The sequence below is a fragment of the Cryptomeria japonica genome, chromosome 6 (assembly GCF_030272615.1).
Source record: "Cryptomeria japonica chromosome 6, Sugi_1.0, whole genome shotgun sequence".
NCBI classification, from domain to species: Eukaryota; Viridiplantae; Streptophyta; class Pinopsida; order Cupressales; family Cupressaceae; genus Cryptomeria; species Cryptomeria japonica.
Genome location: NC_081410.1, coordinates 41,176,033 through 41,314,111, shown reverse-complemented (window position 1 = coordinate 41,314,111; position 138,079 = coordinate 41,176,033). Strand labels below are relative to the sequence as shown.

General features: G+C 36.5%; 1 protein-coding gene across 1 annotated transcript; it reads left to right on the top strand.

Annotated features, from left to right (window-relative positions):
• The first annotated feature begins 16,478 nt into the window (after positions 1–16,478).
• On the top strand, positions 16,479–70,568 carry LOC131072136 (probable ubiquitin-conjugating enzyme E2 37). The gene is made up of 6 exons (XM_058008203.2): positions 16,479–16,712; positions 19,643–19,712; positions 20,369–20,474; positions 68,934–69,032; positions 69,114–69,248; positions 69,513–70,568. Exons 1-6 carry the CDS (start codon positions 16,562–16,564, stop codon positions 70,374–70,376), a joined length of 1,425 nt encoding a protein of 474 aa, XP_057864186.2. The 5' UTR covers positions 16,479–16,561; the 3' UTR covers positions 70,377–70,568.
• The last annotated feature ends 67,511 nt before the right edge of the window (positions 70,569–138,079 follow it).

Sequence of the window (138,079 nt, the reverse complement as noted above, 5' to 3'; positions counted from 1 at the left end):
GCTAATATAGATGGCGGTGGGGTATATTGATCTACCATGTCCTGCCATGCCATTGAATAACCACTGAATTGCAGATCAACAAACACCTCCCACAATGCAACAGTCCCGCCCTGCTCCTCCACATTATATTGAACTATCTCACCAATAATCAAAATCTGCAAGATCATGTACACGTCCTCTGGTGTCACAATGATCTCTCTAGTTGACAAATGGAAGGTGTTATGATCATTGTGCCACCTCTCCGCCAATGCAGGTAGTAGAGCCCTGTTCTTCCGATAGGAAGGCATGTGTAGGATATGTGACAAACCACACGCAACAATAACAACCCTATCATCATCAGTCAAAGCTCTCCACATGGCCAATGTCTTTAGGTATCTCTCCTAAAGAATTAGCACACCATGTCGAGCCTACATCACAATATCAAACATCATATTAGTTTTATCCATCAAATCAATCAATGAACATGTAACACTCAAACAATCTTCTATCAACTCGGTGTGAGATCTTAAACAATCTCATTAAGCCCCTATCAGTGATGATAGTCATGCTATTAATTGAGAGTTTTAATCTTAAACTCTTAATCAAGTCAGATGGGTTCATCTTAGCCCATCTTATTGGTTATCAAACAAACCTCTCCTATCAATGATGTAGGTCACGCTATCTAATACTAGTCAAACCCATATCAGGAACACAATGACTCATATCGAAACACAACTGACCTATATCAAATCAAAGTTATTTCATATAGAACACAAAGTTATCTCCTATCGACTCAAGCAACCCATATCGACATCAATGACTCATATCAAAATCAAAGCAACTCATATCGACATCAATGACTCATCAAAATCAAATGAACCCATATCAACATCAATGACTCATATCAAAATCAAATTGTGCCATCATGAAAAAATCCAGTTGACCCATATCAGTGATGCGAGTCACGCTATCATTTTAGAATTTCGATCTTAAACTCTTATCAACAAGGGGAGGTTCATCTCACCCTATCCTATCAATGACCTAGTCATTAACCTTATCAAACACTTGGAGTGTCGATCATACACTATCAAGCAAATCTCTCCTATCAGTGATGCAAGTCACACTATCCATTTAGAGTTTCGATCATAAACTCTATATATCCAAACACAAACAGATACAACACCAAGTCCTATCAATATCAAACTTCAACATTTTTTGACAAATTCGAACGAAAACATGACCTATTGCCCATTGAATCGAGTATCAGACATCATCGCAAGTACCAAGATCAAAATTGTCAACTTTAAAATTTCCCCAAAATATCCAAAAAATAACATTATGTTAAATGTACTAAAATAGTCAACACATGCGCTAATTCAAATGCGTCGTAATAGCTATCAAACACGCCACAAATTTAGAAAATGTGCCACAACATTTAGTGTATGTGCCACAGCAGTCAACTAATGCGCTCAAAGATCAAACATATGTGTTATTTCCCTGATCATATGCGTTATTAAATATTCAAATGTGTCATGATAAAATTCAAATGTGCCACGCAATAAATCAAATGCGCTTCACAAAATTACTTATGCACTAAAACAAAAGCTAAATACTATGGCACAAAAAATATGAAAAAAATTGCTAAAAATCTTGAAAAATCTACCAAAAATGCGTAAAAATTAGATAAAAAGAGGTTCAAAAATCCACTTAGCAGAGGTCCATACGCTACTGGCCTCTCATAACGTCGAACTCGCTCGAATTTGTGGCTCTGATAGGGTAGCGTCATCTTGCTCTCTCTTCTCTTCTCCTCTCCAAAGCTCCAGTCTCCAAATGCCAAGTGCACAAATGAGCTGGAATGGGACCCTTGGAGGCTTATATTGCCCATGGTGATGTCAGCAGGGTGTGTTGCTTAGATGGACATGTGGGGCATGTTCGCGCTATGCTCGCACCATATTTTCACCATTTTTAAATAACTTTTGTCGGCATATCAATATTGAAAAAAATTAAAAATCCCAAAAATCGAAAAAAAATTAAAAATCCAAAAAATGGATTTATTTTACAAAATTCCAAAAATCGTCAAAAATTAACATCGGCCCAAGAAGCAAATTTTTCTCCATTCATCTCCCAAGGGGGCATCATTATTATATCAGTGACAGTAGATAATCAAAATGTCAATCTAAATCCTACCATTACTACTTAAATAAAAGGAAATAATTAAAAATTGAGTTGAAAGAAGTTCCGAGAACAATTATGATTGGTGCCTTCTTTACAGGGCAACATAGTCTTTAATGATATGTGTCTTCCTTCTGATTATATATAAAATTGTTTTACACTTCATTTGTTTATGCCTTGTATAAACATACAAGAATGTATGTTATTAGGTTCTTCTTTTTAATCCAAGAGATTCCTTCAAGTTATTGTGACTTATTAAATGAGTTTAATTCTACTTCTCGCAAAAACCAATCAAATAAGCCACACAAAACAAAAAAATTGTTTGATAAATAAAAAATATCCTTGATATATTAATTTAAATAATAGGAAATATATCTACTTAGAGACAACCAAACAACATTTATCAACTTTTATCACAAACAATTGAAATCGAGAATCAAACACCAAGTTCTTTCATTATATTGTTGCCATTGCAAAAAAGGTATTATAGAAGAATGTATATGTTCTAAAAAAATTTCTAACTCCTTACACGGTCTTGGTTTCTCCCTTATATACAAAATGGGAGAGGCAACAAGCATCAAACCATTACAAAACAAACCATTTGGTTTACCCCACCTGAAAATGAAAAGACACGTCTCTTCATTTTAAAAGGCAATTTAATATTGTTTCAAATCATTAAAACTAATGCAAAGTCAACACAACAAGAAATAACTGAAATATAGAGAAAGTTGATGAATATGAACATAAATTGTTATCTTTGTCATTTGAGTAGTAACCCGTGACTTTGTCGACCTAGCAAGGTTCTACTGAAAGTTGGAGTATGTTACTATGTTCACCAGTTGCTATTGCACTACATCATTCTTCTCATGGCTTCAAATACATATTCTCCCATTGGTGCACATCATAATCATTGGTCCACTTGTATTTCTGAACCATTGGAACATTTACCAAGTGATCCCTCCATTTTTTATCTGTGATCCCACACACTTCAATGATGAATCTTGCATATCTGTTATCCAATGTAATTATCCTATCAAGGAAGAGATTGAGGCTCTGAACACTGACATCCTTTTCTTCTTGCATATGTGAAAGAACTCATGGAACCATTTGACCAAATTCACTCTTGCAATCATCAAAGTCTTTGGCATGTCCATCTTAGTCAACAATTGGTGGGATAAACGAGTGCTTGAATGTATGGAACAAACCAATTTTAGCCTTTATTTTAGGCTCTTATGCTGAAATATAATTGAAAATAACTTCAATGTAAAACTAATAAAGCACACAATGAGACATTCAATAAAAAAAACTTGCTTTCTATAGAAATGAAATAGAAATGTTGTGATTAATTACCCGATGCAAGTACATGCAGAATAGATTTTAGAAATGATTGCATCTAAATCTAAAAAAATATGTAAAAAAATCAGATTCGAAAATCCAAATCAGAATTATGCAAAATGTAAGACACATCATGTTCACTGAAACAATAGGTGAGAAATGAGATCCTAGCCTAGGAGTATAAACTAAGATCTCAAATCTCCATGGCATATCGTTGGAATCATAAACAAGTTCCGTTATAATCCTAATAGGAGGGCTACACACTAAGGGTTTATGATTCCTTTGTTGCAATGAAATTGAGATTGTAAATGAATTGGGTTTAATGATAGAAAATGACAACTTTCAACAATAATTAAAAACCAACATGGTAGCTCATATCTAGAAAGAGGAGACAAGAGGAATTTGGGTTTGAAAATGTTGGACATGGTTGGAGGGAACCCTAGTTTGAGGGTGTCCTCGTCAACAAAAAGTTCCAATTTCACGATTAGGAGGTCTTGTAGGTTTGTCTCTCTAAAACTTAGTCAAAATGTGTCAAACATGGCAGGAGGCCACCCTACTCTAGGTATTTTCACCTATTCAAAATCTAGTATTGTCTATCACTGTCTACTCTACACACCTATGACAACCTCTATTGTTAGATTTGAACCCGCACACACAATAAAGGAAAAAATGGTTGTGTTGCAGACTAGGGGCTTGCCTAAGTCAAACCTCATGTTAGTGTTACCACATTCATGACAACTATGATTGAAGAAAATAGAGCTTATCCTTAAAAAAAGGCTAAATCATAATTGAAATGATAATTAACTTAGGAATTGAAATGGTGGCGATGTAATGCTCTTTAGGAAGTTTTCTAGGTGTTGATGCAATAACATGATAACAAAATATAAAATAAATGTGTAATTGCTGAAAATTTAGGGTTTCCACCCAAAGGAGGATAAAAACTGCTAATTTTGTGATTTAAGACCTTTACATTCAAAAGAGGGTTAGAATCCACTAGATCCAATCACAAATCAAATAAGGATTGAATACTAAGTGTATTGGATTAATTTGGTTAATTTGGGTTCCCTCTTTTGCGAGTTGAAGTGCTGATTTAGTGTAAAATGTTGAGAATTGAAGACAAAACTGAGAAAAAAATGAGCTATAAATATGGGATTTCATTGTGCACCTGGATCTAAGTAATATAAGCTAATTCAAACCTGCCCCTCGAAAATGCCCCGAAAAAGCAAGGACCGTGATGCGGCAACACGATCCTCTGAATTTTTTGCATACCAAAAAGGGTTGTTTTGTCTCTGCATCTGAAGCTTATTTTGAGAAGTACAGTTGTGCACCTATTTCTTGCACACAAAAAGAAAGATAAAAAGGTTGTTAATAGGGGTTTGCCTAATTCAAACCCTGGTTGATGAATCAAACTTGAATGAAATGTTGCAAATACTAGAATAAATATTGGAAATTTATACCTCAGTTCTCCAATGATTGATGATGATACTTTGCTTCTTAAATGTAATCACATATTTATGAAATGGCATGAACATGACAAAACCCTAATCACACACATGCTTGCAAATGAATGATGTAATGTTGCTCCACAATTGATAATGAAGAATGCATAGCCTTGAAGACCTCTAGGAATGCTTGATGATGAATGCTCCAATGCTTGAATGAATTCCCCCTTGTATCATGATCTCCCTCTTACCCCTGTATATCCAAATGAGAGGGGAATACCTCCTTATATACTTGACTATCATCAAACATATTAATTTTTTGACATAGTTCGACACAAAGGAAGATTTCCTGCCCAAATTTTGGATACGACCAAGGATCCAAATTAGGCCCCAATTAAGGAGGACTATGGCATGGCGCCATGGTCCTAGTGAGGACCATGGCATGGCACCATGGTCCTAGTGAGGACCAAGGTTCCACACCCTAGTCCTACCCCAAATCAGGCCATGGTTAAGGGGTCCCAACAAGGTACAAGATGAAAATATGACATTTATTGCATGACAAAGACATAAATTGGTCTAGATCAAGCGTGAGGATGAGAACACTGAAGCGAGGGCCCCAAATGTGGCCAAAATTGCAAAGGGTGCAATTTTAGGATGCTACATTTAGCCCTCACTTTAGCGGAAGTATCAGATTACACAAATACTCGTGGTAAAGTAGAAGAAAGAGAGATGAAGAAGATGAGGGATGTGAAGCAAAATCACAAGGAGTATAAGATATCTCTAGTCTTGAGGAACCAAGCCCCCAATCTTAGGATCTTAAATCACTCAAACATATGCAAGGGCACACAAAAATAAGACAAAAAATAAAAAGGCGAACAAAGAGAAAAAACAAAAGGCAAAATACACAAAAATACACACAACAAAGGCTAAAGACCAAAACAAGACCTCAAGTCAACTAGCTGAAGAGACCTCGATATCAAAATGTCTCAACAAGTAATATCATTCTTGAAAAAATCCATCTCACAAACACAGGTGATCACGTAAAAGAGCAAAGCAAGAATCATCCATGAACTATCAAATAGTAAAACTATGAGTTCATGAGAGGAAGAAGAGAGAGCGTGAATACATGGTAGATGTGTTTATCCGAGTGATCCATGAGAATAATGATGAGAGAGGAGAAAATGGACATCTCTTCCCTAGATGTTTGCATCTAGGTGATCTATGTTGAGGAGGAGAGTAGGAATAGTCTAGCTCTATTCTGCTAGTTCCACTCATCCTTGTGCATGTGTGCAAGTGATGTCTAGTTTCAAGTGTATAGCACCCCATTTAAGAGTTTGTTTCCTTTGGTTTCGACCGTGCTTCAATCTGTTTAAGACATGTAATGTAAATGCAAATGCCAAGGGGATATTGTGTGTGCAAATTCCAAGGGACGAATGTCTAACCTCAGGAACATCTTGTGTAAGAGTTTTTCTTTGGTTTTGAGAATTTGTAACCTCGATCAAGATAGATACATGCCTGGTTTCAAGGACGTCTTGTGTAAGAGATTTGCTTTGGTTTCGGTGATGTGTAACCCCATCTAAGACATATATCAAATGTTGCGTCTGGTTACAGGTGTGAAGCATCTTGCTCTAAGAGTTTGTTTACTCTGGTTCCAAGAACGAACACCTCATTTACGACATGCAAAAATGATATGCAAAAAGTATAGTACAATATGGTACAAAGGGAGAAATATGGGTGCCCCCGCTCCCCCCCCCTTAAGATGTCAACATAGCCCTGTGTTGATGTCTTAAGGAAGCTAGAAACAAAGGATACCAACCTTCAATACCAAGGAGATATCCCTTGGGCAACAATGTCACAAATCCAAGCTAAAGAGGGAATAATCTTCAAGCAAGGGTAAGATAGTTGAAAAAATGATATCTTGCAACAAGTGTAAAGGAGATCCTTGGAGGAGAAGAGATCTTTAGTCAAAAGACATCTACCTCCAAGAGGAGTTTCTTGAACAAAATAAACATCTTCTACCAAAAGAAAGGAAGAGGAAGAAGAATTCATACCTCCCCCCTATTTCTAGGTGAAAGAGATTATTGATGAAGGATGACACACTTTTTGATCCAATGCAAGGGGTAAGTTTACATGATAGATGTACAACACCAAATAAAGAAGAGGTTGTAGCCAAGGACTTATACCTCTTGTGTGAGAGAGAATCCTTGAATAGACAACAATTTCACACAAGGAATGACACCAAGTCATGGAACAAATTGATCCAGGAGCATCCCCGGTCTATGAGCAATCTTGCATCGACCAAAAATATTTGTTTTTAGTTTTGTTCTTGTTGCAGTTTCTGTGTTACTTTCAACTTTTTTTTTTCCAGTAGTTATTTCTTTTTTGTCGTGGATCATATTTTCGGCTTCCAGGCTTGTTCTTGTTCATCATTCCATATTTCTAGTTCATTTGGATTATTTTTCGGCAAGTTATTCCTTCTGGAGTGTATGTTTCTTGCTTCTGAAGAAGTTTTGGGCTTATCGTCTATGTTGGAGATTTCTTCTCGTGCGAAGCAATTCCTTGGATTGTGGAACAATTTGGCACCACACACAATGTTCTTAGTCCCTTGGCCGACCCTCCTTTGTGGTCTGCACTTCATGTTTGTTCTTGGCGGATGAGCTCTTCACGTTTTGGGGCCGACCTATTTTACACATTTTATTTTCCTTCCTCGGTAAATGTAATCTTTTGTGGCCAACCCGAATGTGCTCTAGATGGTATATATAATATTGTATGTGATCCTTTGAGATATAGCGAAGTAGTATGATGATCTAGATTCATAAATTGTAATTCAAACACTTCTTGGACATCTGGGTGAATTGTATTCTGGGATGTAGTCTGAATTGAGCATGTTAGCTTGTATGTAACCTAGATATTACCCGATGTTCTACGATGAATATATGATGATGCAGAAATCTGATTTTCCATTTTCTATGTTCTATGTTGTTGCCTCTATTGTGTTACTCTTGTTGTATGATCTGGAATGTTCTCCTCGAGGATCCTCCGAGTCATGGCTGCATCAGATGGTATCGGAGCAAGTTGCGAACCTTGAGGCATTCCTTTGGGTGAATAGATTGTCGAATTGAGGCAGGTTGCAAGTGTGTTCAATAGATCATCGACGGAGAGGCAATTGAAACCTTGTAGTCAGATCGCTGAGTTGAGGTAGTTGCACCAGAGCAAAAGGAGGAGACGCCACCAATAAGGATGAACCCTGGGAGGGTAGAGTAGATGATGGAGGATTTCAAGAATGAGATCTAAAATGCGTTGGATGGTTTGCAGAGGAATCCAAAATCAAAGGATGAATATGAAGAGGTAGGAGAAGAGCTTGAGGTTGAAGAAGTGGAAGGACTGACAAATGAGGGTGAAGAAAGATTTATTATAGTGGTGGCGCAAGTGAGTAAAGTTCATAAAGTCAAGGTTTCTAACTTTTCGGGTTTGTTGAATCCGGAAGACCTGATAGACTTAATCGGAGAGTTGAAGGACTAATTCAAGTTTGAAGATGTTAAGGACCCACAAAGAGTTCGGTTAGCACAAACTAAGTTGAAAGGGCATGCTGCTTTATGGTGGAAAGAGTTGCAGAGAGATAGAGTGGAGAATGGCGAGATGAAAATCACCTAGTGAAAGCAGATGGTTGCAAGATTGAAGGATAAATTCATTCCAAGAGACTATGAGTTGGAGTTGTTCAAAAGGTTGTAGAACTTGAAGTAGAAGGACATGAGTGCGAAGGAGTACACTGAAGAATTCTACAAGGTGATGATCAGATCTGGTCATCGAGAGATGGATAGGGAGAAGGTGGCTAGATATATAAATGGATTCTGATTTAACATCCAAGATGAGATGAGTATGTTGAAGATTTCTATAGTTTAGGAGGCTTATCAATATGCTTTGAAGGCTAAAGATAAAATGAAAAGGAGACAACAAAATAACCCTAGAGGAAAGGAGAGATATAAGGGGCAGGTGAATGGTAGTATAGAGAAGCAGAATGTTGGAGAAGAACCAAAATCTAAATGGAATAAAGAACTGGATCAGAAGACACAAAGAAAAGGTAGTGGCAGTAGCAGTAGAGAATTTTTAGGTAGATGTTTTAAGCGTAGATAAACCATACATAGATCTTTTGAGTGTAAGCAAGGAATGGCAAGTAATTGCATGGCAAATGAGGGTCATGAAGCTAGAGTTACCAAAGATAATGTGTTAGAACCAGAGTAGGGAGAGTCCCTTTTGTTCAGAAGAGTCTTGATGGAGCAGAACGGTGAAAATATTGGACATACTCAAAGGAATAATCTTTTTCGGACTGTTTGCGAATTAGTTGGTAAGTGATGTAAGGTTATTGTGGATATTGGAAGTAATAATAATTTGGTATCAAAGGAGATGGGCTTGGTTTGAAGAGGCTTTAGTATCCTAGACCTTACAAGGTGAGTTGGTTTCAAGATGAGCGTAAGGTGGAAGTGAGAGAACAATGCTCAGTGAATTTTAATAGTGGACCTTTCAAGGATGAAGTCTTGTGTGACATTTTGCCTATGAGTGCTTGTCATGTTTTTTTTGGTAGACCTTGGCAATTTGATAAAGGAGCTATTTATGATTGTAGAAGAAACCTGATCACTATCGAGAAGGATGGGCATAAGTTTACTTTGGCTTCTTTGAAGGAGAAGGAGAAGACAATGAAGAATTTGAGTCTTGTGAAGAATTACAGTGCTGAGAAGCAGGTTGCAGAGAATACATCGAATGGTGGCATGGATTTGCAAAAGGATCTAGTGGATAGGTCTGATAGCAAGGTGGCACCGGATGATAGAAAGGTTAAGGTGATGGTGTCAGAATGGATGAAATCTTGTGGCAAAAATAAATCAGAGTTGAAGAAGAAAGAGAGACAAAATCAGAGACAATGTGCAAGTATGGAGCAAGTAAAGGGAGATAAAGAGAAACAAAAGCTAGAGAATTTGGTTGAGGTTCCAGAAGAGGTTAGGAAGAAGTTTGTATACAAAGAAGACATTTGGATCTAAATTGAGCATGGGATCTATATTTCGCATCCTTTTCAATGTTCATGAGTTGCCTCTCATGGAACATCTTTTTCTACCTGGGGTGTCTGATGCAGGAGCATCCTCGCTCTATGAGCAATCTTGCATCAACCAAAAATATTTACTTTTAGTTTTGCTCTTATTGCATTTTTGTGTTACTTTCAACTTTTTTTTCTAGTAGTTGTTTCTTTTTCGTTGCAAATTAGATTTTCGGCTTCCAGGCTTGTTCTTGTTCATCATTCCAGATTTCCAGTTCATTTGGATTCTTTTTCAGCAAGTTATTCCTTCCAGAGTGTCTGTTTCTTGGTTCTAGAGCAGTTTTGGGCTTACTGTCTATGTTGGAGATTTCTTCTTGTGCAGAGCGATTCCTTGGATTTTGAAACAATTTGGAACCACACACAATGTTCTTAGTCCCTTGGCCAACCCTCCTTTGTGGTTCACACTTCATGTTTGTTCTTGGCGGATGAGATCTTCACCTTTTGGGGCCGACCTATTTTACACGTTTCATTTTCCTTCCTTGGTAAATGTAATATTTTGTGGCTGACCCAGATGTCTTCCAGATGGTATATATATTATTGTATGCGATCCTTTGAGATATAGCAAAGTAGTACGATGATCTAGATTCATAAATCGTAATTCAGACACTTCTTGGAGGTCCGGGTGAATTGTATTATGGGATGTAGTCTGAACTGGTCATATTAGTCTTTATGTAACCGAGATATTACCATATATTTTATGATGATGCGGAAATACGATTTCCTATTTTCTATTTTCTATGTTGTTGCCTTTGTTGTGTTACTCTCGTTGCATGATCTATACTATTCTCTTTGACGATCCTCTGGGTCATGCCTGCATCACAAACACTACTCAACAAAGGAAAAATGGATCTTTAGAAAGAAGAGAGAAAAAGAAATCATTCCACCTCCCTGTGTAAGGACAATGAGAATAATTACACAACTTCTAAATAGAGATTAGACATAAGCAAATGCACAATATACTCACATGAATAAATATTCAATGCAAGAAAATACATTAGTATATGTAAAATGCAACTCAAAAGAAGAGGTAATCTTCAAAGAGAGATAAAAGGATTACATATTCTCCTAAGGAGGAATTAATCATAAGAGACATACCATTGCAAGAAAGGATATCAACACATGAAAAATGCAACCCCTAAAGGGAATAGTGATACATTGGATAGAAAGAGAGAGATATAAAAGGCCATCCTTGCCCCCCCCAAGCAAGAGAACAAGGAGAAGAACTACACCTTCTAAAGAGAGGTTATTCATAAGAGACGTGCCATTTTAAACAAGGAATAGATCCTAAGCAAGGAACACTCATGTGCTCGCATGAAGGATAACCCTATGAAAGAAAGGACATCGATTATGAATAATGCAACACAAAAGAAGAGGTAATATATGCAAAGAGAAAGAGCGAGACAGATGAGGGATCACAAAACCTCTCTAAGGAGACATCATTCATAAAAGATGTACCATTTCAGGCAAAGAATAGGTCCTAAACAAGGAACAAACATGTGCTCGCACGAAGGATAATTCCATGCAAGAAAGGACATCAATTTATGAATAATGCAATCTATAAAAGGAAATGGTTCAAAGATAAGAGGAGCATGTTGCTACCCCAAGATGTTTGAAGTCGAAAAAGCACCACCTCTAATGACAAATAGCCCCCAATTAAGTTAACTACTTATTTGATAGGGTGAGGAGCAATATGAGGGCGAAAGGAGTGCCAACACACTACCTTTTCACCTAGAAAGAGAGCAAGATATGTTGAAAAACATATACGAGCACAATCATGTTGTTCTTGAACAAATTCCTTAAATGCTTTACACTTTCCAAGAGAATGAGAACCACCATGATGAAAAAGACAATATTCATTTCCTTCTTTATGTTTATTTCTAAACTTCACAAAAGAAAAAATAACATTCTTGTCATACTTCAATTTTCAAAAGATTCTAGTTGCTAATCTTTCTTGATCATTGATGAGTGCATGCTTATTCTTTTGAGATTAAGGACTAGAGTTATTTTTAGAAGAAGAAGGATTCTCTTCAATGATTTTAAATCTGCCACTATCGATAATTTATTTTATTGAATTTTGAAAATCAGGATAATCATCGACATGGTGATCACGAGTTCAATGAAATGAGCAAAAATGAGTTTTTGAAGAAGAAGCACTTTTGCGGGTACAAATGGCTTGTTGTATTGCAAGATGATCTTTGAAGTCTTGAATCCTAAGAAGGTTATCCATGGGATGTTTATTATTGTTTCCTAGGCCTTCAATAGTAATTTGTGTAGGAGGGTTTATAGGGACTCGAATTCCTTGTTCAAATTTTTCAAGTCCTCGTCCGCTAAAATCTTGTTTTGATATTATGTTAAAGCAACTCCTATAAGAATCTTTTAATTTAGAAGGCGGGGGAACATTGTAATAAATTTCTTTGAAGTTTGTAGTGTAAGAATGTCTAGAAGGAATGAAAAGATTAGTAGATGAAGAAGGAATATCTTGTGGAGAAGAATTTTCCTTTCTTTCATCATGCACATTCTCTTTGGTAGGTTGGGAAGAAAGATCCTTATCATATAAGGCCTCATGTTTACTTAATGTTATGTGGAGAGAGAGATCATGAATGAAATGCATGACATTATCTTCTCTACAAATGTTTTGATGTTTAAGATAGGCTCTAGGAGAATAAGGAGGATATAGAGAGATGAAAACACCAATATTTTGATCTTGCCCCTCTTGCCCAAGGGTATGTGTATGAGAAGAAGACGGGGTCGTGTTTATCTTCAATTCTTTCTCTCCATTAGAGAGATCATTGATGGGAGTATTAGCTCTTTCTTCATTCACATTAGATACCCTAGGAGAGGTACAAGTATCAAGTGTTTTATGAACATCTCTAGGATTGGGATCTACTAAAGCTTTTAGGTGATCTACGTATGAAATGCATTTGCCTAAAAACATCACCATAACACAATGTACATGATAAATGCAAGCTTTGAGATCTAATTGATGAAGATAAATCAACTTGGAAAGCCTAAATATGCAATATGTCCAAGTGTTATGAATGAAAAGAAGTAACATGAAATGGAAGAAGCCATTATCTGACACGTGGTTATAATAAATGTACGTGAAAAACAATGTAATCATATGTGAAATAGCTAATAAATCCAATCCATTAATTACCATGATGAATATTTGAATTTAAATCCAAACAAAATGAATAAATTAGGATTTTATAAATAAAACCTCTTAATTTATTTGAATTAATGAGATTCACAAATTCGATTTTTTATTTATATTTTATTTTATTTTAGATAATTTGAAATTTGAAATTTAGAATTGAATAACGCAAAATTTTAGAAAAATGATTATTAATTGAAAGAATAAAATGCAATTCTCTAGGAAATTTAGGATTATGTAAAAATAATCTCTTAAATTAAAATTATCCAAAAGAAAATTAATTTTAAAATTAGGGCCTTGTGAAAATAACCTCTTAATTTTAAAATTTAAATTTGAAATTGAATTTTGATTCAAGGTTGCAATTTTGAATTTGAATTGAAATTAACAACCAAATTTGAAGAGGGAAATTCAAAATTTAAACAACCCACAAGCTCAATTTAAAAAAAAATAAAAAATTAAGGTTTTTGAAATTAACACTTAATTTTAAAATATAATTACGAAATTTGACTTGTAGATGAAATTTTGAATTTTAAAATTGACAAAGTGCTCAGATCCGAAATAATTAATCCAAATTAAACAATTCACAAGCTCAAATTTGAAATTAAAAATCAATGTTTTTATGAAATTAACCTCTAAATTGTTAAACTTTGCAAGGAAATCAAACTTGTAAATGAAAAATTAAATTTTTAATTGTTTACACTCAGATCCAAAGACAAAAATTAGAATTAATTATGTAAGGAGTCAGGTTCACCAAAATGTAAAGGGTGAAAAATTAGGGTTTCCACCTAAAGGAGGATAACCGCTAATTTTGTGATCTAAGACCTTTACATTCAAAAGAGGGTTAAAATCCACTAGATCCAGTTACAAATCAGATAAGGATTGAATACTAAGTGGATTGGAGTGATTTGGTTAATTTGGGTTCCCTCTTTTGTGAGTTGAAGTGTTGATTTAGTGTAAAATGTTGAAAATTAAAGACAAAATTGAGAAAATAATGAGCTATAAATATGGGATTTTGTCATGCACCTAGATCTGAGTAATATAAGTTGATTCGGACCCACCCCTCGAAAATGACCCGAAAAAGTAGGGACTGTGATGCGGAAACACGGTCCTTCGAATTTTTCACACACCAAAAAGGGTTGTTCCGTCTATGTGTTTGAAGCTTATTCCGAGATGTACAATTGCACACTCGTTTCCTGCACACAGAAAGAAAGGGAAAAAGGTTGGGAATAGGGGTTTGCCTAAGTCAAACCCCGGTTGAGGAATCAACTTTGAATGAAATGTTGCAAATACTAAAATAAATAATGGAAATGTATACCTCAGATATGCAATGATTGATGATGATGCTTCGCTTCTTAAATGTAATCACATATATTGTATGAAATGGCATGAACATGACAAAACCCTAATCACACACACATGCTTGCAAATGAATGATGTAATGTTGCTCCACAATTGATAGATGAAGAATATGCAACCTTGAAGACCTCTAGGAATGCTTGATGACGAATGCTCCAATGCTTGAATGAATTTGCCCTTGTATCATGATCTCCCTCTTATCCTTGTATATCCAACTGAGAGGGGAAGACCTCTTTATATACTTGCTTGTCGTCAAACATATTAATTTTTTGACATAGGCCGACACAAAGAAAGATTTCCCGCCCAAAATTTGGATAGGGCCAAGGGTCCAAATTAGGCCCCAATTAAGGAGGACCATGGCGTGATGCCATGGTACTAGTGAGGACCAAGGCGTAACGCCCCGGTCCTACCCCAAATTGGGCTAGGGTTAAGGGGTCCCAGTAAGGTACAAGATGAAAATATGACATTTATTGCAGGAAAGAGACATAAATAGGTCCAGACCAATTGTGAGGACAAGAACACTAAATCAAGGGCCCCAAATGTGGTCAAAATTGCAAAGGGTGCAATTTTAGGATGCTACAAAATTAAATGAGAATCATAATGCATAAATGTACATATTACACAAGATATACATGAAGAAAACCTTTTTGGGTAAAAAAATCCCATAAAACATCATTTTACTAAAAAAATTACAAAATATAGTCTATCATAAATAGACTGAACCTGGGGATGCTTCTCCTTACTTCCACATGGCCCAAAATACCCTTTGTGCATAGTGATATAACTCACTATAAAATCTCCAAATTCACACACTCTCAAATGAGATAGAACCTCCTAAAAAATAGGAGGAAGTGTGACAAAATTAGTTACATATTTTCAATATCCCCCATTCTCAAATAGTCAATTTGTGTAGCTTATATGAAATTACGTTGTAAAGACATTAAAATAAGGGTGTACCAACTTGGATATGCATCGATATTTCATGAATGTGTAGAAGTTACCTTCCTAATCTCTATATTTTGTAGAGAATATCCAAAGAAAACATTGGGGAATTCGTATGGTGTTGTTGCGTAGTGAAAATGATGCCGACTTTTTCCTCTTATAAAATCATTCGAATGTGGAAAATGAACGCATTGAAAATTTGTGGTTGTAGATTTTGAAATTTGAATAGATGTGGGAAAGAATCAACGATTTCAAGTTGTATTTGTCATTTATGTCTGAATTCTATGGTGACATGAATGAATTATGTATTATATTTGATTTTATGTTTATTTGGGGAGCCTTAACGTCGTTTATTGTTTGTGCAAGTGCCTATAGTAAGCAGAGTTAATACATGTAGATGTGAGAGGAAGTATGAGATAAAATACAATTGACAACCCATAAATTTGTTAGGGGCTTGTCATAGTGACAGATTAGGCACCATTATGTGCATATAGATATGTAAATACAATATGTTTTGAATTTTACATCACTTGCATTAGGTGGTTATTGTAAACATAAAAGTCATAAAAAAATGTATATGTGGATATTTTGTGCAATTTGTCTTGTATTAGAAATGCAAATGTATGTATGGTTGTTTATAATAATTGGTCAAAACACCTTCACTTGTGAACATCTATTGGTCCATTTGCAATTTTTTACTAGCCTATTTAAATTTTTTTAATTGCTAAAATACAAAAGTTGTTTGGGTGGTTAGGTGAACATGGAGTGAACGATAATTGAAACATGGATGATCCACTTCCCTTAAATATACAAATGAACAACTATTGATACACGTGAAATATTTTAATAAGATTTTTAATTATTAGGCCTATTATTTTAATTATAAGTAACTAAAAGATTAAGCAAAGTTATTGATATATGAACGCTCCTCTCCCTCCCTTAAAATATTTAAAAAAAATAAAAGAAAAAAAGCGCGCCTTACTTCATTTAAATTGCCCCTTTTCAAATTACAAGCATATCTTCAAATTCCTCGAAATTTCTATTGGGAAACACTAACAAATTGGCTGTGCAGTTGTGAAACAAAGAGAGGAGAAGATGAAGGAAGAAAATTCAGAGTCACAGTCTGCTCAATCAGTTCGGCTCTCTACTCGCATGCAAAGAGAAATCAAGCTCCTTCACAGCGACCCTCCTCCGGGCGTCTGCGCCTGGCCTGCCAATCAGAATCTTCTCAACCATCTCGAAGCTCGTAACCATTTAACCTTTGATCTCCTCTGTTTGTTTGAACTCTCCTGCATTTATTGATTTCTACCGTTTTAATGCAATAGTTAGGGTTCGATTATTTGCGTTTCGATCCAATATCAGGGTTAAGTGTAACATGGCTTCATCGTTTTAACAGAAATTGAAGGATAACCCACTAGTATGTGATAGTTAAGGTTCTGGTTAAATATTTAAAGTTTGATGCAACAGTCTGGGCTGCAATGGAGTAATGCTTCTTTTTTTGAATAGAATTTGGACGACCATGTAATACTTATAGCTTAAATGTAAGAGCATGGTTTTCGATGCAATCGCGATTCTTTTTTTAAGAAATATTGAAGGACAATGAATTATTCATAGTTAGAATGTGATTATTCGTGTTCTAATGTAATGCCTAGGACTGTGATGCTATTATGCCTCATTTTTTAGCTGAAATCGGAGGACAACTTTGTATTTGTCGTTTGAATGTAATTTTAAGGGTTCTGATGCAATATTTAGGGTTTCGATGCAGTTATGCTTAGTTTATGAATGTAAGTGTTTTTGGAAGATAAATTATGTCAATTTTTTTTAATGTATACATTTTGGATCATATTCCATGATCAATCACAAACGAGAAAAACAATGAGTAACTTATTACAGAAATAGTGTTTTTATAAAGGAGGAGAATAGAATAGGCAAGCAGAACAAGTATTGTGGTGAGAGGAGGATAATAGAATTAAAACAAAAACAAGGCAATACGTTCTTAAAAAAAATTAATATTATACTTGAGATTTATATGATCATTAACTACAACATTTTAATCATTTAATATTCAATTTTCTTGAAGATTTATTACCCTTTTACCTCCTCTTACCTCAACTCTTGTTCTTCGTGCCAATTCTCTTCTACTCCTTTATAAAGGATGCAATTCTGCAATCTTACTCTTGTTTTCCTCATCCTCACGATGGATCATGGAGTATATTCACTATAATGAATTGTGAAAATGTGATGGCTTTAATATGCTTACCTTTTTATTAAGAAACAAAGATAAATATAGTAATTAATTTAAGTTTAATAATTAGTGAATGTAAGCAATTGGTGAGATGAGCCAGTATTTGGCAGTCTATATTTACAGGTATACTGTGTGCATTTAAAGCCAGGTCGGCTATTACATTTTTTTTTGATGTAGGACTAATAGTGTGTGCCAAAGTTACAATTTTCATTTTCAGCCATCCAATTTATGTGAATGGCTGATTTTTAAGGCATTTAAAGGAGGTTTTAAATACAAATAGCAAAAGTTTGGTCTGTAATTTATACATTAAATCATGTCTTGTTTGCATGCTATTTTGTCACCACACGATTTGTTATTTTTTGACATGATTTGTTGTGGTGAACGTTTCTACACAAATACTAGTTTTGAAAGTTGCATCTAGTAGCTTTCATTCAAACAAAAAATGGCCTTCTAGTTTCCAAGAGTCATCATATGTATCGGACATTGCTCAACTATACCTCTCTCTGCTAGTTAAGGTTTTAGTGTAACTATGTTTCATTTTCATAAACAAATATAAGGACAATGCAGTAATTGCTAATTACAGTTTGAAATTGATTATTTGGGTTCCAATGCAATAGTTAGGGTTTTGATATAATATCAAACGAGGGCCTCTAGATGCTTCCCTGATGTAGGCCTCTAGAGCATTTATGCTCTTTGATTTTTGAATGCACCATCCTTCCAAAAGGCTTTGTTTTTTAACAGAAAATGGAGGACAATGCACTAATTACAGTTTGAATGTGGTAATTATTTCATGCAATAGTACAATGTAATAGACTTAGTTCAAATGTAATAATTTAGGTTATGACCCGTAGTAGGATTTCTGTGCAATAATACTTTATTTTTGAAGAGAAATAGAAGGATCATGTAATGATTATGGTTTGAGTGTAATAAGAACAATGCACTAATTACAGTTTGAATGCGGTAATTATTTCATGCAATCGTAGGTTTTGATGCAAGAATACTTCATTTTTAATGGAAATTGGAGGAACGGTTCAATTGCAGTAATTATTTTGATGTAATGGTACTCTGTTTTTTAATGGAACTTGGAGTACAAGGTAAAAGTTACAGTTCAAATGTAATAATTTAGATTCTGATTCAGAAGTAGGATTTCTATGCAATAATACTTAATTTTTAAGCAGAAATTGAAGGACCGTGTCATGATTATGGTTTGAGTATAGTAATTATAGTTTCAATTCAATACATAGACTTTTAATGCAATACTCCTTTTTTACGAATGGAAATTGAAGAATGATAAAATAGTTACAATTTGTCTCTCAAGATGTGGGATTTGATGCAATAATGCTTCATTTTATACAGATATTGAATGTCAAGTTACGATTTTGATGCAATATACCTATTGTTTTGATGCTTGAATACTTTGTTTGTGAACAGAAATTGAGGGACTGCAACAATTATGGTTTGAATGCAATAATTTGGTTTTGATGCAATAATGCTTAACTTTTGGACCTGAAATTAAAGAGCAATGTAATCATTATGATTTGAATGCAATTATTTAGGGCTTTAAGCAATGTCTAGGGTTTTGAAGCAACAATTCTTCATTTTAACTTTGACGGCTTAATTTAGGGCTTTAATACTTTAATGCTTCATTTTAAACAGAAGTTGAAGGACAATAATAATTATGACTGAAATGTAATATTTAAGGATTGTATATAATGTTAGGGTTGGATGAAACAGTTAGGATTTGACTGCAACTTCTTTTTTGACATAAACTGAAGGACAATGTAGTAATTATGGTTTGACTGTATTAATTAGGGTTTTGAAAGGACTAATGCTTCTTTTTTGAACAGAAATTGAAAATAATGTGACATTATGCTTTTAAATTTTAATAAAATATCTAGGATTTTAATTTAATAATATCTCATTTTGAACAGAAATTGAAGGTCCAGAGGGAACTGTTTATGCCAAAGGAGTCTTCAAGCTCGAGATTCAAGTGCCTGAAAGGTTAGGTGAATTTTTCATTTTCTACCTTTAATATTTAGTGATGAGAGATGAAGTTTAGATATGATGAAGATTTAGATTTTGTAAAATTACGATTATGAATTCATTTTTAAATTTTTTTTTTGAATTATTGTTAAGGTTTTTTCCCATACTATAGCAAATTTACACTGTCCAGTACATTGTAGATTCTCCATGGACAGAAGTAAAAAATAGACTGAGATTAATTTTCCTTTGATGTGTTTGAGTTGGATTTTGGTTTCTCTTAGTTTGTTAGGAAAAGGTAAAGACCTAGGTTCAGATAAACTAGATTGCAAGTATTTTTCTTTGTAAAAGCAAATCTTATCCAAACTTAAGAATTATAGGTTAGCAATCACATTCTAGTAGATTTTTAACCATGCATAGACATCATTTCAGAGTTTAATAAAAAATAGCTCTTGGAGAAGCCTGTAAAAATAAATAAGAATTCTCTTTATCTCCTCAAACTTAACTAAATTAGATCAGAATTATTTTTTATTCCTCAATAACAAATGAATACTAGATCATAAGTGTTTTTGGTTCAACAAGAGTAATGTGCTTGAGTTAAATTTTGGTTTCTCACATTTTGTTTAGTACATTCTTACAGTTTGCAGGCTGAATCGATTCTTGTTTTTATCTTGCAGATATCCTTTTGAGCCTCCCAACGTGAGGTTTGTAACTCCAATATATCATCCCAATATTGACAGTGGAGGTCGTATTTGTCTGGATATTCTTAATTTGCCACCAAAGGTATGAAAATTAAACTCCAACATACATATTTTTATATTCCAAACATGATGTCCTGGAGATTGTTTCTAATATCAGTGCCTGGAGGGATAATTTCCGAGTTTGGAAATAATCTTTCTGTGAATAGTCCTCTAGAAGAAACAAAATTGCTTGTAGTTCTTCAAAAAATTGCTAATGCAGTCTGTTTGACATCTAATGCGAAACTGTGGCAAATTCTACCCAATTGGACAAAATAGTATAGCACTCCCTGAAAATTAGCAATTGTTGCACTCTACAATATATCATAGTTGCACGATTCCTTCATTCCTTCATGAATCTAATGAGTTGTAGCAGCCAGCGATCAAGAACTTCCAACTTGTTTCAACTCTGTAAAATTCAGCCTTTCTTCTGAAGTTTCCGGAGTCTCAGAGACTATGCCTGCAAACAGAAACAGAGGATAAAAACACTTCTTTACTGTTGAAATACCTCACATGGAGTAAAAGTTTTTGGCTAACTTGTTGGCTGATTTTTTCACTCTGGTGGATTCTGGTACAGTTTAATTTATTTTCAATTCTGAGTTTGTTTGATGTATTAGTCTTGTCTAAGCCATGTCAGAGGACTCATTGAGTATGAAAAATCTAATCCTATTTTATAGAATGTGCATTGATTGGTGAAGACATCCAAATAAAGAAAATGCTTGAAATGTGGTGACTCAGGGTTCTAAATAACTCATGGTTTCTTGGCTGAGCATTTTATATGAGAATGCCCTTCTTACTAGAGTATCTGAATATGTCCACACTCTCTCCCTAGATGTGCATATCAACGTATCTGATACAAACTTGAAACAGACTAAAACAGATAAAACATTGAGAAGACAAGAATAAAACTCAAGACAAGATTTTTCTCGTGGAAATCCCTCTCAGGTAAAAAACCACGGCATTAAAGTTTTCAATTATAATCAAGGGCACCAACCCATACACAAGTAAGAGCTCCAACTCTTCAAAGACAGAGGCACCAACCTCAGCTTACATGAATTTACAAAGATGTCAACCTTAAACAACAGAGGCACCAACCCCTACAATATAAAGTGATGCATGCTAAAAAGGACACAAGAGAACACAAGTTCAAACGTTAGTATGTTAGTGACAAAAACGAAATACAAATGAACCTATGATCCTAAACATGCATATCAAGAGAGATATAAAACAGACAATAAGAAGCACACAAAAACGGAAAAGGGAAAGAAAACTCCCCAAGATGCTCCTCACAATGCTCATAGTTGCTCCTCCCTTGTTCTTCTCCTCTCCAAGTTCCACATGAGTGTAGCCTTCAGTTTTTTGCACTATCTATGGATGTCTTATGGAGATTCAAGATTATGAAAATGAAAATAACTACTCATGCAAGTGTAAACAAGCTAATATGAGAAAGCACCTTTATTATTCTATGTTAATTTTAGCCAAAATAACAAAACAAATGCTTCTAAAATGCTCTCTTAAAATAACTATAAGTTTGATGTATACAAGATTTCTGGATCTTTTTGAAGAAGGAATGAACTCTATTTATAGGAAAAATGGAGAAATGGATGGTTGAGATTGAGTAATCTCAACAAGGGCCAGGATTGATGGGTTTGTGATCCATGTGAGGGTTTTCAACCCAATCCTAGGATGACAAATGTCAACATGAGATGGTTTGAGAGGAGAGGGAGGAAGCATTAAATGCTTGAGATGACATGAAGGTTACCTTGGGAGGGTTTGGTTAGGCTTGAGTTAGTGAATAAAACTTTTATCCAATGCATAATGCCTTTATCCAATGGACAAACTCTTGTGCAAGAGTTAGTGGGGATAACCATGGTCAAAACAATGAATGCTTGAAGAGACCCATGAGTTAAATGAGGGTTAAGTTAGAGGGAAAGTCTCTAACCATGTGGGTGAGTTGAGTTTAACCATTAATGGTTATGTAAGAGCCATAAATGGTTATGTAAGAACCATTAATGGTTTGGAAGACTTTGGGGGTTAACTCGTTGGAGGATAAAAGCCTTTAATGCTTTTCAAAGACTTTAGAGGCTTTAAGAAGTGACTTCTCTTTGGTTAGGAATGTGACAATAATTAGGGGATACGACTGCGTTATATCGAGTCACCAACATACGTCAAATTTTTAATGCCACTCCTTTTCAGAAAAGAATGTGCACATACAAAGCAGTTGGCAAAAACGCTCTCATTCCATCATTGTCGCCACACACAGCAAAATTTTTAACAACCGCAAGGCAAAGACTAAACAGAAAAATACGATATCGAATCATGCAAAAAGAATGCCTCACTTCTACAGAGTCTTGCACTGAAATTTCATCATTCAAAATCAGAAAGAAAACGACTGCTGCCGTGTACAGAGAAGAATTCCATCTATCAATTGGGACTTGAACACATGATAAAAATCGAGGAAGCTCCAGCTTCTTCAAGCAACAGGAACCAAAAACAATCATTCTGTGTCAAATATTGATCAGACCAGCCAAAAAAACAATACAGTCAGGGAATATTGACACCTGTTGCAGATAATAGAAAATTCCCATAATGCAGAGAAGACGTTTCACACACCAAATGGTAGAGACATGGGAGAAAAACAACCACGCACAGCAGGAGATGGACAACATTAAAACGTCTGTAACTGACCATCCAAAGAGTTTGATAAAGTCAACAAAACAACTTACACCTGTAGCCTTCGAAATGCTATATGACACATCAAGAAATAAGGTATAAACAATATCAGCCCAAACATACGAGCAAGTAACTAACTTGAAGAAACTCAAGCATAAGTTCTAAAATATTAACGTCAATGACAATATATGCAACACTTTCAACACAACTGTACTATTCTTTTTAACGTTTTAATCTATACATATTTAAAAATAATAATTGTTTATAATTTTTTACTTATTTAATATTTATGTTATGTTGTTTAAATGCTAGGAAATAAAAATAAAAATAAAAATTATTGTTTAAATATAAAAAAATTATTAATATATATTTAATTGTTTATTCTTTACTATCATATCAATATTTAAATTTTAATATTATTTAATTTTATATATATATATATTTTTCTAGGCTTTTTTTTCTATCAGTAAAGTCAAGTCATAGTATATTAATTCCATATAAGTATACAAAGTTTATAATTAGAAAGCATAAAACCATTAGCTGTCCATTCTGCCCTACCACCAAAAAAATTTCTAATTGTAGCAAAAAATATCTTAACAAAGTCCAAATTCAATCCTAAGCAACTATAGTCTTGCTAAGTATGCTTAAATTTACATTTCAAATACACATAAGAAAAAAGCACACACTAAACCAGACAAAGTAGGCCTCCTTTGTGAATTTGATTTCTTGCTTTTCACAAACGCACCCACAACATCCTTGGCCTTCTTTTCCTTTTTGTGTTCTTGAATGTGTTCTTTGATGAGCTGGAAGCCAATGGCTGCCTCCTTGTGTCGGTCTTCACGATTCTCAACCGAACACCACAACATGAATGGCCTTAGCGGCAAGGTGAAATCAGTCGTTTGCACCCAACTCCCTACTCTAGCAATGAAACCTTCACTCCACTTTGCCATGCTTATAAAGGTACCCATACCTAGGCTCCATTTTGTTTTGACACAGGCTTCCATCACCTACCAAGCCTCTTCCTTCATTCCAATTCTAGGCACTAGACGAGCACCATGGACGAAATGTCCACATTAGAACGATATTTAGTCTCTGCATTCATAAACCTATCACCTAGAAGCATTTGAATCATTTGAAAAAACATGGGATCATAGATTTTGAAAATATTTTTCATCCTAAATCCGTTATCTCCCCCATGAAGGAAATCTGCCACTTCCTAGCCCTTAAACTAAAAGAAGCTTCCATTGCTCTTTGTGACCACACACATCCCACAAGCTCTGCAGAGGAGAAATGAACCCAACACCTTGTCATTGGTTAGAGCAGACACAAATTAGAAACTTTAGGAAATGTGCTCGCAAAACTTTTTTTATGATTTAATGAATAAGCGAAAAAGATATAAAACCATCTACGATCTCCCAAAAAGTTTGCACGCATCAATTGATAGGTTGGACAATTGACCATTAGGGTTTAATCATCCACACATTTCATTCCTCTGTCGTATCTCCCAAGCTTCCCAATTCAGAACTCGTAAATCTAGCCACCAAATATCATTATTGTTTGCATTGAATGAAATTGCCCATTTCGACAAGTTGTTTGCACCTTATTACCATCCCTCCTCACATGTGAGTTTAAAATTTTGGGATTGATTTAACTTCATCTTGATAAATTTTATAACTTTATTGATTTCCAGCTAGGTGTTTCGCCTTTAATGAGTCCATTAACAATAATTTGTGAGTTGCCCTCTAAGTGCAGCTTAGAGATTGATAGTTTATCAGCCAAATGAATTGCTAATAGAGGCGCATTAACCTCTGCTTCATTATTCTTGCCTTCCTTAAGTTTCTGATTTCCAATTGCAAGTATATTACTTTGATCGTCTCTAGCCATGCACTGTATAAACAAGACAATCGCAGAGGTATTAGACACCTTATGACCATCTACAACAACAGTAGTCCCTCCCACTCCATCATCAAATTCAATGGATGAAATAAACAAATTTTTGGCACAACAAAGACAATTGTAACCTATACCACATTTGCCTACATGATAGTTTCCAATCACAAACTTGGTGCAGATATCCCCATTATAAAGATTTCAATTTGGGAGATATGTCACAAAAAATTGCAAGAGGATCTATTAAAACAAAAAACAGACATAGTGAATGAATGAATGATTTTACTTGTTGAAAATGTAGCTAGGTCGTATCCCTTGATTGGGCCGACCTAGCTTGGTAAATTTTAATGTGGCCTTCGGCCTTAAAATTTATTGTTTAACTGGGCCTATTTGGGCACACCTCATGTGTAACATTTAAATTCAAATAGGTCAGGACCTATTATTATGTAACTTGTAAAGTGTTATTGGTCAGGTCCTAACCGATGTAACTTGTGATATTGGTCTGACCCTATAATGGCGAATGTAACTTGTGAATTTGTAATTTGGTGCCAAAGCCGAACTAGGCATAAGGGTCAAGGGCATGTATATAAAGGAAGTGACTTGAGGTCACAAGACACATATATCAAGCATCACATCTCTGCTACATATGCGAATTTTGTAATTGTGGTTTGCACAAGATAAGCAATGAATCTGATTCTTTCAGTCAGCGAAATTGTCTTCTAGCTGGGCGAACATCTTCCTAGGTTTGCCGAACCTGCTCCTAGGTCTGTCGAGCTTGCCCCAAGGCTGCCGAACCTGCTCCAACGCTGCTGAACCTACTTCAGGCTGTGCTACATTTGTTCTAGGGCAAACGAACTCCCTCACATGATCCACAATCAACAATCTGGGCGATTGTTCAAGTCTGACCTGAATTGTGATTCAAATGAGTTCTTTGTATGCTCTAGAAGGGTAGTATTGTAATCTGCTGCTTTATCTAATCTAATCAGATTTGAGATCTTTGGTTGATGGGTTTTTCCTCCAAGAGGGAGGTTTTCCTAGGGTACATGTGTGTTATGCGTATGATTTACTTTGCATTCTGATTTTTTGGTCTATACTGCTAATCTGATCACTAAAAACTAACATTACTAACGTCCACGAGATTGATCAGTCTATGGGACCAGGAAATCACAGCCAAAGCTAACTTCATATTCTTTTCCAAGTCAGATCTCCTACTATGAATCTTGACCAAAAAGCTAGCAGTTTGATTGATCTTATCCTCGCCAAATAAATGATGCATGTTGTCGCTCTTCGGGATGATCTCGTACTGAGCACAAATATCATCATAAGTTGTGCACTCAATGAGAAAGTGCCATTTGGTCTCAATTGCACCCATCTCACAAAACAAGCAAATTCTCTCTTCCTATAGCTTTTTGGGCCTTTTCCACCTACCCGTTTCACACCCGAGATGATGCAAACTTGTCCTCAATTGTGCCAATAACAACCTTGCCTTTCCTTTAATAACTGCCCCTAAGTATGCTTTCTCTCCATGATCCCAAGTTGGGTTAAACTCTTTGATGTAGTACATCTTTTTTCGTCCAATACAATTATTCCACATGGCAATTTGAAACTTTCCTAGGACAAACTTATTTGTTTCCTCATTGGAATTTGGACATTTGTGCAACTTGATGTTCCACTTGTTCAACCACTTTTTGTTTTGTTTCATTCGAGTTTTCTTCCTATTGTTAAGTCCCTCTTCCATGGGAATTTTGGGCCACCGTTGGTTATCCGTGATTTCCACTTCTTTAGATAGCTTATTAACTTGGTTATCTCTGAAGACTCCAACGAGAAAGTACTTGCTTCTGCTAAAAGGATCTCATATGGAACTGATGTTTTATCTTTGAGATTGCTTGTGATTAGGTGTTTTTGAATCCTCTCTAACTATCTCCATTCATAGTTTGACATGCTGCCTCCCCAATCTTCACAACCATATAGAACAATCGGTGTAACCAATAAACCAAAAAGAGTTTTCTTGGTTTTCCAATCCCATAGTTCAGCTTTTTTGTACCTATTTTGGAGTAGATATGATGCTTTCCATCCTCCCTGTACTCTTTTCGCTCTACAAGTCTCCCAACTAAGCTTATAGTGGAAGTCAATCCCAAGATATTTGTATTCTTTCACAATTTCCAACGTGCTGCCATCAAAAAGGAAGGTTGGATGCAAGTTTTTTAGTATAATCAGTCAATCAATTTGAAACTAGAAACTAACATACCAATGAAACTTTTGAATATAAAGACTAACTAAACTTTAAACTGATTAAACAATCTAGAATGAAAGTACATTCATAATCTCTAAAGTTTGGACTTACTGACATTAAATAGTATGCAGAAATAATAGGTACAGCAGACTGTTATTAATTCAAACAATTGGCAAACATCAAATAAGAGTGACAGCTTATTGATCTTTCATTTATAAATCAAAATAGGTTACTTTCACTAGCCGATTTACATCAAAAGCAATTCATCAAATAGACAAATAGACATGGACACTTTCAGATTTATCTGAGAACATATACTGTCATAAACTCTTACAACCAACTGAAAGTGCAACAGAAATTTGATAATTAGAACCTGGAAATCTGTGGTGAAGAAGTGTGTGATATATGACTGTCATCAAGCCCCCTAAGTGCCAAGTCGTCCCTTATACAAGGCCGCCATTACTGCTGCAAGTCTGAAGCTCTGAGAACACACTGTAATCTGTTTCAGACATTCCAAAAAACCATCTTCCAACTGATCAGATTTTCCAACTATATGACAGTGCCTATCAATCCCATGTGACTTTGAGCAATTATAGACTTTCGATGGTGAAAATCGATGGACTCCAAAGGGGCAGACCTGTTATAGTTCGACTTCTTCAAATAAATCAATAGACACCCCTAACACACTAAATTACCTCAAAAATATCGCCACACTCTCCAATGAATTTTGGTGCCCATAGATCTCAAAATCGTTGCAGATATGATGAGATATGACTCAAAATGTGGGGATCATGGTCTGCAACTGAGACAATAATCAGTCCTTAACCCTTCGAACTGCTCTACAATCTTCAATGGTTATTGCCATTGAGCTCCATTGGAAATCGCTGTCTTCCAAATACAAGTAGAATGCATTCACCATAAATTGTGAACCAAGCTGTAAAGATCTGAAAATCTGAAGCAAATTGTAATGTCTGAAGGTCTGAAGCAACACCACAAAAATCTGATATGAAACTCTATGAGCTCAAATAGGAAGATTAGAGTATCCTCCTCTCAACTACAAATTTGTCTTCAAGAAGACTTCACAAATTAGGCACCAATGTAGATACCATCACGAACCTACTCCCAAAATGAAGAACTAGGGTTTCGTCCAGTCCTTCTATCCAATCTGCTGAAGGTTTGCATCCTCAGAGATTCAACTAATGCCACGCATCAGTTCATTTCATCATATCCAAATTTCCAATCTAAGTCTTCCCTCCTTCAATTAACCTCTTCTATTTATCTTATTCACAACCCGTCATGAGGTACCTTCTAGAAGAGAGTAGGTACACTTTATTCAATTTAATTAAGTGACTAATTTAATTATAATTTTATTTTTATACTTTAGTCACTTTTAATTAAATTAATTAAATATAAAGTGACTTTTTAATAATTAATTTAATTTAATGACTTTATAAGAAATTAATTTAATTAATTTCTCTTTATTACTCCTATCAGCCAAAAGGCTAAAATTGGGCACATAACACCATGCGTTTAAAGAATGGTTAAGCTAGAGAGAAAGTCTCTAACCTAGGGTTGAGTTTGAGTTAACCATTAATGGTTATGAAGACTTTTGTGGTTAACTTGTTGGAGACACAAAGCCTTTAATGGTTTGTGAAGACTTTAAGGGTATTTGAGAAGTGACCCTTTTCTTAAGGATTGTGCAAATGCTTAGGAGGGGATTAGTCTTAATTAGGATGGTTTAGAAGAATCTAGAAGGGGGATTAGATATGCAAGTGGATTTGTTAGGAGAATGCAAGTGGGAGGATTTTTGAATTTAATTTTGAAATAAAATGATTTATTTCACAAAGTGGTTACAACTTGCATTGGAAGAATTTTTTAATAAATTTGATTTATTTAAATAGGATAAAGACTATAATTAAATGTAAATTTAATTAAAATAGGAAATGGGGATTTAATTAAATAAAAATGATTTATTTAATTAAAGGTTAGAATGCGGTCAATCAAATAAATTGAATAATTTATTTAATCAATAGAAGAATGTGGGGGGGATTAATTAAATATGATTTAATTAATAGAGGAATTGATTTAATAGATTAAATAAACATTGAATATTTATTTAATTATATGGTCAGATTTATACGTCTACATTTTGCCCCTTTGAAGTGATGTGTGTGTGCACGTTAGTTCAAAGAAAAATCGCGTGATGGTGTTGATAAAAAAAATTGATTTTGCCCCAGATACTAATTGTTGGATAATGATGTGATGATGCCCCCTTGGGAGATGAATCAGATAGATCTATGCATTTTCGGGATTTGGACAATCGATTCATTTCCCGAAAGAAATGAGTATTTGTTTGATTGATTACGTGACCTCATGATTGGTGAGTCATTGATAGGGTAGGTTTGATTAATCGCCTGATTGATAAGAGTTTATGATAGAAACTCCAATTTTGATGATTTTGTGACTGCGTCACTGATAGGTTAGGTCGGATTTGATAAGAGTTTGTGATAGAAACTCCAAGTTTGATGATGTTGTGACTTTCATCACTGATAGGGAAGGTCAGATTTGATAAGTGTTTGTGATAGGAACTCCAAGTTTGATGATGGCGTGACTTGCGTCACTGATAGGATAGGTTGGATTAACCTTTTGATTGATAAGAGTTTATGATAGAAACTCCAAGTTTGATAATGTCGTGTTTTGCGTCATTGATAAGCTAGGTTGAGATGAACTTGCTGATTTGATAAGAGTTTATGATAGAAACTCCAATTTTGATGATTGCGTGACTTGCATCACTAATAGGAGTTTGTGATAGAAACTCCAAGTTTTGATAATTTCGTGACTTGCGTCATTGATAAGAGTTTGAGATAGAAACTCCAAGTTTTGATAATTTCGTGACTTGAGTCACTGATAAGAGTTTGTGATAGAAACTCCTGATTGATAGTGTGACTTGCGTCACTGATAGGATAGGTTTAGATGTCTCCATCTGATTTGATAAGAGTTTGTGATAGAAACTCTTGATTGATAGCGTGACTTACGTCACTGATAGGCTAGGTTGAGATGAACTTGTTGATTTGATAAGAGTCTATGATAGAAACTCCAAATTTGATATCGTGACTTGCGTCATTGATAGGATAGGTTTAGATGAACCCACTTGATTTGATAAGAGTTTATGATAGAAACTCTTGATTGATAGTGTGACTTATGTCACTGATAGGCTAGGTTGAGATGAACTTGCTGATTTGATAAGAGTTTATGATAGAAACCCCAATTTTGATAAGTCGTGACTTCGCCATTGATAGGCTAGGTTGAGATGAACTTGTTGATTTGATAAGAGTTTATGATAGAAACTTTTGATTGATAGCGTGACTTATGTCATTGATAGGATAGGTTTGATTGTTTGATTGGATTGATAGGATTGATTGGATAGATAGGATAGATAGGATTGATAGGATTGATTGGATTGAGATCAAGTCTGGTTTCAAGGACACATCCTGTAAGACAAAGATGATCAAACCGTCTAGTTTTAGAAAAGATACATCCTGTATAAGACAAATGATAGATCAAAACGTCTGGTTCGAGGAAAGATACATCCTGTATAAGACAAATGATAGATGACAGTTGGATAAATGATGATGATATTAAAGTGAAGAATGATTCCATGATGATGTGATAGATGTGCATATGATTTTACTGTGATGTGTTCATATGATGATTATGCATGTATCATGATGATGTTTATTGATGCTTATTAAATGATATGAATGCAACTAAATGCAATGATGAAGGATGATAATGAATGCAACTAAATGCAACGATGATAATGAATTTTAGCCATGCAAGCCTAATTGTGCAACGTTGTCATTCCGTCAGTCAATTGTTTGTGCTCTTTTTATCATCATTGAGTTTTTTTTAAATGTTGAAAGTTAGTACAAACATTGATGGTATAATTGAACCATGATAACCTGAGTACAACATACATGGATTATGATATTGCAAGATGACACAAGCGTCGAGGTATAATTGAACCAAGACGACTTGAGTGTCATTTGTGTAAAACAGGTAAGAGTTAACCATCAGTAAATGCAAAACCGAAATGTCTTCAATGTTATGTTTCGAATCATGTCTTGCGACTAATTAGCATAGTACAAATGATCCACTCACAGATAGTAGACAAAGAAAATATCAGACCCCTTCCTTGCTCCTCTAGTTCAAGACATCCTTGAGTTGCTTAGGAGATTTGACAACCAAAAATCAAGATAGAAACAGTCAAATCTCATGCTAAAGTAATCAAACCATGATTCAAAATAGATCATCTATCGTGTTTCTTTCTACCAATCTCGAAGTCAAGGTTGATGATTGGTTTGAAATGTGTGTGCAATCGTTCAATGTTGAATTGCTTTTGGATTTGGAGGTTTGGATGTGCTTTGCCCCATTGCTGGTTGTTTGTTTTGTTGAAGTCTAAAACGAATTGCTCCCGTTGAGTTCAGGATTTTTGGCCCAGTCCTGATAGGACCTTTCTCTATGGATATATACAAGGATCACCAAGCCATGGTGAGATGTTTTTGTCGTGCTTGAGATGGATACAAGGCTTCTTATTACAGATATGGATAATGATAGTGAAAATCAGATATATGATATATGTACTAATAGATAGAAGAGATGTAGACTAGTTAGATGGATATTGATATGTGTCTTTGTTTTTGATTGTTCAATGTGATGGTTGATAATGATATCTGGTTTCAAAGAGTGAGTACCCCGTGTAAGACTTATCTGTTTGGTTTCGAGTGTACCCTTCCCTATATAAGACATGTTGATGTTTGATAGAGTTTGATAGATGGATTGATTTAACAAGACATGTGATCAGTTTGATTACAGACTTTGAGAGTTTGATTACAGACTTTGATTACAGATTGATTGAACAAGACATGTGATCTGTTTGATTTAACAAGACATGTGATCAATTTGATTATAGACTTTGAGAGTTTGCTTGTTGATTTGATTATATGGATGATCTATGCATTTTTCTTTGTCCTTAGTTTTGATCAAGATCTAGGATGAAAAAAGGGATGTGGATGGAGATAGGATATGGATAAGATCATAGATAGTGATGGATTTAGATAAGGTAATGGACATTAGAGGAACGATAATGGGAGATGTGGTAGGAAGAATAGAGTGGATGAAACTTGCCCACAAGTATACAGGTCTCCATTTGCAAAAAAGGCGATATGTGAGATTGTCACTGTCATATTCCCCTCAAATTTTTGTGTATTAATGTATATTCCAAAGAAAAATAATAAAGTAATACTCACTGGTTATTAATTTACAAATAATAGTTAAACATTATTCACTGATTGTATTGTTCATTGTTAATTATTAATTGTTGTTAATAATAATATATTAATATTCACTGGCTTTTATTAATAAACAATATCCATTGATCAGTATTTACTAAATTATCATTAATTTACATTAATAATAAAATATTATCCTTATGATAATTTACATTAATAATAAAATATTATTCATTAGATAAGGATACTAATGAATTATTGATGGAAGTAAAGTTAACCAATTATCTAAGAGAGCGGTGACTTTTCTAGGAGTCACCGCCCTCCAAACCTTTCCCAACAACCATGACTCTCAATGCAGACATGGAGGAAAAGATAAATAGGAGACTCGGGGGATGGACAAGGCAGGTGGAAGACTTAGAAGATAAGAATTCACTACGCCTAAGGTAACTACATCCGTCTCAGGTACGAATCCTCTCTATGCACCTGCATTTACGATTCCTTCTAAATTGTTATATTTCATATTACGTATATGATAAACATTGTATTATTTCTAATAATATTTATATGAACCCCACGATGTTGGGAATGCCAACATAAATAAAATCTACAGTAATTACGTTAATTCTGGAAAAATAATAATCGGTTCACTCAGAAAATATATGACTATATGATCAATTCACTAATAACATCTGTATACTAAAAATATAAAAATCTGGAAAACTTCAGTAGTCTAATCAATAACACACTCTGGATAATCATGGGTAATTGTATAAGTAACCTAATGCACATTCAAATATAGATAATAAATTATGTGACTGAATCAACTAGCAGCAAATATATTAATTCTGAGAATAATTAACCGGTTCATTGTAATTCACTGCCATATAGGATTAATCTATTAATAGTATTAACTTCTGCAAATAAATGAACAGCAACTCTGTGAATAGTTAATACAGATAATAAACTGGAAATATTTAGGAAACTAAATATTTGAATAATCTAGTATTCTATAGTAATTGATATAACTAAATCAAATTATTACATGCTGGGAGTTAACTGGTGAAATAATTAGAATGACAATAAGACTTGAATGTTGATAATAAAATGATTATTAATGAAAATGTGAATTAAAATCATCCCTGAGAAGTAGGGAGAATTGCTATAGGGCACCCTACTTGATAAAAGGGTAGGGAGAACTACTATAGGGCACCCTACGAGATCATTAAGTGGGGAGAATTGCTATAGGGCACCCTACCTAATAAATGGGTAGGGAGAACTGCTATAGGGCACCCTACGAGATCATTAAGTGGGGAGAACTGTTGGAGGGCACCCTACCTAATAAATGGGTAGGGAGAACTGCTATAGGGCACCCTACAAGATCACTGGGAAGGGAGAACTGCTATGGGGTCACCCTACATGGTAGTACTGAGTATGGGAAACTATTGATAAGACACCCTACATTAGTATATTTTCCCATTATTCCTAATCTACAATTTAGTCTTTGACACTGCTACCTTAATTTTAGTTTATAGTTAATTCTGAATTTACTTACTTATATATTAATCACTTGAATAATTCATAGCATCTCCTAACCCGGTTTTGCAGGTTTGGACAAGCAGAAATTAAGGTACGTACTTTCAACCCCACTAGGACCCATAACTAGGGTATTTCCAGTTATTTTCCCTAAGGGACATTACAAGTGGTATCAGAACATGTTCCTGCCAGCCTAAGGGAACCAGTTAATGCACTTAAGTCAGCGAACCATAAGAGCTCTAGAAAGGGAAAAAAAGAAAGCCACATTAGCTATGGAGCATGAGTTTAGGACATTTATGGAACAAACTGCCCAAACCCTTCAAAACATAACAGCAACCATAAATAACCTCTGGCCAAACCAAAGGAATGAAAGAGAGAGGTCCCCAAGTCAATTGGATGGTGACGACAGGACCACCCAAGAATCTACCCATAGAACAAATATACACTCTTTCCTAATTAGGGAAGAACCATCTGAGGACAATGAAGGAACTCATGTTCCAGGGTTGAGGGAACTTGTTGCAGATTATGCAAGGCTAGATCCTGAAATCAAGAGAAGTATCCCTTTTTCAGAATTTTGCAAAGCTGACTCAAATAGAAACCATAAGGGAAGGAGGACACAACCCAATCGGGAAATACAAAATAAAGTAGGTAAGATGACCATCCCCAACTTTGATGGTTTTGAAAAAATAACCGCTCGTTCATGGATTCAAAAGCTAGAGACCTACCTCACCCTTTGCCCTATGAAAGAAAAAGATGCTATCACATTTGCCATACTGCATTTGGAAGGGACGGCGCATGAATGGTGGCACCATGGTCTAATCACACAAAACCATAAAAATGTTGAAACTTATGATGCCTTCAAGGAGAAACTCATTGAGAGGTTTGATCACACACACCCTCAAAAATACTTCAAAGAACTCACAAGAATAAAGCAGAAAGGAAGTCTTGAGGAATACATTTCGGAATTTTAGAGGCTCGTTGTTATGGTCCCTGAAATATCCGAGGACAGACTTATCTACCTATTTATAGAAGGGTTGAATGATGCAACCCAAGGGCTAGTACGCGCTTTTGAGCCTCCTACTTTCCAAAAAGCGATCCTTAAAGCTACTCAACTAGAAGTAGCACAAAACAAGCGACTAGGAAGCAAACTCAAAAGGGAAGTGTTGACGTGTATTTTATACACAATCATACACAGAATAAAATACCAATAGGTATCTTATCCTCTCTTGAGAAAATAGTCTCTAACTGCTGAAGATCTGCAAAAAGGATCAGTTAGATGGACTCCAAGGTTCTTTTAGTGGGGTCTCCATGTGTGGACAAGCTTTTTAGTGGTATGATGTGATTTGCTGTTTCCTCCAAGGCGTCTTACGGATTCCAAAGGCTCGAAGATTTTACTAATCTAAAAGGAACTTTCAAAAAAAGCAAAAGATAGGGTTTGAGAGGTCTAATCTAGCCTAACCCTATGAACGACTTAGCATGAATGAGATTTGGCAAGACTCAACCAACTTCAATTTTGCCATAAGATAACAACTCAATTGAAATTAGTGCGATCTTCTAAGGTAATAATGATGTTCAATGCATCAAAGACCAAGGACACTACTACAAAGGTACATATCCTAGATACGAAAATGCTTGAAGGTTAAGGACTCAAAATGTTCTCCAGTCGACCACGCAAGGCGTTCCTACAATCAGCAAGAAGCTAGTGGTTTGGATATCGAATCCTACCAAATATCAAATCTCACACTTAGTCTTTCAAATTAACAAACTACTTTGATTGAGCGTGATTCAAGTACATCCAACAACCATGAAGATAACTCAAGAAATTTGCAACAAAACACCATAACTTCAATATTTTATTGATTTCCAAGTCATCATATACAACAATTGCTTGAATTTCTCTCTTCAAGACTCAATCTTGCTACAAAATAAAAATTGCTTCTAACTCTAATCTCTCTTACATCAACTATTGACTATTACTCTATTCTTCTATTATACTCTTCACTATTACCAAATGAAATGAAAAATGGGGGTATAAATAGCATCCCCAGTTACAATGAAAGGTCCAGATTGAAAGTAAATCAACGGACAAGATCATGACACCTAAACCCTAATTAGGGTTTGTTACAAATGACCTCCTTTTTACTGAACAATATTAAATACATAGCCAAATATTAAATTTGGCACAAAAATCTAGGAGGTATCAACCAATGAGAAATAAGATGTCATGTCATCTGTAACAACCTTTCATCTAGAATCTTATTCCCTTTCCAATTCTCTTTCTTAGCATATGCAATGAATTTTGTCACGATTCCTTCGATTTCTGTGATTGGAATCTCGGGAAGATTCTTGATACTCTCTTCTAAGTGGATGACCTGATCGAATGCATCTAGAAGAGCTGCGTCCCAAGTAGTTTCAAGTTCCTTTGTTCTATCAATCAGGAGCATGGTGGCATACATCTGATCATACTGCTCATCTGTAATATCTGCGTCCTTACGAAAGATGATCTTGATTCTATCCTCAAATTCTTGTATATCTACATCTGTCTCGACCTCGATCCTTCTGCCAAGAATGGTACGAAGTACCTCAAATACTCTGTCCTGGATCGGATTGATCACCTCCTCAACTTGACCACATCTAACACTGATGTCCTCGAAGAGAACACTCTTTATATGGAGTAAGGTTGACCACTGAAACAAACTGTGAGAATCACCCTCTAAGATCCTCTCCTGCGTTAAAATTCTTCTGGATGTGTGTCTTATTACTTTCAAGACAGGGATGACAACGTCCTTGGTATGGGCAAATGCAGCTACTGTTGCCATCAATCTGTGAATAATCTCAAGAACTTGGATAGCCTGATGAATGATCTTCGACATCCTTGTAACAAACTCTATGGCCATTGTATGAGATCTATCCATCCAACTACATGTACGCTGGACCAGGTTCCTGAATCTTTCTGCTTCATTGATCGATTGAAGGGGCAATGCCTGCACTGGTGATCTAACTGGATCCTGACGTCCCAAAGGTTCATTGATGTGACTGAAATAAGTCCTCCATGCACCGACCTCTCTCTCAAGCTTTCTATTCTTTTCTACTTCTTCTCTAAGCTTGTCCTTCAATGCCTCAAATGTGTCGGTGGCATCATCTAAAGTCTGCTCTGCGGTGGATGGTCCTAACTCAATAGTCTGTATATGATAGTCTTCTGCTAGGATCTCACCCTCATATTTATCTGCTGCCGGTGTAGCTATCTGCAGTTTTCTAGATCCAGTCTCATCTCGAATCATCTTGGACATCTTTGTAGCCTTCTTCTTCTCTGTTGTCGTATGTGAACGTCCAACAAGGCTCTCTAAATCAATTGCACTGTCTTCGTCCTCAATTACGATCACCTTAGTCAATCTTTCCTTCAACCAATCTGGGATATTCGATCTTGTCTCTTGAACTTGAATTTCTTTATGTACTATTTCTTCTTGTCTGGGAGGAGATGTTACTTCATTATCTTCTTCTAAATCATAGTCTTGGAGAGATCCATCTGACGAAACATGCTGTGCCTTTCCTTCCTCCTGTCTGTCATTCTGTACCATCGACTCCATGGACTCTTCCACTCGAACTGTTCTATTCTCTGGTCTGGAAGAAGTACCTGGTGCTTGATCTTTGTTGGCACCTAACTTTTTCTTGGAAGGCTCTTTCTTTTCTGATCTTTCCTTTCTCTTCGAACCTCTCGAATGGAGATTGCCCTCACTGGCACATCGAAGGTTACCTTCACCTGAATTCCTAGGATTAGGATTGCCTTCACTAACACTTGCTCCACCTTCGGCTGGTTTCTCTTCCAAAGTAAAAGACATAGCTATGCCTTGTTCTCTCAACTTCTGATGTTGAACGTCTACCCATCTGCGAGTACAAGACAAGACTGGTGCCATCAAATCATCTAAATCCACGGCCTCGGGCTCATTCCAATTCAAACTTATTGTTTTGCTTTCTTTATCATATGAAGATTGGATGTGCCTGCCGTTGTCCTGAGCTTGGTCGGCCACTCTGTAAATCTTGCATTTCCTGATGAAATCCAAAGGCAATCTAGAATGTATCTTTCGTTTCACTTCGAGATCATCTAGGAGATTCATCATAAAATCTTCAATTTGGTGCTCATGTCTAAATCTTCTACCGACCGTCTCCTCTAAATGTCCATGTGGATCAAAACTATTCCTCCAAGCAAAAGATGAAAAAGGATACAAGGCTAACTCCTTCTCTGCGTCATCCATGGCTAAGACATTAGGACATACCTCAACTGAATTACCCAAAATAATAGGTACCTGAACTCCATTCTAATGTCTGTGTTTGAATGCCTTCACATATGCTGCCAACTGCCTTGTTACTTCAAGTAACACAATTCTGTCTGTCGGATATCTCGGCAACATGTATGGAGGTAAAGGACATCCATGCACTCTAATGTAAGTGAACTTGGGAAACTGAATGAACCAAGCACCGTACCTCTTGATGAACTCCTGGGCATCCTGAGATAATCTGTTGTGAATCCCTCCTTGCAACGTCCTTGTGATGTTCATCGTGAAAGTATCATTGACTAACTTGTAGTTCTTCCTTGGTGGATGATGCAAGTAGGTATAGGATTCACAAGCTCTGACCTCGCCGGGTCCTCTTCCAATCACTCCTCTGTGAGGTAGTCCTGCGTACTCAACGCTCCTGATTAAGGCATAGATGACGTATGAACTCATGTGGAAGGACTTAGTAGCCCTGAGTCTTCTCAATTGTACGTCTAAGCAATGGCTAATTATTCTAGCCCAATGTATCGTACCCTTTCCTTGAACAATCACCTGGATGAAGTAAAACATCCATTTCTCAAAATAGAAGGCATGAGGTGCTCCTGTAACTCTGTTGAGCATGGTAATCAAATCTCTGTATTCCTCCTGGAAATCAATCCGGTGCGGTGTGTTCGGTACTTTGCTCAGACGGGGGCGACTCTTGAGTAGCCAGTTCTTGTTGATTATGCTTAGGCAAGCATTTGGATCATCATCGTACACTGATCTGGCTCCTTCAATGCTCTTGTATATCATGTCCCTGTGCTCTGGAAGATGGAAAGCCTCACTTATGGCTTCCTCTGAAAGGTACGCCAAAGTGTTTCCCTCATTGGACACAATTGTCCTGGACTGTGGATTGTAGTGACGGGCACACTCGATCATCAACTCGTGGCATTGAATGGCTGGAGGAAAACCGGCCGCCTTGATGATGCCACTCTCTATTATTCTCCGGGCGACAGGTGATGGCTTGCCGATGTAAGGGACCTCTCGGAACTTCTTCGTGCTAAAGTTCCCCAAGTTTGTATCTCCAATGTTGCTCCACTTAGACACGATCTTGGTCTCCACTTCTTCGGTCTTCTGATCTTCTTTCATGAGAGCCGAGCGGCTGGTGGATGCTCCCGCCTTTGGGGTCGCCATACCTACACAACATTTCATTATAAGAAATAGATTTTGCAATAAATAACGTAAATAAGAGAGATAAAATTTTAGGAAACCCTCATGATAAGTCTCTAGAGTTATCATTTCCTAAAAACAACGATTGAGCCAAGAGATTCAAAATTCAAAATTGCAAAAATTGAAATACGACGATGAATGAATAAAGCAATAACAATTAAATTGCCATACCTTGATAGAGAGCTAACTCTAGAATGCAAAAACAAAATTCGCCTAGGCAAAAATTGAGGTATAAGATAATCTTCAATATGATCTCCTCAAAATTGACTTCGCCACCTCTGGAGAGAACGTGATCTTCAAGTATTGCCTTAGACGTGGTCTTAAATGATCTTCAAATTCACCTTTGACAAATCGCCCAAACAAATCCTCCAAGTCCTTAGCAAATTCGCCTTAATGTATCCTCAAGTTCGCATTTGGTGTGGTCTTCAAATTCGTACCACCTTTTGATAACTAAGCGCCACCCTTGGATGAATGAAATTCGCACTACCTTTGATCTTCAACGCAATTCGCACTCCACACTTAATGATATACTTCGCATCACCTTCGCTTCTCCTCAAGATCGCATGTGAAGGATAAAAATAATGATGTGAAAATGAAATCTCTCACCCTTTATAAATAGCGCGCTCATCCTTTCACCCCTTAGGCCGAGTTGACAAATAAAACCATTTTTTAAATGATTTGCAACAAAATAAGAAGGCCGACCTCCTTAAATGAGCGCTTCAAATTGATTTTATATTAATTAAATAATTAATTATTAATGCCTTGCGTTTTTTAAATGAGAATTTCGATTTTTTAATAAAGGCAAAAAATAATTAATAAAAGATAACGCCATATTAAATGCTAAATAAAAATGGATTTTCAATTTTTTAATCGATTTAGCATTTAAGGAAAATTTGAATCGTTTAATTTGGCGCCAAAAACTGGAAAACAAAGGGACGTACCTCATTGCTCTGGTCCCTTGGAGAGGGACAGGAGCGATTTACCATTTTTGTCTTGACTATTGCATTTCTTACGTCCAACTCCTTTATCTCCACGTTGAAAATCAATCATCTTGATGGTCCTTCGAATTTGATCGCCTTGTGTGCGCATATGGGTGTCCTTTAAGTGCATATCGCCCTGGTCCTTGTCCAAAGGACAGGAGCGATCTTCTAATTTCCACGTTCAATATGCATCTTCTATCTTCGATCTTCATTGTAGGGTGAACAACACCTATGCTTGTTCCTTTTGCGTTTGTTTCATTTGTTTGCACGAAGTGTTTGGACGCTTTGAGGGATCATCGCCCTTGTCCCTTGGAGAGGGACAGGAGCGATCCACGTTTTCTCCTTGACCTTGGCAACTTTACACTTTGATCTCCTTTGCGATGTCCTTCAAACGTCGTCCTTCACTTTTCCTAACCTCGCTTCGCTTTGATCTTGAAGGAGGGTGAGTGTTTTTAATAGTATCGCCTTGGTCCTTGTCCAAAGGACAGGAGCGATGTGAGGCTTTTACATTATTGGCAATGTTTGGACGTTCAACACTCTTGCGAATTATCTTCAAACGATGCCTTGGACCATATGCTATCTTATGACGTCTTGACTTAGCTTGAACTTGAAGCAAAACGAGGAATCCAAAGCAAATCGCCCTGGTCCCTTGGAGAAGGACAGGAGCGATATAGTCTCCATGCTCAAAATGATGATTATTTTACGTCCAAAACTCTTGTATATCATCTTTTTATCATACCATGGACCCTCTAAAACATTGCAATGTCTTGTCCCTACGTAAATTTTGCATGAAATGGCCAATGCATCTAACATCGCCCTGGTCCTTTCCTGAGGGACAGGAGCGATCTATGTTATAGGGTGTCAATCTCTTCATTTTAACGTCCTTTGAGTGTTTGCGCATGATGAAGACGCCTTGAAATGTCCCTCGCCACCTTGCCTTGACTTGTGTCGACCTTGACCTTTGGAGGAACGACCTTGAACTTGCGTAGGAAGTATCATCACCATTGTATCGCCCTGGTTCCTTGGAGAGGGACAGGAGCGATCCTTCCCTTGTGGCCACTATCTCACTTTGCCAGGTTCCAAGTTTATATTCAACGGACTCGTCCCTCTTCACTCTATTCGTTCATGCCTTGACATCATCCGTAACTTTGCAAGAAAAGCAATTATATCAAAAATCGCTCTGGTCCCTTGGAGAGGGACAGGAGCGAACTAGGCATTTAACACTGTTATGGACGTCCCAAAAATCTTCAATTTATATTCAACGCATTTATCTCATGTTTTCCCTTGTTTTTGAACGTAAACTTGCCTTGACCTTTGTCTGGATTTTGCATAATGAAGGAAATCGCTCTGGTCCCTAGGAGAGGGACGAGAGCTACAAGGTACCTTGCCCTGGTCCCTTGGAGAGGGACAGGAGCGATTTAGTCAATATAGGTCATTTTCCTTCGTTTTTGCATCTCAAACTATATTCATTTGGCAAAGCATCTTCCCTTGGACGTCCTCAAATCATTAAGTTTTCGAAATCTTGCAAGGACAAGGCGAAATTTGAATTGTAGCTCCGGTCCTTCACTGAGGGACAGGAGCGATTTTCCTCCTGGAGGCATTTCTGTGCTCATGAAAATCTTCAATTTATATTCAATGGAAAGATCTCGCCGTTCTCCATCACTTCCAACTTGAAATTTGTCTGGACTCTGCAGGGATGATGAAATATTTGAAAATGAGCTCCCGTCCTTCACTGAGGGACAGGAGCGATTTTGCTCCTACAGGCCAAAATAACATGATTTTTCACATTTTAACACTTCACGAGGCGAAAACAAATCAATTCCAATGCCCAGGATCAAAAATCAAAAAGGTCAAAATTTGGTCAAAATATTCAATCGGACAAAAACTCACATTGACGGCCAACACTTAGACAAATTTAAGCTCTGCATTAACATTCCAATTGAAAATTAGACCATTTTGGCGAATTCATTGCATTCAAAATTTGCCTCCTAGAAAAGGAAGCTCGAAAGCTCTCAAAAAAACGACTGGATTTTGGCTTGAAAGGACAAAATTTAAAACCCTAAGGCTTGACCCTAAATCCAGACGACCAACTAACTAACAAAACCCTAAAAACGAAAGCAAAAGCGATCGAAAAACAAGCAAAAAGAGGGGGTCCCCATTTGCGATGGGGCGATGTGTGAAATGGTCACAACAGGAAGAAGAATCCCAAACTGGACAAAGGTACTTAGTCTTTGATTACCCATGTGTGTGCAAGAGGGTTTATTCCATTTCATATGATCATTGTAATCTTTAGAATCCAACATGACTAGTTACATGAGTTACCTTGACTTCAAAAGCATCCTGGATAGAGCATCGTTGCCCGCAAGCGTCCATAGCTCCGACGAGGTTATCGCTGTAGTATCGCAAATATTGGTCCATTCCCAGCCAGGCGTCCATAGCCCTGATGGAGTTACTCGCATGTGAAAATAAACGAAAATACTGAGAGGGGGAGGGGGTGAATCAATATTCTAACATTTTAAATACATGAAGTCATGAACTGAAAATGAACGTATTCAGAAAGACAAAGACAAGAGTTCTTATCACGTGGAAAACCCTTTCGGGTAAAAAACCATGGTTTACTAATCAGCAAAAGATTGGCAACAACCCAGTTACAGTATAGAGCTCCAACTCCGACAATCTGAGGCTTCAACCTCATTACCATAGACAACACAAACTTCAAACTATAAAGCAACAACTTCTTACAATGAGGCTCCAAGCTTATCAAATACAAGAAAAGAACATTGAGAAACAATGCAACTCAACTAGCTGCAGATTTTCTCCATTAAGTCCTTCATTTCTCATAATCTCATTCAGAAATTTGATACGAAATCACCCTCTCCACTTAAGAAACTTAATAATTCTCTAGTTGCAACCAGTAAGTTATGGTCAAGGTTTGTAACCAAAATCTCAATGTCCAGCACATTCAAGTTTTCATAATTTCTAACTCCACTTCATTTGTTGTAGATGTCGCATATCACTAAACCACTACATTAAGTCCTTCATTTCTACATAATCTCATTCAGAAATTTGATACGAAATCACCCTCTCCACTTAAGATACTTAATAATTCTCTAGCAGCAACCAGTAAGTTACGATCAAGGTTTGTAACCAAAATCTCAATGTCCAACACATTCAAGTTTTCATAATTTCTAACTGCACTTCATTTGCTGTAGATGTCGCATATCACTAAACCACTACATTTCTTTGAAGAAGATAAACTAATTTATTTGGGCTAGAAAGACTTAGCCACATACTTTTCATTCAAAAACCCTTAACCTTTTTTTTAAAAAAGGATTACTTTTTTACGGGCTAGATATTCTTGGCTGCATAACACGCAGTCAGTCCATATCAATCCTTACAGGCTTCATCTTTTTTTGAAAAAAAAAACCACAAACCTCAGTTTCAAAGATTTAATACCAACTGAAATTTTGCAAAGAGAATCATACCCACCAAGGAACACTTGTCGCATGAATGTATGCACACATTTTCAAAAATAACTTCAAAATGTCATAAAAAGTTTGCATGCATAACACCAAAATCGCAGTTACAATGAATGAACTGCATATAGAGAACGAACACAGTTTGGGCGGTTTTAAGAAAAACAGTAGAATCAATGGTCTCTCAGATAGAGGAAAGTCACCATCTGGAGCTCATTCTTTTCTGCCCACAAGGCAACACTGTCAAAATAGAAGATTCTCCTCCAGTTAGCTTCTACGGCAGATAAGAAGCAATTCTCTAAAAAAACACCCCCAAAAAGAACGATCCTTCTTTTGTAGAACAAAACATGTTCAGAATCAAAACGACTCTTAAAGAAATGCCACATAGCAACCATGCATAGCGACATTCTCTGTGCACTTAGAAACAAGAGGCCACACAAAACATGTACAAGTGTTACAACTTGAACTAGATGATTGATCACAAAGTTTGACAAACTGAAATAAAGAGAAACACTTCGAATTGAAGCACACTGGCTTTCACGTGTTCCAGGCATTGTCATACCAAAGTATCACTGATTTAGCATTATACAGAAAATTCATCTTAATGAACATTTTGACATCAATGACACAACTTAACAATCTCCCCCTGTCATTGATGGCAAGTCAAATTGAACAACTCCCCCTGACTTGCTGCTCCCCCTTTGACATCAATGACTCATAAACAAAATGGGGTAAGAAAATAAATCAGTAAATACTCTCCCTAAAGTCATGCTGTAAATCAATGTTGGAGTGACAGTGTTGGTGTTGGAAATAAGCCACACTTGGACCGACAATGGATTGGTCCAAGAGGGGCCAGTAGCTCAGTGGTAGTGCACTCTAGCAGCGTATGGAATGTCCTAGGTTCGAGTCCTAGTTGGTCCATGTCTCAACATGGTATCAGAGCTAGGTCCAAGCTAGGAGCCCCAAGCACACGAGAGGTGTGGCTTAAGGGGGGGCGTTGGTGTTGGAAATAAGCCACACTCGGACCGACGATGGACTGGTCCAAGAGTGGCCAGTAGCTCAGTGGTAGAGCACTCCAGCAGCGTATGGAAGGTCCTAGGTTCGAGTCCTAGCTGGTCCATGTCTCAACAGACAACACCCCAAGTTTCTTCCGAAGATATTCAAATGTTTCTTGTGACAATGGCTTTGTAAATATATCAGCAATCTGCTCCTTAGAACACACATATTCCAGCTTGACAATCTGATTAGCAATTTGTTCATGCAAATAATGATATTTAATGGGAATATGCTTAGTATGAGAGTGCAAAACGGGATTTTTCGAAATGTCAATAGCACTCATATTATCACATAAAATAGAAATAGGTCCAACACACTCAACCTTAAAATCCAGCAAGGTGTGTTTCATCCAAATGACTTGTGTACAACAAGATACAATTGCGATATACTTCGCTTCTGTTGTGGATAATGATATAGAGGCCTGCTTTTTGCTAAGCCAGGAAACAAGGCACCCACCAACAAAAAAAGCACCTCCACTCGTAATTTTTCTATCATCTATCGAGCCTCCCTAATCCGCATCAGTATAGGCGGTTAGTGTAAAATCATGACATCTGGGATACCACAATCCAAAGCTCATTGTATGCTTAAGATACTTAAAAATTCTCTTTACTACTTGCACATGAGTTTCCTTAGGAAATGACTGATTAACATTAGGAGATTCATCTTCTTTATTGAGTTTACATCCTGTCTCCATAGGTGTACTAACAGGATTACTATCCTCCATTCTAAATCTTTTTAACATCTCTCTAATATATTTTGTTTGAGAGATAAAAATACCTTCAGATGGTTGCTGAATTTGAAGACCTAGAAAGTAAGACAACTCACCCGCCATAGACATTTCAAACTCTTGTTTCATGTTTGCAGCAAACTCTTTGCTCAAGCCTACACAATCACTGCCAAATATTAGATCATCTACGTAAACAACAACAACTAGAATGCTGTTTCCTTCTTCCTTCACACACAAATTGCCGTCCACAACACCTTTTCTGAAGCCTTGCTGTTGCAAGTACTTAACCAATCTATCATACCAGGTTCGTGGAGCCTTTTTAAGGCCATACAGTGCCTTTTTCAGTTTGCAGACATAATCCAATTTGTCAGTCAAAACAAATCCATCATGCTGTTCAATATAAACCTTTTCATTTAGATAACCATTAAGAAATGCAAATTTAACATCCATTTGAAATACCTTAAATCCTCTGTAAGAGGCAAAAGCAAGAAAGAGTCTAATAGCTTCAAGACGAGCTATATGTGTAAAAGTTTCATCATAATCTACACCCTCTACTTGAGCATACCCTTTACATACCAAACGTGCTTTATTTCTTACCACTTATCCTTCCTCATTCAGTTTGTTTCTGTAGACCCATTTTGTGCCAATGACATTCTTGTCTTAGGGTCTAGGCACAAGCTCCCATGTGTCACTCTTTTGAATCTGCTCAAGCTCCTCTTCCATAGCTGCTATCCAATGTTTATCTTCAGCTGTTTCTTCAAAATGCTTAGGCTCAAAGATAGAAAGTAATGAAACATCTTCAACTTCAAAATAATTTACATTTCTTCTAGTAGGTCTAGCTCTATTTTCAGGTAAAATATGATCAACAGGATGATTTCTTTGCACAAATTTAGAAGGAGTCTTGAAAGAGGTCTTACCAACTTCACTCTCTGATTCATTTTCAGAATGTGTGCTTGCTGTCCCATTTTGCAGTCTAGATGAAGAAGATTCATTTCAAGCTCCTGATTGAGAATTTTTTAGGAGTATTTTGAGTGTCATTATTTGCTGTCCCTGTTTGTGGTTGTGAAGAAGAGGGTTGAACAACACTACTTGTCTCCTCCTTTTGACTACTGCTGCTGCCATTTCCATTCTCACAAGAAGTGTTAGTCATCTCATGAACTTTTACATTAACACTCTCAACAATTTTATGCAATCTTTTGTTGAAGCACCTATAAGCTTTGCTTTTAGAAGAATAACCTAAGAAGATACCCTCATCTTACCTAGATTATCATCATCCCTTTTAATATAACAAGGACTACCAAAAATCTTAAAGTATTTGACTGTTGCTGGTTTACCTTTCCATAACTCATAGGGTGTCTTGTTATATTTGGCTGTTAACAAGCGTTTGTATTGGATATACACAGCTGTGTGAACAACTTCTCTCCAAAAAGCATCACTAACCTTGGCTTGATTCATCATACTACGGGCCATCTCTTGTACAGTTCTATTCTTCCTTTCAACAACACCATTTTGTTGTGGTGTTCTAGGTGCTGAAACTTGTCTCCTAATTCCATGTTGCTCATAAAAATTCACAAATTCGTTAGAAGTAAACTCACCACCATTATCAGAGCGCAAACACTTAATCTTTAAATCCATTTCATTCTCTACTAATGCTTTAAATTTTTCTAAGGCCTCTGATTTTTCTTTAAAAAATGTAACCCATGTCATACGTGTAAAGCCATCTATTAACAGCATAAAATATTTTTCACCTTGCAAGCTTGCTGTCCTAGTTGGTCCACAGAGATCAGTATGGACTAACTCAAGTGGTCTGGAGCTGGACAAGTCTTTGGATTTAAAGGTGGTTTTTGTTTGCTTTCCCATCTGGCAATTTTTGCAAATCATATCTGCTAGTTTCTCTAGCTGTGGAATATCTCTTACAATTTCCTTCTTGCTGATTTTAATCAAATTTTCAAAATTCATGTGCCCAAGCCTCCTATGCCATAACCAAGCTTCATCACATTGACTTAAACAACACATCTCATTGTTAGAATCATCAAGGATATAAAGATTGTTTGCTGCCCTTGTAGCATTAGCAATAAAATTTTCACTTCTGCTTATAGTACACCAATTTGAATTAAAAGAAAGATCATATCCTTGGTCACATAGCTGACTTGTTTTGTGTTTCAAACCTTTGACATATAACACATTTTCTAATTTTGTTTTACCATCATTCAAAACAAGAGTGCCCATACCTGCAACTCTTGCAGAAGAACTACCTCCAAACCTGACTTTATCTCCATTCATGTTTTTAAGAGTAAGAAATTTACTTTCGTCACCCGTCATGTGTCTGGAACAACCATTGTCAACGTACCATATATCCTTCTCATTCTGAGCAAGAAGAGCTATCTGCACAACTAAAGCTACTTCAGGACCTAACTTTTCTTTCTTCTTCCAGACTTCCATATTTTTCTTCCCTTTCTCTTCTTTATTCTCCTTCTTAGGCAAATTTGTCAACACACTTTACAGAACTTTGCAGAATGACCAAGGTTATTGCACTTGTAACAAACAACATTATAATTTCTCAATGGAGCAAAAGAATTCTGATTTACAAAACTAATTTTTTTTTTTAGGAAATCTTCTGCAATTTGCAGCCTTGTGACCATAATAGTTGCAAGAAAAACAATCGCCATAGAAGTATGGATTGCTGTAACTAGTCACATGAGCTTGTCTAGCATTAAAGAATTTGCTAAAGTTGCCATTTCTGTTTTTAAAGGCAAAACTAGCATTGGGTTTTCTTTGTTTACCTTCAGCAGATTTGGAGCATTGACCTTCATCATGGCCAACTCCACTCTTGTCAAGGGACTGTTTTTGAGAGTTCAATAAGTCATCTAGTGACATAGCATTGTTTTGAAAGGTGTTTTCATTGTTGAATTGTTGAGAGGACTTTTCAAGCTTTCTTAATGATACAATTTCTCTTTCAAGTTTCTCACAAGTAGCCTCCTTGTCTTTGTATTGTTTTCTGAGGTCTTCTACAACCTTTTAACTTTCTTCAATTTGAATTTTCAGATCAGTCACCATCTTTTCAGCAGCTTCTAGAGCCAATATTTTCTCAGAAACTTTACCATTTTCTTCTTGTAGCAGCAGCTTGAGATTTTGATTTTTCCATTTTAATATCTTGATCTCATTGAGAGCACTAATCAAATTTTGTTCGAGATCAACTTTCACATCTTCTTCGTCAAAATAATCTATTTCTTCTTGAGTGTTTTCAACTGCCATGAATAAAATTTCATCATTCTGATTTTCTTCCTCATTGCTAAGGAAAGAGTCACTATTTTCTTTTGAATAGAGACTTTTCTTGAATCTTTGAAACTTCTTTCCCCTTTTTACAAACTTCTTGGAATTTTTGAATTTAGAATTTCTTTCATCATCGCTGTCCTCCTCTTTATCATAGGGACACTTTGATGCAAAGTGACCTATCTTCCCACAGTTAAAGCACTTTAATGGCAGCTTGCCCTTGTATTTACCGGAACCTCTTTTCAGCTTTCTAATGAGATGTCATGTCCCTGCCATAATCCATATACCATGTTCTTACAAATTTCATCAAAGACAATTCCAAGAATATGTAATGATAAGATACGAGTCAGATAATTATAAGGTAATCCAACTGTCCATAAGGAAGCCAATAACTATGTATCAAATACCACTAATGAATCTACACAGGTTATGAATTGCAATTAGTTGTTACGGGTTGAGCAAACAATATAATTCATATATGAAGATAACTAGGGCAAAGATATCCCTCTTCAGTCCCAAATATGCATGAGAATACCAATGATTTTACACTCATGAAGCCGTGTATAGGACATCTATAGTCGATTAAGGCAAGACATTTGTGCCAAGGAGGATCCAAACCCACCAATCCCTACAATATCATTTATGATCAAGAAAGAACCCAACCGACAAACAAGAGATTACCTTAACTAATGCATATAACCGATATTGATTAGCTAACTAACAATAATGGAAGGGTGCGAGTGAAGGGAGATATCTCTCAAACCAAACAAGGTAATTGTTCACTTCGCAAACTATAAGACACCAATTAGATTCATTCCAAGAGGAGGGTGGAGAATTTATATGTTTTGTCTTCATTGTCCAGTATGGGCTTGCTTATAAGAGCAGAAAAGTATATCGGATATACTGACAAATGCTGGGCTATATATATTATTATTCCAGTTGGATCGCTCTTCTAAGAGCAATTGCCTTTGGCACACCAAAGGATTGCAAAGAAATATACAACGGCTCAAATTGTACTTACAGGTTATTGTTGTGACTACAGACCGTATTAGGGAAGGAACAGAACATTAAGTTACTAGTAGATTATTACATCATAGGCACCATGCTGCAACTACTCATTAACTAATAACTGTTAAATATTAAGCTATGTCTGCGTTCTAATTAAGAATAAAGATTAGATCAAAACTATTAAGTTACAGGCAGTAACATCCTTGACCTTGATGGTATGCATGGGGATGTATTTTACTATAAGAAGTATGATAATGTTCCTTGACCTTGATGGTATGCATGGGGATGTATTTTACTATATGAAGTATGATAATGTTTCTATGCAGAATTTAATATTAATAGAAATATTAACATAGAGTGCAATATGTATTTAATAAGGATACCAAGTATCATGACAGTGGCAGACCAGATCTGACATGCATCAGAATGTCAGATCTGGTCTGCCATTACCAGCCAGTAAACATATTACTAACTAGGATTGTTTTAAGTTGGTAGTAGTATTATATAAATTATATAGAAGGATATCAGCGAATACATAAATAATTGGTACTATTATTTATTTATGTATATATGTCCAAATCAGAGTAAGGAATAATATAAGGATTGTAAATATCGATGTTGATAATAATAAATATTAATATAATGATTATAATTAATATAACACCTTTAGAAATTAGTAATAATTCATATAATTAGTAATTAATAAATACGTAAAGGATTTATAATGGATCAGAATAAGATTAATTATTTAGTATGGTAAGACAACAAGTACTTGATAGACTAAAGAAAGGATAGAACATCCTAGATTTGATTAATGTTAAGATAGTCTTGACTCTTAATCAAATTAGTTCAAGTCATAAGTACTTTGAAAATAGATTGATTATGGTTAAAATTGACCAAACCCTAGTAGTGGACATTACACGAGATGAGCAACTTCATCCTCTAAATCTTCTTCTGAGCTTTCGCTGGATTTTTGCTCCTTTTCTTTACCCTTCTTAGAAACTTTAAAGGCTGTTTCTCTTTTTGAAGTATTTTCAACATTAGTACGCATCTCATAGGCTGATCCAAGTCTGTCATCTCTTCAACTGCAGAAATTTTGGCATCAAGCTTCAGGGGCAGCGTGCGTAAAATTTTATGAACTATAGTTTTGTCTTCAACCGTATCTTCAAGACCTTTCAAGGCATTCACTACTTCATCAACTCTATGCTCTCTTCCTCCATTTTAAGACTCTCAAACAACATTCTATGGGTTTGAAGCTTGGCCTTTCTAACTTTGTCATCACCTTGATACACATTATGCAGTTTGTCCCAGACCGCTTTGGCAGTTTCACAGTGCATCACTTTGACAAACTTTGATTTTGATAGACCACAAAGGAGTGCATTCATTGCTTTGGCATTGTTCTCAAACTCCTTCATTGCATTGGGGTCTGTTGGTGGTGTAGATGGAATGGTATATCCATATACAATGCTCATCCAAATGTCAAAACCCAAAGACATAATGTATGTCTTAATCCTAATACTCTAGAAAGCATAATTTGCACCATCAAATAGAGGTGCTCTATTTGTAGCCAGACCTTCTAAGGCACTTATTTTAGACACAAACAAGATCTACTGTCAGGCTTTTAAGCTTTGACATAGAGCAATTGCTTTGATACCAATTAAAAATAAACGAAAATACTGAGAGGGGGAGGGGGTGAATCGTTATTTTAACATTTTAAATACATGAAGTTATGAACTGAAAACGAACATATTCAGAAAGACAGAGACGAGTTCTTATCACGTGGAAAACCCTTTCGGGTAAAAAACCACGGTTTACTAATCAGCAAAAGATTGGGCAACAACCCAGTTACAGTACAGAGCTCCAACTTCGACAATCTGAGGCTTCAACCTCATTACCATAGACAACACAAACTTCAAACAATAAAGCAACAACTTCTTACAATGAGGCTCCAACCTTATCAAATACAAGAAAAGAACATTGAGAAACAATGCAACTCATCTAGCTGCAGATTTTCTCCATTAAGTCCTTCATTTCTACATAATCTCATTCAGAAATTTGATACGAAATCACCCTCTCCACTTAAGATACTTAATAATTCTCTAGCAGCAACCAGTAAGTTACGGTCAAGGTTTGTAACCAAAATCTCTGTAAATGATGTTCAATTCTCAATTCAATATGCAAGTTATATTCTAGCGTATATTTTCTTGATCTATGTATTATCTATTTATATGATAAATCTGACTATCTTCTTTTGTATGGTAGGTGAGAGGAGCATTTCTTGATTTCGATGTCCTTCTCACAAATGCTAATTGATATGTATATGCAAGCTGGGTACAATCAAGCAATGCCTTGACCGGTCATGTCTTTTAGACATGACTGATCAAGACATTACTTGATCGTGCCCCTTGGCTTATCGCAGTGATTACAAATGGTGCATGTTTAACAACCGATACCAATCGGTGTATGCTTAACTTAACAGACCGATACCAATTGGTGCGTATTTACCTTGCCACCCGATATCAATCGGTGCATACTTAACCCGATAACAATCGGTGCAAGCTTACATTGCCACCCAATACCAATCGGTGTTTAGTTAATCCGATAATCATTATTGTTCACTGTTAAAAATATTATCCGATATAAATCGGAATACATTGGTTAGCCCGATTTAATAATCGGTGAACACAAATAATATAACTGATATTAATCGGGATTCTATGCTATAGGATGATTATCGATAGTTAAACATTTGATCGAACTAAGTAGATTTATCATATACAAATGAAGAGTGGTTATCAAATGAAGGATTGATAGCTTCAAGTTTTTCATCATAATTTATCGATAGGATAAATGATTGAATGAGAGACTTCATTTATCTCTCATTCAATCATTTATCTTACCAAAGCTATCATGCATTAACACTCCCTCTTAGCTAGGTAAGATAAATGAAAAACAATATATTAAGCATCACAATTCAAATGATGGTTAGTATTCTTTACACAATTTGACTCTCTAGAAAATCATATCATCTAATCACATGATATGAAGTATCACCTAAACACGTGATACAAATGTCCATCACGTCAATCTTGTGATGACATGATATCACCTAAGCATGTGATTTCAGTATTGCCTAAACATGCAATACTTAAGGATAATCATATGAGAAGGATTGAATTCTCATCTTATCCAAGTTGTGGTATGTGCACCAACATCTTATACAAATGTTTTACCACAACATAATCATGGCACACATCCATGACACACCAGAGATCCAACATGATAACTTGTCTGGACATCATAAGATCATCACCTTATAATGTCGACATATAAGTGTTCATTATCTTGAGAGATTGTCACCTCTTTAGATGTGAACTCAGGGGATAAAATCCAAAAATGTCCTATCATGACAAAGAGGTTTACACATTAAACATCTTATTGATATGCAAATACAGATTACAAAGCAAATTACCTTTCTATCATACCTAAACCTTTTCTGAAGTGATCAACCTTCACTCTGGAAAGAGGTTTGGTCAGAATATCTGCAGTTTTGATCTCCTGTACAAACATATTCTAATTGGATCACATTCCTGTCTACCATATCTCGCACATAGTGGTATGGAATCTCAATATGCTTGGATTTGTCATGGACCATTGGATTTACTGAGAGTTTTATGTAGCTTTGATTGTCACAATGTATAACAGTGGGTTTCATAGGCTCTCCAAACAACCCCACAAGCAACTTCCTAAGCCATACTGCTTCTCGGGCAGCCATAGAAGCTGCAATGTATTCAGCCTCGGTGGAGCTTTGAGCTACAGAAGACTGCTTCCTGTTGATCCAAGATATTATAGCTGAACCTAGACTGAAGCAACACCCTGAAGTTCTTTTTCTGTCAGTCACACTTCCAGCCCAATCTGAATCTGTAAATCCATGTAGGTCTATATGAACTTTCCCATATTTGAGACCAAGGTTTAGGGTACCTTGTAGGTATCTCATAACATGTTTTATTGCAACCAGGTGTATCTCCTTAGGTTCACACATAAATTGACTTAGAGCATTAACTGCATAACAAATATTTGGCCTTGTATTTACCAGGTACATCAGGGACCCAATCATCTGTCTGTATTGAGTAGGGTCAATGGGTTGTGACTCTGCTTCTGCTTCTTTAAGTTTATGTAAATTGGTTTCCATAGGAGAGGTCATAGGCCTACAGTTTAGCATTCTGAATCTCTTCAAAATGTCCAAGGTATACTTTCCTTAGTTTAGTATAATGTTGTCAGAATTCTGCCATACTTCCAATCTTAGGAAGTAATGAAGGAGCCCCAAGTCCTTCATATCAAATTCTTTGGATAGATCTTTCTTGCATTGATCTATAAGGTGATCATTTCCTGTGACTAATAAGTCATCAACATATAAAATCAATATTAGCATATCGCCTTTATTTCTTTTGAAGTAGAGATTAGGATCTGCATCATTCTTAGTGAAGCCTAGTCTTGAGAGATAGGTGTCAACTCTTTCATACCAGGCCCTGGGAGCCTGTTTAAGTCCATAGAGAGCTTTCTTGAGTCTACACACATGAGACTCTGCATCATGAATTTCAAACCCTTCAGGTTGCTCTAGGTAGACTTCTTCTGAGATCTTACCACTTAGAAATGCTGACTTAACATCCATTTGGTGTACCTTCCACCCCTTTGTTGTTGCAATGGCTAGTACAACTCTTATTGATGTATTTTTGGCAACAGGTGCAAATGTTTCTTCATAATCTATTCCTTCCCTTTGTGAAAACCCTCTAGCTACAAATCTGGCCTTGTGTTTCTCAATACTGCCATTTGCAACATGTTTGATTTTGAAAAGCCATTTAGATGAAACAACAGATTTCTTAGTTGGCCTAGGAACAATCTCCCAAACATCATTCTTCATAATGGACTGATACTCTTTAGACATGGCATCCTTCCATACTTGATGTTGAAGTGCATCTGATACATTGTTTGGTTCAGCTTTAGAGAGATCATTCATAAGGGCAACATAGCTAGTGAATTTATTAGGCCTTTTGCTTTCCCTGAAGGTTCTTGAAGGAGCAACAAACTTCTGAGCTTCTGCTATAGTCTTGGTGGCCCATAGTGGTCTTTTCTTGAGGTTTTCTCTAGGTGGACTTTGAGTTTCACCTATAGTTTCCTCAGGATTCTCCCTTTGAAGCTCAGGAGTAGGATCTTCATCTATGCTAGGGGCAAGGATATAGACTTCAGGCTCTAGTGAGCTTTGGGCTCTTTTGAAGGCTAAGTCTTCTTCAAAGATCACATCCCTACTTAGTTCAATATTCTTTTGACCAGGTATATAGATCCTGTAGGTTTTGGAGGTTTCACTATATCCTACAAGGATTCCCCTTTTTCCAAAAGGCTCTAATTTTAATCTTTTCTCCCTAGGTCCATGAATATAGACAGGGCATCCGAATATCCTAAGGTGGTTGATATCTGGTTTTGATTTAGTAAAGACTTCCTCAAGGGTCTTATCTTCAAGATGGGAGTGAGGACATCTGTTTTGAATATATACAACAGTGCTAGTTGCTTCTGCCCAAAGATTGACATTTAGATTCTGATCAAGAATCATAGCTTTGGTAGCTTCAACGATTGTCCTATTTTTTCTCTCAGCTACCCCATTTTGTTGAGGATTATAAGGTATTGTTAACTCCCTCTTAATCCCTGAATTTTTACAAAAATCTTTAAATAATTCTGATGTGTATTCCCCCCCATTATCAGTTCGTAGGGTTTTAATTTTATTTCCTGAGGAGTTCTCTGTTAGTGATTTGAATTCTTTAAACCTATTGAGGATCTCTTCTGATTCTTTACATTTCAGAAAGTAGATCCAAGTTTTCCTAGAGTAGTCATCAACAAATATTACATAATACAAAAATCCCCCTAAAGAAGGTACGGACATGGGTCCACATACATCAGAATGAACTAACTCTAGAATTTTACTTGTTTTCCTAGTACTATTTTGAAAAGCACCCTTAGTATTTTTACCTAGGGCACATCCTTTGCATGCCCCTGAATGATATTACTTTAACTTAGGTAGGCCTGTGACAAGGTCTCCCATTGATGATAAAGCTCTAAAATTCAGGTGGCCTAGTCTTATATGCCATACTTCATTAGCATCTGAAGTTTCATGGATTAGGACTAAACTGGGCTATGTGCATAGCTCATACAAGTAGCCTTGCCTTTGACCAATAGTTTTAGCTTTCTTGATGTATGAATTCTTTGGCCAAGCCAATACTCTGTTGTCCATGAAGGTCACTCTGTATCCATTGTCCTCCGGTGCTGATATTGAGACTAGGTTTCTCTTGATGCCTGGGACATATAGTACTCCTTTAAGTTGTAATGATACACCTGATTTTAGTTTGATGGTGCAGGTTCCAACTCCTCTGACTGTATGTGTGGAGTCATCTCCGATAGTTACTTCCTCATCATTCTCCTCTTTCATGGAGTCTAGCACTTCTCTGACTCCTGTAATGTGTCTGGATGAGCCACTGTCGATCACCCAGGAGTTAACTTTGTTTGATGCTTGGTTTGTGAGTGCTGAATAGAGTACATACTTCTCGGGGTCTTCTTCCCTTTTAGATTTTCCCGCTTTGGCAAATGTGGCTTGTTGTTTGGCTCTTTCTGGACATTTGGCAACATTGTGCCCAAATTTGTCACATCTGTAACATTGAATCTGTGAAAGGTCCTTGAAGGTGTTCTTGCCGTGACGACCTTTTCTCTTTCTAAATTGTTTCTGCTTGCTTTTCTTGTTTGAGTTTGTATTTAGAACTTGGAGATCTTCATCTATATTCTTTTGCTTCATCCCTTTCTTATTTTGCCTTGATTCCTCTTGGAGACAGTCAACCTTTAGCCTATCGAATTTTGGAAATTCATCCCTCGCATTGATGCCTTGAACAAATGTTTCCCATATGCTAGGAAACCCATCTAGAGCAACGAGTGTTAATTCTTTGCTTTGGATCTCATATCCAAGAGTTGTCGGTTCATCCCTTAGGGCTGATATTCGCATGAAGTAGGCATTGACTGATTCTCCTTTGATCATGGCTATGTGATTTATTTCTCTTTTTAAAGCCAAGGTTCTACTAGTATTAGATATCTCAAATGCATCTTCAAGTGCTTTGAACATGTTTTAGGCTGTTTCATGTTTCCTTATGATGGGCATAATATTATTTCTCACCCCATCAACTATGATTTTGATGGCCTTTTCATTTCCCTCTCTTCAAGTTGTTTTGTTAGGTTCAGTCTCAGGTTCTTCAATTTCACTGTTTACAAATGATTCGACTTTATTTTCTTTCAGAATCATCTGAATTCTGAACTTCCATGCCGAGAAGTCATCACCTCCTTCGAGTCTATCTTCAAATCAGATAGCGCTAGCCATTAGAAGAATTGTGATGTTGAATATATGCTTGTTTTGAATTTTCCACAAAATTGAACAGCCTCAGGTTCGATTTAACTATAGCTCTGATACCATGTAAATGATGTTCAATTCTCAATTGAATATGCAAGTTATATTCTAGTGTATATTTTCTTGATCTATGTATTATCTATTTATATGATAAATCTGACTATCTTCTTTTGTATGGCAGGTGAGAGGAGCATTTATTGATTTCGATGTCCTTCTCACAAATGCCAATTGATATGTATATGCAAGCTGGGTATGATCAAGCAATGCCTTGACCAGTCATGTCTTTTAGACATGACCGATCAAGACATTACTTGATCGTGCCCCTTGGCTTATCGCAGTAATTACAAACAGTGCGTGTTTAACAACTGATACCAATCGGTGTATGCTTAACTTAACGACCCGATACCAATCGTTGCGTATTTACCTTGCCACCCGATATCAATCGGTGCATACTTAACTCGATATCAATCGGTGCAAGCTTACATTGCCACCCGATACCAATCGGTGTTTAGTTAATCCGATAATCATTATTGTTCACTGTTAAATATATTAACCGATATAAATCAGAATACATTGGTTAGCCTGATTTAATAATTGGTGAACACAAATAATATAACCGATATTAATTGGGATTCTATGCTATAGGATGATTATTGATAGTTAAGCATTTGATCGAACTAAGTAGATTGATCATATACAAATGAAGAGTGGTTATCAAATGAAGGATTGATTGCTTGAAGTTTTTCATCATAATTTATCGATAGGATAAATGATTGAATGAGAGACTTCATTTATCTCTCATTCAATCATTTATCTTACCAAAGCTATCATGCATTAACAAACTCAATGTCCAGCACATTCAAGTTTTCATAATTTCTAACTACACTTCATTTGCTGTAGATGTCGCATATCACTAAATCGCCACATTTCTTTGAAGAAGATAAACTAATTTTTTTGGGCTAGAAAGACTTAGCCACATACTTTTCATTCAAAAACCCTTAACCTTTTTTTAAAAGAAGGATTTCTTTTTTACGAGCTAGATATTCTTGGCTGCATAACACGTAGTCAGTCGAGATCACTCCTTACAGGCTTCATCTTTTTTTGAGAAACAAAAAACAAAAAACAAAAACCTCAGTTTCAAAGATTTAATACCAACTGAAATTCTGCGCAGAGAATCATACCCACCAAGGAACACTTGTCGCTTGAATGTATGCACAACATTTTCAAAAACGGCTTCAGAATGTCATAAAAAATTTGCACGCATAACACCAATATCGCAGTTACAACAAATGAACTGCGTATAGAGAACGAACACAGTTTGGGCGGTTTTAAGAAAAACGGTAGAATGAACTGTCTCTCAAACAGAGGAAAGTCGCCACTTGGAGCTCATTCTTTTTTGCCCACAAGGCAGCATTGTCAAAATAGAAGATTCTCCTCCAGTTAGCTTCTACGGTAGATAAGAAGCAATTCTCTAAAAAAAACGCCCCTAAAAAGAATGATCCTTCTTCTGTAAAACAGAACACGTTTAGAATCAAAACGACTCTGAAATTGTAATGTCCCCTTCTCTAGGTGATATGAGATGAGCAGGGGTTGACCTAACATTCGAGTTCCCGTAGGTCAATGACATGGTTAGGGGACTCATTCTGAGGGTCATGGAGCTTTGCAGGGGCTCTGTGAGCCATTTTGGACCTTCAGACGACAGTTCCTATTTTTGAGGGAGAACTTGCTGTTGATTGAATGACCACCTGGGGGACCAAGGAGTAGAGCAAGATCTTTTTGAGCAGTTACAGGTGTTTGGAGAGAGGTTCCTACTTTTTAGGGCGATTCCCTACTTTTTAGGAGGTTGTGGTAGTTTCCATATTTGAGGTTCCGCAGGACCATAACATGGTTTCAGTTTCAGGAAGATTGGGTGTGTTTCCTAGTTTCTAGGAGTATCCCTAGATTTTAGGGATGGGACTGCTAGTTGGCCCATCTTGTCTGGCATTAGTCGCAGATAGGTGACGAAGTCAGATTCATGTTTGGTTGGTTATTTTGGGCTATTATTGGATCTATGGAAATATTTTAATATATTTAAATATTCCCTAAGTTAGCGATTAAATAAATTAAAATAAGGCTATGTATATAGCCATTTCAGAGTAATAAGGGGTTTTTGGCTTCATTTGGTTTGATATGCCTATGTGTTATAGCTCGTTGGAAAGGTCTTGAACTTTGCTACATGATTCTCACCCCCTGGAGTCTTTTTGGATGCTTGAAGCTATTTATTCGCAATAAAGTGATATTTTTGTATAGTTTGACGCCATAATTGGGAAAGTGTCACTTTAATTATAAAGTGCAAGCTTTATTAGTTTTTAGGGTTCGACTTGCAAAGAGAAAGGAGTTGTAAGGAGATGAAAACCTAATTGATAGCATCTTTGATCATTTTGAAACTTGTGAATTAGGGAATTGCTTTGGAAGAGTGATTTTGGCCTGGGACGTAAACCCGAGGTCTAAACTTGCTGGGACATAGCCCTCGGCAGGAGTTGACAGTGGATTTATCCAGGATTGCACAAAGATTATCAGAGGTAGAAGACACATCTTCTTGGCCTGAAGATTCAGCGTGCATATTGGGGGTTTCAACAGGGCAATTGGTCTATTTCAGCTGGCACGTGATTTGCAGCAGCTTCCATGCCTCCTTTGCAACCACGCCTTGTTTGTATGTTGGCTTGAAGGGTTGTATTCAACTTATTTGGTCTTCCTTGTTCCTTGCCAGTAATATTCCTCCATCTGGCATCAATCCAGATTGAGAACAACTCCAAATAAATGTATGGATTCTTGCTGAATATAAAACTAGGTTATTTGCCTGGTATGATTTGCAGTATTTTCAGATTGCTTAAGTGTTCTTACATATGAACATTGTTTATTGTTTTATTTCACAGTTGTTGCTATTTATCAATTACTTTACTTATAACATCAAAACCCAAAAAGAAACAATCCCTTTTTGCAACTTCTGTCTATTCTATAAGATCACAGAAAAATTACAAAAATATAGTATGTTTAATTAAGAATTTACAGCAGCAACAACAAAAGCATCCATTTGGGATCTTTCAGAAACACCATATAGCAACCATGCATAGTGACATTCTCCGTGCACTTAGAAACAACAGGCCACACAAAACATGTACAAGTGTTACATCCTAAACTAGATGATCGATCACAAAGGCTGACAAACTGAAATAAAGAGAAACACTTTGAACTGAAGCATACTGACTTTCACGTGTTCCAGGCATTGTCATACCGAAGTATCATTGATTTAGCATTATACAGAAAATTTATCTTAATGAACATTTTGACATAAATGACACAACATAACAACATGTTCCCAAAGCCAAGCATTTTGATATTGCATTTCATTGCATTGTTTTCTTTTCTTGATATTTTTTTTCTTGCTCATATTTTTGATCTTTTGATATTGCCTTTTGCTCTTGTTATTTTCCTTGCATTGGCTCGTAAGCAATGAAGCTCAAATGGGTTTGAGAGTTAAAGTGGCGTTGAAGTAGGATTTTAAATTTTTCACTAGCCATGTCTTCGACTAAGAGATCACAATGATTTAGAGCAATTGATTAAGTGTGTAAGATATAGTAATTAAAAGATGTTGGTACTAAGATACAATAAGTGATTTTCTTTCCAAATCGAGTATGCATCCCAATCAAAAGATAATGTTAAAGAGGAACAACCTTGGATTCTGAAGTGTTTCATGATTAGATATCTAAGAAATGGATTGGACACAAGATCGAGCATGGGTGAGCGTGTGACAAAATGGAACAAGCGCCTATTTGATGGATGAAATATTTATGCAAGGCATTGAATGACACTCTTTGGCGTTGGTTTCAATAGATTCAAATACCATATTTGATAGATTCAAGTTACAAAGTCAAAATAGGAGGTTTGATGTTTCCCTATTGATATGACTTTGTGCGTCAAGTGATGAAGTTTCCGGATTAAGGATGATAGATCTTGATATAGAAGCTTGATTGATTTGACTCACTTGAGTATATAAGCTAGGTATTTGATTCGTGTGTTTTTGAAAGGTGTAATCTAATCACTTTTTGAAATACTGTTTGTTTTGCTTAGGAAAGCTTGTCTGTGACAGTATGACCTAGAAGAAGGTTGAAAAGGGTATCTGAAAATGTTTTTGGTTTTTTGAGAAAATTTCTATTTTGCTCTCTATCTTCAGTGATGACAACTTGATGCGCTAAAACAGATAATGAATGCGCTAAAATTTGAGTTTAATACACCATACTGATCCTCCAAAGCGCTAAATTGGTATTCATTTGCTCCAGGTGGTTGAAAATTTTGTTTTTCCTGATGCGCTATTGTTTTCCTTAGATGTGCTAATGTTTGCCTCAGATGTGCTAATATTTGCCTCATATGCGCTAATGTTTGCCTCAGATGTGCTAAATTGCCTTGAGTTTGAAAATTTTGACACTTACTTGCATTTTTGCGAAATTTTTTATTTGTTTAATGGATGATCTTCTGAAGATGATTTGAAAACACATTAGCAAGCAATAAGATAGTTTGTCTAGTCTAAAAAATGAGTGTATGTTCAATAGGATCTTTTCAAATCCCTGTTTGTTTTCACTGGTTTGAACAAGAAAAACACATCAAGCAGACTCTTTAATCTCAAGGGTCATTAATAATACCATAGCCCACACTTGATACTCCGCCAGCTCAAACAACCTTGTCACACTCTAAGGTGCGCCCGTTTTTTTGCCTTTTACCAGAAGTTGAACCAAAGAGAATTGCTTCTCAATTGGATCGTTTTCTTGGGAGATATATGGTGTCTTGGGGGCGGATTCTTCCCTACCATTGCACTATGATATTAGAAATGTTTGGCTAACTTACTCGGCGAGGTTTCTACTTCTAAAGATATTAGTAAGGCTTCCATTCGGTCTTTATTGATAAACTCCCTTGGGAGGCTTCCCAACCTTTAGAACAAAGACTTTACGTATCTCAAGGATACTGGGGGAAGGCTAATTGTCGAGCAAAATCGTTGAACATGATTTTCATCACATCCACATTTGATTATAGTGGGTTGGAATACTTGGCGTTTAGATTTAATAGATTAAATAAACATTGAATATTTATTTAATCAGATGGTTAGATTTATACGTCTACAAAGTTAATTTGTTTTTCTTTCCTCTTTAGAGAGAAAATCATGATCTTGGTTTTGGTAATGTTCACTTGCATCCCTACCTCCTGACAAAAGTTCTCTAGGGCTATTAAGTGATCTCTTAGCTCGTGAGCCGTTTTAGAAATTAGTATAAGATCATTGGCATATAGAAGTAATTTCACCACATAGCTCGCAAGTTGGATGCCTTCTCCCTCCGTTTTGTTTAACCATGCTTCTAGTTTATCAATGTATAAACTGAATAAAGTGGGGGATAGAGGGCATCCCTGTTTAATGCCAATATTGCTACCAAAACACTCGGACATTCCTTCACTATTTCTGATTTTAGCTCTTTCTCATAAAGTCTATGCACTATAGTTCTATACATGTCAGGAACACCGAATTCTTCCATTCTATTCCATAGCTTGTCTCTAGGCACCGTGTCAAAGGCTTTCTTAAAGTCCACAAAACAACAATATGCTTCTTCTCCTTGATTGTTCCATATTTTCTCTATCAAATGTCGAAGAGTGATGCAATGATCAATGGTGGAGTGCTTAGATTTGAAACCAGCTTGGCCTTTGGCTCTTTTTCCTTCATTTTTTGCCCAACTGCTGATTCTACGCTCTACCATGCTCCCAAAAAGTTTGCCTAGAAGGGGGTTAACCATGGTAGTGATATCCCCACTTTTAAAAAGGGGAATAACCACACTAGTTGTCCAATCCGTCAGAAAACCATCTCGAATGACACTATTGAAGATTCCCCTTATGCGAGGAGCAAGAAGTTCAACTCTCCACTTTAAAAATTCAACTTGAAGCCCATCAATATCACTTGCCTTCCCACTTGCTAAATTCTTTATTCCCTGTTTGATATCATCTACCGTGAATAGCTCCACCAAAGTGTTCACTATTGGGGGGGGGGGTTCTTCTTCTCATGTAACCGCTCGTAAAGAAGCTTAGCATATTCCAGCCACTAAGCATCTGTGATATTGTTCTCAGTTTGCTTTCTCCTTTGCTGTAGCTCCTTCCAAAAATCTTTGGGATTGTGTTTACCAAGATAGATTAACTCTTTACTCCTTGCGATTATATATTCTTCTTTTTTTGCTTGAATCAATTTAACATACTTCTTGTTTTCTTTACTCAGTTCTTTCCCCGTTAAAGATCCTTTGGCTGCCTTACATTCTTCATCATACCATGGGTTTGTTGGAAAAGTATTTGTGGTCCTCTTCTTATTGCAAGTCCTTTTACATGCTCTCAAAGCCTTGTGGATTATGGGGATCAGTAAACTGCTGTGGGCATAGTTCCTCTCCTTAATGACCATTTCATCAGCCACAATATTATTTATTTCATGAAATTGCTGCGTAATAACAACACTAAAGATGTCCTTGTTTTCTTGATTTATGAGGATTTTAGCTGTTTTCTTTTGCATGTGAAGAAGTTGTTCATTTTGTGGGCTGCTTGGTGCAAAGTCTAACTTAACAAAAAAGATGCATATGATCGGATTTCATTTCTATGGGGCATTCTTCAATGTCAAACTCTAGCACTCTAGATGTAAGGTTTTGAGAGCAAATAACGTAATTTACCACACTTTGACCATTATAGGTTTTGCAAGTGATATCCCCTGAAGTAGGTCAGCTCCTCATTCCATTGCAAACAACCATACCAAACAAATTGCACATCCCCAACAATTTTGCCCCAAAATGCAAGACATCCTCATTATTATCCATTGAGGCTCTTTCCCAAAATTGATCCCTCCCTTCTTCCAACCAAAGAGGATTATTTTCTCCTTTCTCACCGCCGGTCAAATGTAAAGATTGGTTATTGGCTGTCCTTGCATTGAATTCCCCAATTAGCATTATGTCTCCTAAGGTGCTAAATAAGGAGATATCCTTTTTTAAAGATGCATATGGGTCTTCATTGTCTAAATTCCGTCTTTTGTAAAACTTGGAGTTCTTAGGAGCGAAGTAACAAGCAGCCAACCTGAAAATTATCTCATTCACTGTTATTTGCAGCCCAATGTATTGTTTGTTTGGGTCCTCTTTTTCAACTTAAATGATTCCATACCACTTCTCATTTATAAGCACTGTGATTCCGTCATGTCCTTTACCTGTCTCGTTCCTTTTATTCCACATCAAAAATTTCGTGTAACCTTTGAAATCCGGGACCTTGCAGCCGTCATGTTCATGTGTTTCAACAAAAATGATAATATCTTTCCCCTCAGCTATGGGCCCCACCCCAGGACCTCTTCTCCATGGATAACCTCTACAGTTCCAACTCACTACACTTAAGCAGTCGTTTGGGGCCCCTATTTCCTATTTCTTATTTGGGAAACCTTCCCATTCTGCAACCATGCCCACTTTCCCTCATGTCTTGCTGTCTTTATTTTATCCCACTCCTTTCTTTGTTCATCCTGCTGTGCAAAAGTCAAATCCTCATCCAGATAGAAATGTGAACCTCTAAGTAGTCTTCTATTTTTAAGGATCATATTCTTATCCTCTATACTTCTCAGGGTAACTCTTATATGCCTATCTCTTCCTCCATTTATCTCCTTTCCTATCCTATTTGCTTGTTGAATACACCCTGGCCACTCCAACTTATCATGAAGAAAGCCTCTTATTAGCATGTTGGTTCTCTCTTTTACTCCAAAGTCTTTCAACCTTTTGATAATGATGTTTGCTGCCTTGCCGCGCCTGTCTTGTTCATTTGTATTTTGATTTGCTGCTCAATAATTCCCTTTTGTTTGTTTGTTGTCCGCTAACAACTTGAGACCAAGATTTGGCCTCTTCTAGCTGCTCCCTTAATTTAGCCTCTTTAGTTTCCAAGTCAGCTAAGGCCAATTGAATTTCCTTCACTTGGGTAGTCTCCTCTCCTCCTATCGATTCCGATCTCTTATCCTTATGTAATTTCCATTGTTCTAGTTCTTGTTTTATGGTGTCCAACTCTTGCTGTCCTTCCATTTTGATCTGCATGTTTGAGATTTGCTCTTTAAGACTTTTGCTTTCTCTCTCTATTTTGCTTGTGTATTCTATTGCTTCATACACTTTGTTCTCCTTTTCCCAATTCTTCGCTTCTAGTGTCTAAAGCCTCTTTTTTACATCCATGAGTTCCTCCACATATAACTCAAAGGACCACAATAGTGCTGTTGTTGTTGGATTGTAATTTTTTTTTTGCCTTGTTTATCTTCCATGCCGTCATCTTTGCTTGGAACAAATTTGATTTGGTGTTCTCTTTAATTTCTGCTTGTCCTTGTACCCCCGCCATTTTGTTCCCTTTATGCCTTGATTGCACTGCACCTATTTGGTGAGTTAAATTGTTCACTCTTGGTAGAATTGTTGCAAAATAATATTTTGAATTCTCAGTAAGCAACATCACCACAAATTGTTAGAGATACTTAAGCCCCATTGGGGCAACAATTGAAACAGTTTAATAATGAGTTGTTGCAGCAAATTGTAAATACAGAATCAATAGGAAGGAACAAAGAAAAAATTGCTAGTAGGAATTGAAAAGAAACATGGAGATGAGATCAGGAAGAAGTGTGCCACCACCCCTATCAATTTTGAAATAAAAATCAGGAAGATGCAAACTGCCATAACCAATATCAAAAGATTATACTTGTTTTGCCTGTGTTTGCCATCAACTTCACATGCCCTAAGGATACAAATGGACAACATTAATTACAAAATACTGCAAGCTTCTTCTACATGGGTACAATGCGAAACATGGCATAATCAATACCAACAACTTCATGTTCAATTTGGTCAAGTTTTGCTGGACGAAGTTAAGGTGATAACAAGTTTCACCCATTGCAAAGAAGATGTGACACGTCTAGCCGACCATCAAAACATCAAAAGGCTGCAATACATACAAAAGATGCACTCTTTCAAACACTAAAAGGTGCAAGGGAAGGGCTTCTCATTAAAACATGAAGGCAATGAAATCCAAGAGGGAGATCACAAGTGGAAACCAAAGTTGTCACAATTATGAAGCAAGGCTCAAGTTAGAATAGCCAACAATGCTACATCAACGACCATGGAAATGCAAACAAAAGAGTTGAGATTGATAATATTAGCTAGAGTGACCAATTGAAGTAGTAGGATACGCCTCCACTGGAATCTCTCTTAATACGCAAAGCCAACAAATGCATTGTGCAGAAAAAATAGAAATGGCTGTTTGCTCTCATGAGCCAAAAGTTTACAGTGAAGGGGCTTGAAGACCCTTGTTGTTGAAACAAGCTAAATCAATGATGCTTGCAATGTAAGAGGATGGGTTAACCTTTAAGGTGCCTAGTAGTGGTATGCAAAACTAAGTGATGTTTCTTTGGCTTGTGCCCTTTATATCAAATTGACAACAGCCAATGAGCGGTTAGTGTCTCCAAATATGACAAGTTTAGAGAAGTTGGCAATCGGTTAGGTGGCTCTAGGGATCTATTTGAAGGACCTAGGACTGAAATTCAACTTTTAGAAGGAAAAGAGACAAACACCTATGGCTAGGCTAGTCTGAGGTGGGTACAGAGAAACTGTATCTTTATACAAATTGTGGAACTTTTGTTGGATCTCATGGTATACAGACCATGTGGACGTAAAGTCCTCTTTGATCTCATCCAATTGAAGGGAACATTTCAACAAAGACATTAGATACCCTAGCTATGCCAAATATAGTGATCATAACTGGTGGGAATACATCCTTAGCTGGCCAAGTGTAATCTTCGAGCAATGTGTCCAATTATGCTTGCTATCATTAGGCCAAAAAATGACACTATCCTCAGTCTATTGGAAATGCTCAGCATAGGAGAACAGCTTGGGGCCCTGAGGTTGTAGAAGAAGGGTCCAAGTGACCTGTATATATTGTTTGTATATGCTCTCTTTGATAGCTTTATTGATAACCTCATTTTAGTGAAGAAGGGGAAAACAGGAATTTGAGGATTATTTGAAATACGGTAGCAACCGACAGAGATACTGATAAAGTGCAGGAGCAAATTGGTGTTAGCACAACTGTGGCGATGCCTTGTCAGAACTGAGGCAACCCTCTCTAAAGAAAGAAAAAGTGGAAAAGTCTTATGTTGTTGCAGAAGCATTTTGAAGGTTTTTAAAATAAATTAAAGTGTAAATTAAAATCTTACCTTGGCTGTTCAAGCATATACCTTCCTCTTTTTGGAATTATGTTTACAATTGAATTGACTTATTTGGCTTCATCTATATGTGGATTTATAATAATCTAGCATAGGCTTCCACTTAACATCTTAGGAAAAGCTAAAAAGAAATGCATCCGTTTCTCATCATTCCAACCACCTTTTCTCTATAATTTATATCTGGTAGCTGGTGGCAATAGCTGCATAGCAGCCGAAAATATTTTTCTTGCCATAAATGATAGGCTGTATAGATATCTCTAGTTGGAATGCTAGGGTGCTTGTTGGTTGGAAAATTTGCCAATATAGAGTAAATAACGTTCAAGGATGGCATGTGATTGATACTTCTCTCAGCATCTCATACTATGATTCAAGTCCCTATATGTTGAGTTATAATTTGGGATATGGGTGATAATGAGGTGCTTTGTCTACATATAACTTCTTACAATACCACTGAGTAGCAGATGCGTCACTTGTTATCTTAAACATTCCACCTTAATGTTTGTAGGGGAATAGAGTGAGTTTCCAGGACAAGAAAATACGCATATTTTATAAGAAGGGTGTAGAGATAATGGAAGATAAAAGCATCATTCTCCCTTAAAAAACAGAAGGTTGTATTTTGATGTGAAAAATTTGACCATGCTTGATAGTTGCCTAACTTTTGGATGTGGATAAACAGTGTTGAACAGTTGAAATTTTTTACAGGCTTCAGGATTCTGCATGGTGATGGTGAAATATTTTTCATGTTCTTCCGGTTTCAATACTGGCTTTGTAATTTGTTTATTTCTTCATTGGAGGAGAATGATTATTTGTCATTATCTGTTGGCCTATGTGGCCCTTAAAAGTCAATCTTGGTTGTGTTGGCATTTTTTCCTCATGATCAAGTGGGTCAAGTGACATGTATAAATAAATGATACCAAGATAAATGAGATAAATAAAACTTGAAGAAACAATACAGTATATTTATTAATATTTCAATTTCTCTTTTATATTTGCATTATTATGAGATAAATGAGGATGTTTAATTGATAATCATTAATCATACTTTCTAACATCGATTATTTATAAGGTTTTTTACCTTGATGTTCTTAATTAGTAATATCACATTTTGAACTTTTTGGACCTTTTTTTTTTGAATGAGAGCATTACAGAGTGCTTTAATATTATTAATTGCTTGCAGGGAGCATGGAGGCCATCCTTGAACATTGCAACAGTGTTGGCAAGCATTGGTTTGTTGCTTTCTGAGCCAAACCCCGATGATGGCCTTATGTGTGATATTGTGAGATTCCTTATTCTTTCCATACTCAAAACGTTGTAAGTTTTTTTACTTTTGAATTCTCATCCATGGTGCTGACAACAGAGTGCAGAATACAAGCACAATAGGTCTACCTTTGATCAAAAAGCAAGATCATGGACCCAAAAGTATGCAGTGCAAATGGAGTGTCAGATCACAACTTTGCCAACAAACATTTCAAGTCCAGGCAGTTCACCACTGGTATGAGCTTGAACAAGGTTGTAACTCACAAGGCAGCTACTGGATTAATATCAATATGGATAAACTTCACTGCAAGTTCTTCCTTCATATTCCCCTAAGATTCTGACTCAACACATTTCTTCTTTCTTTGCCTTTGCTTTAGGTTACCGTACTACTCTATGATTTAGAGTAATAGTGGGACCAATAAACTATTAATGGAATTTTGGTTTGATTGTCAAAGCAATTTAGTTTTCTTATCTTACCCTTTTCATATGGTCTGGGCAGGGATCAAATGAAAGGATCGACAATCCTAAACAATTTGAAGAAGCTGCTGTGGAATCTGTAAGTGGATCTCCAAATCAAAGTAACATTAAAGGGAAGCCAAAAGATAGGGGTCCTGGGTGTCCCGTAAAATCAACAAAGTCTCTCAGCAAGAGACTTTCATTGGCAAAAGAACCAATGTTACAGCCAACAATAAGCACTGCTTCTGCGGAGACGGTGACAGATGTTGGTGCAAAAATGTACAAGGAGAATGCAAGCTTCAGACCTGCTCAGTGTGATGGTAAGAATCTTCAGCAGAAATTACCTACTCATCCATCTGTTGAAACTAATGACAACAAGGATGAATTGCTCCAAAAAGTTCAAATTGGTGATTCGTCTAGTTTGCTAGAAAATTTATCTACGGAACCAGGAAAAAATGTGCAAAAAGGGGTTATATTGGGCAAGGAAAATTTCCATTTAAGAAATTGGAATGCTGAGAAACCTCATTGTAAGTTGTCAGTATCTAAACCATTGGAATGTGAGACTGAAATAAAAACGAGAGAGAACACAAAACTCAGACCTTTACATAATGGTCTATCAGGAAATTCTAACCAGAGAATTCTGCCTTTCGCAAGTGATAACGATCCACAATGCAGCAAATTGCATGAGCTTCAGCCTACAAGGCCAATCAACCATAACCTTCCTGTATCAGGATTACTTCGACCGGAAGGTGTTCATAAGAAAATTACAGAGGAGATGACACAGGTGGAAACTGTTGTCATCTCAGATAGTGAGAGTGATGAAAAGCCTGTTCAAGTCAGATCTAGGCTTTCATTGTCACAGAGGACATTGACTGGAAAGCGTAAGTTTAGATCTAATGCACGGTAAATGAGTTGCATGGTTTTATGTAAGTGTCAATGTCATGCAGGGGAATTTTGTTAACAACATATTTGATCCCTCTGCCTTTTTCAAATATAATGTTCTATATGTAATTGCCCTATTGCATTCTATGTCAATACCTAGATGTACTAGGATAGATGAATGTATTGCCTTGGTAGCAAATTTTTACTGTTTGGTTTATTGGCATGTTTAAATGATTAAATGTCATATATATATCAAATCGTTCTCTTGTGCTTTGTTACAAAACATGCTGGATTTGGAAGAATTCATGCTCAAATGTGTTATAGCATCGAAAGCAAATTGAAATAACCACCATATCTCACAACTAAAGGTTTTAATTCTAGAATTGTGAAGAGACTCCATGTTTTCCTTCAATAAAGTTTCTAAATGACTAGTTTGTTGACATGTTAACCTCATGATAATTGACGTCTAAAATGTTTTACCTGTGGAAAGAAGTCTTCTGGTTACTTTGTGACATTTGAAGACATTGATACCTAATGAAACCAAGATTTGAACACCTAATAAACACAATATATGTTTTGTAAGCATGACCAAAAATATTGAATGCTTTGAATCATTTGTATGTTGATATTTTCTTATCTAAGTTACTGTTAGATCAAACATGGACATAATAAAAAATGATTGCAATGAGAGCATCCAAAAAAATGTTGGTATTTTATTATCAACTTACTATCAGATCAAACATGAACCTAAGAACAAATAATCGCAACGAGAGCATTCCCACAAAAATGTCAATGTAAAAGTTGTTTATAAAAATGTAGCCTATAAATTTGAAAGTTTTTTTAGTTTTTTTAGTTAACATATAATAGTTGAATATTATGCAAATTTAGTTTTTATCTTAATTAAAGTCATATCAGTTAAATTGCAACTCCAAAAATTATACTCTCATTCTTTGAGTTAAATCGTAGTCTCATTCTTTGTTTTTTAATCTATATCAGTGTGTTTTAATGTTTGGATTGAAATATAGGCTATAAGTCTGATTTTTGAAGTTGCAATGGTGTCAAAATGAGGGTATTATTCTTTCATATTCAAATATTATGGAATATCAAAGCCATTTGGTGTGCCTAGAATAGAGCTTGTTTTAGTTGTATCACATATTCTTCAATTGGGAATTTTTCTTATAGATTCACTTGATGTTAATCACAACACTTGATATAATTTTTTTTTGAAATATCCTACAGACTAATCACAACAATTGATATTTATATTTTGATGTGATTTTTAAAAAATATATTTTTTAATTGTATCAAAAAATATTTAAATGAAATAGATATATATTTTTTGGCAACCAAAAAAAGATTAATAAGTCCTATGAGCATTCAATTAGTGAGAATTAATTCTAATTATTCTATATACGTAATAAAAACTAAAATTTATTGTCAAGTGCACACATTATTTATTCAAAATTGTTATAACATTTAACCATTTTTAGCAATTTTGAATAAATAATATTATACATAACTGGACTATAAAATTTAATTCTTAATAATGCTTATGCAATAAATAGAATTAATTCTTTGTACTTGAATGTTCATAAGACTTCTTAATCTTCTTTTGATTGCCAAAAAAAATCTATATCATTGAAATATATTTTATGATTAAATTAAATCAAACTCTATTAAAAATTATTTAACAAATTACAATATCAAATAGATTTCAAATTCCAATATCAAGCAAATCTAAAATAAAATTTTCCAAAAATAAAAAACTACCATGCATCTAAAATAAACTTTATTCTAGGCACACCAAATATTCAAAAGAATAAAAACCTCATTTCCGTAACATTGCAAGTTCAAAAAAAGTTCAAAAATATTGACTTGCAGCCTATATTTCAATCCAAGCATTAAAACACACGCTCATGTGTATATAAGCGATGAATTAGACTTTAGTTGATGCTGGAGCACCCTAAGATCCAAAGGCCATCTGCATCAAAACAAAAGTTTTATTTTTTTTTCCTCTCTGTTTGAATGTCTGATATCAAAAGGAACTTTTGATTGGAGGAATGTTAAAGCAAATTAGATTTGTTTTTATCCCTACTAAATTGAAGAAGGTTCCAAACAGTATAAACAAGGCCTATGAAGGTAACTGTGCATTGGAGATGGCTCTTTTCACCAGCAATTGAATATCAACTGTTCTCTGTCTGCAACAGGGGTCAGCAAAAGAGTAGACTGGTTGTGTAATTCGTCAACATGAGTATTACAGAATCACATTTCTAATATTTTTAATATTTATATTAATTTATTTTTAATACTAGGTTGTTTTAGGTTATCTATCTTCACTCCAAATTTTATACGTATTTATAATTTAGTATCTTAATATCTAATACAGGAATACAATTTTGTGTTCTGTTTGATTTTTGGAGCAGGGCACCTAAAGAGTAATCACATGATTGCATCTTGTAGAAATTGTGTGACGTTTTGATCAAAATTGTGCTGGATTTTTCCTTCTAGAAAATGTGTTCTTTTTTTGCTAAAAACATGCATTTTTTGTTTTGGAAGGTCACACAGTCAAGGAAGGCATGCCAGTTTGGAGTTGCAGTTGTATCAGATTTATTGTTTGCAAATTATGTGAGATTATATTAGAAAATTGTGTGTAGTTGAAATTGCACCATTTTCCATGAAAAATTGCGACTTAGCTTATTTCTATCAAGTTTCACAATATTTTGTATAAAAAAAACCATGGTTTGAGCAGTGATGGCTCCAACTAGGGTTTTTTGAGTTGAACATTTCTTTTTCATTGTTCCTTTTAGCCTGCAACAAGGGCACAAAAGAGAACAATGGCCAAAGTTTTTCTTTGAGCAATCGGCTAAAGGGTTTTAGTGATTTTTGTTCTAAAAGAAATAAGATTTTTGTTGTATTATTTTGCAACTCAGATTTCCAATCTAAGCTTTTTAGATTGGTTGTTAGGGTTTGTAAATTTTTTTCATTAGCTAGGGCTTGTATTGGTATTCAAATAGCGCACACTTCTGAAGGCAGCTTGCTTGAAGGATATTTGTAGTTTGTATAACTTGGAAAAATGGAAATTCCAATGGTTAAATATTTCGATTTCAACTTCCGTGTGTGGAAAGTAAAAGTCCAAATGCAATTGATGCACACAAACCTGTGGGGAGTAGTAAATGGAAATGAGAAGCTTCCAACAAATGCTACTATATTATTGGAATGACAAAGCATAAATGGTTAAACCAAAGCTAGTATTGGTCTTGCCCTCTTTGATTTGAGATACATCATTTAGATTTGCCAAAACCATCTAAGAAAATTTGGGAGAATTTGAATATATTATTTGGGGCAGCAATAGTTAAAACTAAATTTTGTTTAAGACTTCTACTTCTCAATTTCAAGGCGACTAAAACCATGTGAGCAATTTGAGGTCTCTTCTTTGACAACTAGCATAAATCAATACTGTAGTGGATGATGAAAAATTCTAAAGCCATTTTAATAAACAATTTATCTTTGATATTCAATAATGTCATCTTTACTCTTAGTCAACTTTCTTCTAAAAGTCTGGAACGCACGATTTCAAGTCTCCAAGTTGAGGAAAAGAGAACTACAGTAGGAGATACAAAAGATGATCCTCACATTAAGGCAACATTAGGACAAAATGTGTCTAAAATGCTAGTATTGCAAGAAAATGGGCCACAAAAGCTGGAACTGTAGACTTAGAGTGAATGGTGTTCTCAAAGGAAAGCTCAAAGGAGCTGATGTAGCCAGTGTTGAAGATCCTTTGGATGCTTGCAGTGGTGAAGATTTTTTTTTTAAATGTATGTTAAAGAAGCGTAGTTCTTTGGAGACAAGTAGGAAGCTAGTGTAAACATAGCTCAAAATGGATGGTTGCTTAGTTAGCTCGAGACTCTATGGATCTTGGGAGCCATACTCTTATGAAGGTCACGAGACAACTTGATAGAGGTCAATGAGTGTAGCTCAACATGGATTGTAATCTGATGGTTTGGGAGATCAATGATTTGGGGATTCGGGGAGGTGGTAATTTGGGATCTTGGGAATCAAACTCGTGAGTAACACTTTTATGAGGTTTTGAGGCAATTTGCTGGAGTTCTACTTGGTGTATGGTCTATTTTCAAAGTAAAGCTTTTGAAGAATGAAAAATTAATGGTTAAGGGTGTAATTAAAGTTTGATATGCTCTATATTAGTTTGGTTTGTTTTAGTGTAGTAAGTCTCACACTGGAAAGCGTAAGTTTAGATCTAATGCATGGTAAATGAGTTGTATGGTTTTATGTAAGTGTCAATGTCATGCAGGGGCATTTCGTTAACAAAATATTTGATCCCTATGCCTTTTTCAAATATAATGTTCTATATGTAACTGCCCTATTGCATTCTATGTCAATACCTAGATGTACTAGGATAGATGAATCTATTGCCTCGGTAGCAAATTTTTACTTTTTGGTTTATTGGCATGTTTAAATGATTAGTTTGGTATGCTTTAATTAAAGTTTGATATGCTTTATATTAGTTTGGTTTGATATGCTTTATATTATGTTGGTTTGTTTTAGTTTAGTAAGTCTTAAGAGGGGGTTTTAGTGTAACAATTTAGATTGGTTTATTTTTAAGTTATCTATCTTCACTCCAAACTCTATAAAAGGAGGTGAATGCAATTGTAATGTAGTATCCCGATAAGAAATAGAAGAATACAATTTTGTGTTATATTTATTTTTTTGGAACAAGGAGCACCTAACTATTGCAATGATCTAAGGTTGGTAGATTTGCCAAATTATTGAAACTTATGGAGAACCTGATCAAAATGCTCAAATTAATCCTATTTCTTATTTGAGAATACAATAATATCATACAAGTATATTAAGATGATATTATTTATGAGTTCATTGAAATTAATGTCAATGGGCCTTTGAAATGTTATACCCACATTTGACATCTAAAGGGCATCTTGGCATATGCACATGTTCCTCATTTAGTGCTGAATTTTGTTTTATGTTGATTCTCTTTTTTCACCAAAATTTAGTTATAGCCAAAAAACCACATCTAATAAAGAAAAGTGTTATTATACAACTACTATCTTTAATTTTCTTTTCAATCGTGGAAGGGGAAATGGCCATTTAATGAGCCCTTGTCCAAATCTTGGAAATCTACACAAAGTCTAATTTCTTCATTTTTCTTTCTAACCAGTACCAAATTTCATACCCATGTAGAATGCTTCATAGAAAGATTATTTAGATTATGTGAATTGCTAAATGTGAAATTCAAAGAGGTGAGGAAGCCAAGTTTTATAAGCTAGGACAATAGAAAAATGAAGAACTTATTGATGCCAAGAATTACAAACCTCTCAAGTTATTTGGGCTCATCAGAGAAAAAGAAGATGGAAAAATGGTTAGTCATCTTAAGGGAAGATTGAAACTCGAAACTTGATATGACCTCTAGAGATAATCTTGAGGCCTTAGATGTAGTATGCAAATATGAGACTTGAATCTTCATATTGTAGGTTTCTCGAAGAAAGTAAAGTATTACACCATTAATGAAGAAAAATTTAAAGCTCTTTTATAAAGGTATCAATTTGTGTAAATAGAAGGAATCCCAAAAGTGGACATGAAGGGAATATGTTGATCTACGTCAACACAATCACAAAAAAAAAATGAAGTGAAAATTATGATGGATATATATGATATGGGGTTCTAAAAAAATTGAGGAATTCACTCTAAGACACATGTATCTAGATATGTCAAAAGGTTGTTGATTATTTTGAAAACTAAAGAATAGAGAAAAATAGCGAGTTCAAAATATTTAATTAAAAAACATGCTAGATCTATTTTGATAGGGTTTTGGAGGTGGAAGTTCCCTAAATTAAGTTTAAAGATGGAAGTTAAATCTGAAGAACAATTTTCCACATTTGCACAAGACCAAAGGAAGAATATCTTGGGTTCTCAATAACTCTCAGCTTGGCTTTGGAGCCTATGTTAGATTGGATAAATCCTATGGTTAAGATGACCCTGCTACCAAAATGACACAAAAAATACAAATAAAGTGCGAGTTTAACTATTATATAGAGGATATTTCTCCCCACCCACATAGACTCTTCAATACAAAGAAAAATGTAATATTGAAAGCAACCAATTAAATAATCTTCATCCATTTTAAAAGAGAAAAAACTCATACAAAAGATATAGGAGAAGAGCACTAGTAGCCGTTATAGCTAACTTTGCACACCCACAGATCCTAAACGGTACATCGGATTTTCAATGATTTTTTTGGTTGTCTTCGTATGTGACTTAAATGCTTATAGCTATTGTTATAGCTTCTAGGTAGTAAAGACAAATGCAATGGGAAAAGGTAAAAAAACAGTCATTTAAAATTCTCACCCAATACCTACTTAAAGATGCCCCAATAACCATGCATCACAACTATCTCAAAAATTACCAATAAAGTTGCATAACTCCTCCAATTTAAGTCTACAAATTGAACGATCATTAAAAACAAGATATGAACAGTCATTGAAACATAGATGACTTCTTGTACTTTTCCCCCCACATAAATACTTCAATTAAGAAAAAAACATCCATTCCTTTTAAATGTTAACTAACATAACATATCCACATTATTCACAAAGAAAGAGGCATCCTCTTTGTAAAGAAAGTAACAGCAAACGTTGATCTTTTGCAGAGGAAAGCCTAAGAAATTACAGAAAGAAGCCCTTCCTTCCTTCACATAATTTATGAGCAGGAACATAATTCTTCACGGCTTCTTTATTCCCATAATGCTTGGAATGGGAGATACAGATGAGTCATTTGTTTATGAGTTGGGCAAAGCTTTCCAAGTATGACCCATCTGTAACTCCCAATCCAAGCATTCTGTGAATCAAATAAATCATCCATATAAGCTTGAAAACAAATTTACAAGACTTATGATACCAGTAATCTTCTCCATCTTAATGAAAGCTTCAATGGGTGAAGAGATGAAGCGTGAAATGTTAGCTCTCTGTTAAAGAATATAGAGGAGCAGCAGATCGTAGGAAAGCTATATTAATAGTTGGTAAAAGATTATTAGAATAAAACAGGTTGCCGGCCATGCTGTTGGCACAAATGCGGAAAAAAATTTGACCCCGATTTTATAAGATTTTTTATTTATTTCTGGTGGTCTCATAATTTTTAATGTTTATTTTGATTTAAAATTTCTATTTTAATATACATTCCGAGGTGATAATTTTATTTAAGTTGTGGTCTTTTCAATTAATCAAAAAAATGATAACTAAAAGTTCATTAATAAATTTCACATGTATTAATAGCTGCCCACTTTTTACGATTTTGGACTACAATTGACTCGTTTATGCACCACTATTGGGACATTTGTGTAGGACTAGTGACCTATTTGTGTAAGTCTTAGCAATTTTAAGTCACATATAGAGACAAAAAAAAAAACCCTGTTTAAGATCTGTGGGTACACAAAATTAGCTATAACATCTGTGGCTACTAATATGTTTCCCCTATTATGATTTTGATAATCTTTATTTTAATATTTATTATATCTAACATGGGGTTTTGTGATGTCATTCAATAATAATTATAAACTTTTATTTCAATATGTATAATGATTTGACAATTTTAGTTTAATATTATTATGAATTGATAATTTTTGTATAGATATTAATCATGATTTGACAATTTCAATTCAATATTTATTATGATTTTGACAATTTCTATTTCAATATTTAACATGATTTGACAATTTTATTGTAATATTTATTACAATGTGACAAAATTTATTATTATATATGAATAATTTTGACTTCATACAATTTATATAAGTTACTATTATATCAAAATCTATAAACTATATTGTATTCCATCAGGATCATTACATCAAAATCTATAAACAATATTATACCTGTTGGGATTAAGGTGCTTCAATCTTAGGAGTTTCAAGTTGATTTAATTTAATTATTTTTAATGGTCTTGTATTGCCAATTTTATTAATTTTATGCTATATCATAAATGTCCAAAGTGCAAGCAACAAGCATTGAGGAGAAAGGGAGATTGTGACACTTGTCACAAAGAGGGAATTTTGAAGAAGAACATTGCAAATGAGCTCCTCAAAGTTTGTCTTCGAGCAACATGTGGCAATTGCTTTGTTTTATCCTTGAGCATGTTTTTCTAGGACACTTTGTATTTGTGGAATAAATAATATTTGTTTTTAATAAATTATGTGCAACAAATTCATTGAATGCGCATGCTTTTGAAAAGTTGCTTCCTTTTGCATTGAAAATTCTAGAAATACAAAGTGTTGTAGAAGAGAAAGAAGATGAAGCATTTTTGAGAGAAGTTGTTATGCTATTGATATTATTCTAGATTCTATATCATAGTTGAATACACTTACAAGAGCACCGACTTTGCATTTGTGTGTATTAGCTTTCAATGTAATACAAAAGGATTTGTGTTTTGGTGCAGTGGGTTTTTTCCTGAAAGTGTTTTCCCACATTAAATCTCCTATACATTATGTGTTCTTTATAAATCGGAAATTTATTTTGTGTGTTTTCTTTATTGTATAACACTATTTAGGGGTTTGTAAAGAAATTTGTGTTCACTCTCCTAGGGGTTTTGCATTAGGAAGGTTGTTTTTGCTCCTCTGCTTTCCTTTCAATTGGTATAAGATCTTGGCCAACTTTGTTATCCTTGGTGGGTTGTGGGGTTTTTTGTGCAAATATTTTCTAATGGGAGTTTTTGCAAGAAAAGTTTCTTAACCTCATTGTAGATCTAAGATGGCAAGAACATTTGGAAGGATAGAGATGTATAAATTCAATGGTGACAATTTTTAGTTGTGGAAACTCAAAATGGAGGACATGCTCATTGCATAGACCTTTGAGCTATGATAGCTGGTTCAAAACCTCAAACTACAATTGAAGATGTTTGAGATGTAATGGATTAGAAAGCTAAGGGTCTGATAAGAATCTGTTTGGCTAACTTTGTGCTTTTGAATGTTAATGAGGAGAATACTGGAACTAAGTTGTGAGAAAAGATGGGTGATATTTATCAAGGGTTGATAAATAATATCTTCTTGAGGAAAAAAATGTATTCACTGAGAATGGATGATCCGTTGCAGATCATATGAATTCTTTAGACATGCTAGTTGCCCAACTAAACTCTATTGGTGTAAAAGTTGATCAAGAAAGATGCATGCTCCTATTGTGTTCTTTGTTTGATTATTGGGGCCACATGATAAGGGCTATTGGAAGCATAACAACCACTTTCAAGATGAAAGATGTGGTTGCTTTTCTATTGTCTAAAGAAATGCAAAGGACATCTTCTGAGATGGCCAAGGAGGCCCTTTTCGCTCATCGAAGATCAACAGAGAAAGGAAACAAGAAGGACAAGAAAGACAAGTCAAAGTCTTTTGGGAGATCTAAGTCTCTTGGTAAAAAACTAAGGCTAAATGCTAGAATTGCAATGAATCCAATGATTTCTGTAGTGTCCTAAATTACGTCTAGTGCCTTTATGACACTTGTGCATGGCACCTGGTGCATTGATGATAAACTCCATGATCAAATTTTTTCTATTTTGGCATCAGGGGCTTAAAAGTCAAAATGCCTCTGTATGCCTCAAAACCCTCTTTGGGTTTATCTTTGGTTGGACGAGAGAGTGACGCGTGGACGTCCTCGCGTTGCGCTAACGTCTCGATAAATATACAAAAAATTGAATTTGGCAGAGACTCGAACATTGGTCGACGCGTGTCCTTTGGCTCCTGCTTTGCCGTAATGGCTCTATGTGCCTCCTTCAAGTTAAAAAACTCTTCCAAGATCATTTGGAGGGGTTCTTGTTACTACTTATCAAGTTGCCATTAGTTTTTATATTCAAAGTCATACTATATACTCTAGTCGGTTAACACTACTGAATCATGCAGTCGGTATACACAAAGAAGTCGGTATGCACAGTCTAGTCGGTTACAGAAGAAAGCAGTCATAGAACGCAGCACACATCGAGCTATCTACCGAGTATCTTTTTATGTCTACCAAGTAGCAAAGATGACACACCGAGTTGATATACACCGAGTGAAACGTGTTACCAGATTCATTGAACCTGGACATGCATATGAAAACGTGTTACAAGATCGAGGCACATCTAACTGTTATCACATTGGAAATTGTACTAGAAGATTGTGTATGATTTTGAGATCAATCTAACCAATGAAATATTTTGTATAGTTATTCATTCGAGGAATCGTGTTTGTAAGATCGAAGCAATGAATTGGATCACTGTCTTAAGAGATCTATTTATACAGCATGAGTTAAGAGTTAAAGGTGTGTGCATGAGTGTAAGAAGACTATTACAAAGACACAAAGGTCACCGAGAAGGTTTTCAGAGAACAGTCGAAGAACAGAGTAAACAGAAGGGTTTACTGAGTTATTATATGGGTTACCGAGGTATGCTATAAGCAAGGTAATCTATTCTGAGCACATAGAATCTGCTATAACAGCTCAGATGTAAAGTTGCAGATATTTGTAATGATTTTATTGTAATATTGTGAAGTTGTAAGAGAAACCTTTAATAGGGTAAAAGACTCTAATCAAGTCCATAAATTGTAAAGCCTCTAACCAGGTGCATCATTCAGATTAAATGTTGTAAAATCCTTTAGCAAGGTAGATCTAACAGATTTTGTTACTCCTAACAGGGTAAGCTATCAGAAATAGCTAAAATGTAGCTCTAATTGAGCACTCTTTATTATTGCAGTAGTGAAGTTGTGGGTGCCATCCCCACCACAATTTTTCTCTCTAACCAAAAGTTTTTGCGTAACCAAAATATGTGTTATGGAGTGAATCATGTATGATTGTTATCTATTTGTTTTAGCTTTATTTTATGTTACTGCACTATTCGATTTATGCATAACAGTAAAGTTATTATTCAAGAAAAGTGTTGGAATACTGATTCACCCCTCCCCTCTCAATATATTAGCTTTCCATATTGGGCCTAACAGTTCCCATCTTGGGTTCTTGGCTCTCATATTGTACTATTTCTCCCTACTCTCTTGGACACATTTTCTACCAATATCTAGCTGCAACTATTGCATAGGAAATCTCACCGGCAATCACATACCAAGGGCTTTGTTGCACTCATATCTCAAACAAAGAGGGTTTTGGCTACATGCTTTGCTTTCTCTTTATCTTCTATCATCGCATGCAATATATCTTTCATATTTTGATTGTATCTATTATCTAGGTCCATTCATCTTTCAAATTTATCAATTTTACATTGTATGCAATAGGGGTTTGCTTCCTTTAAGAGAAGTATAGTTTCTATTTGCATCTTTGCAATTTACCAAGTTACCAATTTATTTATTTTTCCAATCTATCTATCTGGATGTCCGTGGTGGTGGAAACACCTAAGCAAGGGTCTGACTGAGGCAGGCCCCTATACAACCCCCAACATTTTTCCCATCTCAATGTGCATAGGTGGCGAACAATTCTCGCGTGTCGGGAAGTGTGCACAAAAGTTTTTATGGGATTTTCTGTTCGTAGGTCATATAGATGACAATGCACCCCGTTGGTGTTTGTGCCTCACACTGAAGTCTAGAATTCGAGAGCGCCTCGTTTTAGGGTTTATTCCTCTTTTAATTCTTTTCTGTTCTATAAAACTAGTTTTTTGTATTTCACTGTTTTGGCATCATAAATCTATTATTTACTTCCATATAGTCTTTGGTTTAGTTTTGTTATCCCCTAGCTCATCTTAGCGCCTATTCGAATAGGTAGCAATAGATTGGTTTTTGCTCTAAGATTCATCATCTTGGAGGGGACAAATCGCCTCCCCTAATTTTTGGTGAACCTAATGTGAATGCCTAATGTTGGATCTTTTCCTCTTAAATTTTGGTGCCTTTGATAAGGCATTCTCTAAGGATGAATTTGATATGTTGGATGAAGTCTTAGATTCTTTCCTAGAAGCACCTCTATCCAAAAGAGATTTAGAGGGAAAGTCAATCTTTATGACATCCTCTTTCAAAGGTGAAGAGTCCATGAATATTATTGTTGTTTCTGCGGCTCCACAAAGGACTAAGAGACCTTACATCAATGTGACTCCAGCAAGTCCTTCTCCCAAGAAAGGTAAAACCATTAATGGGAAACCTTTTAAAGGAGAAAATTCTGACTTGCATGCTAGATTCATGCAATCCAAGCAATTGTCTCATGATACCATTGCTCACACATATAATACTTGAAAGAACAAACAAGTTCTTGAAAAAACGTAAACTTCTTTACCTCCTCCTTAACCTAGCCTTCCTAAGGCACCTTTGCCGATAGATAAGCGACTTAGTGACTATGATCTCGTTGAGTAACTTAAGGTTACTCCGGCTAAGATCTCACTAGGCGATTTGCTTCAAACCACTCCGATATACCAAGGCATGCTGCTGGAAGACTCACAAAAGATCTTGCTACCCTCTTCTGCGAGACTGACAGACGTCAATGCGTTGATGGATCATATTCGTTTGGATTCGTTGAATATTACTTTCTATCCGCATGAGCTTCCATCTCCTGTGGCAAGAAATTTAGTAGATCCTTTGATGATTATTGTTAATGTAAATGGCATTGGTATTAGACGGACATTTGTTAATATGGGTTTTGCATTAAATGTTTGTAGTTTAGACTTGTTGCCAAAAATCAAGGTGGACTCAAATTCTTTGGCAACCTCCTCCTTGTTTATTTGAGGATTTGATAACAGTGGTAAAACCGCTGTAGGGACTGTCATACTGTCCTTGAAGGTTGGACTTTTCACTATCTCAACCCTTGTGCATGTGATGCCAAGACCTTTGTCATATAATCTCCTTTTAGGTAGACCATGGCTTCATGCTTTGGGAGCCATTTCATCTACACTTCATGGATTTGTGAAGTTTGTAGCTAACAATCAAGTTGTCATAGTTAAGGCTGAACCTGAGGCTATGCAGTTATGTCAAATAGCAATAGTTGGTCAAGCCTCTATTGTGCCTTCATTTCTAAACTATGTCCCCACTTTGTCCTATTTGGTGAGAACTTCTATCTCTGTCTCGTCTCCTAAAAAGGAGGAACAAAAGAAGGAAAAAGTGATTAAAATGCAAGATGTTGTGAGAAAGATCATATGAGGAGTAGGATTCTTTGAAATAAAAATCCCTGAAGGCAGATCCTCCTGAAATGCAAACGTTGGAGTCTACTTCTGATTAGTCCTCTCCAGTTAATTCGCCCTCGCCGTCAAATATGAATGCATGCTTAGGTGATGATTGGGGTTCTTTGGACTTCATCGACTCTCATGTCGGTGAGTATAAAGTAAATCCTGTCCATCTGAGTTTTCCTAAGATGATTATGCATCCATAAAGCCAGGTGTTTCTTATCATGTTAATCACCTTTTCTATACAAAACTACCATCATTCAAAGAAATGCAAAACAGTTATGGTTCTGGCTATAAGCTCATATCTCATCTTGGCTATGATGGAAAGGGTTGTGGACCTAATGGACAAGGTATTAAAATTCCTTTAGAAGCCAAACCTTGTCACCACAACACTGGACTGAGATATCGTCATATGGGTCGAAAGACGAAACCATGGTTAATTTTTAACATGATTTCGACCGATCCCTTTCCTCTCAAGCTTGTTCATCCAGAACTCATTGATAGTGATGTGTCATCTAATGAGATTCCCTTGGACCTTTTTCCTTTGGAAGAATCCTTAAAGGAATTTATAGGTGCATGTGATGAGTTTCCCTCTTATCATCACAAACGTTGATTCCCTTACAATCTGAATACTCAGACATATTTTGGGGAATCCGTTGCGCAAGGGGCACCTTTATCTCGCAATGGAGAACAAATATCCACATCTCACCCAAAAGACCATAGTGCACTCTTTAGTGGGGAGACTATTGATGTCATCATGAGTGATAAGACCCATGACAAAGATATCAAGGTTGGGAAGTGATTATCTCCTGAGAAATTAAAAGAATATTCCAATCTTTTACATTAATTTCCTGACATCTTTGCTTGGTCTCCTGAAGAGATGCCTGATATTGATGACTCAATTGTAGTGCACAACATTGTTCTTAGTCATGATGCTAAGCCGATGAAACAAATATTTGAAAGATGAATCCTAAGGTGGCCTTATTAGTCAAGACTGAGATAGAGAAGCTCTTAAAAGTTGGCTTTATCCACCCCATCGACTATTCACCTTAGATCTTGAACATTGTCCCGGTAAGTAAATGGTGCAGGAGAACCTAATTGGTTATCTGTCTCAATGAGGCCAAGTTGAGTATTTCATTATTTTTATAGTTAGTAAGGTCATGAACAAGGGTGTAATAAACCATTTCTAATGGATTGAGTTAGGTTTGCATGTTTGAAAGTCATTTGGTGTCACTAGTCCAAAATTTTTCAAAAAGTCCCACTTATGTTGTCATGAGGACTCCAAGATGTAATAAGCCTTCCATGGAATTATTGTTGATGAAATTAGGATGGTATTCATGTTTTAATAATTTTCAAGTTATGTTAGGTATCTATGCAAAGTTTTGAGGCCTTCTGTATCAAAATGCAAAAGTTATCATTAAAAGTTATCAAAATGTCAATTACACACAAAGAAAGTTGTATTCATGTCTCCAACGGTCATGAGGAGTTTTAAATTCAGTTTTTATGGTCATGGTTCTTTTTTTGGGTCTATAAAATCTTTCCAAACCTTGGTGGAGGGGTTTTTGGTCATTATATGGTGAAAAGAATCAATAAAATTGGAGATTTATGCACTTTTTCAAAGTTCTACCACGTGACAATCTGAAAATGCTCATTTATCACCATTGAAACTTATTAATTTGCCTTTTAAGTTGATTGGGAATTGAAGGGGAGTGAATATACTTCCATTTTACTTTTTTTTTTCATTCCATTTCATGTTTTTTTGATCAAGTTATAGCAATTTTTGTAAAATCCACTCAAAACCCTACCTAGGGTTGATAGTGAACAATAAAAATGTAAAAATCTTTTGTCTTTCATTAACAGAACCCCAAAATGGGTGAAACCATGTATTTTAGTGTTCTCTTTAATTTTATACTATCTACAGATCTCCATGATGAATTGGCATGTGTTGAGGATGGATATAAAGACTGGAATCTGTGTCTGAGTCTGAGTCTGCCATGACAGTAGGTTTTGGAGAATTTGAATGGACAGGGTGCAAGGGAAGGTTCATTGAAGGTTGTTGAGTGTTAGTGGGGTGTGTGAGGGTTTCACAAGTCTATGATAAACATTATTCACCCTTTATGAAGCCAAAGTGTCAAAGGTTTTGTTGACTCTTCCCAAACTTGTGTATGACTGTCATAACATGACAGTGGATTGAGTTTATACATATTTTGCAAAGTTAAATTGATTGATGGGTTGGGTATTGGGGTTGAATGCTAGAGGGATATTAGGGAGGTTATCCATCTTCCTCAAGTGTATTTGGATGGTTAAAAAAACAAGGAGTGGATCATTGGAGTATGACTATCCTATTAGTGTCTTTTGTCCCTGTGAACAGTGTTAAGACAACAAGGGGGTTATGTTGCCTTCTAGGGTGGATGGGAGGGTTAAAATTTGTGTTTTGACTATGGGTGAGAGAGTAATTGGTGTTTCCTTGATTACCCTTTGGTTGGTGAGGTCCTAATTTTCATTGGGAGTTGTGTCTACAAGGAACTAAGAGTCCTAATTAGAGAAGGACTTGTGGGAGTGAGATTTTGTGAGGGTGTGGGATTCAAGGGTTGAAAGATCTCAAGATGAATTTTGATAGATGAATGTGCCTAGGATGATGTGTGTCAATATTTGGAAGAGGGTAGATGACCATGGAAGTGAATTTAGGGCATTGAGCCATTAGAGAGGCTTGTAACCTTGTGAGGCTCCCATCACTTTATGAAGAGTAATCACCTATTTGATTAGGTGAGTTGGGAATAAGAAATATCCCCGATTGGTTAAGATTGTTGGATGATTTGCATCATATTGGTATCAGAGAAAGGAAGTAGGTCTTGAAGAAGATGGTTTATATTTGAGAGAAGAGTGAGTAGGGGGTTGAAGACAAGATGCCTCCTAAGAGTGTGGGTACTACTAGAGAGTTGAAGGAGAAGAATGCAAGGTTGCAAGAATCCTACAATGCTGTGATGGAAAGGCTCGAAGCCTTAGAGTCTAATCAAATAAGGAATGTTGATACAAGAGATGTAAGTGAAGAGGAGTTTCAAGAAGTATAGGAGGAAGAGCAGATAGATCCTGAAGAGTAGTAGACACTCAAATTGTTAAAGGCAGTTAATGGTGATCAATACAAGGTGAGAGTTGACCTACCTATGTATGGTGGGAATCTGAATGAAGAAGAGTTACTTGATTAGATTGCAGCCATAAACACTTATTTTGAGAGTGAAGATGTACCTGATGATCAAAAGGTCATAGTGGCAAAGACCAAATTGAAGGGACATGCACTTCTATGATGGAACTATGATCAAGTGGAGAGAAGAAAGAAAGGCAAAGCCAAGATCATATCTTGGGACAGGATGATTGCCAAACTTAAAGGTAAATTTCTTCCTAGAGACTATGAAGTTCAGTTATTTAAGAGATTGTAAAGTTTAAAACAAAGGGATTTAGATGTGAAGACATATACTAACGAGTTTTATACGTTGAGCATATGGGCAGGTAGAGATGAAGATGAATTTGAGAAGGTGGCTAGGTACCTTGGTGGTCTTAGATTCAATATTCAGAATGAATTGGTTGTTGCTAACCCAAAAACTATGGAAGAATGTTTTCAATTGGATATCAGAGTAGAGGAGAAGATAAAGAGAAGACAAGAGAAGTCTACCGAAAGGAAAGGAAACAATTCAAGAGGAAAAGGAACTTTCTCTACAAGAAAAAAGTATCATGAGGATCAAGCAGAATCAAGTAAGGATAAGGAGCAAGGTGCTGATACAAGAGGTGGATTTAGGGGATCAAGGGGTAGATTTGGAGGAGGAAGAAACCTAGATGTCTTTACTGGTAGATGCTACAATTGCTAGGAGATTGGGCACCTAGAATTTAAGTGTCCTGAAAAGAAAGGATCCTCAACTAGTGGTGGTGACAGAAGAAGCGAAAATATGATCCACTATGTGCAAGAAGAGGAAGATGAGAGTTAACTCTCCAATCGGATATGCTGCTCCTGATGTAAGGGTAACTTTGTTGATGGTAAGGAATTTTGTTTTGTAGGCACCTAAAGAAAGGAATATGAGACGAAGGAGGAATTTGTTCAGAACTGCGTGTAAGTGAAAAGGTAAAGTATGTAAGATGGACATTGATTGAGGTTCATAGGATAATATGGTGTCTAGTGAGGTGGCGACTAATTTGAACTTAGATAGACTACCACATGAATCACCTTATCAATTTTATTTAGTGAATGATAGTCAAAATCTCTTAGTGAATGAACAAGCTTATGTAGACTTTCAGATTGGTGAATACAAGGATAGGATTTTGTGTGATGTCTTACCTATGGATTGTTGTAATGTGATTTTGGGAAGACAGTGGCAATTTGATAGGTAGGCAATATATGATGGTTGTGAAAGCACCTATCTTATAAAAAAGGATGGAAAAACATTCAAGCTGATTTGTTTGCAAGTAGATGAGAAGGTTAAGGGTACAAAAAAGATGGTGATGTTTGGTAGGAAGGAACCTATTAGGAGTGAGGAGATTGAAGCCATTCCAAGACTTGAGAACACTGAGGCAACCAAGTTGTTTGATGGAGTAACAATTGGGACAGTCATGTGTCCTTTTGTAGTGGACACAATCAATCAAGAAATTGAGATTGCAGGTGTAGAAGGTTTGGTTCAGAGAGAAAGAGTTGAAGATGTGGTGGAATGGGTGCAAGTGCAAGCACCTCATGGCACCTCTTGGTGTGCACCAAGCATGAAAATGATTTGTAATCATTTATTGTCTGATATGCATTTTTATTCTCCTATGTATCCTTTTTTTGCAGGTGTCCTAGGGGTGCAACAACAACATGGAGTTAGATTTTACTCATGGGCCAAGAGTTTCCTCATAGGAGGGTGTATTGTGTAGGAGCACCTAATTGGTTCTATGAGTCAATGAGTCAAAGTTGATTCTTTCATGCTTTGGATAGGAAGTAAGGTCATTAATAAGGTGTCATAAACAATTTCTAATGGATTTGTGTTATGTTTGTGTGTTTGAAATTCATTTGGTGTCATTAGTCAAAAAATTGTCAAAAAGGCCTACTTATGCTGTCATGAGGACTCCAAGATGCAATAAGCCTTCCATGGAATTATTATTTATGTAATTGGGATTGTATTCATTTTTTAATCATTTTGAAGTCATTTTAGGCATCTATTCAAAGTTTGGAGGCCTTATGTATCAAAATGCAAAAGTTGTCATTAAAAGTTTTTAAAATGTCAATTACACACAAAGAAAGATGTATTCATGCCTCGAACGGTCATGAGGAGTTTGAAATTCAGTTTTTATGGTTAGGGTGGTTTTTTGGGGTCTATAAAATCTTGAGAAACCTTGGTGGAGGGGTTTTTGGTCATTGTATGGTGAAAAGAATCAATAAAATTGGAGATTTCTGGACTTTTTATGTGTTCTACCACGTGACAGTTTGAAAATGTTCATTTATCACCATTGAAATTTATTAATTTTCCTTTGAAGTTGATTGGGAATTTAAGGGGAGTGAATCCACTTCCATTTTCCTTTTGTTTCATTCTATTTCATACTGTTTTGATCAAGTTATAGCAATTTTTGTAAAATCCACTCAAAACCCTACTTAGGGTTGATAATGAACAATAAAAATGTAAATATATTTTGTCTTTCATTAATAGAACCCCAAAATGGGTGGAACCATGTATTTTAGTATTCTCTTTCATTTAGTATTGGCTACAGGTCTCCATATTACAACTGACAAGTGTTGAGGATGGATATAAAGACTGAAATCTGTGTCTCAGTCTGCCATGGCAGTGGGTTTTGGAGAATTTGAATGGTGAGGGTGCAAGGGAAGGTTTATTTATGGTTTTTGATTGTTAGTGGGGTGTGTGAGGGTGTCAAAAGTATGTGCTAAACATTATTCACCATTTATAAAGCCAAAGTGTCAAAGGTTTTGTTGACTCTTCCCAAACTTGTGTATGACTGTCATAACATGATAATGGATTGAGTTTATACATGTTTTGCAAAGTTAAACTGATTGATGGGTTTGGTATTGGGGTTGAATATTAGAGGGATATTATGGAGGTTATCCATCTTCCTCAAGTGTATTTGGAGGGTTAAAAAAACAAGGAGTGGATCATTGAAGTATGATTGCCGTATTGGTGCCTTTTGTCCTTGTGAACAATGTTAAGATAATGGGGGGTTATGTTGCCTTCTAGGGTGGATGGGAGGGTTAAGATTTGTGTTTTGACTATGGGAGAGAGATTAATTTGTGTTTCCTTGAGTATCCTTGCGTTGGTGAGTTCCTAGTTGGCATTGGGAGTTGTGTCTACAAGCAACTAAGAGTTCTAATTGGAGAAGGACTTGTAGGAGTGAGATTTTGTGAGTTGGTGTGATTCAAGAGTTGAAAGATATCAAGATGAATTTGGCTAGATGAATGTGCCTAGGTTGATGTTTTTAAATATTTGGAAGAGGGTAGATGATCATGGAAGTAACTTTTCGGGCATTGGAGCCATTAGAGAGACTAGTAACCTTGTGAGGCTCCTGTCACTTTGTGAAGAGTAATTACCTATTTGATTAGGTGAGTTTGGAGAAACAAATCTCCTTGATTGGTTAAGATTGTTGGATGCTCTCCATTAGTAAACATGATGGTCGGATTCACATCTACATTGAATTTTTGGATGTGAACAAAGCTTCCCTCAAGGATGATTTTCCATTCCCAAACATTGACATGATCGCGAACTCAACTGCGGGTTATCCCTTTCTTTCTTTCATGGATGGCTTCTAGGGTTACAATCAAATTCATATCAACCTTGAAGATCAGTATAAAACTTCTTTCAAAACCCCCTGGGGGACTTTTTGTTATGTTGTCATGTCATTTGGGTTAAAAAATACATGAGGAACCTATCAACGAGCCATGACCTTGATATTACACGATTTCATCCATAAGATCTTAGGAGATTACGTTGATGATATCTTGGTAAAGTCTTTAGTGTGAAAAATGCATTTTGAGAATCTTCATCTAGTCTTTGAGAGGATTTGGCTGTATAAGATGAGACTGAATCCTCTCAAGTGTGTCTTCGGTATTGACAATGGGAAACTTTTGGGATTCATTGTCTTTCGCCAAGGGATCAAAATAGATATCGACAAAATTGATGCTAATGTGAACATGCCTCCACCTAATAATATCTCTTAGCTTCATAGTCTACAAGGGAAGATTTAGGCCATTCACCAATTTGTGGTGCAACTGGCTTATCGTACTCTCCCCTTTACTCAACCATTGAAGAAGGATACCCATTTCAAGTGGAGTGAAGAATGTCAAGAGGCTTTCAATTCTATCCAGGATTACCTAGCTAATCCTCTTATCCTAATTCCAACCATGTCTGATAGACCTTTCTTCCTATACATCTCTGCCACATCTCACACGCTAGTAGCCTTGTTAGCCTATCATGATGATGAAGGTTAGAAAAGAGTAGTCTATTACATTAGTCGTCGTTTGATAAATCTTGAAACCTAATATTTCGTTGTAGAAAAACAATGCTTATCTCTTGTCTTTGCAACTCAAAAGCTAAGATGTTACGTCCTTCATGCGGAGATGTGGGTCATTGCTAAGAATGATGTCCTTAAGCATCTCTTCGCAAAGTCTAATCTCTCGGGAAGGCTGGCCAAGTGGGTGATGCTGCTCTTTGAATTTGACCTGGAGTTCATAACTCATAAGTCAATCAAAGGGCAAGTCATCGTTGATCAATTGGTCGATGCCCCCTCAGAGAAATCCTTTCCTACTTTTGACCTTTTTTTTGATGAATATGTGTTGGTCGTTTATCACGACTCTGTGTGGAACATGTATTTTGACAGATTGAGTTGTCAAACTGGCTTAGGAGCGGGTGTAGTCTTTGTTTGACCTAAAGGAAAGCTGGTCCCTCTCTCATTCTGTTTGGAATTCCATTGTACCAACAACATCACTGAGTAAAAAGCCTTGGTTGTAGGGCTCCGTGCCGTGATTGCCATGGGTGTCAAGAACCTCTACATCCATGGAGATTCAAAACTTATCATAGATCAGGTTATGGATGTTTATCGTGTTAAGCAATTGAAGCTATCTCAGTATAAAGATTTAGTGTTAACTATATTGAAATAATTCACTACTTACACGATCGATAGCGTTTCACAGATAGAAAATCATCATGCGGATGCAATGGCAAGTGTTACTTCCCTTGTAGGCGTAGAATTTGGTCAGGACGAATGTCGCTTCATAGTGCAAGTCCTCCACTCTCCGACTATATCTGATCAAACCCAATCCGATGATCTCATGTGTGCCAAAGTTGATTCAAGAGAATGGTTTGCACACATTTTCAATTATCTCAAGATCGAAAGATTTCTCAATAACGTTACTAAAAGCTTGCATGTGCGGATTTGGAAGCTAGCCACTCATTACATTCTCTAATCCAATGTTATTTATAGGAGATCGTATAAGGGTATTCTTTTGTGTTGTTTGATGAAAGATGAAATCCCTCTTGCCCTTCAAGAGGTCTATTCCAACTTTGGAGGTGGGCATTTTGGGGGAGAATATTTGATCCGTAAAGTAATCCACATGGGGCACTATTGGCAAACAATGGAACACTATTCCTTTGATTTTGTCAAGAAGTGCCCCCAATGTCAATAATACAACAATCTGATTCGAGCTCTTGTGCAGGAACTCCATAGTCAAGTTTCTCCATGGCCTTTTCAGACATGGGGGTTGGATATTATCAGTAAAATATCCCTCCCTTCATCTAATGGTCATGTATTTATCATTATTGCTATAGATTATTTAACGAAGTGGGTCGAAGCCATCCCATTGAGATCAACTACTGCTGATATGATATGTGGCTTTATTATGGATAATATCATTTCTCGTTTTGGTGTAACTGCTACTCTTGTCTTTGATAATGGTACGCCATTTAAGAAAAAGGAGGTTAAGCAATTTTTTGAAAAATTGTGTATCCAACATCGTTTCTCTACACCTTACTATCCTTAGTCCAACAGTCAAGAAGAAGCATCTAACGAGACCATCGAGCAGATCTTATGTAAGATTGTTACCAAACATGGTAAGGATTGACATGTGCAATTAGTGTATGTGTTATGGGCCTATTGCACAAGTATCCTTACGACTACAAGAACAATGCTCTACAACCTCGTGTATGGTGTCGACGCTATCATGCCCTCTTATTGGAGATTCCGTCCCTAGGTGTCTCCTTGAAAGAGGTTATCAATGGCGACTCTTATTGCACTCTTCATCTAAATCAACTTGAGTTGTTAGATGAGCACCATCTAAAGGCCCTTCAACATCTCCAAGCCTATCAAATTTTTTTATCTAGATAATATAATCAAAGTGTGCTACCTCAAACGTTTAAAGCAGGTGACTTGGTTCTTTATGAGAATCAGAGAAACATCAACGCACTGCCTGATCGAAGAGGGAAGTTTAGCCCGAATTTGTTAGGTGCGTATGTCATCACCTCTATTTATGGTTTAGGTGCCTATGGATTATCCTCCATGGATGGTGCTCCTCTTAAAGGACCTATCAATGCGGCACACCTATGTAAGTACTATGCATAGAAAATGCATGGTATGCGTTGTAGGCGTGATGCCTAGCTCTCTATGGTAGTCACATCATGATACATATACCTTCATTAACATGACATTTATTTTTATGTTATAGAGTGATTATGCATTTATATCTATGCATGTGTGTGCATCAACATGTGTCCTATCGGTATAAATATCATCATAAGGTTTAATCGTGCATATGTATATAACAATATGTAAAAATCATGATGAGCATCTAATCTAAGTCATCCATCACATCCATCACATGAGCATATATAATGAATAATTAAAGTAACAAAGACATCCATCCATGATAACACAAGGCAAGATAGAAAATGGCAAATCTCATACATATATGTGTGTAATGTATAATGTCAAATCAATGTACATGGATCACATTACTACAAAAACACGTGATGCTGTCATATGTGTGTCTGAAATACATAAATACATCTGTGTATATACATGAACAAAAAATTATTGTACATAGACTCAATCAAAATTGTCTCATGACCTCTCTGGTGGGGGGGTCCCTGAGGTCACTGGCGCTAGAGGATCTTGGCCTCTGCGAGAGGGTTGTCTCACTGACATGGATTGCGATCTCGCAACAGTGGTGCTCCACGATCGCAGTCCCCTCAACTCCCCCTATAGCTCTGTTACGCCCTCTTGCTACATCATCGACTCCTCCCGTGTAGTCATCTCTTGCTGTCGCGATGCCTCCAGATCGGTCATCAATTGATACACGCAGGGGTGGTCCAAGTGACTTGCGACACCTTTCCGGGTGGCCTCTACTTCTCAATGGAGGTCATCGACTTGGATCTGTAGAGAGTCACGTTCCCTCTCGACACTCTTGGCTCGCGTCACTACGCAGTCTCTCTCTTTGAGGATGGTACGAACCTGCAATAGGGCCTGGTCCCGTTGCCCTGTCATGATGGCTAGCTGCGTTGCTCCTTGCACCAGCTCCACCCAACCCTCCTTGTATGCTATCCGCAACCGTGCAACAAGATAGAAAACTGCGCATGTCTCCTAGCTGTCTGGAGGGGCTGATAGGTGTCCAACACATGACCCTGAATTTATACATTAGGTATGATCTCTATGAGCACCTATTGGATAAATCCTAGCCACTCAATGATGCCCTCTGCAAAAACAAAACATTTTTACATCAGCATCCATAATATCAAAAATCTCTACAACTGTGTAAACATATGTGCAACGAAAAAATAAAACTAAAGTACATCAATAGAAATCAAAGCACATACCAAGATTGCCCCTTTGCTAGTTTGGGTCTCGCGGAGGCATCCTATTGGTGGATCCCTCTGTAACTGCTACTGTGGCTACCCCTAGTAATGTTGGTGGTGCATAGGGTGGTGCAACTGGTGATGGTGGGAGCCTCCTAGTGTAAGGAATGGGTCTATCTAGACTTGGGCTCCCCACCCCCTATCTCTGTCTCAACCTCTCACCCTCATCGCTCAAGGAGGCTTGGTCGTCACTGTCACCTCATGGACATTCGACATCTCCTCCCTCTACGTCTGGAGAGAAGATTGGTGCTGGACCTGCACTGCCTCACCAGTCTGCAAAATCTAGTGTGAGTCCAACATCGTCTATGTCCAGCTACAACGTGATGTTGTTATCATCACTACCCTTGAAAATGTCCTGTACATCTTCTAGGGTAGGGCGAGGCAAGTCCTGTGGCCATAATCTGCTCTTGGCTGATCATGCGTATGTGGATGCAATAGGTGGGATGGTGTGTACCTATCCAAACTGCCACATACATTGCCACCAATAGTAGGGTATGACGACATGATCCCGGTGGTCGAGTAGACATCGATCTTGCTGCATCCAAGGGAGTTGTGTGTGGTTTGTAACCTAGACCCCCATATCTCTGTACAACTGCCAAACGATATCCCCGATCTTGAGTTGATCCAAGCTAACCATCTAGAACATCAAGTCCCCTATCTGCCATTCACTGCACCATAATGGGTTTGCATGTGCTTGCGACATGTCTAATGACATGGGCGCTAGAATCTCAATTGTCCGCATACAGGTGACATGCTCAAACACCCAGACCTGTAGGAGGGTGCATGCTATGATTCTCTCGTATTCATAGTGCACATATCGGGAGAGCTCATAGTAGAGGCGGGCCAGCATGCTACGAGCCCACGCGTACACTATCTACCTCTCCTCCATCTCTCGTATCATAGGCACGAGACCTATAGTCAACTTCGAGCCCCAGACATTTGTCAGCACCTATCATGCCACGATCGCTATCATAATGCGCCATACCAAGGGAGTTAATACTCGCCCCAGGCCTAGCTCATGCAGGTATACATGCCCCATGGTATTGATCCTCTTCCTTAGGGCCCACTCCTGCTGTTTGCCTAGCTTTGTCACAGATAGTATTATAGTATAGCCGGTAACACCTACTCCCCTCAGATGGGAAGGAGGATGGGATACATGTCAATTAGAGTCATTGTCATCTCTCCCGTTGGCAGATGGAATGACATGGTATCCACATCCCATCTCTCCATTAATGCCCATGGCATTAGGGCATGGAACTAAAACCTAGGTAACATAAATGTCCACCATAGACCTACTCTCTAGAGTAGTCATCTATCGGCCGCTAACAACTCCTCCACCTGACTGTGCAAAGTCTACAACATATGTCCCAAGGTGTGCTCCTATATCTCAGGCAATGTTTGCACATAGCAAAGACATTCTATCAATCTCCATCTTTATTGCTTTGTTCAAGCCTGTGCGCCCATAAGATGTACGCGTGTCTTATGAACGACAACACCCAAGATGGATGCTAGTGCATTGTCCGTATGAACGGGCTTGTCAGAGACAACGATGTGTTGTCTGGATGACAACGTGTCCCTTGGACACTTGCGTAGCCGTCCCACCTAAAATCCTAAAAAAATTCATAAAACGATAAAATAACATTAGTTTCAAACAATACTTGGTCAGGCTCATCTCCCTGCTCAAACACGAACTAAAACTCTTCAATATTGCTTGCTAAGTGCTTTCATCTATGTGACATTTTTGTTCGGACTCTATTAGAATCTTAGCTCAAATGCCCATAGTGAATAGTGCAAATGACCCTTATCGGGGCCCATGTTTAAGTATATAGCCTTTTTTTTGCTCATTTTGGGATGATTTTGGCTTCTTTTCCTTCCTGTTTTCCTCACCTCACTGGGGGAAAAAATGAGGGGGCATATACTCACCTTCATCTTATTTTTCCTTTCTACATGTACTAACGCTCCTTAAGCATTCTTCTTGCCGAAGTAGCTTCTTTCGTTTTTCGTGCTGACAAATTTTCAAGTTTTGTAGTATTGAATCTGTCATGTCGAATACTGTGGTTCCTCGTGTAGATTTGGGGGCATCCTTCATGATCACCATTTCGACCTCTGCGAACCCTACAATATCCTTTTTGGGTTAAGTATTTATTGCATTGATTGCAGATATTCACTGCATGAGCTTAATGAATAAATATTTTTGAACTACTTTAGTGTGACTGATCCCTTAAGTCGTTCAGTGCACTAAAGTGGGGGCAAAATGTAGTTTCCTAAATTGTGTCCAATGCATTTATGATACTTATGCATGACGTCCTATGCATTAATGAAAACTCCATGATCGAAATTCTACTATTTTGGCATCTGGGCTCAAAAGGCAAAATGCCTCTATATTCCTCAAAACCTCCTTTGGGTTTATCTTTGGTTCGATGACAATGTGACACATGGCCATCCTCGTGCTACACTAGCATCTTGATAAACACACAAAATCTTGAATCTGACAAAGATTTGGACCTTGGCCAATGCGTGTCCTTTGGCTCACGTTTTGCCGTAATGGCTCTCCACGCCTCCTTCCGGCTTAAAAAATCTTCCAAGCTCATTTGGAGGGGTTACCATCTCAGATTCTTGGCTCCCATATTGTACTATTTCTCTCTACTCTCTTGGACATGTTTTCCACCAATATCTAGCTGCAACTATTGTGTAGAAAATCTCACCAACAATCACATACTAAGGGCTTTGTCATACTCATACCTCAAACAAAGAGGGGTTTGGCTACATGATTTTCTTTCTCTTTATCTTCTATTATCACATGCAATATATCTTTCTTATTTTGATTGTATCTATTATCTAGGTCCATTCACCTTTCCAATTTATCAATTTTACATTATATGCAATAGGGGTTTGCTTCCTTTAAGCAAAGTATAGTTTCTATTTGCATCTTTCCAATTTACCAAGTTACCAATTTTTTTTTTTTTTCCAATCTATAGATGTCTGTTTGTTTGTGGCGGTGGGAACACCTAAGCAAGGGTCTGACTGAGGCAGGCCCCTATACAAACCTCAACATTTTTCCCGTCTCAGTGTGCACAGATGGTGAACAAGTCTCGCGCGCAGGAAAGTGTGCACATAAGTCTTTTTGGAATTTTTTGTCTGCGAGTCGCACAAATGAGAGCACACCATGCTAGCATCCACGCTGGTGTCCATGCCCCGCACTGAGGTCCAGAACCCGAGAACACCTCGTTTCAGAAGTATATTCCTCTTTTAATTCTTTTCTGTTCTATAAAACTAGATTTTTGCATTTCACTGTTTTGGCATCATAAATCTATTATTTACTTCCATATAGTCTTTGGTTTAGTTTTGTTATCCCCGGACTCATCTTAGCGCTTGTTCAAAGAGGTATTCACAGATGGGTTTGTCCTCTGAGATTCATCACCTTGGAGGGGACAAATCTCGTCCCCTACAATTTCTAGAAACATTGTGAAGAGGAAAAGAAAAGGAAAAACTTGAGAAAGATTCTGATTCTCATTCCGACTAATCCTCTCAAGATGATTCTGATGCTTTTGTCATTGCATTAACAACCTATGCATTGGAAGATGTATGGTTGATTGAATCGGGTGCTTCCTTCCAAATGAGCTCTCATAGGGATTGTTTCTCAAAGTATGAGGAATATGACATTGGGAAGGTGTACTTGGGTGATGACTCTCAAGTAATTTTTTTTGGTGGTGGAATAGTGCAGATTTGATTCCTTGATGGTAGAATGAAGGGGATTGATGGTGTACTACATATTATTGGTTTGACACGAAACCTTCTTTTAGTTAGCAAGATGAGTGATGTGGGAGTGTAGATTGTTTTCTTGCAAGGTGGATGCAAGATGACCAGAGGTTACATGGTGCTTGCTAAGAGTGTTCAATTAGGCACTTTGTAAAACTTGGATGCATGAATGGTTCAATGCAATAGAACTTCTGTGAAGTCCAAGACAAGGGCTTTGGATTCTTTATCCTCACCATCAGATCAAGTAAAGAAGAAGATTGTTGTATCTTCATTTGATGGTCGTACTTTTTGGACCGTACCAAAGGGTGCTAATGCTTTGGACATGAAGCTCCTAGATGAGAAGACAATGTTGTTGCACCAAAGCCTTGGTCACATAGTTGAAAAGGGACAACTGCAAGCCTTGAAAATTAAGAGCTTTGTTGAAGGCCTTGATGATTGTAATCTTGAGTTCAACTTTTGAAAACATTATATATATGGAAAAAAACATCGTGTTTCTTTTTATACTAGTTCTTATAAGTCTTTTGGGGTTTTGGACTATGTTCATTTTGTTGTGTTTGTTCATGTTAATGTGCCTTCTTTAAAAATATATATATGTACTTTATTTCAATCATAGATCTATGTACTTTGTTTCATTCATAGATGACTATTCTAGATAGTTGTCTAGTAATTGAGCACATTGACATTGTAAGATCCTTACAATTTTATCTATCACATAGTTCTCAATGTTGAAAAATAACAACTTACATTTGTTGTACTTTATATGTTTCCCTGAGGCTTTAGCATAGTCCCCAATAATATTTTTCCAATGCCTAGCTTCAGAGATAGAGGAATCTCCAAAAAGGATAGTCTCATCAACAAATTGTTGATGAGTAGAGGGGGGTAAGGATGAGGTGGCTTTGACACCTTTTAGCATACTCAAATTGAGTTATTTTTGAAAATCTATAATGAGGACCTTCACAATAATTAATGAAAAGGTAAGGGGAGAAAGGGTTACCTTGTCTTTGACCTTTCCCACACAAGAAGTAACCTCTTGGTACTCAATTGACCAAAATAGAGCATTTAGCCATAATAACACAAGGTTTGATTAGGTTGAAGATTCAACTTTGAAGCCAAAATTTTGAAGCACTAAAAACAAGAAAGGCCAAAGAACCATATCATACACTTTAGGAATATCCATTTATTAGGCCATACTTGTTTTTTTTTATATTCCATAGAGTGAATGATTTCATGATATGTCATTACATTGTCCAGGATTTGACAACCTTTAACAAACCTTTTTTGATTAGGGGAGATAAGATGATCCAAAACATTTTTTAGATTGTTTTTTATTAGGGTAAAAATTGGTTTTGAGGGGACCCGAAACCTCTTACAATAGGTTTTGAAGGGACCCGAAACCATTTGGACTTAGCGGGAGTCCAGAACCCAAAATCAAAATGCTGTAGGAAGATAGAACATAGAATAATAACAACCAACTAGAAGACTTTAAATAGAAAAGGTCATCAAAGAAAAGGGAGAAGCATCCACAGGGCCCACGCCAACAAACAAGAGAGACTAATTATATATACATAAGCATAGGGTTTTTACAATCTCTCCTTATCGTAGAAATGGGTTTGAACAATTCTCCCACAACCTTCATATCCAACAACCTAAGAATGAAGCAAATAAAGAAAACTAGAAAAGCGGGGTTTTTAAAAGGCTCCTAGAACCTTCAACAAAGAAGGGTTTTAAAAAGGCTTCCTTAACCTTAAGGCGAACATTCTTGTAGAACACAAAGTCATCAAAGCCCCAAGCACCAAAGAAAATACTGAAAATCACTCTCAAGATCCACCTCAATAGGAAAATGAGAGGGAAACCAACAACAAGGGCCATCAAGATCTCCAAAGAACAACTCTATCCAAAAGATCTGACCCCAATCTCCACCTTAAAAGAAGACAAAACCACCCCAAAAGGAATGGTAGGATGAGACCACGCATGGATAATCCTAAAAGAACCACAAGATATCACCACCCCCTCCATTTTAACAAGAGAAACAATGAGATAGGGCCCAAGAAGGGTAGGAAAAGACCCCTAAGAAACCAACCGCAAGAAAGAACCAAAAACCCCTAACCAAAAACAAACAGGTAGAAAGTGCCTTTGAAAGTTAGCAGGAACAATCCAACCAACACGATAGCACCAGAGCAAAAGGTAGGAGGAACCAACAACCACCAAATACCTCACTAAAGAAGAGACACCAAAAAGCCCTGCAACAAACACCACCTCAATAAGTATAGAATACATGTCTCACCAAGGCATCCACCTCAAAAGAAACACTGGAGGGAGAGAGTCATCTAGTCAGGAAAATGATACTAGGGACTAGGGCTCAAGAAAAAACAAAAAATAGAAAACACTAAACAAACACAAGAACAACACAAGACTCAAAAGAAACAATGAAAAGAGGAAACTGGAGAGAACGCCTTGCAGAAAATACCAAACAACAAAAAGAATCCCAAGACCCCAAAAGTAAAGACGAGAACAAAAAACCAACACACCAAAGATGCCACAACACAAAGGAGGAACAAACCCCAACCACCCAAAACCCCAAAAGAACACAAGGACAAAGGAACCTAGAAAGAAAAAGGGTCTTAAAAAAAGGAAAGGCCAAAAAACACAAGTAGGGAAAGCCATAGAGAAGAAACCCCAACAACGAGGGAACCTAGAAAGGAGAAAAAATAAAACCACACCAAGAAACCAACCACAAAGGGGAGCCACAACACCTAGACAAAGCCTCCACTAGACCGAAAAGAGAGCCGAGAAAGACAATAATAGAAACAAAAGAGTAGGTAAAAGGGAAGAATACAAGAAATACAAATGAGACAACACCAATAGAGAGAAAAAGCAACAAACCCAACAAAACCCTAGCCGGAAGAAGCCTAGATAATCCCGCACCGAAATCCACACACCAACAGAATAGGGCAACCATAGAGGACATAGAGAATAGACCGTACCCCAACAAAAATGCCTAAAGCCCTACTGCCAACACAAACCAAAGTTGGCAAAAGAGAGAGCAACACAACAAGAGGAAAAAACCACACCATCCAAGGAGGAGGACGAACCATAAACTCATCATCGTCCTCATGATTGTCATAATCTCCAGAATCAAGAGAAAGGCTACACCTGCCTCTCCCACTTTGCACACCACTCCGCTCCATCACCTGCCTCTTTCGCTTCGCACGTTGCTCCATCAATCCATCTTAACATTTTTTAGCTTGTTAACTAAGACAGGTTAAAGAAGATATTACAGGTAGTGTTACAAAGACTAATAGGTCTATAGTTCTATTATGAGGAGGCTTCATCCTTTCTTGGAATAAGGAGAATATAAGTAGAATTCAATTTTTTGAGTAGTCCATGAGATATAAAGAAAACTCTCATAGTATTAAGGAGATTAACAACAATGATTTTTCAAAAAAAATGAAAGAAGGCAGGGGGAAACCAATCTAGGCTAGGGGATTTGAAGGCAATAATGGAAAAAATAGCATTTCTAATCTCCTGCAAAGAAATATATTTTTACAATCCTTGATATAATTGTCATTTAGAACATTAGGAATAACTTATAGTTTTTCAAACTAGAGTTTCTTTGGAAAAATAAACCACTAATTGAACTATGTCATCATCCTCTATAAAAACTCCATTTTGAGAGGAAATCATTTTGATAAGATTTATTTTCCTATGCTTCATAGTTGATTGGTGACTTTTTATTTATTGTGATCTTCTTTAGATAACATTGTATTCTTGATTTTTGTTTCCAATAGATTTCCTTAGTTTTGAAAGTCTCAACCATTCTTCTCTAATTTCCCTCTCTTTAGCATGTAAATAAGGATCATTGTTTCTAGCTGTCATATTTTCCTAGATATTTTTAATGATAATAAAATTATTATATTTTTTTTGAAGATATTTCTAAAGGAAATCGTGTTCTAGTGTTACCTTTTCCTTGACATTTTTTTTTGTTAGGTAAAACATTAGAGTAACAACAAAAGGCATACTCCACCAAACCTTTACAAGGTCTTTGAAGTATAGATGGAAACATCGAATAATCTCATGTTTGAAAGGGAAAGGGCCTAGGGGTACCCCATCCATCTAGTTCTACATAATCAAATTGTGGTTTGGATCGGTTCTTGGGATTCTGGTCAATTAATTATTTGGTAGGACATTTAGCCAATGGAGATAATTTTTTTATCTATCTTAACCTAAATGTTGTTGATCCCTTGTCTTCTATTTGACCAAGTAAGTTGTATACCATGGAGGTCAACATCCAGTAAACCAAAATTAGAGATAAATTCAGAGAGATGATCCTCCATACTATAAGAGAAATCCACCTCCAGGCCACCTAATTTATTTGAAGGAAAAAAGGCGTCGTGTTAAAATATTCTCTAAACATCATTTATCCAAAGGTATTTCATTCATTACATTCCTTAAGGAATCCAAAAATATTTTTCTCATAAGTCTAGTATTGGGAGCATGTAAATACTGACCAAAGTCCACATAGAAATTTTTTTAAGATCCTCAAAAGTGATGGCCGAACTACTCTTACTTTTGTAGGCTTCAATCCCTTTAATACTAGATGGATTCCACAAAGTAGCTATTCCTTCTGAATCCCCCATCAACAGGAAAACCAAAGGGGATATTGTTGGCCATATGATGGAACTGATTATGTGTTGCATTGATGTCTTGTCATTGATGTCAACACTAGCTGTTAGGGTTGTTTACTGACTTCCGGTAGAAGGATTGGATTGGGCCGATTATCAGTTGATGGTCATCGGTATGATGTGGATGATGGAACAAGTTTGTATGGATGGTTGATATGCTTATGAAGTATGTCTCAGTCATTTGGTATTGACTTAATGATCGGATGCTATCTTATGTTCTAGTAAGCTTGCTTTGTAGGTACGGTAAGGGTTTCATCGGCAAAGCTTTATTGAAGATCTTTGATGTAATGCATACATGGTGTTGGTGCAACTTCTAGAAGGGATTCAGGATGCTGATGGTGATTGTGTTCGTGCCTCGACTAATTGGTGTCATTTCTTTGGCATGTGTGGATCTAATTTAGGTCCGGTGCTATCTAGGTTATGGACCGATTTTCATGTAACGTGTTGGTAGATCCTCCAATGTGCTTCCAGGATGTTTTATTGATTGGTTAATGTTTATTTGGCCTTAGGACGACATGTGTTATGATTTTATTCCAGGATTTTGTTATAGATGTATTGAATTATCATTTAGGTGGCCAACCTAATTGGAGTATTGTATCAAGATTTCAAAGTAATCCAAGAGAAAATCATGAAAGTGCCATAAAAAGGATATTCCGGTATTTGCAAGGAACAACTGAATATGGTTTATGGTACCCTAAAGATGACAACTTTACTTTATGTGCATATACAAATGCAGATTGGGCAGGTGATGTTGATGACTAGAAGAGCACATCCGATGGAGCATTCTTCCTTGGGAAGAAGTTGGTTTCATGGATCAACAAGAAGCAGTCATGCATTTCCTTATCTACTGTTGAAGCTGAATATGTTGCAGCCGCAACCAATTGTACTAAAGTTCTATGGGTGAAGTAGATGTTGAAAGATATACAAGTGAGTTGTAATGATATGGTAGTTATTCCTTGTGATAATTCTACAGCTATTGACATATCCAATAATCCTGTATTTCACTCCAAGACTAAGCACATATCAATCAAGTATAACTTTTTGAAAGAAAAGGTGGAAGCAAAGGAAGTCAGATTGGTTTATGTGAACAATACAGAACAAATAGAAAACATCTTCACTAAACCTTTGTCCTGGGAACCATTTGAATATTTGAGAGATAGATTGGGGGTTTCCACCCCTTCGGTAGAGACTTAATTGATGTAGATGTGCATTATCAGAGCTATCTTTTGCTCCGTATTGATGAATTAATTCTACTACTTAGGGGGTGTAGTTAGCCTTGAGATTTAGAGTTTTCATATTCTATTTGATTCTTTGGCATTGTTGTCAAAGGGGGAGGAATATATGTGAAAAATCATTTCTATTTATTTTTCAGACTGATTGCACTCCTTAGGGGGAGTTTGGTGGTATTTTTCAGTTTTGGTTCAGACCTTCATTGCTATATCACTTTTTGGGATTGTTGGAGGTCTTCCATAGGGGGAGACTTGTTTGACATTTCTTGGCACTTGGATGTTTTTCACATCTAGTGTTGCCATCAATGCCAAAGAGGGAGATTGTTGGCCATATGATAAAATTGATTATGTGTTGCATTGATGTCAACACTACCTGTTACAGTTGTTTACTGACTTTCGGTAGAAGGATTGGATTGGATAGATTATTGTTAAAGCATTCAGGTATTTACTTGATTAATTAAACAATATTTGTTTAATTATTTAAGTTCCCTTTATCTCTTTTACACTTAAGCTAACTTTAGGTGCATATAATTAATTATTTTAATTAATTATTATGTGCAAACCTAGGTTTTCCCTTTTAGGGTTTCTTGACCAATTAAAGGTTCAGTTATTTCTTTTCATTGTATGAAGAAGGATTATTATTGACAATACATTTTGGAGATTATGAGCTCTCTCTTTTGGAGCATATTTTTCCTGTGTTTTTGTTCCTTCTGTGATTTGCTTCCTTGCTTCTCCTTGTAACAAGTTTTTCAACTTGCAAAGATCATTTGGGCTCCTGCGGTGTTGTATTTTCTCAACTCCTATATGGTATCAAAGCTTTAGATCTGCAGCTACCTGTTCTTGTTTTGAGAATTTTTGCTTTGGAAGCAGATCTGGGGTTTGAGGAATTTTTTTTGTACCTAGGGTTTGACCTTTTTTTTTGAGCACTTTGGGCCTAAAATAACCTTACCATTGTGCTTAGAAGGCCCGAAAACCCCTATGGTCATATAAAATTTGACCTATTTTGGTTCCTGAGCCTCTGGGAGTATTTTTTTCTCAGATCCAGGCTGTACGACCTTGGCACGCGAATCGAAAAAAATCTCAAATTTTTTTTCAAAGGCCATGATATTTTTTTTTTCTTTTTTACAATTCATTTTAGGGCTCCCACGGTATGCAAGGTACCGTGGGACCCCTGCCGGTGTCAGTATGGCCCTCGGTCACTGCGCAAGCCTCGGGCCTCGCGCCTTCTCCTGTCCTTGCCATCCTCCGGCCGCCGCCGATCTCCGTCCCCCGCTGGCCCGTCCCCCGCTGGCACCGGCCTCTGGCCCCTGCCGACCTCCTTGTACCTTTCACCGCGCTCAGCTGCCAGCCGCTGGCTCTCCCAATCCCGTCGCCAGCCTTCCTGCCAGTGATCCAGCTACTCCTCCCGACCCCGCCGCTACTGCAGCCCTCGGCCCCGCCGCTTCCGAGTAGCCTTAGCCACCCATGCTCAGCTTCTGCACTGCTTGTCAGCTCCACCACCACGGCCCGCGCCGCCCAACAGCTCCCCCGACCAGCTCAGGCTAGCAGCTCCCCGGCGGCCCCGCCGCTTCGGCCATCGCCCGGCCCTGCAACCGCCGCCCGACGGAAACCACCGCTCGACCCGCTGGCCACCCTGGCTTCGCCAACCCACCATCGGAGAATCACCAGGTTGCCACCGGAGCGCCACCCACTGGCCACCGGAGCACCGCCCAGCCACCAGACTCTCTTTTTTGCCTCTTTCAGGGGGGGTTTGGTTTTTTGGCTCTATCTTGGGCATACAGAGTCATTTTTTCAAAAACAAATAGGCGTTGGAAAGATGGTTCTGAGCCCAACCTCATGGTGTTGGTAATTTTTTCCAATTTTTTTGTTTGACTGTGTTTTTTTTCTAGTCAAAGTGAGGTCTAGTTTTTGCATTCCGGGAGCCATAGAATGAACATCCAACCTCTGTTTTTTGAAAACTTTATATTTTCGGAAAGCGTGTGCTATGTAATTTCCAGCCATATGAGATTTATTTCCAGATTCTGCTCCATGCATATTTTATTCAATTTTTTGCTTTTCAACACTCTGGTGGATATCATGGTTGTTTTAGGTCCTGGGATCTCTTCTCTGAGTAGGATGTCTCTATTTTGGTTCACGTTTCTATTTCCAGTCTTCTTATCATTGTAGCTTGTATTTATGCAAACACACTGAGATAAAGTGCCATCATGCATTGTTTACTTGGGATCTTGCACATCTTGTGCCTTGTTGTACATGCACTATTGATAAAGTGCCATGAGGGGGTTGATGTTTGCCTGTTGTTTGCCATCTTCCTTTGTCTTATGAGTGTTCCTTCCATGACATTCACCTCATGATGTGTGTCAAGTAAGTGTTCCTTCCATGACACCATGTACTTTTCTTAGCACCTTGATGCTCCTAGTTCTTCGTCATGTAGTTCTTGTTGGCCATTCTTTTCAGTGTTCATGTCCCTCTCCCTCTTCCGCATTATGGGGAGGTTTATCTTGTTGGTTCTAATGCTTCCGTGGTTCAATTGATCAACTCTTCAGGCTTTGGTTTCTCATGCCATCTGCATCTTCGAGTTCAATGTTTTCCTTGTTTTCCATTTGATTCAAGTAGTGTCATTTGAGGGCACTCAAATAGATTATAGTCTTCTCTACCTGGTCATGTTCTATTTCAGTGGAGGTTCTCCAGATCAGCAGTTATTTTTTGACAGAGTTTGCAGGTTCTTCATGCTTCAATGGTATTCTTTTCCATCTCTTTTTGGAGTAGAGTTTTGTTCTCACGTGGTTTTCTCTATTTCTCCAGTTCATAGAGATTTCATTGTATTTGGGTACCTGATCAGGGCTTGTTGCCGGGACCCATCTTTATTGCTTTCAGTAGCTATTCTAGGTTTTAGCTTCTCCCTAAGTCTAGCTTAAGGGGGGGTGTTAGAGTATTCGGGTATTTACTTGATTAATTAAACAATATTTGTTTAATTATTTAAGTTCCCTTTATCTCTTTTACACTTAAGCTAACTTTAGGTGCATATAATTAATTATTTTAATTAATTATTATGTGCAAACCTAGGTTTTCCCTTTTAGGGTTTCTTGACCTATTAAAGGTTGAGTTCTTTCTTTTCCTTGTATGAAGAAGGATTATTATTGACAATACATTTTGGAGATTATTGAGCTCTCTCTTTTGGAGCATATTTTTCCTGTGTTTTTGTTCCTTCTGTGATTTGCTTCCTTGCTTCTCCTTGTAACAGGTTTTTCAGCTTGCAGAGATCATTTGGGCTCCTGTGGTGTTGTATTTTCTCAACTCCTATAATTATCAGTTGATGGTCACTGGTATGATCTGGATGATGGAACAAGTTTGTATGGATGATTGACATGCTTCTGAAGTATGTCTCAGTCAGTTGGTATTGAATTAATGGTCGGATGCTATCTTATGTTCTAGTAAGCTTGCTTTGTAGGTCCGGTAAGGGTTTCACCGACAAAGCTTTATTGAAGATCTTTGATGTAATGCATAAGTGGTGTTGGTGCAACTTCTAGAAGGGATTCAGGATGCTGATGGTGATTGTGTTCATGCCTTGACTGATTGGTGTCATTTCTTTGGCATGTGTGGATCTAATTTAGGTCCGGTGCTATCTAGGTTATGGACCGGTTTTCATGTAACGTGTTGGTGGATCCTTCGATGCGCGTCCGATATGTTTATTGATTGGATAATGTTTGTTTGGCCTTAGGCTGACATGTTTTATGATTTTTTTATGGATCTATTGAATTATCATTTAGGTGGCCGATCTAATTGGTTAGGTCCTGGGTTGGTATAAATATATGTAATATCTCATTGTAGATAAAATATATGGATGAAAATATGTGCAAGGAGCGAATAATGTAATAATCATTTGTGTAGAGGATTTGGTCGATCATAGGTGATCGAGTTGGGTTTATGTAAGAGGTTTTAGACCTCCGATATTGAACTTAACTGAAACTGTAATCTGACATGTTTGATGCTATTACCGATAGTTCTTCTCTCTAGATTGTAGTCCAAATATTTTGAGGTGGTTGACATCTATGTAGTCAGTGAGACTCCATTGTGATGAGCAGTGTGCTCTAGGCACTGTTCCTTCCTGAATGTGCAGGCCCCTATTGTATTCATATACTTGCTGCAGAAGTATTATCTGATTGTGGGTAGGGTTTCCCACCGTGGTTTTTCCGTTTTCAGGTTTTCCACGTACAAATCATGGTGTTATGTGTTATAGTTGCATGGTATTGATTCTCTGGTTTTCAATTATGCTTTAATTCTTAATCAACTATTTTGGTATAAGGTTTTAAGTGTTGTAATTCACATAATCTGTTAATAACCGATTCATCTCCCTCTCAGATTGTTAGGATAACTAGTGAACAACTGAGAGGGGGGGGTGAATCAGTTGTTAACATATTATGTGAATTACAACACTTAGAACCTTATACCAAAATAATTGATTAAGAATTAAATCATAATTGAAAACCAGAGAATCAATACCATGCAACTATAATACATAACACCATGATTTGTACGTGGAAGACCAAGAAAGGGAAAAATCACAGTGGGAAACTCTACCCACAGTCAGATAATACTTCTGTAACAAGTATATGAATACAATAGGGGCCTGCACATTCAGGAAGGCACAATGCCTAGAGCACATTTCTCATCACAATGGAGTCTCACTGACTACAGAGATGTCAACCACCTTAAAATATTTGGAATATAATCTAGAGAAAAGAACTGTTGGTAATAACATCAAACATGCCAGATTACAGTTCCGGTTAAGCTCAATATCGGAGGTCTAAAAACTCTTACTTAAAACCAACTTGATCACCTATGATCAACCAAATACTCTACACAAATGATTATTACATTATTCGCTCCTTGTACATATTTCTATCCACATATTTTATCTACAATGAGATCTTACATATATTTATACCAACCCGAGACCTAACCAATTAGGTCGGCCACCTAAATGATAATTCAATAGATCCATAACAAAATCCTGAAATAGAATCATAACACATGTCGGCCTAAGGCCAAACAAACATTATCCAATCAATAAAACATCCCGAAAGTGCATCGAAGGATCCACCAACACGTTACATGAAAACCGGTCCATAACCTAGATAGCATCGGACCTGAATTAGATCCACACACACCAAAGCAATGACACCAATAAGTTGAGGCATGAACACAATCACCATCAACATCCTGAATCCCTTCTAGAAGCTGCACCAGCACCACTTATGCATTACATCAAAGATCTTCAATAAAGCTTTGCTGGTGAAACCCTTACCGGACCTACAAAGCAATCTTACTAGAACATAAGATAACATCTGATCATTAAGTCAATACCAAATGACTAAGACATACTTCAGAAGCATATCAACCATCCAGAACATACCAGTGACCATCAACTGATAATTTGGCCAATCCAATCCTTCTACCGGAAGGCAATAAACAACCATAATAGCTAGTGATGACATCAATGACAAAACCTCAATGCAACACATAAACAATTCCATCATATGGCCAACATTCCACGAAGTAGCTATTCCTTCTGAATCCTCATCAAGAGGGAAACCAAAAAAATTGACACTCGGGCAAATGCTCTAATTTGAGCTAACAAAGTATCTGTCATGTTAGTTTATTGGATGAGGATAATATCTAATTTCTATTCTATTATGCAACCCTTAATGAGGTTCTATTTGTAAAGACTACTAAGTCCTCTTATATTCCAAGAGGGAATCTTCATGGAAGGTTAGAGAATGGGTATAAGCAAGATCTTTCCTAATAAAAAGGCGCCCCTCATGCTTGGGAACTAATTTATTTTAATATTTAGACCTTGAAAGTTTTTCCAGAGTCTTTTGTTTTCTTGAGAAAGCATCCTGAGCAACTTCATACTTTCGTGTTTTTGTGTGTGGAGGTCTTCCTTTCTTGTTTTCTTCTGCAACATATGCTTTTTTCTTCTTCTTTAGTTTTCCATTTACTTGAGTCCATTCTTATTTTGTATTTTCAACCAACTTCAATTGGGAAGGAGGTAACCTTATTTCCAAACCTAGGCAGGGACAACAACTTTGCAAAAGTCTTGTAGTTTTATGACTTAACAACCATTTTTGATTTGTCATTTTTAGCTAGAGCAGGGGTCCTAAGAGAGAAACAAGTAATCCCTAGTTCCACTTCTCCTTCTTCCAAAAACAATGCTTATTGTTTTTGATTTCTTCAAAAACATAATTTAGATTGATAATAGGATCTACCTTGGGTGGGGCTTCTTTTCCTTATGTCAATACAACAACATTAATCTCTTGGGGGTTCTTCATCTACCTTTGAATGTTTGACTTTTCCTCTTTGTTCCCTTGGTCTCCTTCCATTGCCTTTTGTATTGTTGATTCTTTTTCCGTTATCTCCATAATTTTGGTTTTATTTACCTTTGAAGAAGCCACATAGGGGGTTCAAAAGCATTATCTTGAACAGAGTTATTGCTATAAATATTTAGCTCAACCCCTCCAAAAAGACAAATAGTAGTTATTATTATCAAAAGTCTCTACAAATTTCCTCTTAGGGATAAGGGTATCTTACCTTCATTTTTTTGTTATTAGGGAATCAAAATGGAATCTTTTATTGAATCACTTAAACTTGACCATATCTTCAGAATGATTGACAAAAAACCATAACATTCTCGTACTCAGTATGTTGATTCAATGTTCCAAAATGAGATTTTAGATTGATAGAAGAGGGTAACACAACATCAACAAAAACATTCACATAGATTCTAGAAAATACCAGTCGAGTTTTCTATTGTGTTACTTTATCAACTGCTAATAGGTGGCCACAAGAGTTAGAAATACCCTAGAAAATTTGGTAGCTTCAAAACTCTAGAGGTAAACTTGGGAGATGAATCCTAGTTGGGGAAACTAACCCCAGATTAATAGAAGGGTCAAAGCTTGGATTCCGTATACAAAGAGAGAGAATATTCTTGAAACCCTTAACTAAGGCCCACAAACCCTAGTGAAGACTTTGACAGGATCCTCATTGTTCACAAAACTAAAAAGGAACAAGTTGTTGGTCATAACACTATCACTTACACTACCTTTAATGTTCCAAACATCATTAGTCCATTTTCTAACTTGATCCACATTAGTTATATTAACTAGGAATTTGCCAAGAAAGGAAAGATCCAAACCTATTATAGCAGCATTCTGCAGATAATCTAGGACCCACACTTCCAAGCCATAGTTCAATTTGGAAATCTTGAGGCCCCTCTTCAATGAAGCTCCCGATTTCATTGGGGGAGATTTGAGGCCTACTAACTTTTCAACATATGAGATGAGATTCTCTTCACTGAAAAAGGAGTTAAGACTCAAAGGTGGAGAGCCCATGCCCTTGTCCTTTCCCAGTCCACCTTTTGTTTCAAATGCTCCTCAAGGCAAGACTCCTAAGGAAGAGACAAAAACAACTTCATTTTGTAGGGGTTGCCAATGGGGGTCCCCCAATGTTAGGGCCATGATGGAAAAACCCCTATGTCTTGATTCTTTAACATTTTACTTCACAACATAATTTATATAAATTACTATTATATAAAAATAATTTGGACTTCACACAATTTATATAAATTAGTATTACATCATAATTTATAAATACTATTATATCATTGTAAACAATATTATATCACAATATGAGGCTTTGTGATGTCATTTAGAATGCTTGTAAACACAATAATTATAAACTATTAAAATAAATTACAATTTTTTTGGATATCAGTTTATCTTTATTGATAGTTTTAATTAAATAAATTTCATTAATTATATATATATATATATATATATATATATATATATATATATATATATATATATATATATATATATATATATATATATATATATATATATATATATATATATATATATATATATATATACTTGAAATACATAAAAAAAAAAGTAACACTAGATCTATAAAATCTAAATTTCGTAACTTTTACTTTCATAAATTTCGTATTTTTGACCATGTCATTTGATCAACTATTGAATAAATATTGTAATTCTAGATACCAATTACAATAATAATATCACAACATTGAGTGTTTTGAGAATGACAATTTTGATTGTTGATCTCTCTTTACTCTAGTTCACCCTTCATATATTTTTGATGCATAAAAGAAAACTATAGTTGTTCTCATAACATGATGTTGAAATTTCAAATGCTTTATTTGGATACATAAAACTAGATTTGCTCTTTACTCTAGTTCACCCTCCATATTTTATGAAAGATTTTAAAAGGCTATGATTTATTTTAATGGTGATGCCATCTCTTTCAATGGTTGCATTTCATTTGCACAACCACATACCATTTTTAATAGATAAAAAAAAGAAGAAAATATAACATAATAAAAGCTAATAGAACATGTAGAATGTGGAGGGAGTAACATCTCAAATAAGCATAGTCAATACAAATGTGTTGATGCATATCCAAAATTGATGCTTCTTCCTTGTACTACAAAAATATAAACTAACCACATGCTTAACCAACAAATAAAGAAAAGTACAATAAACACCTAATGCTTCTATTACAATACAACTTGGACAATTTCTATATAGTTTCTCCACTACAAAGCATAAATAGTTGAAGAGAGGTTTGTAGTAATCCAATGTTATACATTTCCTTATTTTTGGTCACAGATAATGCCTGCACAAACATCGCATATTTATCTAAGCAGCTTTCTAAAGTTTTTTTCATCCAAGAGCCTAAACATATAGTCTCCATACAATGCTTAGCTTACCCCTTGAAAAATCTTGGACTGCAATGATTGCTGTGAAGAGCTATGAAACTCAGCTGTATGAAGCTGTGAAGAACTATGAAACTCAGTTGTAATATTTCAGTCTGATTAAGATAATTCTGTTTCTATTTCTGCTCCCTCTATTTTCAAAAAAAAAAAAACCATACAGAAGATACATATATTGTAAAAAAGTTACTAAAATAACATCCAATTCTTAGTTTCTAGGATCTCTTTGGCTGGCTCCTCACACCAGTGTTTCGGTGATAAGGCCTTCCCATGCTGTTTACGCGACTGGTCGAGGCACTTCAAGCTGGGCCGAGGTGGTAAAATCGATACTGGAAGTTGTCCGCTCAGAATGAGGGTGGGATCGGCGGTTCTGGTGGACGATATCGACAGGGTTTGGATGCTCATGACGACTACGGTGGTCGAAACCGACAGGTTTTGGATGCATCTGACGACAACACCTATGTTCGGCGCCGAATGGGGGTTCAAGCCCACTTTCGACCTTTTTCAGTGTTTGAAAGATCGAAGGGTGGGGAAAATAGAGGCGGCTTTGTTGGAAAAAACAAGGTTTTAATGTCAGCCGGAGTGATGCCGTCTCATGGTAGGACTAGTCAAGATCCCCCTGTTACGACTATTGCCTCTGCGGTCAAGACTGTTGTTGACAATTTGACTGAGGAGATGGAGAAGGAGGTAGCCCACAATGAAAAGGTTTTGCTGATTTAGGCATTATTGGGCGGTTTAGGGGTTTATGGCCAAGCCTTGGTGACCTTCATAAATGGATATCAGTGCGCTGGGAACCCATTGTGGATAGCTGTATGCAGATTTACCCACATGCTGGTGGGTTTTTCATTGTGATGTTTGAGAATGTGGCGGATAGGAACAAAGTTGTTGGGTGTGGTCCTTGGTGCTTGGAAGACAGTCACCCACTGATGCTGAAACCTTAGCATCCGAATTTCAAGCCACTATCAGAATCCTTTGATCGTTCCCCTCTCTGGTCAAGGCTTCTAAACCTTCCTATGTAATTCTGGTTTGATTCATGTTTTGAAGCTATTGGGAACTCCATAGGTAAGTTTTTAATGATTCATGAAGACTCTTTTAATTTGCTCCATATTACTTTTGCTCGTGTTTTAGTTGGGGTGGATATTTCCAGGGATCTCCCTTCGGAGGTCTCTATTTTGACTTCAAAAGGTTGCTAGCTACAGGAAATGGACTATGAAGGGATTCCCTTCAGGTGTCCAGGTGTTTCCAGATTGGGCATACTGCCGATTCTTGTGTCAAGCGTAGGGTGAAGAGACCTGCGTCATGGTGGAAAGAGGTTACCCCACAGTTTTACACAGTGGATAAGGAGGAAGTGAATCTGGTCTCCCCTAGGAGCTGGTGGATTTGCCCAAGAATACCACTGCAATTGTCTTAGAATCAGCAAAGGATAAAGATTCGATTTGTGACTTGAATGGTGTTGCGGGTGGTGTCCTGCGTTTGGGAGGCAGCTCCACTATGGCTGCTAGTGGGGCTACACAAATGATGGATGGAGGTTCTGGATCTATTGGAGGTAATGTCGCAGGGTTGGTTGATGGGCTTGGAAAACAACGTTCCAGTATGTGTCAGGGGCTGGGTGGTTTGGGAGTTCAAAATTTGAAATTACTGGAGAATGCTCGAGCACAGGACTGGGTAGAGGTGAAACGAGAAAAAGGGAAAAGGGGAGAGGGGAGTATTGGAAATGTCCTTCCTATTGAAGGAGGAAATGGAGTTGTATCTGGGGGAGGTGGCTCTTTAATTGTAGCCCCATCTGATTTGGGCCAGTTAATAAATTTATCACTACTACTGACCCCAAAAAAACGAAAAAAAACATTCATTTCCTGTTAACTAGTATCAACATTATTCACAAAGAAATAGACATTCTCTATGCATACCATTCTTTATTGGTTCCTTGTAAGCACGACAAATAGTATTCTTTATACTCTCATACCATGCTTCCTTCTCACACACACTAAGGATTATCTTTGCCTCATGACACTTCCATCAATTTGCGATACACTGTTACATATGGGAAATCTACTGTTGCCCTGTACCCATTTAAGGGATGAAGATTACAGTGTGATTTGTGATGGGCTTACCAGACAAAATATCGAGCCATTTATCTAAGTGATTATTCTTTAGCATATCGCTAAAATGGTAGCAGGGAAACCTTAAGATGTTAAGCACTTCTTTCAATGAGTATGTTCCAGTTCGGGCAATGCCTGCCCCTTTCACCTTCAGATTCAGATTAAGCTTAAAACCAAATTTACAGTCTCTATATATGTAAAAGACTTATCATACCAGTAATCTTCTCCATCTCCATGAAAGCTTCAATGGGTGAACACAGATGAAGTGTGAAATGTTAGCTCGCTCTAAAAGAATGTAGAGAAGCAACGTATCGTAGGAATACTATATAATAGTTGATAAAAGATGATCTACCATAATGTCGAGATTTTTTTTCATGTTTTTCATGTTGGCGAAGTAAAACAAAATTTGTCAACACATTCTGGGTGAGGTTTATTAACATCAGAATGCATATTTGATTGTATTTGTTAATTAATTGAAGATAAAGCGAATGCTGTATTTTATTTTATTTTTAATTAATAATTACTGTCAAAGGTATATTTTGATGAGAGAGAGTTGTTCAATGATGGCATAACATAGGCTTGGTGACTACATTCAATATATATATATAAAATAAATTAATATTTATTATTACTTGACAATCTTATTTTAATATTAACATGATTTGACAATTTTTGTTTTAATATTAATCATGATTTTGACAAATTTTATTTTAATATTTATTATGACTTTGACAATTTCTATGTTAATATTATAGGTGATTTGACAATTTCTATGTTAATATTAAAGGTGATTTGACAATTTAAATGTAATATTATTATAATGTGATAGTATTTACTATTATATAAGAATAATGTTGACTTTATATAATTTATATAAAATATTATTATAGTTAAACTTAGAACAATATTATATTCATGTAAGCAATACTATGAGTCTTTATGACATCATTTAGAACTCTCATGAAAATAAATTTTATTTTAATATGTATACTAATGTTACCAAAATTTCTACTTTCAGCTCATTTTGGTAGAGTTGGAGTTATTTGCTACATCTAAGGTGAAAGGTACATTCACTTTATGTTGACTATGCATTTACAATGAAATATCTCAAACAAAATCCAATATATTATGAAAAGTTCACAACAAAAAATTCATCAAAATTGCATAAAACTGTTGTTTTTTATTCATTTTTGAAATGAGGAAAAATACAAGATTGCATAAGTATTGCTGTTTCATGCTTTGAGGAGAAAAGTGTTTAAAGGTCCCACACAAGCCATGGGAATGACTGAACCACATTGATAAACCATAAGAGATAAGTTATACAACCGAAGATAAGAAAAAGAGAAAGCATATAATGCAAAATCATATCAGTCACCATACAAGCCTCATGAAGCAATAAAAGATTACCAGGGGTTAGATTCAATTTAGATTCAATTTAGACAATAGGAGTTGATGACCGCCATAAAGATAATAATTAAAGCAGTAAGGAGGATTCCATAATAGCATCAACACAGTCCAAGAAGTTATTTTAGCAGTCATAAGTGAGATACATTAATGTTTTTGTCATCAGAAGTGACATGGTTGTATAGAAGAGTATATCAATATCAAAATGACAGTCTCAAATAAGATCAACTGATGCAGCAGAGCCAAAACAATAGAGTAGACATAGATCATTAAGGGAGTATTGAGACAATGACAAAGAAATTGTAGGTAATGTATAGCAGAGCCAAAACAATAGAGTAGACATAGATCATTAAGGGAGTATTGAGACAATGACAAAGAAATTGTAGGTAATGTATGAAGTTGCATCCATAAGGAGAAAAAACAGTCTATAGGTGCAATAAGCAACTTCAAGAAGACAAAATTGCAAAATATGATCATAAGATACAATCCACAAGAACATCAAATCCCAAAAAGATGTTACACGTACGCACAATTTGAGTTCAAAGCCTTAGAGCAGTCATGAGAAAAGCACTAATGACATTGAGAAAAGATTAGATCATTCAAGGCATGAGCAACCTATATGGAGCCTAGCACATTCATCAAACAATATTTGAAGGTTCATGCAGAATAAAAGATAGTCTTATGATAGGCTTGATAAGAACAATGACACAACCTTAAAAGAAGTTCTTAAGTCCCACATATCATGAGAAGATGAGAAACACTCATATTCATCTCTCATGAGCAATACATGGAAACACAATAAATACAATATTATGGCAGAGTTTTGGAATGCATACGCAGTCACAACAAGAAATTACAATCTTCAACCAAAAAAGACATTATGGGCGTCAGTAGCAGCTATACAAGAGGCTTAATACTATCTAGGATAGTAATTAATGACCCTAATAGTGAGAGACATAAGTATTTTTGAAGAAAACAGTGAGTAGGGTTTCAGATTGATACGATAACCACTGTCATATCAAATAACAGAAAGAGAGTGCAAAATGAAGAGATTGCAGCATCTCAAGTCTCTAAACATTTTAAAATTAAGAACAAATTTTGAGGATACATTAATTTCTACAAGAAATAAGATAGTAAGTTCAGTAAATTTTTTGACAACCACAACTCATCACAAATAGCAGCATCATCTTTGAATGTTAAAGAGCAATAAAATACAGTCATAATGATTCAATTGTAACTCAAAAAATATGACATGGGTTTCTATTATTTTTGTACAAAAATTATAAAATGAAAAGGCAAAAAAAAAACCCAATAAATTTTATGGTAACCTAGTTCGTATTTTTTCCAAACTCTTCACCAGTCCGAAACATAGTAATGTGAGGAAAATTCGAGACCTTCTTTACAAGATAGCACCTACAAACAATCATCTTAGCAATGGTAGACAAAAAATAGCTCACATTCTCTTGAGAACTTAATACATAGGAAAAAAATCATTACTAGTCACAGTGAATTAAAATCAATGCACTTAGAAACAACAAAGGAGTACATAACAACGAGCAGCCTGTCTCAGTCAAAGATAACAATCAATAAAATCAAGATCATAAAAAACAGATAAAGATTTGATAGCAACCATAAGCCAATAAATGAAGGTCATGATAGGGAAATCAAATCTCAGAGTACATGATAATTGTTGGTGTGTCAACTGAGAATATCACAGAAAAGAACACAGAGTAGTTAGGTTAATGAGAAATTTCCAGCATTAATAAAAGATCTTTATGTAAATCCATTTCCCTTGTGCTCACTGTTATAAAGGACATTCATCCATCCATTCTCATCAAGAAAAGGCAATAATTTTGATATTGCAAGAATATAGTGGAGGGGTATTGCCAAGGATAAAGCCGAAGGACAAAGTCACATAGAAAATGGATAGTTATAAGGTTCAAAACAATGATTAGTCTCAGGTCTGTTATGAAGACATAAAGTCTCAGTCAATACAATGCAAAACAAACCAGTGTAAAAAATGTAAAAGATTGCAGCTATGTAGAGCAACGATACATAAGGCACTAACTCATTTGAGGTCAAAATCCAACAAAATTTTACGATGAAAGTGAATTGATTTATTGTTTCATCGAGTACCTTTCAATTTAATGTGAGATTTTCATTTTTTTTAAGAATTTGGTTCCGGACGATTATCAAAATTTTGACTAGTTTTACGATATTCCGACGAACACTTAAATTCAACCTGTTTCCAACAATCAGTATATGGTTAGCACCACCTTAATTTGTGGTCGGCCAGTGGGTATATGGTTTGATGTCCTAGCCGACTGATCTAATATGTTTAATTATAGACCTATTCGATGATTCCAATTGGCACTTGAGGTTGACATAATATTGTGAGTAATCCAAACATTCCTTTACAATCACTTGACAAGGAATTTTTATGTTGTTTTAGTCTTTGATTTGAAGGCCACTATCAAACTATCCCAAAAACAGTGACAATTACAATTTGGAAGTTTTCTTTTGTTAAGTGCAGTTGTCTCTCACTTTGTATTCATTTTAAAGAGCCATATTTGTTATCAAAAATGTACTATTACTTATTGTATGGAGTTGCCTGATAATGACAAACAAATGATGACTATTTAGGTCTATCCTCACAGTAAACTTTAAAAGTCCGACTTCTTCCAAATTGTGGAGTCTTCCATTGTTTATAGGCCTTAAGGACCTTTTGAATGTTGCCTCAAGTGCATGTAGACATCCATGAAAGTACATTGAGTCCCCTTGTGATCCATGTGGAAGGTGAACAATTGTAATGAGCATACAAAAGTTGTAAGTCTGATCCTTGATAGTAAGCTCACAAACTTGATGGGGTGTTGTTAAAAAATAAAAGCATAGTTGAAAGGTTGCATTACAAGGTTTAATGTCTCTGTTCCTAGAGTCCGATCCATGTGGCAAAACCTTGAATCCAAAGTTCATAGTCCTTTTCAAGGTGCATTGACATCATGAATGGATGTGTAAAGAAACATGTTTGAAGCACGGTTTTATTGTTCCCTATTGTCCTATTAATCAAGAGTATTGTTCCTTTGATGAACATGTTGTTCCTTTGTTCAAGCATTGTATCCACAAAGTTGGCCTTGTTATGTGTTAAATCCTAATAAGACATTGTGCCAAGAAGGCCTTGTGGGTGGGTTTGCTGATTGGAGCCTTGTTTCGACAATTTATCTAAATATTCAAGCTTGGTAAAGAAAAATCATGTTAGATAATATTAGTGCAGAACAAAATGAAGAAACACTTGCTATATTGTGGGCTAGATTGAAAAGAAAGGGTGATGGGAATTGATATTGTCCTTGCAATAATTTCAAGGGCTTAAAGACAATAAGACTTTTAATCACAACAACTGAGAAACATTGTAGGTAGCATGGTCACGTTGAAGGGGGGCATGATTATTGTACATTGGTAAGTTGTTCATTATATGTCTTTATATTGATTGAATTTGTAAATTTTTATATCGTTTTAACATTTTTATATATATAAAAAATCACTTGATCATGATCATGGTTTATTTGTGTTGATCATTATTATAAAGGTGGGGCGCCCTAGGGCACATGATATGGATTATCATGTCTCGAAGTGTAATGCCTCGCCAGGAACCCCAAAGGAAAAACCACACAACTAAGCAACAAAGGGTGAAATAATTTAAAAAAAAAAACTTAGTATAAACCACATTAAGTTCTTTAATTACTACATTGCACAATAATAACACAAGAAGAAGACTAACACAAGAATTCCTAAAGGGTTACCAACAAAGAATTAAAAAGGTTAAATTCCATAATTAAGATTAATCCAATTAACCAGCAGTTACCCATTGAACAAAATAAACCATATTCACATAACAGATTACACCATTTAGAGATTGAAAGTATTACAATATATTTTCTCTTAAATAAAGCATTTGCACATAGCATAAGGATAACCGATAGAATAACATTCAATAACTTAAGATTACATTGATCATAAAATACATGGCTTCCAATAATACATATAAAGTTTACATCTTTACCAAATACAAGGTTACATAAATTCATTAATACAAACGACCACATTGGTCACCAAAGTACAATAATCTCCACCATAAGATAATGCATGAAATCACGAACCACAGGAACACCTGCAAAGCCAATCCTCGCATGAAGCATGAACAAGAACATCTGATGGGAAGTGGCACTACCACCCGATCATGTGATCCCAAAATGAAATCACCCCACCGTGCTAGGAGATAGCGTAAGGCCCTCAAGCAAGCATAAGCAAGACATGGACGACAGTACAATACGACTCCACAATACTCCAGGTGAACTTGACATCACAACACACTAGTGACCCTAAAGAGAGAGTGTCATCGCATAACTTATGATGGTTACCCTAGGTAGGCCTCCATAGGTCCCGACCCCCATCCTAGGTTATCCTGGTAACCCCCCCGGTTCCATCTAAGTCTCATGCGAACCCTACCAACCCTTTGTGAAGACAAGGTGGTCGGTTTTCCATTCAGGCCTTCCCACTACATCTTGAGCCTATACGAGAACTCAACCATGTGCGGGGTACAATATCTTAATTAATGTTATAAACTACCCACCCCCTAATCAATTATTAGGTTATCACTTATTATCTGACTTTTGAGGGGTTGTCCTGCCAACCACTTCGGGTGCGACCCCCACTCAAAAGCCACTCTCTCATAGGACACTAAGCAAACATGGTCACTCTACGAGGACCCTATGATGAAACAGACAACCATAACACCACTATCAAAATATAGGTGACAAAAAAAATGGACTTACTGACCCTTGGTTAACCATGAGGAATAGGCACAATATGGTTAAAACAACGAGGTCATAAATACAACACCTGATCCAGAGGTACAAAATACACCACAACAGGGCGAGTGAACATAGACAAGAAATGCACAAAATAACTCCTTACAAGAAATGCTAAATTCACTAAGACCGAATTCAAACAATCTTTGAGAATAATAACATCAGAAACACTTGCAAATTCATTGATTTAATTTAATAAAGCATCACCATAATGATTAAGAGAAATTCAAGTCATTATTGGACTCATAAGACTAGAATCTAACTAATAAATAAAAAATACAATTTACCTCTTTCAATTAGAATAGGCAATCGTCATAATCATTTTAACAAATAAAAACACCCCACATTTATAATACATCATCCTAAGATGTCATTCAATCTTTTATTTCCAATACAATAATCCAAATAAAATAATAAAAATCCATATTAAATATATAACAAATAAAATATGAATTATCTATTTCTAGGATAAATCCAATTTACTAAATTAATCATGCAAAACTAATGTCTTGAATAGACAACTATATATATATATATATATATATATATATTAATAAAATAATATTTAAAATGAAAACATAATTTAATCATGTGCTGTTATTAAACAGGGAACATTTTTCATTAACCACCGCGATGAGGGAAAAAAGAAGGTAAAAAGTGGTTAAGGCTACCTACCGGTAGTGCTGCTACCTTCCGGTAGTAGACACTACCCACCGGTAGTGCTGCTACCTTACCCACGTGGTGGGAATACCCTGCCACATGGGGTTCAATTTATTATTATTATTATTATTTTTTTAAATTTTCTTTTTTTTTAATTGATAACACATAACTTCATTGGTAATGAACAAAATTTTATTCTTGCAATGAAATTTTTCAATAAAGGATTCCGTCAAACCAATAAGGCATAAAAGACCCAAATCTAAAGATCTTGGGCAAAATTTCAAAAGAATATTAAGAAATAAGAGGGGATTTGGTTCATTTTTTTATTTCTTCACACACAGGGAGAATCCTTGCATCATGCAAAGAGGCAAATTAACAAAATTTTGCCAGCATAACCCCCAAATTTTGGACAAATAGAAACTTACAATCATTCAGAAAACAAAATCTATTCCTTACAACACAAATAGAGAAAATAATTAAATACTAAATTTTACAAAGAACTTGGAAGCACCCAACCAACAAGATATTGGACAATTTCTTTTCAACATACGACACATTGATTTGGGATTTAATTAAATTCAATAGCAAAAAATTCTCTCTCCAAATCAAACTTTCAACAAGAATCTCCAATAAGATTTAACAGATTTTAAACAAAAACACAGGGAACAAGCTCAAACATTCAAAATTTTATTGCAACACAAGAAAGAATTCTACCCAACCTGCAAAGCAATCCTGGAAGAAAATTTGTGGAATAGCTCCAATCCTGCTTACCAATTCCAAATCCAGATTCCTCCTTCCAAATGGTTTCCAAGTTTTTGGTTTTCAAAAATGCCTCCTCTCTTCCTGTGAACCCACAGGTAATATAGCCAAAAATGTTTTCAACCTAAACTTTTAGGTTAAAAGTTTTCTCAACCAATAGGAATAAAATATTTAAAAAGGTAAAAGAAATCTAATTTCACTTTTCATGACAATTCTTTTTTTTAAACAAAATAAAATCTAAAAGCTAAACAAAAAGGTAAATGGAAATGCTTTTATATATTTTCTTTTCCCATAAGAATTTAACTCAACATTCACTAAAATTCAAATAGCATAGCATTTAACTTATTTCTTTTTCCAATAATTTAATACAACTATTTCACAATATAACATGCAATTTAATCATTTAATTTAACAACTCCATTATTAAATTAAATCAATAAACTCAAGGGCATATAATTAAATTAATTACGCCAACACAAAATAACACCATTCACTCAATTTTAAAACTATTCAAATAATCGGAAGCATGCAAAATGAGGAATGATCAAACGACGACTCAAAAAACGAAAATACCAAAGCACTATGACTCGCATATTGGTCAAACGGGAAAGACGACCGACTGACAACACTCACATGAGTGTAACTGCGGGTCAAATTAGGGTCCAACAACTATCTCCTCCACTCCCATCAGACAAATAAGACACGCTAAGACCTATGAAACCAGGTGGAGTCGATACCCCGTACCTACCCAGTACTTGTACCTGCAATGTCCTACATCAACGAACCACATGTGCATATAGACAAATATATAAACAGACATGACACACACACCCATGAAGGAAAATCGTGACATCCCCTGTCTCACTGGAGTGAGTGAAGGAAAATCATCCCCTCTCATCCCATACACTTGCAAACACGAAACATGTAAATAACGCATCACACATGTAAAGTAAATATGTCAGTCCATGTCAGTAATACATAAAAAATACATTTAACATAAATACTGAAATACTGCATGAAAGCATACACCACTTATCAAGTTAAAGAATGTAATAACATTGCATAAAGTCTGAATAAAGTATAACATTATTGTATCCACTGAACAGTCAACTGAAGTCAAACATAAGTCTAAAAAGTCTAATCGAGAAGGGGTACTACACAAAGAATATGGATTTGCAAGCGGAGGAACATGGAGCTATGAATATCGAAGATGAAGTTAATGATCCTATGGAAGAAGATGATCATGTGCCCGAAAACACAATTGAAGATGATGGTACAAATACATTGATGCATGACACATTTAGTGCCGCAACTGATCATGATGATGATCAAGATGACTTTGATGATGTTCATGATTTACCTATACTTGAGAAGGCATACGAGGCCCTTTATGAAGGCTCCCAAACAACTCTTCTTTCTGTTTTATTGTTGCTGATGAACTTGAAGGTTATGAATGGTTTATCCAACATAGCAATCTCACAGATGTTAAGGTATTGTCATACATGTCATCTTTTACATCTATTTTTTTGTTAGTTCATCACTAGTAAAAAAAAGATGAAATATGTACCATTAATGTTCGTTATATAACAAATTATTTTTTTGTTGTAGATTGATAGGTTATTTTGGTTACCACCATCAAATATTTTACCTCACTCATACCGAGATTTATTTGTCATTATGAAAGATATTGGAATGGAGTATCAAACAATAGATGCATGTCCCAATGATCATATTATATATCATAAACAACATGAATTTGCAACAAAATGCCAAGAATGTCATATCAGTAGATATGAAACAAATCAACTAACAAAAAAGGTGACTCTCAAGGTTCTTCGTTATATTCCCATTATTCCACGTATGCAACGATTATTTAGGTGCAAATCTTAGCACAATTTAAGGATTACCATGCATAGAATAGAAGTGGAGATGATATTCTTCGAATGCTTGCAGATGGTTCTGCATTTAGGGACATGGAGGAAAAATGACCACACTTTAAAGAAGAACCTCATAATCTTAGGCTTTCATTGGTAGCGGACGATGTCAATCCATTTGGAGAGATGAGATATATTTACTCAGTGTGGCTTGCTTTTGTTATCAACAATAACATTCCTCCATGGATGTCAATAAAGAAGGAGCACATAATGTTGGCAATGATTGTTCCAGGTATTTGTTTACATCAATTTTCTTTAACATAGTAGCATCTCATTTGTCTTATTTGTTTCATAATGACATATCTTTTTCATTTAATTATCATGTACATTAATTTATATATATTGCAGTAAAATGGTTATAATAATTATGTAATGTTTTATGTTCATTCAACTAGGTAAGTACCAAGTTAAAGATATGAATGTATATATCGAACCTCTTATTGACGAGTTACTAAAGTTATGGAATGACATCACTATGTATGATGTCTCTAGACCAATATGACAAAGACAATTTCAATTCCATGCAATGCTTGTATGGACAATTCATGATGCCCTAGGACTAACACATTTTTGTGGTATGTTATAACGTTTGACTACACTTTAACGATATTTAATTTAATGAAGTAGATATCATGCATGTTTTTTAAATAATCTATTCATTATATATAATTATAAAAATTGACATATTTAATCCAATTATATATGATCTTGTAGGTCTTCAAACAAAGGGATATTTTGCATGTCCAGTTTGTGGTCTAAAGATGAAATGTCGTCGTTCAACAAGTTTAGGAAAGAAGGTGTTTGATGAGTATAGGCACTTCCTCCACAGAAATCATAAGTATTGAACTACTGAAAAACATCTTTTCAATGGGAAAAAAGAGACTACATCAAAACCACGAAGAATGACACCTCGCCTATGGAAGTTGGAATATAATAGAATTAATCATCAAGGTTATACAGTGGATCAAATTGTTTATCTGTCATATATGAAATGTTTGGAATTTATATTTTTATATTGTGTTTTGTTGACTCATGATGTAATTGATAATGATTGTTGTTGTTAATTTGTTTAACTTATATGCTTCATTAAGGTCATCAAGGCATTAATGACCGACTTCCACAAGGACTGAAAAGTTATCCCAGACAATTTAGTAGGTTGCCCTACTATGAACAGCTACAAATTGTGCATTTGTTTGATATAATGCATATCAAAAAGAATTTAATAGAAACGTCATGGAAAATATTGGATGGAGGCATGAAAAAGAAAAATAATGTCAAAATTGGTAGCGATGACATTCAAGAAGCCAATCATGCAATGAAAAATGTCATTCAATTAAATAGTGATGGAGACAAAATTAATATAAGTGCCCTTCCTTGGTTATTAACAGAGCTGCAAAGTAATATTATAAAAGAAGTCATACGAAAAATTCGATTTCCCATAGGATTTGTTGCGAACATAAACAATATTATAACAAAGAAAGGTGAATTTGGGTCAGGGATGAAAACACATGATTGGCATAACTTGATTAAGGTAATTATTCTGGTATATACATATATACTACATGTGCTTTTCAGTGTATTATGTTTACTACTTTTGGAAAAATAATGAAAAGATCATTTTATAATTGTTGCCGTACGTTCTACCTCTATCTCTCCCAAACAACTTTGACAACAATGTCAAGCAAGTTATATATGATCTTGAAAAATACATGACGTAAGTAGCGATATTTATTCAATTTGTTGTATAGATCTTATATTTGCCATTTATTTTACTTGTTATGTAATATATTATATGTTTTTGTTAAATCTTGTTAATATATTTGTGCCTTGAATCACTTGTAGATGGCTATCATCTAAAGAAATCCATAAAGAAGATATAAATTATTGGAAGAGAAAAATTCCTCGTCTAATGTGTGAAATTCAAAAGTGTCTACCTTCGACATTTTTCAATGCACAAGAACACTATCTTATGCACCAAGTTGAGGAGATTGAATTATATGGACCTGTACACACAAGGTCAATGTCGATGGTTGAGAGGCACTTGCAATTTTTGAAGGCTTTGGTTAGACAAAGAGCACATCTTGAGGGTTTTATGGTGGAGGGATATATGGTATACCAGACCATGGTGTAGATTACTAAATATCTTCCTAAGTTTGCAACAAAGTTCCATGTAGATCGCATTTGGGATCCCAACTCCATTAACAAATTCGAAGGGGAGTACCTGATGGGGAAATGTAGATTGAGGAAAGTGAGAGGTAATTATAAGATGGTCATGGAGATTAATAAGAATACATTTTACGTTTGGTTTTTATGTATATTGTACTTATTTAATTATTAATCTTTAATATACATCAATTATAAATTAAGGTCGTATACTGTGGTAATTAACTAATTATAAGTCATTTGTGAATTTCATTTTTTTTGATACAGTTGGTCGAGAGTGAGATGCACTACATTTATACGTCGCAAACAATCTTGATTGGATGACAGTATGGATTGAACGATGTCAACAATCTGGTCACACATTAACATGGGAAGGTGTGGCTTCATTGGTTAAAGAAGCTCATTGTAATGGAGATTCCAATGTTACACCAAGGGAAATTGATTTAGCATATGGTTTAAGAGATAAACAGGTATGTATAAATATATTAATCACCCATATTATTTAATTATTTTTAATTATATTATTGATGTATATATATGTTGAGTTTTTTTTCTTTGCATACATTCAACCATTAATAAATATGTTTATCAACTGACGATGCAATAATTTTTACATGTTTGACATATTGCGGGTGAAACACCAAAAGGCTATGTGGTGTAATGGTTGTAAATTTCAAATCAAAAAGTTGGATGACATGAAGAAAACTTGTGATTCCGGGATAATTGTAGTCTTTCAGGTGATTAATGTTTCAACCAGAAGTGACATACATCCAAAAGTCTCAGAAAATCGATACTATGGGTTTTTGGATGATATACTTGAGTGTGACTTTAAGTCCTTCAAATTAGTTTTGTTCATCATCCAATGGTATAGGCTATGATTGAATGAAAATAATCCCAAGAGAACTGTTATTGAACATGATAATGGATTTACCATGGTTAATACAAGGTCGATCGAGTGAGCTGGAAATGAGCCCTATGTTCTTCCAAGCCAATGTGAGCAGGTATTTTACTCAGAGGTTCTAGATAAATCGGGTTGGTCATTTATCGTTAGACATGATCCAAGAGGAAGGCCGATAAAGTATAATGTGGTGGAAGAAGAAGATATCAAAGAACTAGAAGATGATGTAGATGATGATTAGATCAATAGTTAGTTGATTATGTACCCGATGAAGATGTCAAAGAAGAGGAACTAGATCATGATGATATAGGAGTTAATGTTCATAAGATGATATCAGTGTGGATGATGACATTATCGAAACTGATATCAATGATAACGATGATGATATGACCAATCCTTACAATGTCGAATTTGGATCTGATGATACAGACAAAGAGTTGGATGAAGAAGAAGATCAATGAAATTTAAATGTATGAGTTATGCGATTATATTATCTATTTGATATTGATTTCTTGATAGAATTATATTTGACTTATATGGCTACATAATTAATTCATGATGTTTTTAATTTTTATGCCATTACATAATTAATTCATGATGTACTTTTTAATGTTTTTTAATTCATGATCATAATGAATAGTGTTTTGGAAAATTTCATGAAAGATGACACATTGATCGTAGTAGTGAAATAATTGCAAAGTCATTTAGATTTTTTAGACCAATCACCCTTCGCAGTGTCATTTTTAGGATCATCTCCAATTTGATTACTAGGAACTTTGGGACTCATTCGCCCTTCTGCATATAATTAGTACCTTAGAATAATGTGTTAATGAGATGTTTTCCTTACTCCATGATGGTGACATATTAGAAAATTTAGACTTCATCCTTTAAGCCTATTTTTTTTCTTAATCTCTATCGCAAGAGTAATTTCTTGTTAAATGAAAATTTAGGATAAGCTTGCTTGCACATGATTAATTGGAATTTGCTAGATTTACTCCATGATTCTTGGTGTTATATCCTAATTGTTGATTTGCTTGTTAAAATTGTTTATTATAATACTATCCTAAAGTAATCTAAGTTGTTGTGCATTCTATTTGCCATTAACTACTAAGTTGACATCATGTTCCATCTTCTTAGGCTATGACTAGACTGTTCACATTGGTTAATCTGTTATCATGTGGTAAAAAAAACTAAATAAATAAATAAATAAATGTGAACAAAGTTCTTAATGATTATAGGAGGGAAAGATTTAATATGCAGATGGACTCATTTGAAGTGTCTCTATGTTTCTAGCATTGAGTAAGATGTTATTTCTAGTAGCACTCACTTTTATGTCTTTGGAGGGTCGGAAGGATAATAATTTATTTTCATGATTAATAAAATATTTTTCTTGAAGTTCTCACTTATGAAAATTTGAAATTTTAGTGTCATGTCCTATTTGAAATCAATTCTCTCTTTCCCCTTCCTTATCTCTTGACACATGGATGAGAAGATTGGTAAAATGAATATTTATGTGTCAAAATATGTTTGGAAATCTAACAAAACTTTTATGCCTTGATGTATGAGAAATTAGAAACTTATGAGTAAATAAAGTCATTTATAAGTGTTATATGAAATATGTATGTCTGAAAGTTAGGTAAATATGTGATTTTATGCAGTAGATATTGTTGATGGTGGGTGTTTTAAATCTATCTCTCTTCCTTTTTCTCTATCTTCTTGAGATGTGAATTGCAAAAGTACTTATTACTGATATAAAACAAATGTATCTCTCTTCCCTTTTTGAAGAATGAGTTTTCAAGGACTAAATTGTTCACACAAGCAAGCATGTCATTGAAATATTTCATGTAAAGTGAATGCGTGCATAAGTGGAGGAAATCCTTTGGGTAAAAGACCCATGTCCCCAAAGTTTTCATTATCAATAGGTTGTGTAATAAGTCAATTGCATTGATAATGTTGGTGTAAATAATTATTCATCATGGATATTATTACACTTACTTAAGTTTACTTAGGATAATGCATTTCATAGTAGTTTGGATATGAGACACTTGGGTGTTTGTGCCTCATTGGGATAGTGTGTGTAGGAGAAATTCCACCTCTTATGGTGTTGATCTTGTTATTACACTATCATATCCACTTATTGTGGAGTGATAATTCCACCTTCGGTGGGTGATCCACCTCATGTGGAATATTATATTATTTCTCCTACCTACCCACACCTATTTCCTACCTACCCTTGTTTCTCATTGAGCCACTTGTCATATTTGTGTGCTCATACATCCACATGGCCTTGCCTATATAAGCAGGCCTCTATTCATTGTATTGGTTAATCCAGTTGATCATTTTTATATTGATGAGAATACAGTTTGTTCTTGTCATTCTATTGTCTCTTTTATGCTTTTCATTGTGCCCTTGATCTTGGCAAAATCCAACATGGTATCAGAGCTATTGGGGCTTCGTTGATCAGTTTTTGGAGACATCGTGGAAGGCTTCTATTTTCGGATTTGGGGATCTTCATTTTTTGGAGGCATCATACAGCGATTTGGACATCACCGTTGAATCCGGGAGGCCATTTCCATAAATTTTGACTATAAAGTCGACCTATTTTGGTGAGGAAAATTTTTTTCCCCAATTTGGCTATATTGTACGGATTTTCGAATTTTTATATATTTTTTTCAAAAAAAATATATTTTTTGTTTTTCTGAATATTGTTTTGAAAATCAAAAAAAAAAAATCAAAAAAAATCAAAAAAAAATTGAAAAGCAAAAAAAAACAAATATTGGTTTTTGGGGGGTCCGCAGACCCCCCCCCCGTGCTCGCCGTACCTCCTGTTTGCAGGTACCTGCAGGTCTGTGCGCGCAGGTACTCCGCCCGACGTCTGCATCGTCCACCGCGCCTCCCTCGTACCGCGGCCTCCAGCTCGCCGCCCGAGCAGCGCTTGTCCCCGGCGTCACCTCCCCACTCGCCCGCCTCCGCAGCTCCCTTCGGGCTTCGCCTCCCGTGCACGTCCCGGCTCTGCTGCAGCGCCTCCTCGGCGCCCGCTCCCGGCCAGCTCCGCCTCCTCCCCGGACTCCGGCGCCTGCGGCCTCCAGCTTCCGGTGACACTGTGACCGCCGGCTTCAGACTCCGGCGAAGACCTCTCCGGCAGCCACGTCACCCGGACACGCGGACAGAGACAGGTGGACCACGCCCGCCACGTGGCAGGCGGCCACTGGCCCGTGGATAAACACATCCGTACGCCACGCAGATCACCGTACGCACAGTCAGCAGTACGGACGCACACATCAGCCTGCACAGTCATCATTTCCGTACAGTACGGACTGCACAGTCAGCAGGCCGAGTCATCCGTCCGTACAGTACGGACGCCCAGTCAGCCAGGCAGCGAAGTTTTCGTGACGGTCATACGGCCGTCAAATTTAACACAGTGGTTTGCTGACGTCAGCGCTACATCAGCATTTTTTGAAAATTTTTAAACCCCTCTCCATTGGGCTTTTCAGTTTTGCAGTCCAACTTTGGAAGGCCATATCTTGCTCATTTTTGCTCCTTTTTTGGTGCAATTTTTTTTGAAATGGGCTAAAATTTCGTGCTCTTCGCAGTGGTGTGGTTATTTTCTGATTTTGATGCACAGGTTTTTCGGAATTTTCGGATTCTCTCAGCTGTACCTGTCCAATCCTCAATTCTGCAACTTCAAAGGCCTCGTTTGAGCTCATACGACCTCCTTTTCAGGTGCCGTTTTTTTTTAAAGTGCTTATTTTTTCGTCTACTTTCAGAATCTATGATCAGATTTCAGAGATTTTGAGTGAAAATTGTACTTTCAGATATTGGTCTTATTTGGCCTATTAGGTACTTGTAAATTGCTTGGATCTTAGCTAGATCTCTTGCATTTTCAGTTGAGTCTCTTTTGGCCTTCTTGAGGCAGTTGTAAAATTGTAAATCAGAAATCCACTTTGCCATTTTTTGCAAGTGGCCCATTGTATACGCACTACTTATAAAGTGCCAAAATCATCACATTTGGGGGGGTTCTTTGATTGAGTGAATTTGGGGGGGTGTCTTGTGTGATTGTGCCTCTTTTGTGCTCTTTCCATTCTTGTTGCAATGAGTCCTAATAAGTTTCCACCATTAACTCCACATAATTATGCATCATGGAAAATTAAAGTATGGAGTAAACTAATGGAAAAGGGTCTCACACACTACATAGATGGAACAATAACAGCACCACCTGATCCTAAGGCTGATCCAAATGCTCACTTAGAATGGCTCACTAAGAATTGCATGGCTCTTGGAACCTTACGCAAGTATGTATCAGATGACCTCATTTTCCACATTGAGAAGTGTAAAACAATTAAAGAGGCTTGGGATATGTTTCAGAAATTGTATGGACAAGTTGATGAAATCAGAGGCTACCAGATTGATAATGAGCTCACCAACTTAGATCCCAAGAATTTTGATACAATCCAAGATTATGTAACCAAAGCAAATGAGCTAAGAGCAAAGCTAAAGGATTGTGGAATAGACAAAAAGGATGCTCAATTGATATTCAACTTGTTGGACAAGCTTGCACCAGAGTATGCAGCATTTGTATCAAGCTTCCAAACTCATCGTTTGACAGTGGGGAGTTCTTATGTTATGCCTTCTTTTGAAGCTTTCACAGAAATGTTGATATTGGAACAATCCAAGTTGTTGAACATGGGGCTTCTCAAGTCTTCAAAGTCCAAGGCTTTGGTAGCAAATCAAGGAAATCAAGGAAGTCAAGGCAAAAATTCCAACAAGAAGAAGAAGCAATCTAAGTCTCAACCACAACAAGAAAAGGGACAATCATCCTCTCCATCACAAGGCAATCAACAATCCTCTTCCAAGAAGGGGACAACACCTAAGAAGGATAAACCAACTTGTGCATATTGCAAAAAGTATGGTCATGATGAGCATCGATGCCACGCAAAGCAAGTTGATGAGTTAACCAATCTTCTCAAGAAAAACAACATCAACTTGCCATCCGCCTACACAAAGAAGGATTCATCTTCTTCCTCCTCACAGTCAAAAGGAAAAGGGCAAGCATTTGTGGCTAAAACAGGTTCTTCACAGCAATGGATACTTGACTCGGGTGCCTCCTATCACATGGGTTCTACAAAGGAGCAGTTTTCTTCATTAGAGCCATCTAAGGTACCTCACATTTACATAGGTGATGATACACAAGTAGAGGTTGAAGGGAAAGGTTCAGTTGACATGGATGATGGAACATTTGAGAATGTTCTCTATGTTCCTAACTTGTCTACCAACCTTCTCTCCATCTACCAAATCACTCACTATGGGAATGGGAAAAAGGTTGAGTTTACACCAGATTCGGTTGTGGTAAAAGAACTTGATGATGATGCCTTGGTAGCAGTGGGACAAGTCAATGACAACTCAAGGCTTTACTCATTTTCCCACTTTGTGCCATGTTCACCTTCTAGGGCCTTGCTTACTCATTCAAATTCAGAAAGTAAGCTATGGCATGAGCGGTTTGGTCACCTCAACTACCGCTATCTACAGCAGCTCAGTACTAAAGACATGGTCACAGGTCTTCCTCGAATCAGCTTTTCAGAGGGTGTATGTTCAGGATGTTCCATGGGCAAGCATCCCGAAGAGAAATTTGATAAAGAGAAAACTTGGAGAGCTTTGGAAGTTCTTCAACTTGTTCACAGTGATGTAGCGGGTCCATTTCCAGCACCTTCATTTAGTAAGGCCCGCTATGTTCTTACCTTCATTGATGACTACTCCCGCTTCACTTGGGTCTACTTTCTCATTCATAAGAGTGAAGTATTTGACAGATTTCAGGACTTCAAGGCTCGTGTGGAAAAGCAATCAGGGAAAGTGATCAAGATTCTTCGTACAGATAATGGCAGGGAATATGTGAACAAGAGACTTGAGGACTTTTGTACATTTGAGGGGATTGATCTTCAGCATTCTGTTGCATACACTCCACAGCAGAATGGGGTTGCAGAACGCAAGAATCGAACTCTCAAAGAAATGGCTAGCTGTATGATTCATGCACGTTCTCTTGATCCCGCCTTTTGGGCAGAGGCTATCAGTTGTGCCACACACATCCAGAATCGGGTTCCTCACAAAGCTTTACAAGGTATTACTCCTTTTGAAGCTTGGGTTGGTAGAAAACCGATTGTGAGACATTTCAGAGTCTTTGGGTGTCCAGCATGGGCTCGCATTCCGCCACAGAAACGCAAGGCATTGGAACCACAGAGTCGGCCTTGCATATTTGTTGGATATCCTGAGGGTGTTAAGGCATACAGATTGATGGATCCAGAGACACATGAGGTATTCATTGAGAGGAGTGTTCACTTTGAGGAAAGCTCTCCTAGCTTAGCCTCTCTTCCTCCTCCACCTTCCTCCATTGTGGATGGAGATGTTAGTGATTCAGATGATGAGACTCCCTCAACTCCGACTCGCAGGGTTACACCTCCGCAGGGTCCATTTGTAGTTGAGGTGCCTCATTCTCCACCTCCACCTAGACCTCGTTGGGCTCGACAGACACTTGAGTCCGCGGGTTCTCTTGTTGGGGATCCTTTGGATACACGGAGAACACGATCACAACATCAGGAACATCCACATGCATTTATTGCTACCGCTTCCGATCCACAGACATTCAGGGAAGCATCAGGGGTTCCTGAGTGGGACCAAGCTATGGAGGAAGAGTATAGTTCCTTGATGAGGAACAACACATGGGATCTAGTACATCTCCCTAAGGGGAGAAAGATGGTTCGATGTAAGTGGATCTATCGAACTAAGTTTGCAGCGGATGGTAGTGTGGATAAGTATAAGGCACGGCTTGTTGCCAAAGGTTTCTCGCAGGTTGCAGGTGTTGACTATACTGAGACCTTTGCACCCGTAGCTAAGATGAACTCCATTCGTTTGACACTTGCTATAGCTGCAGCTCATGGTTGGGCTGTACATCAGATGGATGTGAAGAGTGCCTTTCTTCATGGTGATCTAGATGAGGAGATTTATATGGAGCAGCCACAGGGTTTCATCCAGGATACTTCTTTGGTTTGCAGATTGAGGAAATCTATCTATGGCCTTAAGCAGGCCCCCAGGGCTTGGTATGCCAAGATGGACTCCTTTCTACTCTCTGCAGGTTTCACCAGGTGTCATTCCGATCCGAATGTCTACATTTTGCGACAGGATGACTCTCACTTGATACTAGTACTCTATGTTGATGACTTGATCATTACAGGGAGTACTGCATCCATCATTAGCAGGGTCAAATCTGCTTTGCATGACAGATTTTCTATGACTGACTTGGGTCTTTTGCACTACTTTCTCGGGATTGAGATTTCACAGTCATCTTCCGGGATTACTCTATCGCAGCCCAAGTATGCTCTTGATCTACTTGCACGCTTTCATATGGCTGATTGTAAGCCTGCCCCGACTCCCTTTCTTTCAGGAGTCAAGCTTGAGGCTCAGTGTTCTTCTCCACTAGTTGATGCCACTTTGTATCGTCAGCTTGTGGGTAGTCTCATCTACTTGACTCATACACGCCCTGATATTTCATTTGCAGTTGGCATGGTTTCCCGCTTCATGCAGGAACCACATGAGCTTCATTGGAAAGCCGCCAAACGCATTCTACATTACATCCAGGGTACACATCACTATGGGATTCACTATGCAGCAGGCATAGGACTTCGCTTGGTTGGTTACACAGACTCCGATTGGGCTGGCGATCTAGTTGATCGTAAGTCTACTTCTGGTTACAGTTTTCACCTTGGTTCAGGCCCCATTTGTTGGCAGAGCAAGAAGCAACATGCTATTGCTCTCTCTTCGACTGAGGCTGAGTATCGAGGCGCTGTTAACGCAGCGACTGAGACCATTTGGCTCCAGCAGATTCTCACAGAGTTTGGGTTTACTACTCCACGGCCGACAGTCCTATATTGCGACAATCAGAGTGCCATTGCCATCTCGAAGAACCCGGTCCAGCACCAGCGGACCAAACACATCGAGATTCATATGCACTATATCCGAGAGCTCATCCAGGAGCAGGTCATTGATTTGCAGTATTGTTCTACAGCAGAGCAGGTTGCTGACATATTCACCAAACCTTTCACCGAGAGTAAGTTCCAGCAGTTGCGAGCTCTCTTGGGGGTGCGGGATGTGTCATTAGGGGGGGTCAGCTGACCTCTCCTTCCTATCTTCTGGGGGGGACTTTTTCCTCTTTGAGGTTTTGTCCTTCCTCCTTGAGATTCTTTTGTACATTCATCTCTCTTTTGGGGGGGAGTTTTTTCCCACTGGGTTTTCTCCTTTTCTCCGGTTGTGAGAGATTGCATTGCATTGTTTTGCTTGCATTTGCATGTTGTACATGGGTACCTATCATGGCCTTGTAGCCGGGACCCATCCTGCTTAGTTGCATTGTAGACTTAAGTGCATTCCCCTAAGTTGCACTTAAGGGGGGGTGTTGGTGTAAATAATTATTCATCATGGATATTATTACACTTACTTAAGTTTACTTAGGATAATGCATTTCATAGTAGTTTGGATATGAGACACTTGGGTGTTTGTGCCTCATTGGGATAGTGTGTGTAGGAGAAATTCCACCTCTTATGGTGTTGATCTTGTTATTACACTATCATATCCACTTATTGTGGAGTGATAATTCCACCTTCGGTGGGTGATCCACCTCATGTGGAATATTATATTATTTCTCCTACCTACCCACACCTATTTCCTACCTACCCTTGTTTCTCATTGAGCCACTTGTCATATTTGTGTGCTCATACATCCACATGGCCTTGCCTATATAAGCAGGCCTCTATTCATTGTATTGGTTAATCCAGTTGATCATTTTTATATTGATGAGAATACAGTTTGTTCTTGTCATTCTATTGTCTCTTTTATGCTTTTCATTGTGCCCTTGATCTTGGCAAAATCCAACAAAATAGGCAATATTAGGAACAAATTAACAATGGTCGAATGCTTCTATGAAAGATTCTTCGGTTGCCACTAATGTTGTTGTGATACTGAATGCTGTTGTGCCCTCTATAGAAAACGGATTGTTGCCTCTTACCTTGCCGGTTTCTTCATGCGTTGATACAAATTTTGTCCCTCTTGTTAGTGGCGATCCTATGGCCATGATGGTGGTACTTCTTACCTCACCGATTGCTTCAAAGGGTGTTGGCACAAATTCTGCTGGTTGTGACTCTTTGCCTACGATGGTTGCTGCTCCCTCTTCTGGCACCCTTTTTTCCACTCCAGAAAGATCAATGCTAGGCCCTTCAGATTGGTTTGTTGTGGCAGCTAAAGTTGAAGATGGTTGGATTACTGTTAAGGGAAAGCATTCAAAGATTTCCAAACCCTCTTTTGATATGACTCTTCATTCCCACAAGGCCAAATGAGGGCCTTTGTAGTTGGTTGTTTGGGCTGGTTTTACTGGCCTTGCTGTCTTTTGGGGCAGTCCCTATCTTTGTTTTCAGTTGATCTATCTAGACGGGATTTCAAGCTTTATCTTTCTTTTAATCTATTGTAAAGGGTTTCGGGGACCCTTCAAAACCTGTTTTCATTTAATCAAAAACAATGGTCTAATGATGAAATTAATGCGATGTTTGACTCTATGACAACTTCTCTATGTTCTAGTTGGATAAAGGAAATTATCAATCCTTGTCATGACAAAATTGAGTATACCTTGGATTGAAAAGTGAAAGATATATTTGAATTAGGAATAGTACTAGTAGTAATGTGTTTCTCTTTCTCTTAAGGAAATGTGTGATTGATATTGAATACAATAAATTATTTAAGTTTGAATTCTTTGTGTTCATATAATTTGGAATTTGATACCTTAGATTGATTAAGTATGTTTCTTAATAAAAAGTGCTTGACATGCGAATTTTGGAGACATGTGAGTGGAAACATTATTTTAAATCCTCCCTTGGATGGATCTGTCAACTACCCAACCTCCAATGCTATATAACTGTATGATATTTTCGGAGTTAGTCTAATTGAATTTAACTTTCCCTATGAAAGACCAATTAGACAAGACACAACAAAATTATAAATCTCAAATGTATCTTGATGGACCAATTATGCAATAACATTCAATTTCTTCACATGGTGACTTAGAGTAGCAATTATCAACCATAGATAATTATAACAGAGAACTGATTTGGAAATGAAAAAATCCACAGCACATTTGAAAATAAGACAACTAGCTTTTGTATTGCTTGAAAATAAGAGTCTTTATAACTGATTAATTATCATATCTATTGTGTATATCTTAATATTACAAAATGATTTCCCATATATAGGAAAAATAAGAGTTCTTTCAATGAAAAGACATGTCTTTCTAAAAGAGAATAATTTTAATAACAATTAATTATCTCTAATGAAGATATTAACAGATCCCAAGTGGTCAACATATTCCCGAGCCTAGTAAACATTACTATTTGCAAAGAGATGGCCTATCATGTATTAATAATCGCAAAGGAATTCCTTTGCACAAGTT

Bases quoted from the DNA above. Each gene is read 5' to 3' on its own strand.
- LOC131072136 (XM_058008203.2), top strand. From the start codon at position 16,562: ATGAAGGAAGAAAATTCAGAGTCACAGTCTGCTCAATCAGTTCGGCTC. The intron at 16,713-19,642 runs GTAACCATTTAA...CATTTTGAACAG, and splicing joins TCTCAACCATCTCGAAGCTC to AAATTGAAGGTCCAGAGGGA. The intron at 69,033-69,113 runs GTGAGATTCCTT...TGCTGACAACAG, and splicing joins ATGGCCTTATGTGTGATATT to AGTGCAGAATACAAGCACAA.